The sequence below is a fragment of the Pezoporus occidentalis genome, unplaced genomic scaffold, assembly GCF_034315485.1.
Source record: "Pezoporus occidentalis ecotype Australia unplaced genomic scaffold, CSIRO_AGI_Poc_V1 ctg36, whole genome shotgun sequence".
Classification (NCBI taxonomy): domain Eukaryota; kingdom Metazoa; phylum Chordata; class Aves; order Psittaciformes; family Psittacidae; genus Pezoporus; species Pezoporus occidentalis.
Window position 1 is genome coordinate 4,825,738 of NW_026915591.1, and position 144,179 is coordinate 4,969,916.

The window sequence follows — 144,179 nt, forward strand, 5'->3', positions numbered from 1 at the left end:
GCCATTGTCTTTGTGATCTTTGTCATTCTTTCTAGCACTCTCTATCCAAAATAAGGGTAGAAGTGTGCTGAGAGTTAGTCAGTCTGTGTGGGTACACACCTGGAAACTGCAATGTTCTCTGAATGGGTCAGTAGCAGGGCTGAGGAAAAAACCAGGAGCCCTAGATGTGCATGTACAGTTATATCTGCATTAAGAATTATTCAGACTTTAAGAGAAAATTAATTAACCTGCATTACTCTATGGCAGAGTTTTTAAGAAATAGAAACAAGATTATGTCCAAAAAGCATGTGCTTCTTTTTTTCTCACTCTTACAGCACCCTCAGGATTTTTAATGGCATGTGTAAGTCCCAAACAAGATTGAAAAAGGTGCACTGGAGGTTGAACAGGAAAGAACTGAAATCAGCCCCAGTTTCAGAGGATAAAAGGTGTTCTTCTGATGGGGAAGCTGGAAGAAAAGAATCTGAGAGTAGTATGAATTCTGGACCATGAGAAAGGGTCTTCCACGGAGGAACTTGGTGTTCCAAGGGGAGCCTGTGGACTACATCTTCCAACCTCCTTAAGGACCTAGATGAGGCTGGGTTCAGTGGTGTAATTTGTAATAAAATGCAGGTAAAGAGAGTTTATGCTTCTACTGAGGGCAACAATGAGACCATTTCTCATACATGCTAGGAGCTGGCTAGATACAGCTCTATTTTCAGTGCTATACCCCGGGCTGGGCTTACTGGCTGTGGGATGTAAGTGAGGTCTGGCAAACTCCCTCCTGGATGGGTGAGAACTCACCAGATGAAGTGCTCATGAGGGAGATGACTCATGCTGCCTCATTCCTTCACTATTACGCAACTTGCTTTTTTTTTCAGAGTAAGGTTTTCTTCCACATTCTTTCTGTGACTCTTTTTTTCCTCTTTCAGTCAAAGCGCCTGCCTTTGTCATGATTTCACCCTGAAACGGGCAGGGAATTCAGTAACAACCTGGCAGGGTGTCAGAGGTCCACTTTCTCAAGGGGAACAGGAAAAGGTAATAATGGTTTGAGGAACTGGAAAACAAATATGTCCTATGTAGACTACAATTGTTTCATCTATGTGAATAAAAACAATGAGCTGTGAGCCCTGAGGAAGCAGTGTGTGGCTCCAGCAGGACTCAAAATAGCCCAGGAGAGAATTTCCTCATTTTGAGCCACAGAGCAGAGGAGGAAGAGGAGGAGGAGAAGAAAGAAAAGGAGGAGGAGAAAAAGGAGGAAAAGGAGGAGAAGAAGGAGGTGGGCTGCCAGCCCCCAGTGGCACCACTGCCCCAGGTGTTCACTGAAAGCCACCTCAGGGAGGCAGGATTGTTACCATTATCAAGCCAAGGAGTTCATCTGGAGTTAACTGAGACCGATGAGACTATAAGTGCCAATTCTGGCTCCTGCTGGTGTGGTGATTTCAATTCTCCTTCATTGGTAAGAATGACCAAAAGTATGTGCAGGAAGGTTACTGTAAATGTCGTGTCATGGCTCATGTCTCTGGAGCTGGACTGAGAATCATACAATCATAGAATCACAGACTGGTTTGGTTTGGAAGGGTACCTTAAAGACCCATCTAGTTCCAGCCCCCTGCCATGGGCAGGGTCACCTTCCACTAGACCAGGTTGCTCCAAGCCCCATCCAACCTGGCCTTGAACACTGCCACGGATGGGGCAGCCACAGCTGCTCTGGGCACCCTGTGCCAGGGCCTCACCACCCCCACAGGGAAGAATTTCTTCCCAATATCCAATCTAAATCTCCCTTCTGTCAGTTTAAAGCCATTCCCCCTTGTCCTGTCACTACAAAAAAGGAGAGAGGCTGCCCAGGGCTGACACTGCAGCTCTTCAGCATGGGTGACATCCCCCTGACTTAACTATAGTGAGATCTGCTGTGTTAGAGATCCTCCTCCCCAGATTGCTCTGGAGTTTACTAATCTTTCCTTTCATTATTCATGGAAAGACGTTCTGGCACAGTACTGACAAGTTATTGATGGATACCTTCTACTAGGGTTAAATAGGCATAAATTGCTATCCTAAAATTGGGTAGAAAGGAAGCGTATTTCTTTGCTGGCAGTGAAGCAGCTAAGCTATAGTAGAAAGGATGAGACAACTGTGTGAAAATGGGGAAATGAACTTTTTGTAGCCATCAAATTAGTCTTACTGTAACATATTTTACATATGCATTAGAATAATATAGGCAAATGCATCCTAGGTTTTCATGAAGCTTATTAGAAAATGGTGGGTTCCCTTCAGTGTTTCAGTCCCACAGGGTACCTGCCTGCACTCCCAGGGAGGTGCTTGCTTATGTTATTGCTTTCTGCCCTCCTAGGTTCCCGTAGGAGCACGATGGAGTCTAACGAGAGTAAATATTGTTGTAGAGTAACGGAAAGGCTCTGCTGCATGAATTTGAGGTGGATGCTTAACAAGCATTAAAGCTGTGAATTATGTAGCTCATTCTATGAGTGCTTGTTCATCATTACCCTGTTCCCAGCTAGCTTGACACGAGTTACAGAAAAATAGATTAAAAAAATGAATCTTGAGAATGGCAAAACCTTTTCCTGTGACTCTTTTTCACTCTTTTTCACACCTGCTCTTCCTGTAAAGCCAAGTGTCTTACTTGTTTTGAATATAGGGGTCAAAGATCACTTAAAGAAATATCTGATTATTACTTATCTGTCCATAAACCTTGTAGGTAGAGTCTTGCCTGAGACCTTTTGGTATCAAAGCTGAGATTTTCAGCTTCCCACTCAGTGATATGAAATTTCAGATTCTACCAGCAGCAAATATAGACGATTTATATATGTGCAGAAAGCTTGTCATTCATACATTAATAGGTCTTATTCCTACAGGCCCTTTCAGCAGCATAATTTGGAGGGGAAATATCACACCATAAGAAAGGAGGAGGGATGTACCCTTCAGAAGTTAATTATGTTTAATGTTATCTTCTGAAAACTGCTCAGGTACCATTTAGAGTCAAAGAGGCTCACCGGTCTGTAGTCTGGGACTGATCTGTGTAGGCTCACTATGAATCATGCTTCATTCTACAAAAGCTTCAGCTTTACACTGAACTGTGCAGTGCTTTAACAGCATGCAAGACCAGAACCCAGCAATTGGGACTACCAGTGCAGGAAAGGGAAGAAAAAAAGTAAATAGATAATGCAAATTAATTCCAGAGTGTAAAGGCAGGCTCCTTGAGATGGTTGCAATAGAGTAACATGAAATGCCTCCTCAGTGGGTTGATGTCTCTGGCTGATGTCTATGGATCTGGTGCTGCCAATACCAAGAGATGGCATCGTAATAAAAAACATGGTGTGTCTCTCTGCCCACAGCTAAAAGATTGAAACAGAGTTAGGTCCATTTCCATTTAAGTACAAGGAAATCCCCTTCCATTTGCCTTATGAAATATCGAACTTAGTCACCAGGCAAGAGTAGACTCCGTGGCAAAATCAAGACAGAAAATTTTTCAGTACAGCCACACATTTTCTGAAAGAGGCTCCTCTAGCTAATTCTGCTAAGGATTTAAACTGTGATTGCAAATAGAAGGAGACAGCAGGCAAGTGTTGCCTATTCCCTTAAGACTGCATGGAAAAGAACAATTACTACTGTACTGACCTAGTTGGTCTTATTTTAAATTGAGGTTTATTATTCTGAATAGTAAGTTAATTTACTAAATACAAATTAGAGAAAAAAGACATCAGCCTGAATCAACCTCAATCAACCCAATCTCAAAAACATGGATTACTTTACTCCAAATGAAAGGCTATCTATTTTACATCCACAACTTCGTAATGACAGATTTAGCAGAGTTATGAATTAGGTATAAAGCTATGATTTGGATATGAATGCTTGTATCTAGTGGATGTTGCCTTTGCATGTTGTAGGAATAAAGTTTGCATTTTTGGTCTGAGTTCAGATGCAGGATTCTTCATTTTTGCATCATGTTTCTGAAGCTATTCAAGGGTGGCTTAAGCAACCTGGTAACTGGCCCAAAGGCTTTGACTAACTTAAAACCTAAACAAAACCCTGGACTAGCTAATACCTCATTTTCCATCTTGTTTTTGTTATTCCAGACAAAACCCCATTGCCCTCACAAACAAGGGAGACTTGGTCATTCCTCAGGCAAAAGGCTTCAAACGGGAGCTGAGGTACCTCAGGCAGTGCAGAACACTTGGAGTCAGTGCTACACCCTCTGCTGGCTGTGGCATTGAAGGGGACTGTGCTGCTGCTTCACTTCTCCCAGGAAATATGAAAAGGAATATCAAGGCTACTGGCACCTATAAAGATTCCAGAAACGCGAAAGGTTTGCTATAGCATCTTTGCTGAACCTCAGTAGGCGCATTTGCATTGCACTAATCCCAGTTCCTCTATTTAAATAAGTCAGATTTTTGTTCCACATGCTTGCAAAACTGTGGATTGAGATAATACACAGTATGCAAATATTAAGTCATTACTAAGCCAAACATAAACATTATTTCTGTTGACTGTATATTTTTAAGTGTAGGCAGAAGTCTCATTTGAAAGTCTTTCTTTGTTTCATTTTTCTTACAGGGACGCTTATATGTGTACGAATGCTTCATGTTACATGTTAAGTTATACTGTGACCTGTAATAATGGTCATGTAATCATTGCTATTTATTATCATACCAAATTCAAACTAAATTTAAAAGCCAAGTCTGTCTGTAAAATTTACTGGAAGCTCCCAGATTTTGGCCCAAATTTCCACTCTCCAGTGTTTTCAGTCTTCTTGTATTTTCCAGGTCGTCTGCTCTATGGAGAAAGAAGACATAGCCATCTGGGAGATTAGCATATATATTTTATGAAGCAGAGTAGAGCTCTGTCTTTTACTGACTCAGATGCTAAAGACCCAGATTCGCAGCCTGACTGCTAGCTAGCAAAGCACAGTTCAAAAAGCTTCTGTTGCCAGTGGCTTACCTGTCTCCCCTGCATGAAGAACAAACCTTCAATGAAGTGATATTGGTAAAATAGTACTGTTCTTAAGTGGGAAAAACCAAACAATCCAGCTTTACAGCCATGAAGAGAGGCAATTTCTAATGACAGAAGAACCCATTTGTCATAAAGTTTACATTGTTTGAGTAGAGATTACCAGTAAATGATCAAACAAATCTGTCTACTGGCATGAGATAACTCTCCAGAGTGGTGTATATGGTTATATCAGTGAATATAATCATGGAACACAGCTGAGATATATCTGAAATGTATGAAAGCCACATGAGAGCATTAGTGCTAGGTTAATTTAAGTTAGAATATAAATTACCATGGGATGTGAAAGGAGCTGCATTAAGCAGGTGTGCCAAGAAGCATCTCCTTTATCTTTTATTCTTTCTTACTGTGCTGATAGAAATGTACTTTCACTGCAGCTGTAATCGGAAGTACAGTGGTTTTCCAGTACTGCAGTGTAGTTGGACTGTGTTGGTACTTCTGGTACTTTCTCTTCTTTCTGAATATTCCTCTTCCCCCTCTAAAGAGCACAGAGACCAGGAGCCTGGAGTGCCAACATTTAAGTAGCCAGTGTAGATTTATAACTATGGATGGGCACAGTGCTAACATGTTGTTACAGAACTGCGAAGTCCAGTAAGAGAGAGGAAAGGCATCCATTGAAAAAGAGAGCACTGGTTCAGAAGGATGCATAAACATCTAGAAGAGACAGAGCAAAACTGAGATGATTGCCCTAAATTTATATGAACAATGGAACTGAATAAGCAGCATATTTTCCATTGCTTGTTAAAACAAGGCCTGGGGATAGACTGGCCTTTTTGTTTACCCTCCAATAATTTGTTGTTGGGTTTTGGGTTTTGGTTTTCGTTTTTTTTTTTTTGTTGTTGTTGTGTTTTTTTGGTTTGTTTTTTTTTTTTTAATGCAGATGCATAAATGAGCCTGAATTAAAATCCTTGTTCTAAGGGTCCCAGTTTATAGGAAGTCTGAACTTCATTCAGATTATCACCTGCATTTTGCAGAATGGACTCTCCTTTTTAAACATTTTATAACAAAATCTATATCCAAACTTTAGGAAGCAATAAGTGTGCATTCAGACACAGACTTTGAGAACTGGATCTGTTATATTTATAATCTAATTCCCATTATTCACATCTGCTGAATAATGATGGGAAAATATGCAGACTTATTAGAAAATATACAAGGAAGAAACATTCAGTGTAGCATTTAGGCTGTATGTTCACCAGAAAGGTGTGCACCACTTCAAATATCTTTATGTATCTTGCAAACACTGAAATGTTGTCTTTCACAGACCATGTGCAGACAGTCTTTAGTGTTCTGTTCTTCTGCCCTTTCCCAGTTACTGAAATACTAACTTAACATTTACTGACTCTTCTATTTACCTTGATCCTAAGAACAGCCTTCCCAATCTGGTTAAAGCTTTTCATTCAGAAACCAGTCTCCGAGATTGCTGGTAAAAGATGCCAAAAGAAGTTTGTGAGAACGGGAAAATCCTATCCTGGCTTTTCAGAGGATTTCCCAGGTGCAGGCACTGGCTGCTCTGGGCATTCTGAGCCAGTCACACCGTCTCTGTGGAAACAAACGCATCATATGTTAAAAAAAAAAAGGGAAGGAAAAAAACCCAAGCAAGACGTGTTTGAGAAGCAAAGCTGGCTGAGTACTTCAGTATCAACGCGTTCCACCAGATGGCAGGGTTCTGTCTCGGCAGGTCACTACAACAGCCAGCCCGAGCCTCTGCAGGAGTAATTTTTCTCCTATCATAGTTTTCACCATCGGCAATACAACTCTTTGCTTTAAACCTGTCAGTGCTCTACAGCATGATCAAAATAAGTGTCAAACAGATGAAAGGCACGAGGCCTCTATTTTGTTATGTCTCACTCAAATTTTTATACAACTTTAAAGGCACAGTATTTGCATATAGAGTAGTAATTCCCCATTGTGTGAAATAAGAAAATATTTTTTTTCCCCTAAATAAAATTGTACAGAAAAGTAAGTGACTGTTGCTGGAAGAGCCAGGTCTGCTGTCCCTTTCCGTGTCCTGTCCTGCTTCCTTATGTGGTGCTGGCTTCAACAACTGTGCCTACAGTCCTAACGCAAATCAGATCAAACTAAGAGCTGATAGAGAACTCGCTGCTTTAACTTGGCGGCTTAGTTTCCAGTTAGATAAATGAGCTGGAGTGACTCTACAGCCATGCAGTCATGTCTGCTGCAATCTGGAAAGCAGGTCAAGCATGTGACACGGGGCAGGAAAGTCCCTTTCAGCAGCAGAGTAATATTGGATAAGCTTACACTAATTGTGAAAACACATCCTTAAGTAACAAAAGAGTAGTGAAGAGGATGCATCCTCAGTTCTGCCCTTACTAGAGAGGGGATACGGAGATACAGGAGAAAATCTAAAGCTCATTTCTTAGGTTCAGTTAAAAGCTAGTGCTGCAGCATGCCTACGTCTTGCATGTGTCACATTGAAATGCCAGTTCCAACCTCAACTACATGTATTTTGCTCTTTATTTGGAAAATAAGAATATTAATATACCAGCTCTTTCCAGAAAAGGTATTTTTGGGTTTCTATCAGAGATAAAGGCTGTGAAGTCTGGGGGAAAAAAAAAAAAAAAGACTTACTAACAATTTCAGTTCGCTGCAGAATTCTCTCCAATACTCAGTATTAAGTTTCAGCTGAGTGGAGGTGTTTCCCCCCCATAAAAACCAGACAAGCAAATTAAAATGTTTCACAAACAACAAAAAGGATTTTGAATGACTTCTTAAACTCAGAGCACACTAGTCTTTAAATCTTCATCTCTCTTTTTAAAGCCTAAATCCTGGTGCTTCCAAAGTGCATTAGCACAGTGCTAATACAAGGATAGATAGACACAGAGCCTCACTGCACAGATCTTAAGGACTAGCAGCAGTTACTCTGTACTTAACATAAAACAAACACCAGGGAATGGAGAATTTTTTTAAAAAACTCCTTTTGCAGATAACTGGGTAACTCCATTTTTAATGTGCTAAAGAAAAACTAAGCCAAATATTTTATGTAAGTGGGAAGACATCATGTGTGGCCAGGGTACCTGGGATTCTCATTTTGACAGAGGGGAGATTTAGATGAGATCTGAGGAAGAAGTTCTTCACTGTGACGGTGGTGAGGCCCTGGCACAGGGTGCCCAGAGCAGCTGTGGCTGCCCCATCCCTGGCAGCGTTCAAGGCCAGGCTGGATGGGGCCTGGAGCAACCTGGTCTAGTGGAAGGTGACCCTGCCCATGGCAGGCGGTTGAAGCATTAAGGCCCTTTCAAACCCAAACTGTTCTGTGAATCTGTAATTCAGCATTAGTTGGCTTCATTACCATGAAGCACAAATAGAGACTTTTTAATTCCTGTTTTGTTATTGAAAAATGAATGAGGATTGTAAAAACTGGAGCTAAATAGTAAGAAAATCTCCTTTTGGTATCACTAAGTACGAGCAGGTTCTATTCACACCCACACCACCTGGTCTCCATAAGCTGTAAACACGCTGCAGCAAGTCACTTGTGCTGTCAGGAGCAAGCAGAACGCGGAACACGCTCTGGTGTGTACCCCACCGGCAGCGCCCGGCGGGCCAGCGCCGTGTTCACCGCCTGCAAACCTCACCCACACCTGCGCTTCCGACGCGGGACAACGCGCGGTAACAAAACAAAGACTTTGCCGACCCCAGCCCCCGTTCCATCCGGCTGAACCGCAGCTATGCCGGTCTCTCGGCGTGCAGCAGAACCGCGGCGATGGCCCGGGAGGGGCGGGCGCAGGGCCGCGGCAAAGCAGCGGACTGTCCCGGTAAGGCTGGGCTGGGCTGGGCCGAGCTGGGCTGGGCCGGGCTGGGGCGGGCTGGGATGGGCCGGGCCGCGCCGGGCCGGGCCGAAGAGCGCGGCGGGTCGGGGGCAATACCCTCCCCTCCCGCTGCCCACCCCCACGGAATCCCGCCCACCCTCGACCCTCTCCCGTGTCATGCCCCTTTCCTCAGCCAATGAGAAGCGGCGCGGAAGGGGGAGCTTGGGGCGGTGACTGACACGAGTCCAATGGGAAGCGCAAGCTGACCGAGCGGTGACCAATGGGGGACGACACCGGTGAGTGCGAGACTGAGAGGCGAGCTGCTGGGCGGGACGGGGGCGCGGCCGAGAGCACTCAATCAGGTGAGGGCGGTGTTGACGGGCGGTAGCGGAGGCCAATGGCGACGAGGAGGCGGAGCCCTGCCCTTCCCTCCCGCCGCCGAAGCTGCCAGAGAGTCAGGTGGCTCCGGGATGCGCGGCCGCGGCGGCAGGCGGAGGCGGCGAGGGGGGAGGCCCGGCGGCGGCTCGGCGGCACGCGCTGCCTGCCCTCGCCTCTTCCCGCGCCGGGCTGAGGCGGCCCCGCACCGGGCGCTGACCACCCCCCCAGGCGCTGGGCCGCATGAACAATAGGCGGCGGTACCGGCTCCGCCGCCCCCCGCACTGCCCGGCAGCCGCGGGCGCCTCCCCCTATGGAGCAGCCTCGCCATGGAGCCCCTCACAGAGCTCAGCCAGGAGGGCGCGGGCGGCGGGGAGCCGCCGGGCGACGGGCCGCTCTGGACCGCCGTCTTCGAGTACGAGGCGTGCGGCGAGGACGAGCTGAGCCTGCGGCCGGGGGACGTGGTGCAGGTGCTGTCCAGGGACTCGCACGTGTCCGGTGACGAGGGCTGGTGGACGGGCAAGATCGACCAGCGCGTCGGCATCTTCCCCAGCAACTACGTGAGCAGCGGCGTGCAGGGGGGCGGCCCGGAGCTGCGGGCCCGATACCCGCCGCCCCCCGCTATACAGCGTAAGGCGGCCTGCGCCCGGGGCGGGGGGGCTCGGCGTGGCCCCTCGCCGTTTCCCGGTGGGAAGGAGAGGGGAGGAGACCAGGTCCCGGCACTCCGGGAGACCCGGGGGGGCGGGACCGGGCCGGGTCGGCGGGAGCCGGACCTGATGGGATGGGGTGGGAGGAGAGCCCCGACCCTCCTGAGCTCCTTGACGGCAGCCGGGACCGCCGCTAATGGGGGGGGAGGAGCAGCCCGGTGGGGAGCGGCCGCGGCGAGGCGATGGGGTAGGGTACAGCGGGCACCGCGGTGGGCCTTGCCGTGGGAGCGGAGGGGGGATGCGGCGGCTCGGCCCTTCCCACTCTGGTGGTCCGGTCCTTTCCCTTTCCCACCCGCAGCCGCATTTCTGCTGCTCCAGTGCCCTTCTGCCTTCAGGGCCGGCTTTCCTTTCTGACCCTCGCTCAGGCGTTAGCGTTTCGCTGGCGCCGGGAGCAGTTTCCCATTGTTAAGTGCTGTGTTTGCAGGGACAGAGAAATCTTCACCAAGTGGAAGAAGCTTGGCGGCTGAGCAGTGTGGGGGGGGGTGGGGGGGTGGTGGTGTCACCGGGGGCTCTGCTGACACCCCGTTAGGAATAATATTCTCAAAAAGAGGTTGCTGTGTAAGTAGGAAGCCACTGCTTTATGCAGTGTTGTTTCACTGCTAATGCTTGTTCAGTATCTTCCTCTCTCCTAACCAAAAGCTCATTATTTCTGACTTAAAAATTCCTTACTTGGCTTGTGTTACCAGGTTCCTCCCTAGTCCTTTGCTATCTTAGTAGTTCTTTATAAATACTGTGAATGGGTTTTATCCAAGTTTGGATATCTGGGCCTACCTGAGGGTTGCTTGGTTAAGTTGTGATACTGAAGGCACAAAGGGATCGGTTTGTTTCTGTGAACTTCGGTGCAGTTTTGAAGCCTTTGTTGGAGACAGAGAATAGGGACGTTTCATCTCTACATTTGTTTTAGCCACTATGGACAATTGTGGAAAGAGAAACAGTGTGGAATGACTGTTTCTAGATCCTGTTTATCTCTATTGACAATTCAGGCAAGAGTAAAGCCTATTTTGGAGGGGCAGAGAAAAATCTTCAGACTAGTAGGCTTTTCTAGAAAGGAAAAGGAGTAAAAAGATGCTTTATCCTATCTAGGACATATCTCCAAGGAATACAACTAATAGCTTTTGTCTTACTCTGTGTTCTGATTGAAAACATTTAGGTAAAACCTCAGCGGTTTATAGTATTGGCCTTTGGATTGTGCAGGGGCTAGGCTGGGCAGTGGTGGTGCTTGCATTCATGCTGTACTAGCATAGGTAAATTATTCCTCCCCCCATGCACTGTGAATGCTCATTAGGTTTTGCCTTTGAGATAGTTAGGAGAACCATTTCTACAGAAATTCCTGAAGCCTCAGCTCCCCTCCTGTTTTGGCTGTTAGGTGCAGGCTTTGGATTCTCCTGCCTTACTGCACTTGCTATGGTTCGGTAGTTCAGGAACAGTTGTCAAGTTGCATTTTCCCATTTTATTCTTATCTTACCCTTTTAGTGGCACAGCAGGACGAGGCTACTTCTGTTAACTCATCAACCATATGTTCATGACGGTAGAATTTATTGCTCCTCAGTAAGTTTTTAGTATGCCAAAGTAGTTGCTTTTAAGAAACAATGCAATTTGGACAGGGGATAAAGCTGGTTGGATTGAAGTTTGATGTTAAAAAACCCTTTGCAAGGAATGATACCTACTCTTAGAGCTGGTGATGTTAGTTTGATAGTTGTTGGATTAACAAGCTTATTGTCTGTTATCTTACTGGGCTCTGAAGAACTGAAGTTTTGCAGGAGTTAAGCAAGGTGTCATTCCAGATTTGCACTGTGGCACAGGAGCTAATTTTAATTGCTTTCCTAAAGTTTATTTCATGTCTGCTGAAGGCTTTGGAGTGTAAGTCCTAGAGATTCTGTTCCCACTGAGAGCTGTAGTACTATAACTAATAATTGCATGCTGTCTTCCAGCCATTCACGTAGCGTGCTTGAATCTTAACCTCAGTGAGGGTACCGTGGATGATCAAAGTAGCCTCTTAAGGCTGTCAGTGGTGGGCCAGCTTGAATGACCCTCATCTGTGCTGTGGGCTCTTGCATGCTACAGATTGAATTAAATAGCTTAATTGTATGGTATAATAAATGCAGATTAAACAGCACCTACTTTGCACTTGCCAAGATGGCCACTGGCTCATGGTTTACAGGCTCTGTAATTCCTTGTCAGTCCTCAGAGGAATGATAGCACTTCCGTTCTTAAATTCTAAAGCAAAACATGCATATTAAACATTCCATTTCCCTTACAGTCCAGTAAGGCAGGTCTTCCAAATTAAAAAGGAGTTTAGAAAAGCGGTTAGGCTGTTTAGAAGGGTGGAGAAAAACAAGTATGTTATGCACTGATGTAGCTCTATAACTAGGAAGCTGAAAGAAAAAAAAAAACCCACAACCAAACCTGAAAAAAAACAATTCAGCACAGAGAGCCCTAAAAACCTTCTCCAAAAATGAAATAAAACTCTTGTAAGGATGAGGGGTTGTTTTCTGATTAAGCTACCCCTGAGGGTAAGCTGGCTGGTCTGCCTTAAAGAAACATGCATTTTCAAATTAAAGCTAAGGTCATAATTGCAGATAAAAGAAAACTTTCTTTGCAAAACTTGCAGTGTAACACGTTAAACTCCATCTGGAAGCAGTTTCACCTTCCAGATTTGCTCTAGTTAATTTGTGCACCCGGCAGGTGTGCTGTCCACACTTGCTGAAGTGGAGCAAAGGGGTCACAGCAGACAGAAAGAGTTTTGCTTGCTAGGTCTTAGGTTTTCCTTTGCGGGCCCCGGTGCAGGCAGGGTCCCGGTGCAGGCAGGGCCGCGCGCTGCGCTCTGCTCCGGAGCTGTCCGTTCAGCACCGCCGCGCCGGTGCCCCGCTGAGCCAGCGGGAAGTGCTTGCTCTACGTGTCTTCAGTGCCTCCTGAATCCATGAGATACATCAAGGCACTGCGTGTGAATACCACCCGAGTGTTGTGTGTCGGGAGTTCAGGGAATGGCCTGTCTGTCAGGCATAGTGGCTCATATGCTTGTTCATTTGCTGTCTTTTAATTGTCCTCGTCCCCAGGAGCAAGTTAGCATTCTACCGGTGCTGAAATTCTGATTGAAGGTGTAGGACTCAGTATCTGATTTCTTTAGCTCTTTTGTCTGTGAGAAATACCAGAGCAGCTCCTTTTGTGTATTCTCAGTGGCAGAGTAGTCTCATTTGTGGAGTTAGTGTCATTATGGTCTTGTTCTGTAATTTCAGTGTTTCCAGTCAGAATCTTCTGCTTCATCTTTTCTAGTAATCTATAGTTTATGAGCATTTGAACACCAAGGCTGCTGCTATAGGGGTGCAACCTTCTTTGTTGTGTAAATCTTTGAAGTTCAGACCATTACCCAAAAGATGTACTCACAGGAACAGACAAATTCTTCTTGTGTTCTGGTCTGGAAAGGGCCCTTTCTCCTTTTGAAGACTTTCCTGGTCAGCATTCTGTCTAGCTTCCCATTAATCTGGTGTTCATGGAACACTAGGAAAAAGAGCACAGGCATCCTTATTACACTAGCTAAGGTAGTGTGTGTATTGGCTGTACTGCATGGGAAGGTTGATGATATAATCCCCAGATGTAGTCAACTTCTAGCTCATAGGTTTGACTGACCTATGAAAGTAAGACAGGCTTTTACAAATCATGTTCAGGGAAGATAGAACTCAGTCATAAAACCCCAGAAGTCTGCAGCTGTTTGTATCAACTCCATACAGTTTTGTGACAGTGTCTTGTACTTTTACATAGGCATTTAAATAGAGTAAGGGAAATATTTTATTTAAGTGGAATCTGACCTGCTCCCTTGCCTTGTATGACTGTGTAATTTCTTTTGAAAACAGTCGAGAGTTCTGTGTATACAATCGATAACTAGAAAACCCAGTAATATAATGCAGTACTCTGTATTAATACCTACATCAAGTAAGTCCATTACAGACTTAATTTCCTTTCTGCTAGACAAAGTAGAGGAACAGATGTCAGATTTGGCATTTCAAATGCAGGAAAGTATTAAAAGTCTTGGTGAATTTCTGCTTAAATCCTGGCATTATGGTATTTTTTTGTCAGAGAGAATAGCATCAATGGTGTCTCACCAGTGGCCTACCACTACTGTAAATGTCAGTATGTGGATTTCCCATTCTATATTTGTCAGTATTGAATAGGTTCTTTTGGCCATCTGTGAGCATAAACTGTGTACAGTTGTGCAGGGTTCATTTCCTCACCACTTGTGCTCCAGATGAAATTTATATGCTGAATTAAGGCATCTGCATATGTATATTTTTACTACACAACACCACAGAGCCATCAGTTACTGTGACAGCCTGTAAAGTATAGCTGTGAGTGCATGGGAATGGAAAATTACGATTCTGTTATTTCATATAGTTTCTGTAATGCAAACGTAGTGGGCATTAATCAAAACAAGGTTTTTCTTCCTGAGTATGCAGAGCTAGCAATATGTGGTCTGATCCATCTGTTTGTCACACTAGTGTCAGTAATGCCAGAATTGGTTAATGAATCTGCTATGCTTGTAGAAGTGTAGAAGAATGAGCGTGATTTCGGAAGGACTGAAAGATTGTTAGTGGCAGCTGAATAAGAGACATTCAAATAAGGGACAAATGCAGGAGCAGATGCTTTTTGTGTTAAATTTTAGCTGTGTTGCATTAAGCACTGTATAGTGAAGTCAGTGGGTGTTCTTACTTTTCTGGAATCTTGTAATGTCACTGAGGGGCTGTCAGTGTTAGAAGGGATTAAGCGTGGTAAGAGGAGGCTATTTTATTGTGTCATTTGCCAACATTAGGTCAAATTCATCACCATTCACAGTGAGTACTTCATACAGGTTTTATAATACTGCAAGATCTGTTTACCATATTGTTTGTCAATGTAAGATTGTCAGAAGGGACTACTGCTTTCACTTGTATTGTTTTGGAGTGAAAATTGGCCCTTCCCGCAAGGGTGAGGCTGGGCAACAGGGACCTTCAGCTGAGCCAAGGTTCAGACTGCATAGTTGCTAAATGTTTACTTTTTTTTTTTTTTTCCTCTTTCCCTAGTCCTGGAGATCGACTTCTCAGAGCTTGTTCTGGAGGAAATCATTGGCATAGGGGGCTTCGGAAAAGTGTATCGAGCTGTATGGATAGGAGATGAGGTTGCTGTCAAGGCAGCTCGCTATGATCCTGATGAGGACATCAGCCAGACCATTGAGAATGTCCGCCAAGAGGCCAAGCTCTTTGCAATGTTAAAGCATCCCAACATCATTGCCCTGAGGGGTGTGTGTTTGAAGGAACCTAATCTTTGTTTAATAATGGAGTTTGCCCGTGGTGGATCACTAAATAGAGTGTTATCTGGTAAAAGGATACCTCCTGACATACTAGTGAACTGGGCAGTACAGATTGCAAGGGGAATGAACTACCTGCATGAGGAAGCAATTGTTCCCATAATTCACCGTGACCTGAAGTCCAGCAACAGTAAGTGCTACACAGTGAGCAGCCAGGCTGCTGGGATACGGTTTTGGAAAGAAATTGTACAAAGAACGAGGGCAGTAATGTTAACTTGGTGATCCTTTCTTGTGAACCACTGTATCCTCTAATTCAATGCCAGAGGGGTTTATTTTTTCTACATATGGTGTTACAGGCCATTGGAAATGTGTAAATGCTTTCACTTTGTAGAAGTAACTTAAATGATTGGATGGAAGACCAGCTGGAAATGTGACATACTTCTCTAGTAGTTCATATATATATATATACACAGTGTCTCAGTTTTATTGCATTTCAGCAGTCTCCTGTATGTTGAAATGTCTTGTTGCACTTAAAATGTTTACTCTCCCTCCACTTTTTGGAAGGATAAATGCTCCTTTGGAAAGATGAATGCTTTCATTTTAGTTGGTAGATTTTGCTGTATAGATAAGATGCAAGCCTATTTTCCATGTGGGAGATTAAACCCATCCCTTCTGAATTGGATCTTTCTTTATCCCTCATAGAGCTGGTGTTGACAGAAACATTAACTCAGGTAAATGAAATGTCCTTGCACACCGAGGACTTCAGCTGTTGTTTGTGCTGCTTTACATGGGATGAAGCTGACCCGTTAAGAGCATGGGGACTGCACTTTGGTAGTTACTATTCTGGAAATTATGGCAAATATCCATAATTACGACTATTCTGTAGTACTAATAGCATTATTGTCTGCCACTTGGGTATTGTTTTTGTAGTGTGTCTGTTTTCCTAAAGTTAAAATTGCCTTGAAGTTAAACACATGCACCGAACATTATTGATGAGTGTGGGAGCAAACTGCTGCAGTTGTTTGAAGATCATCATCTCCTTTCCTGATACCTGCGCACAGCTGTTTAGCCTTTCTCTCTGCTTGTCTGTGGCTTATTGGTGAGAGCAAACCTGTACCTGCATATTGGCTGCAATGGTTTAGATAGGTATGTTAGTATAATTTTAATTTATGGCTTGAGTTAATAAAGATGCTAGGAACTGGGTGGCTTGGATGCAGGCACATATTCTCTTTTGCTTAGAGGGCAGTAACATCTAGCAAAGAGGTCTGACAGATGGGAATTTTAATATCTTAAATAGATTCACTAGAACTAGCATTAACCATTACAATCATGTAAATTTCCAGGCCTTGCAGAATCCTTCTATGTTTTTTTTGTCCTCAAATCTTGGGGCAGTGAACATAGTTTGTTATGAAGGAAAAAAAGTAACTATTATAACTCTTTTATTAGTGAGTTTGAAATTAGGAACTAGGAGAGCTTTCAAATTACTTTCTATGGTGTTATTATTACACTATTAAAGTTTCCTTTTTTTCAGAATAAGGCAATCTTAATGTCTATAAAATATTTACTAATATCTAAATAGTTCCCTTACAGATGGCAGTATATACAGGCATATGGATAAATGCTGTAAAATGAAGGATTGATTGGCTTGGTTAATGGATGACTGGCTGTATCTGTGAATAGTAATAAATTATTCCCTCCAAGTGTTGCACCTTTTCTCCTTACTTAAGAAAATATTTACTTGCTTATTTTGCTGACAGGCTCTTAAGACATTATTGTTTAATGTTGTCTGAACATTTTTTGAGGTTTACAATGAAAGTTATTTTTAAAATAAAAAGCTGCTAGCTCTCAGTATTTCACTGTTTTATTTACACTAGATACTGCTTGTTGTAAGAGGGAAACGTCAACCAGAGAACCAGCCCAACTAGAGGGGCACCAGTGCACAGTGCCACTAACCAGACACAGATATGGATGCTAGAAAACATCTGTACTGTCAGCAGCAAGAGTAAATGTCTCTTGTCATGGTGAATCAGCAGTATGTAATTGTTCTGCACTGTAAATTGTCAGTGAGAAGTTGAAGGTATTGTTAAATATGTTAGTAGAATTTTTCTCATTTGGGAGGGAGGAAATAAAGGGAGAGGAAGAATGCATGGGAATGCCTGTGGAAGGATTCAAAGACATCCTGTTTGGAGGAGAGAAGTAGAGAATTTATGTGGTGGTCTTGACCAAAGATACCATCAGATCTAGTACAGAAATGATGGTTATAGGAAAATTCTAGTCCAACTAAGTCTGCAGCAAGCAATATTATATTTGGGAAACTAAATAAAGGTAGGAGCTGGTAGTGGAGGGAAGGACTTCAGGTATTTTAAGGAAAATGCGTTGGTTTGTAACCCTCTTTTGAAATAAGATGAATTAGTAGCCTCAGATATGGGCTTGACATATTACAACAGCTGTTTAGTTTGGCAATACAGAATTCTTCATTCTGTGCTGTCTGGTGGAAGAGATATTTTAAAAAATGTGTACTATTTTAAACATTCGAAAATACATGTTATTTTCTGGGTGTATCTGTAAAGCAAGTATCATTAATACTAGATTATGACAAGGGTAAGAGCTTTGGAGGGGGCAAGGGGGTGAGGGGAACTGATGGTCTTTTTTGTTTGGTTGGATTTATTGTCCCCAAATGCATGTATTAGCCATAGATGCAGATAGACTTAACTTGTTATGATAAACAACTTTGGACTGCCCAAGTCATGTCTTTCCTGAGTACTCTGTCACTGCATTGCTTCAATCCCTTATATGTAGTAAGCATCTTGGAAATTTCTCTCCTCTGTTTTCTATGAAAAGGTTTTTACTAGTTTTGTGAAGGTGAGTGGGCTAAGTGTGCACTTGCATTGTGATTTATATATGGCTTTATTTGCATTTTCAGTGTTTTTCTGATTTACTTAGTCTTCTCAATATCTGTGGATAACTGAGATCAGGTTTTGTTGTTAGCTTTGTGTCTGTAGTTATGAGTCTTTAGCATTTACTTTTGTTACCCACTGACCAACAGATAGATTGTAACGTGTCTCTGGAGAAGGACCAGCTTCTGCTTGCAAGAACTTAGGAAAGATTCGTGCAGACTCATTTCTTTCATGTACTAAACATCTAGAAGTACTGTAGAGCTGTCATTGCAGCATCAGCTGTATTGATCTTCTGATTGGTACTACCTACATTTAGTAACAGATAGCGATTCTCATGCATCTCATTTTGCCTTCAACACCAGCTGGGACCTGCACTATTCATCTGAAGCTGCGGGATGAGTTGTTTGGGAGGCAGAGAGTAAGATGGGGGAGTGGGAAGGAACAGAGTTGCCTTATTTAAAATCAAAGTTTCTACTAGAATAGAGGAGAACTGAAGACCTGCTTTCAGACATCTGCCTGTATTTTGGCAGATACAGAATGCATAAAGGCTGTACTTCATGATGAAACTTCTCAGAAGGCTATGTTACATTTTAAATGGTAAAATAAATCAATTGGGCACCTGAATACAAGTCTAAAATTACCACCAGGATATGGAAGGAAAATAAAACCCTTTTTAATCAGAATTACTGCAGCTTTGTGGACTCAAGTAGGAGGTAGCAAAACAATGCTTAGAATGATTCTCAGCATTTCGGATGGCATGATAAAGAAGATAAGATTTTGATTGCTTTGGAAGGCAATTTCATCTTGTAAAGGGCTGAGCTTCAGGAGATTATTTGAAGATTCCAGGAAGTGTCTGTTTCTTGAGATTCTCATCAAAAAGCACTCTCCAAACTGTTTTTCATTTTCCTCTAATGAAAAGGTGGACATTTTGTCTGTTCAAGCATTTTTCTTCATTTTTTCCCTCCTTTTGATTATCATGACTTTAAGTTTAATAGTAATGCATTTAGCATGTAATAAGATTGGCCTGTACATTTTAAGTACTACGTTCATTGGAGGCAGATTTTTATTGTAAAATTTACAAGTTGAGGGTTGCCCACTTCGTTGCATTGGGAGTGCTATCAGGAAATGAGTACGTAAAGATCATTACAGAACAAATTGAACACCTGTGATTTATTTTTAGAGTCCCTGAAATCCTTTATGCTGTCAGTTCAGTTGACAGTGTTGTTCAGTAGGAGAGTGTTCCAGTGGTGTTACCAATTCATATATGTCAGCTGTATAACTACACAAAAGAAAGATAACAACCCAGAAGAAACTTTGTTGGCTCTGTAGGGAGATAAGTTTTTCTCTTTTGGCACTGGATTCAAGAGAAGAGATTCAGAGCAGCCCTGTGGAGAAGGGCTTGGGGGTGTGTGCTTGCAGCTTAAAAAGCCAACTGTATCCTGGGCTGCATCAAGCAGGTCGAAGGAGGTGATCCTGCCCCTCTACTCTCTCTTGTGAGACCTCACCTGGAGTATTGTGTGCAGTTCTGGTGTCCTCAACGTAAAAAGGACATGGAACTGTTGGAACAAGTCCAGAGGAGGGCCACGAGGATGATCAGGGGACTGGAGCACCTCCCGTATGAAGACAGGCTGAGGAAGTTGGGGCTGTTCAGCCTGGAGAAGAGAAGGCTGCGTGGAGACCTCATAGCAGCCTTCCAGTATCTGAAGGGGGCCTATAGGGATGCTGGAGAAGGACTCTTCATTAAGGACTGTAGTGAGAGGACAAGGGGTAACGGATTCAAACTTAAACAAGGGAAGTTTAGATTGAATATAAGGAGGAAATTCTTTACTGTAAGTGTGGTGAGGCACTGGAATAGGTTGCCCAGAGAGGTTGTGAATGCTCCATCCCTGGCAGTGTTCAAGACCAGGTTGGACAGAGCCTTGGGTCGCGTGGTTTAGTGTGAGGTGTCCCTGCCTATGGCAACGGGATTGGAACTAGATGATCTTAAGGTCCTTTCCAACCCTAACTATTCTATGATTCTAAGAGATGCAGTTTATTCCATATAAAAATTAATCTGGCAGAATCCTCTCTGGCTTCTTCCCTTCATCTGGTGATTGCTACCCTTTCCTTCTTCAGCTGCGTGTTGGCTTCACTGAGCTTATGTTATGGAATTGGTAGTAGGCCTCTCCCAGTGTGAAGGCTCCTAAATCATCTAAATGCTGACCTATAGGGGAAAAAAGCCATTAGGAATGCCTGCTGAAGTCAAATCACTATGTTCAGTACAGCTCTTAGAGTTTTCCTTCTTCTTATCTCTTACTTGCAATTTGAATTTAGTTTATGTCCAGAGAAAGTTGCTTGGTATATAATGCTTAGGATCAGAAAGGGGCAGTCTTTTTGGTTTTAGTGAAGAATTGTAAATAATGAAGCTGGTTCTGTTTGTTTCTATGTGTCTGTCAATGTTAGGCATGCCAGCATTGCTATAGGAATAATGCCAGTTAACTAATGCTGCAGAGAACTAGTAAAAGCATATTTGCTTTTTTTGACTGGCTCAGCAAAATACATTTGTTATTTGCACTATGTTGAAAGATTTTGCTGAAGGTGTTCATGCCATTTAGCAAAGTGCTTTATAAAAGTCACCATGTTGGTGTTCCACAAAGTGGCACAGAAGATTAACAGCGAAGTGGCATAGCCAAGGTCAGAGAAAGAGGTAAGGACAGAGCTCAAAATAAACCCTAACAATTCTGATTCGGTCAAGTCAGTGATTCTTCCCTTCTTGTTCTTTGAAGACATTCACCTCTCCTACTTTTTGGATCACCGAGGTAAGCTTGTGGTGTCCTGAGATTCAAAGCTCTAGCTTTCTTAAGAAATTCAAACTCTGCTGTAGCTTTGCTTATTTATTTTATGCAGTTGTTAAAGCTTTTTTCTGTTCATGAAAGTGCTAATAGAGTTGACCTTCACATGGTCTCTGGACAGTTCTTCCGAAGACTTAAAATATTCCTTGTTCCCTTTTTTCTTTTTTTTTTTTTTATTATTATTTTTAAAGTATAGGCAGAATTTAGAGACAGGAATTCTTTGTGACTAGTTCACATCCAACCCAAGGACAACACAGAACTCGAATTTACATATCAATCTCAATAACGTGATCAGGTATCTCATTCCTTGTTGCTGTATTCACTTCCCAGTCCTTTTATAATTGACATTCTTCTGTTGGTCTTTACACAGAAGGAAAAGTACCTAATGTAAACATATTAGTTGTAGAGGAGAGCTCTTCCAGGGTCTGCTTGAAGCATGTTGGCAGACGAGTTTGGAAGTCTGCACTATTATTGCTGCTGCTGGTACTTCAGTGTAATTTGCTGACTAACTCCACAATGTTGTACCTTCTATCAGAATGGATTTCCTTTGTCAGGGCAATTAGACAAGTGTGAGTAATGCTTTATGTAAAGTATAGTGAAACTATCTCAATGGCATTGGATCTGAATGTTTTACACTGGGTGAATAATTGATCCGGCCTTAGTTGGGTGGCTCTTTGCCCTTGAAGAGGAAAGTGTTAAAAATGTGAGGATAGTTATTTTTTTGGTGGTGAATCACTAAACTTCCTTTTTATTTATTTATGTATGTATTTTAGAGTTAAAATGTGTGTGGAGTAGAAATCAAGCCTTTCAAACAGCCTGAATATACTCCTATGGCTGACTAAAGATGACTCTCCAGGTTCTGCCCTCGGGCAATTATCTGATGCTATGGGCATGCTATACAATATTGCTAATGGTGCATAATTCCTAGTTCTGGTTACTCTGCTTATTTCTCTGTCTCCCCAGAGTATCAGCCTTTTGTGTGGATATGCTGACCACTTGCATTGTGGTTAAAAAAATCCAAATAACTAGTATATTTTTGCATGTGATGAGGCAGTAATGCCACAACATTTGTGGAACAGAATGAAGATATTATACCTGAAAGTGATGACAATTTTTAGGCTGTTGAGACCCAGGAATTCACGAAAGTAGAGTGACAGTTTACTTTGTTGATTTTTTTTTTTTTTTGGTTGTGTGTTTTTTTTTTTCTTAGCTTGTATGAATTAGTGCAACTACTTTGCTCTGAGAGGTTTGACAGATGCTTTCATGTTGCAGTCTGATTTCCAGTATGTTTTAGTAGATTCTTCAAAGTTGCAAAATGAAAATACATCTCCTGTAAGTGGTTTGGTTTTGTGTTGATGTCTTCACTGTTAGTTGCAAGTCAGAAAGACTTCATGGAACATGCTTGATGTCCACAAGAGTGCTTTGGTGTTCTCCTGCCCACACCAAATAGCAAAATGACAATTTCACAAATGGAATCCCTTGTTTTCCTAGGTAAGAATGGAAAGACTTCTTCTCATTTTTAAGAAGTGAAATTGTGTCTGTTACTTTTAAAAACCTAACTCATACCCTTTTCATGTCTTTTTGCCACTGCATATTTTTTTTTCTGCAAGGTTCTTTTCTGCTCCTAAGAACAAAATAACCCAGAGTTATGACACTAAGCACGTTCTCGAAATTGTGCATATGGAACCATAGAACAGATACGAGGAGACTTAAGCACCATGATGCAGGAGGTGTGCCAAGGCATCTCTGTGCTGCTCCCATGAATTCACTGTCTGACCATCTGTGACAGAGCTGGGATAAATCTGCGTTCTTCTGAAATTTCTAAGTAGCAAGTCGAGTGAGAACAGCCTTGTTATGGCATTTCCAGGAAGCTAGAATAACTTTTTCAGCTCCCCCACCCCCTTTTTTTAATTGGTGTTTCTCCCATGTCAATTATCTTAATTTGAATTTTGAGAGATTTTTGTCAGCAGTTTCAGTTTTTCTGTTCTCATCAAACAATTTCTTCAGAATTTCAACATACCCAAAGCAAACAACCTCACTTTTGAAGCATCAGAAGTTAAACACACTCTTGCTCTTTGAAGTGATGATTCATCACCCAAGATGGTTTCCTTAATTTAAACCCATTTTGAAGATGGTGCCTCTTCCCTTACGACAAGACAAGGAAAGCCTTAAGCTGTTGGAAAGAATACAGGATATAGCACATGATTTTAAGTAGATGCTTTTTGGTACATGTTTATTTTCTTGTTCTAGGAGAGTTTCAGTTAGATTGGTGTGACTTAGATTTCCAGAAGGATGGCAGAGTTCACTGGCATAGCAGATAATTGCTTCTTAATTGTCTGACTGCTGATGGAAAAGTCACTTCAGTATTCCTCAGACCTGAACTTTTTGCAGATATGAAGAAGAAATAGTAACAGAACCTCATGCATTTAGAAGAGAAACTATCTCAATGTATAAGGATTTATAATGATGTTTTTTGGTTTCATCAATGTTTCTTAAGATCAGAGAGAAGAGGACTCACATGTGCAGCAGTGAATCTTTGGGTCCTAGCCTGTAGCAGGGTTGTTCTGGTGGTAATGGCAGCAGGGTGCAGCATCCTTCAGGGTCCTTTTCAGAAGGAAGTACCCTGAAGATGGACAGTCCTCCTATGAGCTGTTCAGGTTACTACCATACACAGCCCTTCCACTTTGCTTTCTAAAAGCATTGTCATATTACTCAAGCATTTATTCTAACCATTTTGGTCTGCTTGTTTGTATTACAACTTGAAACCTTCATTTAAAATGTGAGCATGGCTTCAACCTTGCTGATTTATAGACTTACTGTTTAGATGTGTAGCAAATGATAGTCATTGTGCCAATAGCTCCGTTTACTAGTAACAGGTAAATATTTCTATCACTAAGATCTTGCTGATCACAACAATTGCTGTGCTTAAACTGGGGATTCCTGGGGGGTTCTCGAGGTACTATAAAGTGGTAGTATGGATATTTGCTGTAAAGAGGGCAGTGGGATGTATATGAACCAGGCTGCGTGGTCCATCCTCTTTGACTATGGGCCTGGGAAAAAATGTTAGAGAGAATAGTCCTTAGTTGGTTTTCATTTTGCATTGTCCAAGGATCCTGAAAATAAGGAAGTCACATAACTTTGATTAATGGAACTTGATATGCCTAATTCTGCTTGTTGAAGCATTTTCAATCTTGCCCTTGGATTTATTGATTTGCTTTTTCTTATTTGATGTAATCAGTCACATAGCGTGTGGTTTTGATATGATTATGGTCATCTGATACCTGGGGGATATTCTTAATGCTTCACCAGGGTACTGTGTAGTCACTTTAGTGATCACTGAGAAAGCTGAGTCAGAAAAGTAACAGAAATCTAACACATCAAAAAGTGAACAGTGTTCTGATAGCTTTACTGCATGAGCTGTTATTTTGCATGGACTTTCATGTGCAACAGTGCAGGACTGCCCTCTTTCTCAGCAGCTGGCATCTTGTACTGCTCAGCTTAAGGTAAAATTTGGCAGTATTCAATCAAGTCTGAATTTCACTGTTGTCATCTAGTTTGGTGTTGACTGTGCATCACAGAGCCCTTTTAATATTTGTTCTGATGAATGGAAATACACTTCTTGTCCTTTTTTTAAGGTTTTTTAGTTACATCTGATTTAAAAAACAGAACAAAACCACCAACCAACCAAATCACCAAAAAACTCCCTCAGCTTCTGGTGTGGTTTTTGCTGCTGTCTGTGAAGTTTTTGTCTTCCTTACCTTTTAGACTGAGGAGTACCAGCCTGTTTCAGGAATGAATAGTACTTGGTGTTATTGTCTGTTTCACAGGGATGTCTTAGCTGAAGCCAAAGCAAAACAGTTTGCGCTACTTTTGTCATCATGAATTTCATGGTTTTATTTGCCTGGAAATGGCTCCCATTGAACCAGCATTATTATTAAATCCCTTTTCAAGCAGTCTCTTGAGCAACAATTAATGTATGTCTTTCATGCAATTCTGCTCATCTCTTTCCTTTTTTTGTTGTTGCCTAATACAGTTTTCTATTTGTTGCAAGCTTTCAAACTGATATGGTCTGGCTAAGCACTGTGTCGGGTACAGATGAAGTTATATTTTTTCCTTAGAGCATTTAGCTGATTATGAGGAGTACAGTAATCCATGCCTGAGCTGGAAGGTTGTTCCAGTGCAAGCAGTATGGCAGGATATAGTCTGAAACCAGAGCTGTTCCATTTTCTAGGAAACTCACCTGAGTATTCTCCAGGAGCGTTCAGTGAGTTTTGTACCAGATCACTAAAATGGTAAGACTTTTATCAGCTTGGCTGAAAAAAGGTGAAAGGATTGATTCTAAATATATCATGGCTGTGGAGGCCTTTCCTATCCCCTCCCCCATTATGCATTAGCTCTTTAGAGTTAGTGAACTGCACAGCTTAAAATCCAAGAACTGCTGTGCTGCCACGTCCATCACCTCCTCTAGGTTGATAGAGGAGGACAGTTGGCCAGCTTGGTGGATTTGCTGAACTCTCATGTGCACTCAGTAATTAAAAAGCTTTTGCTTCCAAGGTGTCTTATTTTTATTAATGTGTAGTTGCTGGATGGTTAGTAATAAAAAGGGGGAAATACTTGCATGTTACTAGGGACAGTATTTGTGTTCTTTGGTTTTCCTTCTAATATATGAAATTTTGAGTGAGGTTTAAATTCTGTGCTCTTAAGGATCTTATGAAACACTCAAATATTTGTTTGTGGTGCACAAGAGTAAAGGTGCAGCCCTACTGAAGTGAACGGCAGAGTACCCAACAGAAGGTGGGTAAAGGCTGCATGCAGAAAGCCCGGACTCAATCCGTGTGCAGATCTGTTAATCACTTTAAGTACTTTGAATGAAGGATCAAGAGCAGATTGCTTATTATCTGGATACTTGTGAAGCAAAGCTGTGCAGGCTGACTAAGGAAGGTGGAGCTAAAATTGCAAGTTACATTTTGGCAATCCATTACAATATGAGGTCTCATTTTGGAGCAAGTTTTTGAAATCCTTTCCCAAAAGCTTAGTTTTGTCCTGAAGGCAGTATGCCAGTGTACTGCCAGTAGGACTTAAAAAAACAGAACACCTGGCAAGCTTGTCTCCTTTGCAATAATGATGCTTTTTTGATGTGTTAGATAAAGTGCAGCTAGCATTTGGCTATATGAGACCATGACACCCTGACAATGCAGCAGTATATTAAGGCTATATTTTTATCTAACATCTGGTATTTACCACCACCACCATCTGAGCTGAAATGTATCTTGAGAAGTTTTGCTTACTCATGGGAGAGAAAAAATGGGATTGGAACAATCACGATAAGTTCCAGAGAGGGACTTTTACAAGGGCCTGTAGTGACAGGACAAGGAGGAATGACAGAGGGGAGATTTAGATTAGATATTAGGAAGAAACTCTTCACTATGGGGGTGGTGAAGCCATGGCACAGGTTGCCCAGAGAAACTGTGGCTGACCCATCCTGGCAGTGTTCAAGGCCAGGTTAGATGGGGCTTGGAGCAACCTGGTCTAGTGGAAAGTGTCCCTGCCTGTGGCAGGGGGATGGAACTAAACAGTCTTCGAAGGTCCCTTCCAACACAGATCATTCCATGATTCTGTGAAGTTCAGTGAAGCCATCTTGTATGCAATAGCATTTTTGTTTGATCTAAGGACACTTTTCTCTTTCAAACATAGTTTAAAACCTATAGGACTATGGTTAATATTTGCTATTGCTATAGTACCTTCTAAATAAAAGCCCTGAAGATTTCACAATGCATTGTGTTTTTTCAGAGTAGAAGGGAAGGGGTGAGCAAATGTCTGCATGGTGCTGAGTTACCGGTTGGGTCTAAACCACAACAATTTAGAAGGCAGTCAAACAGATTTGGACAAAGCAAAGATTATACCTAGATTGTGAGGAGATGAGTATAAAAAAAATACCGTAAACTGAAATTGGCCATCCCAGTTGTGAAATTCCACTGGGTGTGTGTCAGGGAAGAAATTCAAAATTAGGTGTAGGATTAATATTTTAGTGTTCATGGACCCTTCGGAGTAGAAGTTCTGAGGAAGAGCCTCCAGAGCACTCCTACCTCAGATAACTTTATTCTGTGGTCTGAAAAACAAACCCATAGAAAACATAAGGGGTTGAATGAGGAGATTCTTGTGTTCAAGATGAGGTTTCCTGTAACAGATTGGCTTGGTTTTGGACACATTCTGCCATGGGTGGGTGGGAGAGTCTGGATCCTGTGATATTAATCAGTCTTTTTTTCCTTTCTGGCATACTGTCAGCTTCAGTAAGCCTTTAGCTGAATTCTGAAACTTGTGTAAAGCAATTTTTTAATGAACTTGGAATTGTTCGGAAGTGGAAATATTCTCAGTTTCCTTTAACTCTTGCACTTGAGACTTCCGCTGTATTGCAGGAAGAAGTTTAATGGTAGTGCCTCCTCATACAGGTCTGGATTGTTGTCGTGGTTTAAGCCCAGCCAGTAACTCAGAGCCGCGCAGCCGCTCACTCACTCCCCAACTTTCCTGCCCCCCTCCACTCCTGGAGGGATGAGGAGGAGAATCAAAAGAATGTGACTCCCACGGGTTGAGATAAGAACAGTCCAGTAACTAAGGTATAGCACAAATCACTGCTGCTATCACCAATAATAATAGATAAGGGAAATAACAGGGGAAGATAACTGGGGAGTCTTTGGGGACTCCATACACCTGCCTTCCATCTCCAGTGCTTCCAAAGCACTGGAGGGGCCCAGTTGACTAGATGCTCGCCCATACTGTCCCATACACCCTGCCACTCATGACCGTCCAGCCTTGGGGAAAATCTCTTGGCCCTCCTATATCATGGTCTAACCCTAGACAAGACCTAAGCACGACTCCACTTAACTTTCAAGATCAGACGAAATGGTTGTGGATAAAACACAGTCTGTATGTGTGCCAACATGCTGATCCTCATCACAATCAGCAGGCAGGTCTCAGGGGTACCCAAAGGCCATTCAAAACCTTCAGAACTCTCAAATGATGCTGCTGTACTTGTCACTGGGGCTGGTGTAGCTGCTGTGCTTGGAGCTGGAGTAACTGCACTGTCTGCTGCGATCAGAATTTGAGTAGCTGCTGTACTTGTCGCTGGGGTTGGTGTAGCTGCTGTGCTTGGAGTTGGAGTAGCTGTGTTATCTGTTGTAGTCAGACTTTGAGTAGCTGCTGTACTTGTCACTAGGGTGTGTGGGAATGTCTCACTCATAGGCTGACCACCAGAGGAGGGGAAAAAGGATGTGTAATATAACAATTCTGTTATATACCTCACAAAGTATAGAGGTGGTGACCACACTGGGAACACAAGCCAGAGCAGTTTCATGATCAATGAGTCTGTTGTATTACAAGTCATTACCATAAAGTATAGTGAAACAAGAACCTTAGCCCAAGCCCCCCAGCTGATAAACACTGAGACAGCAAATAGCAGCTGTAAGTAAGGTACGACATGCTGAAACTGTGAGATCAAGAGCAACAACTTTGAGAGCCAATAAATCAGCATTGTGACAAGTGACTATTAATCCGGAACAATGAATGCTTATCACAAATATGATTAGACACATTCCGGTCAGATGTTGTTATCTCAACCCTTCGTGCCCCACATTGGGCACCAAAAAGAACTGTCGTGGTTTAAGCCCAGCCAGCAACCCAGAACCACGCAGTCTTTCTCACAATCCCCCCCTCCCCCCCGATCCCAGAGGGATGGGGAGGAGAATCGAAAGAATGTGACTCCCAGGGGTTGAGATAAGAACAGCCCAGTAACTAAGGTGTAACACAAAACCACTACTGCTACCACCAATAATAATAATGATAAGGAAAATAAAAAGGGAAGAGAATACAACTGCTCACCACCTGCCGACCGATACCCAGCCCCACTCAAGCAGTGATCCAGCCCTTCCAGGTAACTTCCCCCAGTTTATATACAGGGCATGATGTGCTGTGGTATGGAATACCCCTTTGGGTAGTATGGGTCAGGTGTCCTGTCTCTGCTTCCTCCCAGTTTCCCCTCCTCCCTGGCAGAGCATTAAACTCAGAAAGTCCTTGGTCAGAATAAACATTACTGAGCAGCAACTAAAAACATCGGTGTTATCAGCATTGTTCCCAGGCTGAAAGTCAAAACCACAGCACTGCACCAGCTACTAAGAAGGAGAAAAATGACTGCTACTGCTGAGCCCAGGACAAATGTTTGTAAATCCTACCATAGAAAAGTCTTGCAGTTTTTACAGCTGAAACGCTGCTCATGTTTTGCATTTAAGGATCTTGGAGTGAAAAAACATTAATTGGTTTCTGTAAAGGTTTACTCTGTTCTTTTCTTTCTGTAAAACTCTTGCACCTGGGGTTTGATGGACTAAGCATCTGATACCTCTCCTGAATTATCTAAATGGAGGAAGTGGATGGGCAGATGCTTATCCACTATCTGACAACACTTTTGCTGTTTTGCATTTTGGTAAATGAAACCATGGTAAGCTGTTCTGTTTTCAGGATGGAGGAGGAATTGTATGTAATATTCCTACCCACAATGCTCAACTGCAGCAATGGTCTTTTACACTCCAACTATGACAGGGTAAGCATTAGTTTCTCAATTTGAGGCTGCCTCTTGACCTTATTGCTGTTGAAAACGGTGATTGTAGAGTAACAGATGAGCAAAGACCTATGGGAAAACAAATTTGTCGCTGTAGGTGGTTGAGTTGCTCTGGGCTGATCTGCAGAAACACCCACCTGCAGCAGAAATGCATGGTATTAGAATTAAATATTTCCATGCCAAGTAAAATAGTAAAGTTGACATTTATCCAATTTGTAGTCCTTCCTCCTGTCACTCTTACCCACCCATCACCATTGCTGCCATTTAGCTCTTGGACTAACCAGGAGAGAGTCCAAGCTCTGTCTTGGACTGTAACCAGCTGATGTGGCTCTGAGGAAACAGAATACAGCACGAAACAATGAGTAAGGGCTCTTGGGAATGGGTGTGAGTGGGATGTAGTTGTGGGCTAAATCCTCTTACTGGAGTTTTTTCTCATGTCTTGATGTGACTACTTTACTCATTCCTGGAAACTTGGAAGGCAAAGCATTCAGCCCACAGCAGTGCTAACTTTGGTGAAGACTGAACAGAACTACTGAAGTGCACTGACACAGATATTCAGGTATTTCCACTACCTTTTGGGTTTTTCAGGTCTTCTCAACTCTACATCATCAAGTCCTGTCTGACCAATTTGGTGGCCTTCTCTGGTGGGGCTACAGAACTGATTCATAGGGGCAGAGCAGTTGATGTCATCTACCTGGACTTGTGCAAAGCATTCAACACTGTCCCATATGACATCCTTTTCTCTAAATTGGAGAGACATCAATTTGATGGATGGACCACTTGGTGGATAAAGAACTGGCTGGATGGCCGCACGCAAAGAGGTGGTAGTCAATGACTCAGTGTCCAGCTGGCGACCAGTAACGAGTGGTGTCCCTCAGGGATTGATGTTGGGACCGGTCTTGTTTAACATCTTCGTCACTGACATGGACAGTGGGATTGAGTGCGCCCTCAGCAAGTTTGCCGATGACACCAAGCTGTGTGGTTCAGTTGGTACCCTGGAGGGAAGGAATGCCATCCAGAGGGACCTTGACACACTTGTGAGGTGGGCTGATGCCAACCCTATGAAGTTTAACCATGTCAAGTGCAAGCTCCTACACCTGAGTCGGAGCAATGCCAGGCACAGCTACAGGTTGGGCAGAGAAGAGATTCAGAGCAGCCCTGAGGACAAGGACTTGGGGGTGTTGGTTGATGAGAAAATGAACATGAGCCGGCTTCAGTGTGCGCTTGCAGCCCAGAAAGCCAACCATGTCCTGGGCTGCATCAAAAGGAGTGTGACCAGCAGGTCGAAGGAGGTGATCCTGCCCCTCTACTCTGCTCTTGTGAGACCTCACCTGGAGTATTATGTGCAGTTCTGGTGTCCTCAACATAAAAAGGACATGGAATTGTTGGAACAAGTCCAGAGGAGGGCCACGAGGATGATCAGGGGACTGGAGCACCTCCTGTATGAAGACAGGCTGAGGAAGTTGGGGCTGTTCAGCCTGGAGAAGAGAAGGCTGCGTGGAGACCTCATAGCAGCCTTCCAGTATCTGAAGGGGGCCTTTAGGGATGCTGGGGAGGGACTTTTCATTAGAGACTGTAGTGACAGGACAAGGGGTAACGGGTTCAAACTTAAACAGGGGAAGTTTAGATTGAATATAAGGAAGAAGTTCTTTGCTGTGAGGGTGGTGAGGCACTGGAATAGGTTGCCCAGGGAGGTTGTGAATGCTCCATCCCTGGCAGTGTTCAAGGCCAGGTTGGCCAGAGCCTTGGGTGGCATGGTTTAGTGGGAGATGTGACTGCCCATGGCAGGGGGGTTGGAACTTGATGATCTTAAGGTCCTTTCCAACACTGATGATTCTATTATTCTAAGTTGCTGTGTCTTTTTGGTAGCTTGCAGTTAGGGCTTCACCTGGGACTTCCACCACCCCTGGTGTCTCTAGGTTCAGGAGCTTCCTTTAAGCTAAGGCTAACTTGAAGTACCTTCATAATCAGATTTTCTTACATTTCTGGGAAACAAGGCTATGATATTTTCTTCAGATTGTTCTTCCAACTGTTTCAAAGCACCGCTGTCTACCCTAGCATGCTAAAAACACTGTTAATGGTAGGCTCAGTGAAGAATGGATAAAGCTTCAAAATACAACAATAGAACCCATGAGTTAATGTTGCTTTATGACTAGGTGGTAACCCTGCTGTTTCATGGTCTGCCTAGGACTGTGGTGTTTAAATAAAAAAAAAAAATTGCAGGTATTCTGGCACTAAAATATGACTGTACTGTCTCAGTTTTGGGAAAGTTATATGGAAGTTAAATGTGAAGCCGACGACCATCCATTAAGTTAGAGTTATATCCTGTCGTACCATAGGCAACAAATCCAGGTTTTTTAACCCTACAGTAGGGAACCTTGTCTTCCAGCCTGCTCCCTTCCGTATTTCTTTCTGTATGCTTTCAGTTCATATTGCACTTAGTCCCTCTCTTACTTAATTCTCCCTTCACTTAATTATTGTAACTGTTTTTATCAGGCTCAATGTTCATTTGCTAATAGATTTCTGTTCTTGTGTGCCAGGCTTACTGAGTAGCATCACTTGGTGTGAACCCTAAGCTGGACCATGCAAGAAAAGGTCTTGGAGGTTTTTTTGCAATTTCTTCCATGCTTCTTAATACATACACTTTGGACTGGGAAAGGGAGCATGAAGTTGTTGATACAGCAGTTGTCGTGAAATACGGAGGCAAAGGGCAACTTTGGTTCTTAACTGTTGTGTGGTATTGTAATGTAATCTTGCTTTCCTTGGTATTTTGTCGGTGTCAGGTTTTGCCTCAGGAAGTTCTTTATTATAAATTGGGAATACAACAGCAGAGTAGTTAAAGAACCTGAAGCTGGTATGCCTGGCTGTTCACACTGTTTTGTGCGGTAGACAGCAGCCCATTTCCTCTTTGTGTGTAACAATGGGCTATTTTTGCAGTGAGTGATCACACTGTAGTAGTTCCTCCCTGAATGTTGTTGTGCTTCAGAAGCGATGAGTCAGTTTTCAGCACAAGTAAAGGAGTATTCTGTTCAGCATTACACTGTGCAGATAAACCTAATCCTTTCTCTAGGCTGAGGAACCAGGAAAAGGCGATTATATGACTGTATTTTGCTGCCTTGTCACTTAATTTTGACAATGAGCTGAAATGAGGAGCCATTTTCTACCAGTTCTTTGGTGTTCCTAGCAACTGGATCAGCATGGGTTAAAGTGTTTATTCCGCTCTTCTTGCTCTTTCCCACTACTTTGGGTCACCAGAGACCAAGAATTGGACAGTTCTAACTGTCCAAAAGTGTAGCTGAAAACTAAAATAACCCTCCCAAAAGAAAGAAGAAAAATAATCTGATGGTGTTACTGCCTTTCCGAAGTTTGTGTTTGTGAGAGGAGGTTATAGCATGTTTTCTGGCTTTGCTGGTGTAACTTGAGGGGAACAGCAGCTGTTAATTTAGTTGCCAAAAATTTTTTTCTTCATTTCCCTTGTGAAAACTTTCCTCCTGTGAAAGTAATCTACTTCTTTAAATTATCTTTTCATGCATTCTGGAGGTAGTATAGTGCTGGGTGAAAAACAGGAGGTGTATTACTGAGGTTTTATAAAGTGATCAACCTAAAACCTAAGTAAAGCTTTATCATGTTTGTTTTAGTGATTAGATTGAAAGATTGAGTGCAGATGGCTTATCTGTTTGTGTAGGGTAGAGGAGTGTGTTTGAAAGAAAAATAGATGGGTTTGGGAAAAAGAAAATTAAAGGAAAGGGACAGAAATTTTTATATTCTGGCAGAAGGAAAGAGGTCCAGACCATCAGTGCTTCCACCATAATTGGAAAGAAGAAAGAACATGTAATGCAAATAAGTTAATCAGGAAAAAAAAAAATCAACAGTGCAGTTATTTGCATTGGACCACTATAATAAAGTTGAGAATATTCCCCAAAGTTCGCGCAGCAGTTTTAAGCTTCTTACTGCAATGACTAAGAAGCAGGAGCAATATGGATATATTAGATGTGGTTTACATGGCCCTCTTCTGATTTATTAAAATGTAGGTATAACTAGATCAAAGGATATACAGCCTTATACCCATGTCTTTACCTTGGCATTGTGGATTTGTGTATCTGATCTCATGGTACATGCAGTAACAAAATTTTAAAGCTGCAGGTTTCGGTGTTTTTGCTGCAGTGATTTCTCCCTCTGAAAGGACATAGATTAGTCCTAGGTACATGTATTCCCAGTCCTAAACACACCAGTGCAGGTTCATGAGTTCCTAGTGGAAGTTCAGTGTTCTAACATGAAGCCCCACTTTTGGAACTTTCCTTTAACATCTTATTAGACCAACAGCAGCCTTAACTCTGTCCTATCAAATAATCCTGCACTAATGCCCCACAGAGCAGCTATCTCCATAATGACTTGTGATGAATGACAGAGAACTGAAGATCCAGTAGCAGCAACTACATAAAGGCTGAAAGATATAATGGTTTCTTAGAAATCTTAATCAAGTTGCTTTTTTTTTATTGCTTTGAATGCTAAAGAAGAGGGTTTTGTCTTTCTAGTAAAGCATAATTATGTGGAATGGGGGCTAGCAGGTGGAAGAGATGAATGTTGGATACCGTTGTGTCAGTCATACTTCAGTGGGTCTGTTTCTGTTGGGTCTATTTTCAGCATAAATGTTTTTTTAAACAGCAAAAGCAGCTGAGTTGGCCCTGGCCCATTCTTCTTGATGTCACTGATACGCAGCTGTGACTCATGATACTGAGAATCTCCTTTGGGATCTGTTACCACTGGGATCTGTGTACTTCTGAAGACTTGGTTACTTTCAGTAAGGCTGACATTGGATTCTGTCAAAAGCCTGCTAGCTATTAGTACACATACAGAATGATACTTAAACTGAAGAATGTAAACAGGCTTCACCCAACTTCAAGAAGTTGTACCACTTCCAACTCTGATAAAAAAGCTTCTAGCTCAAATCACAGACAAGGGTAGGAGGATTTTGGGTACATCATCAGTTCTTCTCCCCATGCCTTGCCAACCAAGAAACCATCTTTTAATGGTACCAGCATTAGCTGAATTAACTCCCCGTTACCCTTTGTGCAAATTGAGACTGGAATGAGAAACTCCAGTTGTATCAGGGAAATCTCTAATGACACTTCTGTTTCAGCATCTGATGTTGCCTACTAACTAAAGAGGATTAGACACAGTGAAAGATCTGGTTAATGGTCAGCATTCAGTGCTGCAGAATGTACTGAAGATGCTTTTTGTGAACTTTGAGTCTGTTTTAGCTCTGGCCCCTTAACTATTGCTTCAATAGTCAGAACAACTAAATAGACCATATCTTAAGTAACTGGACCTATTCTTGTGGAAATTTTTATTGCTCTTCCAGAATACTGTGATTTGGAGGGGGTAAATACCAGGACTTGTGAACTAGGGATGATTATCTGATAATATGCATCTCAGTTGCTGATTTCACTCATGGCAACAAGGACAAATTAAAGTATACAAGTAAGAGAGGCTGTTTAGTAGCTAGGATGGTCTTACAGGGCTAGGTGCTGCAGTTAGTACTGTGAGCATGATGATAATTGTCCGTGAAGTATCTACAGCCCAAGCATAGGGTATTCTAAATCTTCAGAGACTGGACTACCAACTGCCAACTATAGGTCTGAACTACTCAGAGGTGACTGAAAATGCTGTAAAGTTAGTGATGAAAGGAACCCATGCTGCGCTGCCTTTCCTCTTTGTTACTGAAACTTGTTTTGTCCTCAGCAGAAGCCAAAGCATCACGTACGTGGAAACCTGTACTGAAAATATGTTTGCTCATCTCTAGCAATACACGGTTGTTTGATTAATTGCTGTAAAGTCAGGCAGTAAGGACTGCACCAGACTGTCTTGTCAAATGATCTTTGAATTCTGCCTTACACTATTCTGCTAGTTAGTCTTGTCATTAAACCAGTAAGCATTGATTTATTGCTATTGGTTACCTAACCCACCCCTTTGTTTATATGGTGTCCACTTATTTCTCTGTGCTTTTCAGGAAACCTCACAGGAGTCTGAAATGAAAATATTCACAGTAATTCACAGTATGCTAGAGATTGGAAGGGACCTCAAAAGATCATCTAGTCCAATCCCCCTGCCAGAGCAGGAACACCTAGATAATGTTACACAGGAATGTGTCCAGGCGGGTTTTGAATGTCTCCAGGGAAGGAGACTCCACAACCTCCCTGGGCAGCCTGTTCCAGTGTTCTGTCACCCTCACTGAGAAGAAGTTTCTTCTCAAGTTTAAGTGGAACCTCTTGTGTTCCAGTTTGTACCCATTACCCCTTGTCCTATCATTGTTTGCCACAGAGTAGAGCCTGGCTCCATCCTCGTGACACTCCCCCTTTATATATTTATATACACTAATAAGGTCACCCCTCAGTCTCCTCTTCTCTAAACTATAGAGACCCAGCTCCCTCAGTCTTTCCTCATAAGGGAGATGCTCCACTCCCTTAATCATCTTCATTGCCCTGCGCTGGACTCTCTCCAGCAGCTCCCTGTCCTTCTTGAACTGAGGGGCCCAGAACTGGACGCAATATTCCAGGTGCGGTATCACCAGGGCAGAGTAGAGGGGAAGGAGGACCTCTCTCGACCTACTAACCACCGCCCTTCTAATACCCCCCAGGATGCCATTGGCCTTCTTGGCCACAAGGGCACAGTGTTAGCTCATGGTCATCCTGTCATCCACTAGGACCCCCAGGTCCCTCTCCCCTACACTGCTCTCTAACAGGTTGTTCCCCAACCTATACTGGAACCTGGGGTTGTTCCTGCCCAGATGCAGGACTCTACACTTTCCCTTGTTATATTTCATCAAGTTATTCCCTGCCCAACTCTCCAGCCTGTCCGGGTCTCGCTGGATGGCAGCACAGCCTTCTGGCGTGTCAAGCTTAGTGTCATCAGCAAACTTGCTGATAGTACACTCAATTCCCTCATCTAAATCGTTGATGAATATATTAAATAATACCGGTCCCAGTACTGACCCTTGAGGCACTCCACTAGTTACAGGCCTCCAACTAGACTCTGCCCCATAGACTACAACTCTCTGGCTTCTCTCCTTCAGCCAGTTCGCAGTCCACCTCACTACCTGATCATCCAGTCCACACTTCCTCAATTTAGCTGTGAGGATGCTGTGGGAGACTGTGTCAAATGCTTTGCTGAAGTCAAGGTAGACCACATCCACCACTCTGCCATCATCCATCCACCGTGTTATTTCCGCATAAAAGGCTAAGAGATTGGTCAAGCATGATTTCCCCTTGGTGAAGCCATGTTGACTGCCCCTCATAACCCTCTTATCCTTGATATGCCTTAAGATGGCACCAAGGATAAGGTGTTCCATCACTTTCCCAGGGATGGAGGTGAGGCTGACTGGTCTATAGTTACCCGGGTCCTCCTTCTTGCCCTTTTTGAAGACTGGAGTGACATTTGCTTTCCTCCAGTCCTCAGGCACCTCTCCCGTTTCCCAAGACTTGGTAAAGATGATGGAGAGTGGTCTAGCAATGACTTCTGCCAGTTCCCTCAGCACCCGCGGGTGCATCCCATCTGGACCCATGGATTTATGGATGTCCAGATTGCTCAACTGGTCTCTAACCCAATCCTCATCGACTAAGGCAAACCGCTCCGTTGACCTGACTTCATCTAAGGTCTCAGGGGTACAGGGCTCTTCAGGACTGCCTGCAGCAGAGTAGACAGAGACAAAGAAGGCATTCAGTAACTCTGCCATCTCTGTATCTTCTGTCACCAGGGCACCCATCCCATTCATCAGTGGGCCTACATTGCCTCTGGTGTTAGTTTTGTCTGCCGTGTATTTGAAAAAGCTCTTTTTGCTGTCCTTGACCCTTCTCGCCAGGTTTAATTCTAAGGAGGCCTTAGTCCTCCTAGCTGCCTTCCTACATCCTCTAGCAGCAGCCTTATATTCCTCCCAAGTGGCCAGCCCCTCCTTCCATGACCTGTAAACTCTCCTCTTCCACTTGAGCATACCCAGCAATTCCCTATTTAGCCACGCAGGTCTCTTGGCCCTCTTCCTTGACTTCCTACGTGTCGGGATGATCCGATCTTGAGCTCGGAAAAAGCAATCCTTGAATGCCAACCAACTATCTTGGGCCCCTTTACCTTCAAACAGCCTTGCCCATGGGATTTCCCCTAGCAATTGCTTGAAAAGGCCAAAGTTTGCCCTGCCAAAGTCCAGGGTTCCAATTCTACTTGCTATTCTACTGGTCCTACCACACAAGATCCTGAACACCACCATCTCGTGGTCGCTGCAACCAAGGCAGCCCTCAACCTTTACTGTTTCAACCAGATCCTCCTTGTTAGTGAGGATGAGATCCAGCAGCGCTCCTCTCCTGGTCGGCTCATCCACCACTTGCAGGAGGAAGTTATCATCCATACACTGGAGGAACCTCCTGGACTGTGGCTGGGTTGCCGAGTGGTCCTTCCAGCAAACATCAGGGAAGTTAAAATCCCCCACAATGACCACGGCCTGTGACTGTGAGGCCGCTCTCAGCTGCCTGTAGAAGGCCTTGTCAAATATCCTTAACACGTCTTGTAAGGCAGGAAAGATGTTTTCAGATAATAGGGGGGAACCTCAGTAGACATTTCCATTTCAAAGAAGAAAGACTGGTCTTCATCATAACCTAGATAAGAGGAGGCCCAGTGTTTAATTTTTACCTTTGTATCTCTCTTAAACTCAGACCTAGCATGTCTGAACTGACTGTTGTCATTCAAAACTTGCTGTCTGCCTGTCTCTCAAGACATTACATAGTGGGGTCAAATCATTATCAGTAATGATTCTTGAGAGTACTTATGGTAATAAAATTACTAGTAAATTCTCAGTGGTTGAAATTACACATCTAAATCACATGTAGCTGTATCTGGATGACTGCCTGATCTGGGGAAGGTCTTGCTAGGTGATACCAAGGCCTGTTTGGGTCATATTGCTTGTTGTCTCAGCTGGGAAACCTTGAGATATGGAAGAGTTCTCTTGCTAGACAGAATTCGTTTGAGCTGTCATTAATTTCTCATTGTCAAATGCTTATTTTCCAGAGGAGAAGTTAAAAATCTGTCAGGAATATATAAAAATGTATGTGAGCATTTATGGATTATTGCTTCTATAAGCACAGGTGTTGAGGATAACCCTTCATCTAAAGATGCTAACAATTTTTCATGCTAGTTTAAGACACTGTGCTTTGCTTTGCACTTGAAGTGTGTAAAGAACACGGTATTGGTGATTTGCTGTATTAAGTTGTTTCGCTGTAGCAGTTGGGTCCTCAAAGCTGTTATAACGTGCTTTTAATTCCCCTTTTGAATGTATTTGTAATACCTGGCTTGCTTCACCAGTCCCTTTTCTACACTGCCAGTTGGCTCTTACCCATACTACTTAAGATGAGCTTTTAGCCTCTGTTACAGTGGGAAAAGATGCTTTTCAGTTGTTAGGAGCAGTAGTACATAGCATACCTTCATCTACAACTTGGCTCTGCATGCACACAGGAAAAGATCACTTGCATGGGCCATGCTGGAACAGGGCAATGGGATCCACCAGCTGACAAGCTGACGCACATTCTGCGTGTTTCTGCTGACTTGACTCTTGTTCTTCCCTAGTTGCCTGAAAACTAGGCCCAGTATCTTTGCTGTTAAACAATTCATCTTTTTTAAGGCTGGGAATGTGGAATATTTTCAATTCAATTTTCTACCTTTTGAAAAACCTTTTTATCTCATGCAGAAATTTTAAATCAACACACCAGAATAAGAATATTTACTGCCTTGGTTAGATTAGCTGTGTTTTTTGATGTAGTTGCTCTGTATTTGTGTCTGAATTCTTGTTAGGCTGATCACCTGGCTGCTGTTAGCTCTGTCGTAAGTGATCAGATCTGTTCAGAGATGGAGGGGAATTTTAAATCTAAGTGTAGGAAGTATGTTGCTTATTGTGGTAGACTAATGAGTTGCAGAAGAGAACTTGCACTCAAAGTATTAAACAAGAGGTAATAACTGGTTGTAAATAAAGCTCACAAGCAAATGGAACCATGTTGATTAGCATGAATGAAATGCATTTGCAGTGTCCTAGCAACTTGGCTCGTGTTCTCCGTGGAAGAGATTTTTAAGGAAGAAACTGAAAGAAATTAATATTTCACCTGTTTATAAGATTATTCATTGAATCTGAACAAACACAAGAGGGAGAATCAAGGTTTTTGGTTTGAAAATCTGACAAATGGGCTAGGGAGATTCCTAGCAGTTACGAGTAAGCCTGTTGATATTGACCACGATAAGAACTGAAACAGATGCTGGAAAGATATATGATTCTTAAAATTAAGGTTTACAATTTTGGATTGCAGGATTGTTATCCCAAGCAGTTTTTACAAGGAAACAGGAGGGGTGCCAAGGATGTAACTAAGGAATCAAGGACTTGCAAAAACTCCAGCTCTTTCATTGTCCTTCCTTGTGGTCTTTTGTCATGGTAATTTATCTTACTTAGTGTGCATCTGACAAAAGAACAAGTCCATGGATACAAAAGATCTGTGTAAGTACTAATTATTTTGTTAGAAGCTAATACAAATCGAGGTAATTAGATTTAAATAACCTCTTGCCAGAAAGGTAGGTACAATTCAACTGTGATATCTGGTGCTCTGTCTTGTTATTGAGCTCATTCAAATAGAATATGATCTACCTTGTGAACAAATTTGTTTGTTGCTCATTGTGCTTGTGGAGGAAAGCAAAAAAAAACTCTAAAGCCATGCTTGTTTATTTCAAAGTTTTGTTTTGCCTTTACAGCTTCATGGTATATTTATATATTACTGTAATTAAAATTTAAATTAGATTTTATTATTCTGCCAACTCTGTAGGCAGAGTGCATACATGCTAGAAGAAGAAACTTGGTATGTGTATTCCAAGAAGGTTTTTACACTTGCAGTTAGTGAGTGACTTGTTAGCAATTTCTCTTGGCAGTCCTTCATCTACTAGAAAGAAAGAAAAAAGGCTTGCTAGAAGAAGATGCACAAAGGAAGCCTTCTGTTCCTGTTTCTTGTGATGGTTCTGTTCTGCACTGAAGTGTGGCACTAAAAATACATATACTTTTGCATAAATGAGAAGAGTAGTAATTATAGGCCTCGAACTCCTCCTCCTTCTGCAATTAGGGAAATGGAGCATTCAGTAATGTTAGAAAGGAATTTTGTAATAGAAGCAAGAACCAAGAGCTTAATCGTGAGTCCAGTTCATTCACAATTTGAGCTGGCCCACGAAAGTCTTGAAGTAGTATTTTGTGAATTCTGAAACCTTGTAGAAAGAGCAGCTGATTATTATTTTTTTTAATTTTTTTTTTTTTTTTCAGAGAACAGACTCTAAGATTAATGAAAGTAAATGCAGTATTTAACATTTAGATGTGTATAAATTACTGTGCAGAAGGGTTCAAATAACATTTTGGGTTCTATTTCATGGGATATCCCATTTTGATTGTTGGAGGAAAATATGAGAATGGATATAAGATTATTCTCCTCCCTTCCCCCTTTCCCCTCAAAAGCTGTGTTAGCTGCAGACTGATACTTGAGTCTTTTCATGGACTGCTAAAAATAGTCATGGAGATGATTTTTATATGTACTGTAATTTTTGCAATGTTTTTGTCTTTTATAGGTTTTGTTATGATCCATGGTTGGTTGGTTGTAGGCTGCTTCGTTTGTTTGGGGTTTTCTTATTGTTACTAATTTATTTATTCAGCTCGTGCACATATACATAGAAAGGGGAAAATCCACTCTTGTTTTCTAAGAACCTTTGTCTGCTAAAATGAAAAACTGAGTAACTGCATAATGACGGTGTATTAGTGGTTTGATGCCTTTCACTGTGAAGTCATTGTACTCATGGCAATACAAATATTCTTTTCTTTGTGGTTCTTTACAAGTAGCTGAAAATCATTCCATGGCTGTGTTACTTATGGAAGTTTAATAGTGGCCTATTATATTCTGCTGCTTGATGTTGCATTGCTGGCACACCTTTTGTGGTCACTTTAGGTTAAGATAAAGAGAATAATGAGGTGCTGCTAAAGCCGAGTGGATACTTCTGGCCTCTGGTTTACACTCATTTCGCAGTGGGATGACAGTACAGCTTTCTGGCTAACGAAGAGTATGTATACCAAAGTATTCCTGAGTTCTGCCTCCTTAAGATTTTTTTAAAGTTCTTGGGAATAGACTCCTTTGCCATTGAAACACGGCAGCTTAATTAATAGTTTCATATTGCTGGGGGGGAGTCTATAACATGGTGGTGTATATGAAGTCTTGAACCGGGCATGTTATTGCAGGTCATAAACATTAATTCGTCTAATTGTGACTTAAAAAAAACCCCAAACAACTGTGTACATAGAGCTTCCACTACTGACACATTTACATGAAGAGTATTTCCAGCCTGTGTGTGTATGTGGATTTAAAAAAATAAAGTCCTCTAAGCAGTTCAAGAAAAAGATGCTATTACTGGCTTGCTGAGAGAGGATTAATTAGGAAATATTTTCCCTTATCTGGATTTCTAGAAGTTACAGTGGTTCACTTCCTCTTAGCAGAGAATTATTGTGCAGAATGACACTAGGCACTATATAAAATTATCATGTTGTTATCTGTTTGTTCTCTGGGGCTTGGTATTTTGGTTAAATATGAAGTTATTTGCTAGACAACAGATCACTTGTCAGATAGAGGGATCAGCTTAAAATAACTTTTAACAGTGTGGTATGTTTGAATAACAGAAAGTCAGGGAGAATCTTGAAACTGGGGAGATCTCCAGGAGTATCTTTTTTGTATAAATACTAGCTTTACTCTGCATACCTTTTATTCCCCCTCCCCCCCCCTTTCTCCAGTATTGATACTCGAAAAGGTGGAAAATGGAGATCTGAGCAACAAGATATTGAAGATCACGGATTTCGGCTTGGCCAGGGAATGGCATAAAACTACCAAAATGAGCGCAGCTGGGACATATGCCTGGATGGCTCCTGAGGTCATCCGCTCCTCCATGTTCTCCAAAGGCAGCGATGTGTGGAGGTATACATTTGGCATTAAGTGATTGGATACTAAGAAGTAACCAGACCTGCCAGGAAATGTCTCTTATGTTTAAGGATGAGTAATGGTGAAACAAATACTAAAATTCAGGTCTTAAAAAAACTTTATCCACCAGCTTTCCATCTATCAGATTCTCAGACTACTTTACATTGCTTGTAAACTTTATTTTTTTTACTGTAGGAAGTGGTGAGCCAGCTCCTGCATGCCTCTAAATTTTTGTTGTTCTATAAATTTACATTCAGATTACCCTATGATTCCCAATTCCCTCTGCTTAATCTAAACCAAACTTTTTGTGCTTATTTGGCTATTGACTGACATAATCAAAGGCCATAAAACTGTGAAGTACTTAAAATTACTATTTTTTTACTGTTTTACCAGTGGTAAAATCATTTTATGGTTTTGGTAATAGTCTGTCACTGATGTATATGTACATAAACACACGGTACTTAGTCAAATTCCCTGTGCAGTTTCAACATGGATACATTTTTCACTTTCATAATAACCTTAGGAATTATATCCACTCTTCTAGTCTTTCATAGTCATTCTATAGTCATTCTATTTCATATAGAATAGTGAATCTCTTCTCTAGGTCCATCTGAGTATGTAATTCATAAGATGTAATTTGCATGTATATATTGTCTTTCCCATTCATGCACTGGGATTTTTGAGAGTAGGAGTTACTTTGGTGGAGAGGGGTATAAGGGTCAGCCTATAGACTTCTAGAAATTGAGTTTGAATGTGACCATTAAGTGGACTGGTAAATCCAGATTTTGGTAAACAGCTGTAGAACAATGACTTTTCTGGATGCTGTGTGGCATAGAATTAGTACTGAATATCTGAAATGAATGAAGTAGATGGAATTTTGTTGGTGGAGGGAGAGTTACTGAAATGTCAGGTTGCCTGTCTTTAGAGCAGTCAAATATTGTTGCTGGCCAGTAATGCTCCCACACAAGTATGTGCATTCTGTGAAATCTGCCAGGATAAAGAAATATTCCAGCTGGCAGAATTGTCTGGTTCTTATGGCAGGGATTCGGTGTGGGGAGTTTAATTTTCCTCATCCAATTTTGCTGATAGATAATATATTGCCTTGTGATAAGCCTGTGAACTTGTATTTTGTGCACTAGTGGTGTGGATAAAATTGACTCTGTAATTAAATGTGGTAGCCTCTGTAGTTAATCTGAGACAAACTAAGCAAGGCTTTTATTCTGAGCAAAGTCTGACAGAAATGAAAACCTCAAGGCTGTGCACTTTTTCTGTGCACATGATGACAGTACTGGTTTGTACACAGCTTGTCAAGCTCAAACCTCAATTCTTTCTTCTCTGAAACAGTGCTGGGAATGGCCTTTAAAGGATAACCTGGGGGAGAGGAAGGGAAGGGGGAGACAAATTCCCTGTGATTGTAACTTTACTAATCCAGGCATGCTATGAACAGATGTTCTGTACCACTATGATATCATTTTAAGAAAGATAAGACATAATAGGTCAGTTGGTGATTTTCATACTGGTAGGTCAAGTGCCTCTACACCTGTGCAAAAATACCAGTTTGGTCATTGACTTAAGGACTGTGAATCACTTTAGGATTTAAGGATTGTAAATAACTGAAATTATTTGTTAGAATATTTTCAGAATATTGTATTTCTATTTTTAAAATTCTTTCCTAATTTTCTCTTTTTATAGTTACCAGTCTTCCCTTGAAAATGGGTTGAGTTTCTCTCAGTGCTCTTCCTTACACAGAGGGTCATCTCCATTAGGGAAGCTGTTATACTGTCTCTGAATAAGCTTTCTCTCTGGTGGCCAAAACCTTGAATCATAGTTAAATAAGCTGAAAAGAACATGGTGTTTGAGGCATGTATACAGAGGACAAATACTTGCCGGTGCAGTCACTACTGTTATGTCAATGATTGAAGCACTAGATTTTACAAAGGCGGTCATGGTCACGTAATAAATCCTGTCCCCACCCAAGGATGCAATTTGAAATTCTTAACAGGATGAACTTTTCTATTCTATTAGGCTTGGCTCTCCTTTTGTCCACTTCAACCTCTTGGTTAATCACTGGAATAAAGGGAATTTTTTGCCTGACAACCTTACAGTTAGTCTGTGCAGCATCAACAAAATTGGCTGTCTCTGTCTATTAGCATTCACAAACCCTTTTATTTCAACACCTTTCCTTTAAAGCTTATTAGAATAATATTGCTGGTTGAATTGCTGCCCAGCCTTTTAACAGAAATCTTGTTCTACTTTTGTTCTTGCTGCACAAACAGGTGAAGAAGATGCTGAAGATGTTTGCCCGGACTGAAATCGCCAATCTTATCATAAATAACTGCTTCATGTAATTCCTTTCAAAATATGTATCAAGCTCCATTTAAAAAACTCATTTGTCCCACTCTAAAGGAGGACTGGCAAAAATTTACAAGGCTGAGGAGTGTTCACACATGCTGGTGTCTGTCACCAGGGTTGGGCCACTGCGAAGCTTCTTGATAATAACAGCACTTGGTACATCTTGATAGAGAAAATTTGTTGCTGTGAGTTCTGCTGTGCTGCACCCACAAGCTTTAGCTATACAGTAGAAACCTTGTGCTTATATTGTGCAGAGGACAAAGAAGCTACGGTTTTATTTAAATATGTCAGTTTCTGTAAGTCTGTTTGTGTTTGAGAGTTATGCATTTGCTTTGCATTTACAGGGGTGAGGAGGTAGCGCAGATATTGCAGTTTGTCCAGTACTGTACAGTAAGCAGTAGACATATAATTCAATTTTCTTTGTCATTTTAACTGTTTAAATGTATTTCTTCTTTGCTGCACACTTTGGTTTTCGACTTGTGCTGCTTAAAAGGTAATCATGTTGTCAGTATGATTGGTATGCAGAATGTAAAGCCACTACACAACCTTCATCTGAGTTCCCTGTGTTCCTCAATTTAGATGTTTTGAAGATGTATCTATTCTGAGACCAGTAAAATAATTAGGAATTTAATTTTCATTTAGGAATGGAATACCAGAACTACGTAAAACATCTGATTAGCAGATCAGGATGTTTCAGTGGTGGGTGTAAGAACTTCAGTCACTAGAATATTTCATTTGAATCAGGTGTTGGCAAGCATTTCCATCTACACCTTACTGTGTGCAGGCTTCTGTAGTCTTCTTTGTGTAATGAAGCGCTGGCAAGACTTCAGTACCTGGCAGATAAATGCTGACTAGCAATGTTGGTACAAGCTCATGTGGGACAAGTGTTGCAAGTGACTGTTGTGAAATATGCAGGAAATGTCCGCTCTGGAGCTGCCAGTCTGATAACAGTCAAAATGCTAACTGTTAATAGCCGTTAAAATGTAATGAAGTTTATTTCTTAACAAAAGTAATGTATTAATGTTCTGGTTTCTGTTGTTGCTGGTATTTCCTTATTGGGCTAATAGTTCCTTTCTCATGGAAAGTGCTGTACCTAGGGAGATGGTTAAGAGCAACCTATGGTACAAAAACTTTCGAGCAATAACAGTGAGAAGAAATTATTGGGTTTTTGTCAGTTCACAGACTTACAAGGGAGCTGGCAAAATCACATGTGAAATCCTGCAAGACCTTCAGCCTTCTTTCTGAAAATCCAGTCTGTAGGACTGGACCTAGTGTTAAATGGTTTAAGGGATTACTGGCTCACTGGGAGATGGTTAATTATTCATACAGGTGTCAGTTGACTTGGGTGCATGGTCAGCATCACGTGGTTCATTTTGTAATTAAAGCCCCCAGATTGCTGCCGTGTGCTTCAAGAATAAACGAGCTTGATAAGTTTTGATTCCTCCCTGTTGAGAGTGAGGAGGGGCCCTTGGTTCTTTCTTCCTATGCCTCTTTTTTTTTAATAAATCTCTCTGTCTCTGGCTTTTTCCTTTGGCATTCCCAAGCCTCTGCTTGAGGAATTAATGGAAACCACTTGCTGTTTAATCACTTGGGATGATTGTTGTTCATATACCACAAAGCAGTGTTTCCCTTGTTCTGCAGAAGCAGTATTATCAGCAATGAACTGTAAGTACCTGAGGAAGAGGTGGATTCAGCTTTGTCAGAAACAAAGTGACCTTTTCTGCAATCTGTCCATTCCTTTGTCTTTTTAAAAATTACCCCACTGAAGAAATGCTTTGAGCACATCAATAGTGCTTTCCTAACCATCCCATTACAAAACCTGTCTAATACATGCTTTATTCAGGACTAGTGGTAAAGTAATAACAAAACTCTTTGGTACCTTTTCCTCCCTTTTGAAATCAACACTTGCTTCCAAACCGGAGAATAACATGAAAAACCAATCAGATTTAGACAGGCCAAATATATATTCAGTACAGGATTCCTTTTCTTTGAGTCTTAGGAATCCTAGGAAGACAGAAAGGAAACGGGAAATTCTTAAACTCCCATTTATTTATTTATTTCGAATGAAGCTCTTGAGACAGTCAAGAACTGAGAATCTTGATGGAAAGAAACGTGCTAGCAGCAAAGGTGGGATCTCTAGTGACTGAAATTCCATATCTAAATAGGAAAAGTAGAGTTAAGCTTGTCCAACAGCAGCAGTTACAATGAACTTGATGGGTTGGGGGGAAGATTGAAGGGTACAGGTTGCAATGAAATAATGAAAACTTTGGTTACTCCCAAATGGTTAAGGCACTTGCTGCTTTGAAACAAGAAGAGATTAATCTCTGAGCTTCAGAATTTGCTGTTTCATGAAGCAGCTATGCAGGGAGCATTTAGGAGAAGCAGCTTTTCATTTGGTCTTCAGGTGTGCTTAGGAGAGGCTTTTGAAACTGTACAATGTGACTGTGATCAAAATATATGTATACTTATATTTAATATCTTTGCCAGACCAGTTAAGAAAAATCAGTCTGTTACGGTAGTGTTTAATATCAAGGATATTAATGACAACATTGAGGAATTTTGCTTAAAAACAATAAAATGAGAACATGGAACATGGTTATCTTTTGAGAATGCTATGTTAAAGCTCAGAGAAATGCACAGGAAAGACTTTAAATGAATGAAGAAGACAATGTAGAAGAGACATCCTTCAAAAGGATGAACCTGTATTCAAATGAGGTAAAGTAGGCATGGACTTAACTGCCGGCAAGTTGAATGTAAAACACTCCAGAAAATTAAAAGTATTTTGAGGAGAGTCTTATGAAAACCATAAGAACAAATAAATTGCTTTCAGATGCAGCACAGGTGAAAACACTGCAGGAGAGCATATGGCGTACAGGCCACTTAGTGACCTGTGTCTGCTGTAATGGAACGAAGAGGGGCTTTTTAAGCTTTTTAAGATTTCTCTTTAGGGAAGCTGAGCTAGAGGACATCTCATGCTGAAATACTGTCCGCAGAGGTGTTAAAACTGACTGATAAAATGGGCAGTAACAGTTTGCTGGAATTTACAGTGACACTGAAGATTTCTACAGGAACATGACAGAGCTGTGCTGTGTAATATGTTGCTTAAAGCTGCCTTAATGCTAGAGGAAGTGGGAGGCAGCAGACATGATGACAGGTCTTAAGAGCTTCCTGAGGATCAGCAAGTCTGATTTTGAGTTCTGCTAAATGGTAGAAACAGCACTAAAGAGGGAGGACCTGGTGGACATATGAGCATATCTGGGGAAGAGTCAGCTTTTGTTAGCAGGAAATCAGATCCTGTGAAAAAATGGGAATTCTTGAAGGAGTTACTGAGTATGTGGACAAGTGGTAAGATTGCTTATGCTATATTTGGTTTAGGAAAACTTTAAACAAAATCTTTCTTCAAAAGCTTTTAAAGAAAGTGAATTGATGGGGAAAAGAGGACAGGTCTGTTTCTCATCAGTTCTTTAATTACTAGAGGAATAAATCAGTTTTCTTGGGGAATTATGTGTTCAACATAATCATAGGTGATTAGAAAAAAAACAGTAAATGGCTAGGTAACATTTGCTGATAATACCAAGTTATTCGTGATAAGAAAAGTTAATCTGCTGCAGAGAGCTGAGGAAAAGTTTTACTGTAATGAATGATAAAATAGATGAAATGGTAATAAATACAAAATAGTACACAGGAGAGAATTTCACATGTACAGTGATGGACTCTAAATTTTACTATTATGATTCAGTAAAAAGATATTGGAGTTACTGTGGGTAACCTAGCTCATGTTGTAAGGAGTCAGAAAGACAAGTGGCAAATTAAAATTTAATAGGAAAGAAAAAAGAAAACAGGAAATACTGTGCCTCTCTGTGTATCTTTAAAACTTTGTGATTTTGGTCATTCCAAAAGAAGATGCTGAGTTCAATGAAAGATATGAAATGGCTTCTTTCAGGAAAGTAACTAGATTAGGATTTATCTAGAATAGGATTTTGGGAGCTGGAGGGAATATGATTTAGGCAGGATGTAGTAGGAGCCTGTGAAATCATGGATGGCATGGAAGAAGTTGATAGGGAATTTATGTTCATTCTTTCTTGTATTGAAAGAACCACAGGGAAGCAAATAAAATTACCTAATGACAAGCCCAAACCAAACACGTGCAATTGTTTTTTGGCAATGTGTCATTAAATTTGTGGGGTTCACTACCACAGAACATGGTAAATGGGTTCAGAAGAGAATATGACAGGTCAACGGAAGAAAAAACTGTAAGGCCACAAAGTATGAAGCTGTCTCTGTCTCAGGTTTCCTAGAAGCAGAGAGAATATTCTGAGGATAGGTTGATTATCATATACCTGGGGAAAGAACAGTCCTGGAACTATTTCCTTAACATCATAGTTAATATTTCATAGAACATTTTAAGGACAAGTTGATTCTGAAGAAGTATTTTTTAGTTATTTTTAACAATCGCAACCCACCAAACAATCCTCCTTCACATTTTTGAGAGTTTCACTGGCTTCTGATTTGAAATTTGCTAAATTAGTCAGGTTTTTGTTAATGTTTTCCAGACTGTTCCTGGTTTCCAGAGAGAAAATTATTTTTGCCTAAAAAGCAAAAATGTCTATTTCAGTCTTAATAAAAAAAGCAGGTAAAATAAGGCACTTTACCAGCTTGGCAGCCATGAGGAGCTTGTCCAGTAAACTGCTATTTCTTTGTATACCAGACCTGCCCTGATGGGTTCAGGTACTTTTTTGTTGCTTAACCATAAATGTGTTAAAGTCAAATACCTATTGTCTTTTCTGTTTTCTTCCTGGTAGTTATGGTGTGCTGCTTTGGGAGCTGCTAACAGGGGAAGTACCATTCCGAGGAATTGATGGTCTTGCAGTAGCATATGGTGTTGCCATGAATAAGCTTGCCCTTCCAATCCCTTCCACCTGTCCAGAGCCTTTTGCCAAACTCATGGAAGGTAAGCCAGCGGCGATGTGAGTATGGTTTGTGCTGTATCTGGAGTGCCGTTGAGCATTGTCTCCTTGTGTTTGGCTTTATTCAGTGGTGCAGGTTATGATGGGAGCTAGGCTTGACTGTTAGTGTTGCTGTGACAGTTACTCTGTGGCAAGGGTAGTACGGGAAAGTAATTTCCCTGCCATTTGTTGATCAGCTGGCTTTGTAGGAAAATGGGGGCTACTGCTGTTGTCATCTAGCTTCTTGTTTTCTAGTACTGAAGACTCACCAACACCAAAACTTACCATATATTGGTCTAGTTTGAAGTCTTCAACTTTATTTGAAATTCATAGCTCAAACATCTTGCTAGGCAGTGTCTGGTTTGGAATGAAACTTTATCCTACTGACATTTCAGGGAGAGGGTTTAAATGTGGCTTTGACATTTGAAAACAACCCATATTATCAGTCAGAATGATGTGATTTTCTGCTTTGTGTGTGGAGATAGTTCATGCCCAAAGTAGGCTATATATGGAGGAAAGTAATATAGGAGTTTGTTATCAGAGCTTCTGTAGTTATTAAAAAGGATTCTGTGAGCTAGCTTTTGGGTGTACCTATGTGACCTGCTCTGCTGGCTGTTGCAACTACTTATGTATCTCCTGAGCTTCAGTTGTTCGTCCCTCCCTCCTTCCTTTCCTCTCTCTCTCACAATAGTACCTTTAGTGTGTTTTTCAATGACCTTATTCCCAAGTTGCAGGTATGGTAGCTCAGAAGCAGTATAAAGCAACAAACTGCATCTGAAAGAGTTAATGCAAGTACAAGCTCAGTGCTATACCAGGGCAATTTATTTTGACATGGTTCCCTGAAAATGCCCTGGATTTGTTTAAATATAAGTAAGGTTATCTGCTGCTGGGGTTAAAAATAGTGCCCTCTATTGGGAAACTAGGGTAGAGACTCATGGCCAGGGCTCGAACCCAACAGCACACGGGTGCACCCACATAGCTTTGGAACACTAAGCTTCTGCGTGTGCAGGGGGAAGAAGAGAACAAGAAAACAATTACTTTCTGCCCCTTCACCAAAACTGTTTTTCAGACAGGTTGTTTCCCATCTCGGGTGAACTCTTGTTTCCCTAATGCTGCTTTTACTTTTGAATGACTGCTCTGGTGGTCTTTGCTGAGACAACAGAGCTGAACTTTCCCTCCTTACAGAAAAGACTTGTATATTACAACTGTCCTCATTAGTGCAAATAATGGCAAATCTAGGCCTGGGAAAGTAAAAGCCACAGGCCACCTGCATAGTTATCCTGTTAACTCATTCATTCATGCATTTGGCTGGCTGTGGCGTTTTGTTTTACTTTGGGTCACATTTGCTTTGCCATGCTTAAAACCTGGGTTAAAGAAGTAGGAATTATGGCACTGACAGTCCAGCTGTATTGCACATTGCCACTAATTGGTCAGCAGCAGGGGACCTTCAAAGTGCTCTTTAACATCCTCAGTACTCTATTTTGATAAGAGAAGCAATTTTGAAATCCATAAACACAAATGTGTTCCAGCTTATGCCTCCTGGAACCTGACCAGATGCTTAAATACCTGCATTTTGATACCAGCAGTTTTGAAACCGAAGCTCCCAAGTGCAAAATCTCAGTAATGCTGAAATTAAAGAAAAGACCTGCAAAACCAAGCCTCACCAGTTGCACGGATTTTGTGAAGTGTTATTTCGTTTTAATTACAGGCCCTCCTTGGTGTATTTCAATCCATGAAACTGATGAATGAAAGTCTTTTAAGACATCACCAGAATGTTTGTAAGCATGTTTCGTTTTTTCCAGCTCTAAGGTCCAGGAAACTTTAGAAAATCTTTACAATTCCTGCCTCATGCTGCAGTAATGTGTATCTGAAATCCAGTGACCCCTTAAAGCAATGATAGCGTGAGCATATTGAGAGACACCCATATGTTAGTTTCTTCCATTCATGAACAGAAACTGTATTCCTTAGAAATATGCTTGATTGTTAAGCTTTTTCTGTTTGGTTCTTCTCCAATTTTGGCATGCAGGGGTCTACCAGTGCTAAAGAGAATAAGGATACTTGTTGAGCAAGAACCTGTGTAAGTGCCAGTACAGGACAATATAGAATGAGAAAGTGATGCTTTCTGCAGGGGTAGAAATAATAATGAAATGAGAGGGAGAACTGAATAAGTAAGAACATTTTGACTTAATGGCTTTTTAAAAACATGTTATTAATGATTTTTGTAGCTTGAGATGTTGCTTCATACCATTTTCTATTTCAGTTTCTGTTTTCAACATTCAATTCCCATCACTGTAAAAGGAGTACCTTTTTGTACTATTGCTAGTTGAGTTGCCTCATGTGGTAAGATAGGACCTTAAATTCTGTGGTTTTAGAGCTCTGTAACTGGGTAAGTTATTACATTAGATTGTAAATGAAAAAGCTTATTTATCTGTGGTTTCTCTTAAAAGCAAAATAAAAAAGCCTGATCAAACAATTTTCTTTCCAATAATAAAGAACCCTTAAAAATAAGAGAATTGAAAATGCACTATTTGATGTCATTATGTGCTTGAATCTGCTGTTTTTACTCAAGGTATGCTTGATGCCCAATCTGCTTTACAGGAGAGATGTTCAGTTCTGTGGAAGAGATTCGTAATGACTCAGCTTAATATTAGTTTGGCATTAGAGGGAACTCTGATAGCATATCCTGCAGTATGGCTGTTAACATTGAAGTGCAAGTGTGATAGAACAATTGTTTGCAGGTCTTGCATAGTATCTCCAGTCTGTGAGCACATACAACTTAAAGCAAAATATTTAAAGAAATTATTTATGATTTTTAATATATATTTGAAAATGTAACTTCCTGTAAAATTATTAAATTTCTATTTTATGTGGCATATTACTGCAGTAGAACCTAGAGACCAGGTAGTTCAAGATCTTAGATGATGCTGGGTATTGTATAAACATGAAAGCATGAAATCTATACTTGACTATGAAGGTACAGTAGTCAATGCAAGTGCGAAATGGAAAAGATGAGGTAATACAGATAGTGTGCATGCTACTGTTAGCCACTGGGGATCAGTAAAGTACTACTCATCTTCTCAAACCTCCATACTAAGAGATTCTTAACAACTGCTTGTCTTTGTCCTATTCTAGATTGTTGGAACCCTGACCCACACTCACGACCTTCCTTTGCCAGTATCCTAGACCATCTCACCGCCATAGAAGAGTCTGGTTTCTTTGAAATGCCCAAAGATTCCTTCCACTCCCTGCAGGAAGACTGGAAACAAGAGATCCAAGAGATGTTTGATCAGCTCAGAGCTAAAGAAAAGGTAAGAATAAGTCCCAAGATCAATGACAGGTTACGATGCAGAAAAGGGAAGAATCATGAGTAAAATAAATACCCTCATGCTGAGCTGCTACTCTAATACTGTAGTGAGCTTCCATTACACACTGTGCAAATTGCTATGATGAGTTGTCTCCATTATTTAATGCATCTGATAGCTATTTCGCTGTTAGATCTTAATTGAGAAGCTAAATGATAACTGTAAACAGTAAACGCAGGGAAGGTGATTTCAACATATATACTCTAATAAGCATTGCAGTTTTGGTTCTGTGAGGTTTGTGTTTTCCAGGTTTTAAGCACAGCCAAAGTGGATAGACTATAGTAAGCATGAGTGCTGCCAGGGGAATGGCATAATAACTGTTACAATTGAAGTCCATCTGGGTAAATAGCAGGAAATAAAAATACTAGCAGGAATAAAAGGAATTGTGACCATCAGTCTCCAAGAGGCTGATGTGAAAAGCTGAAGTTTTCTTCAAGCATACTTGTGTAAAGCACACCTTACTGCATCTATGTAACCATAGATGGGTCCTTGCAGGGACTGTCTTTGCAGTTGTTGCTATGAAATACTGCAGTGGAATCACTAATAATATTTTTATAAAGGTTCATGGTCTCTTGCCTAAAATAATTTTGTAATAAGCAACCAACTTGATTTGGGCTCAGAAGTTGGACTTGTGAGGCAGAGAGAAGGAACTTTATACATCCTGTTCACCTCAGGAGTGAAATGCACTGAATTTCACCTCCATCATGATGGGACAGGTAACAATGACATCACTAAAAAAATTTAAATAATCTAAGGTAAAATCTGTCTGTGTTCTATCTGAAGATTAGCTTCAAGTCTTCAGTTTTTAGCTCTGCATTGGAGCTAGCCAGCTGGAGATAATTATTCCGAGTGCTGAATTCTTTTGTCCTTGTGGTAAGAGGAGTGCAGTAAAAAGACATTTTGAGATCTCAAGGACAGTTTCAGTTGATTTATTTTGTCAACAGGGGAAAAATTGGAAAGTTTGCCTTATGCATCTTTAAGCCTAAGGCGCAGCCATGCTTGGTGGAAAATGATGGGAGTGGCCTCCTGATGTTTTCCTCATTCATTTTTGTTAGAGATGTGTTTTTTGCTATTACAATGCATGAGATGGCAAGGTTATTTTTAAATAGTCTAAGTCATTACTGAAGTTAATATAGGTACTTATTGAACAGGAAAGCAAAGATTGATTCTTTTGACTGTTATGAATAAATCTTCCAGAACGGGTTCCCATATGCATGATACTCTTCAATGGCTCTCATAAACATGTTCATGTTAGATATCCAGAGTATTTTCTCATGACAATGAATTTAGGACTCAGTGCCTTTGCACAGAATCACAGTGTGGTTGAAGTTGGAGGTACCTCTGAAGGTCATGGAGTCCAAGTCCCCTATTCACACACAGCCAGCTAGAGCCAGTTGCCCAAGACTGTGTCCAGATGGTCTGAAAGGTGGGAAACTCCACAACCTCTGTGGGTAACCTGTGGCAGTGTCCAGTAATGCTTATGGTAAAAAAGGGTTCAGAGGGTATCTCCTGTGTGCCTATTGCCTCTTGTCCTGTCACTAGACACTGCTGAAAGGAGCCTGGCCTATCTTCTTTGCACCCTTCCTTCAGGATTTCATATACACTGTAAGATCACCTTTCCCCCCCACCCAAACCTTCTCTTTGCTAGGATAAACAGACCCATCTCTCTTAGCCCTTCCTCACAGGAGACATGCTCCAGACTCTTAATGATCTTCAAGGCCCTTTGTTGGACTCTTCCCATGTCAGTATCTTTTTTTCTGGAGACCCTGGAACTGGACACAGGATTCTGCGTGCAGCCTCACAATGCTTATATCCATATTTTAATACTGATAGGAAGGGTCTTGAATGGCAAGCACAGAAGTTCTTGAAGATTGCTTTTGGCTTTCAGCTGGGCCTTTAAACAGTGCTGTGAGCACAAGTCACTGCTGCTGTATCTTCAGTGTTAGTCTTAACCCACAAGTCACAAGGTAGTTTTTTGTTTCTCCTTTCTTCTCTCCCTGCAGGAGCTGCGCACATGGGAAGAGGAACTGACTCGTGCTGCTGTTGAACAGAAGAACCATGAAGAGTTGCTACGAAGGAGGGAACAGGAGCTGGCAGAACGCGAGATTGACATCCTGGAAAGGGAGCTCAACATCATTATCCACCAGCTGTGTCAGGAGAAGCCTCGGGTGAAGAAACGCATGGGGAAGTTCAAGAGGAACCGGCTCAAGTTAAAAGATGGCAATCATATCAGCCTGCCTTCAGGTTGGTCACATGTTAGACTCTGTAAGGTGAAATGGGAAGAACAGTTGAACCTGTTGGTTTGGTAACTCCTTTCTGCTGATACTTACACATTAGGATCATAGAATCTAGAAAGTATTTGATGTACCTTGGGAAAAACATGTGTCTTGAGATCAAGAAACTCTAGAAAATATGATCATCTTGTGGCTAGCATTCCCCAAAATTCCAAAGATAAAGGACAGAAGTAAGTTTGAGTTATTACATGTTTGTTAGTCAATGGCTGTATATGGTTCATGGTGAAAATGTTGGTGTTGCAGTTTAACAATTTGATACTCAAAATGATCAGTTTAAGAAAAGATGTACATAAAAAATGATGGAGGTTCTTGCATTAGTAATATTTTACATAATGCTGCAGCAGAAGCCGTAATCTACTGGATTTCTTGGTGCAGGAATCTTAAAATTATCTAAAAAGTCAATAGCTGTGACACTACAGCCCTACATTGCTAGTTTCATAAGTGAACTCATATTAACACACAAGTGACCTCTAATACCACCCTTCTGGAAGAAAATGTTATCAGTGGGGTGTCATCGAAGTCACTCTTAAGAAAGCAAAGATGGTGATTTTCAGAAATACTAAGTCCTTATCATTTCTGCTGTGGATTCTTTATGGAGATTCAAATTTGTGAAAGAACAAAAGTGTTGGTTTTGTAAATCACCTGAGGCTCATCCATCATTACTTCAAGGATCATGGCTTACGCTGTATTTTGTGTTTTCTGAGAGAGGTTGGCTGTTCAGAAGAGCAATGATAAAATGTGCTTGTTAACTATGCTTTTCTTCAGGTCTGTAAACACATACTGCTGGTGGTTTTGCTTAGCTTAAACTGAGAGAAGATGAAAGGAATTTATCCAGGGATATACTTTGGCTTAAATGTCAGTCAACGCATGGGGATATATGTGTGTATGCATCTCTCATATACACTATGATGGTATGTTTTTGCGAGTGTGAATGCGCATCTTTGTTCTGAAGTAACTGTATGTACAACAGCAAAATAGCTATTAACTGTAAAACTTCATTTCTACATAGATCCTGTAATTTGCACTCTTCAAAAGCACGAATTATTACTTCATTTTTCTTATATTAAGCAAAAGAATTTTAACTGTCTTTCTGTTTTTGTTTTGATTTTTTTTTCTTTTGGGAAGCAGATTTTCAGCATAAATTCACTGTGCAGGCTTCTCCGACGATGGATAAAAGGAAAAGCTTGATCAGTAGCTGCTCCAGCCCTCCTGCAAGTCCCACAATTATTCCCAGACTCAGGGCCATACAGTGTAAGGAGCTCAATGTAGTATTGAATTTGGGAAATGTGCAGTCTGTCAGCGTGGTCAGATGCCAAGATTCCATATCTAGGACAGGACTGTAAAAAAACTGTTCCTAAAATGTTTGCCTTGCATCCTGCGTGTATGCATTTGCAGAGAAAAATGGAGTGTGTTGGTGATGGGGGGGAAAGTATCTCCTTCTTTGGAGTGCAGGCCTGACTTACCCATGCTCTTGAAACATTGCTGCTTATATAGAAAAATACACTGCTTGGGTGTACTAACTTGCAGAACAGATCTATGAAACATTATTGAGGTGGATTGAGTTACTTTTGGAAGGAAAGAAGATCAAGGGCGCTTGTCATGAAAATAGTTTTCCATAATAAACCAGAATTAGGCACACAAGCATGTTTAGAAGTATGAGAGGGATGTTAATTAATGTGTAGTGTTTGTATTGGACATCACAACACTTGTGTGTCTGGTATCAAACTGGTGGTTCTAAAAGAAAAAACAGTGATGGCGTAAAGCTATAAAGCCTACTTACACTAGATTTGAAGGGATGTGGTTCTTAGATATGTGTTGATAAATGGTCAAAACTATGGGAAATAAGCCTGAAGGGGTGTTTTCATTACTATTCCTGTTCCAGCCTATGTTGTATTCTTTATGTTGCTTTGGAACCAATTCTTTAAATTGTATATCTTTTTTTCTTTCCCATTTTCCACTGTTCTTCCCACCTGTGAAGTGACTCCTGCTGAAAGCAGTAAAACATGGGGACGAAGCTCAGTCCTTCCAAAGGAGGAAGGAGAGGAAGAAGAAAAGAGAGGCCAGAAGAAAAAGGGACGCACCTGGGGACCAAGCTCACTTTGTCACAAGGAGCTAGGTGCAGGAGAAGATGGGTAAGAGAGAGCCTGGAAGCAGACTGGTTTCTAGATTCTAAAATCAGTTATGAGCTGGCTCACAGGAGATTTGCCTTTCCTTTTGCAAACACTTTCCTTTTCCAAACTTATTTTCTGTACCAGGGATATTGGAGATTACAGTACTGCATTGCAGTCAGGCCCTTGCTAGAGGTACAGCATTGACTGATGTTTTCACTGTCTGTTGTTACCTTGGTATGTGTACTTGTAAGCAGTAGAATTTCCTGGCTGTACAAAACTGTTTCCCTAGTAGCTTTTCTTTATTTCCAGGCTCAGCTTCCTGTAGTTTCATATAATAGCTGGAACTACTTCTCCTTTACAATTCACAGCTATGCTTTTTCTTGTCCTAAATGCTGTTATTTGAGGTTCAACAAGGCAAAGTCCTGCATTTGGGCCACAGCCCCATGCAATGCTCCAGGCTTGGGGAAGAGCTGCTCAGCAGACAAGGACCTGGGGGTGTCCCATGAAGCTGAACATAAGCCAGCTGGTGCCCAGGCAGCCAAGAAGGCCAACGGCATCCTGGCCTCTATCAGAAATAGTGTAGCCATCAGGGCCAGGGACGTGATCTCTCCCTGTACTCAGCAGTGGTGAGGGCACACCTGGAATACTGTGTTCAGCTCTGGGCCCCTCACTACAAGAAAGACATTGAGGTGCTGAAGTGGGTCCAGAGAAGGGCAGTGAAGCTGGTGAAGGATCTGGAGCACAAGTCTGATGAGGAACAATTGAGTGTTTAGTCTGGAGAAGGGAAGGTTCAGGGGGGACCTTATCACTCTCTACAACTGCCTGAAAGGAGGCTGTAGTGAGGTGGGGGTTGGTCTCTTCTCCCAAGTAACAAGTGATAGGACAAGAGGTAATGGCCTCAGGCTGTGCCAAGGGAGGTTTAGGCTGGATATTAGGAATAATTTCTTCCTGTAGAGGGTGATCAGGCATTGAAACAGGCTGCCCAGGGGAGTGGGCACGTCCCTAGAAGTGTTCAAAAAACCATGTAGACGAGGCCCTCAGTGATATGGTTTAGTGATGGTCTTAGAAGTCCTGGGGTAACGGTTGGACTTGATGATCTTAAGGGTCTTTTCCAACCTAGTCGAGTCAATGATTATTTTTAAAGTATCTGGTAGAGCCAGGAACATATCTTCTCTTTGGGCTTTTGAAAAGGACATGTAGCTGGAGTGACTATATCCTGAAAGTGATTTTTGCAGAGATCTATTTCTATAGATTCTTATCTTGTGGCTTGTCTTTTTGTGTGTGTGTCTGAATTATTTATACCAGGACCCCAACGGATCATTGCTGAAATGCTGCTTTAAACATAGGAATATTTTGATCTTCTAAGAGGTTTGAATGTCTTGTTATTTTTAGTGGAATGGGAAGCTTTTTCCCCTGCTAAACTGACAGTTTGACTCCTGCCATATTTTTTAGCAAGGAAAATAAAATGGTTATAATTTTTCTTTAAAATTATGCCCTCGGGTGTGAAATTCTTGGGAAATAGATGTTTACATAATGCATCACTATTGCAGTCCTCTGCAAGAGGGCCTGGATCTGAGTGTTCTAATGACATTAAAATGTTCTCCCTCAAAGGTACTCTTGACATGTTAACAGGGCAATGTGGGGGAAGCTGCTTTGACTGCTGCCTCTGCTTTACCTATTGTCATGCTTTAAAATCATTAATTATATAAAAGGCAGGAGATCGCTGAAGCTGGTAGAAAAACATTTCTACCTGGATAGAAATCACGTTCTTAGAATTCTGGGAATAAAGCTCTTCAGTTTCCTGTTCAATCTGAAGCTCTGAATTGCTTTTGGGCACAGACAGCTGGAGGGGAGTTGCTTGCTAACCATGGTTGCTCTTAAAACAATGGTGTTCTTTCTACAATTGAGATGTTGGGTAGTATTCATCACCTTTTCCAGGGAGACTCAATGCAGCTATAGCATTTTGCAGAGTGTCTGAAACATGATAGTGTTGCTGAGCGGGCAGTGTGGTTAACACATAAAATGAACTATGGCTTCTTGCCGAGATTATGCAGGCTTAATTTTAAGGCCTGCACTGCAGACTTTAAATTAAAGAGGGCAGAGCTGCAGTAAGTGTGAGTGACTCAAAAGATTGAGTGCTTGCTATTTTTTCTATTTTATAATTCTAGTTTTAGAGGGTAGGGGGGTAATGAGGTAAAGTGAAGAGCTAAACTTAGGATAGAAAAGTCCAATTCAAATCTTCTTCATGGCACTGTTCTAGTAGCAGCAGTGCTACTATTCCAGCTGCTTTCACGACTCTGATCAATGGAACTTGAATCTTCATCTTTTTTATCACTTTCCATGTGGTCTCCACAGAAGGCAATCCTAAATCTATGCAAGAATTACATTGTGGGAATTTCAGTGAAATTCTCTAGCATGAATAAACTGACCTGTAATTAACATCAAGTAAAGGCAGTCATGAAAAGATTATATAGTGATTATTCACTCCTCTGCATTTATCTTTGAGCATAATGAATATGCACAGCAGCAGAAGGATGCTGTGCTAAATTGCAGAGACTGGATGAAGCTTTATGTTGGACTAGTGTTGTGACAGTCCAGTTGTGATCTTATGCTATATTCTCAAGCATATCTGGTGAAGTCTTAATTGTCTTTAAACTGGGCATTGACTAGTCTCTGGTTGTTATTGCGGCATGGGTGATTTTTACCCTGTTTAAGTTTTCAGGCTGGTGGTGCTACCAATTTTACAGAAGGTGACACTAGATGTGGGCTAGTCATAGTTCTTTAGCAATGCTCTCTTAAAATCTTGCAAACTAAATAGGGGTGAGCCTTAGAATAGACACATTTTATTCATGACAGTAATGTATTAGTGCCTCAACATTACAGAATATTACAGAATGGTATTACGACACTGGAGGTGCAGTCTTATAGTTGTAGGGAAGTTTTTTGCAATTTGCTGAGCAAATAAGCCTTGTCACCTTAGTACTCCTAAAGAGAGGTGCTTTTGACTTCCCCATAGAAAAAGGCAACTGAGAAGTAACTCAACCATAATACAACAAAGAGAGTAATAACCTTCCTGTTATTTAATCTAAATAGATTACAGGTAAGAAGTCTTCAGGTTCCTGAACTGTTTGTGCTGATGTCTGAAATAGATAGTTTTACTGCTAATGTTTGCAAATCATTCCAGTTGCTTTTTCCTTGGAGCAGCAACAGGTAATATTGCTGTAGTAGGAATGTACTCAGCATGTTTTGAATTGTTTACAAATGCACACTACTGTCTAATTTTTAAGACGATGTCCAGTTACCCTCTGGACAGGTTTTGGGGGCCTACTTGTAACTCGGGGAGGAGAGAGAGAAGAAATGAAAAATAAAAAGGAAGGATGAAGATTTCATAACCTTGAGGCAATCATAGCAGGCCTTGAAATTTTTTTGGTAGCTATTTATCTTTCTGTTCAGATTGAGCTGCTTACTAGAGTTGTTTCTGATGTCATGAAAGTACCACAGGGAACAAATAGGTTGATGGTAGTGAATACCTATGAATACTAATAAGCTCAGGTAGCTAGTTGACATACTCTTAAATGCAGGTGACATCAGTAAGGATTTGGGTTTGGGTTTTTCACTCGTTTGTGGTTTTGGGTTTTTTTTTTTGTCTGTAAGTAAAAGAAGCAATGACATGATTTATGATTTTAATTACCTGCCTTTCCATAATATACTTTTAAATGTCTGTACTTCAATGAGGTGTTTTCTTTAGAGAACAAATATTGGGATTTACAATACAGAGGCATGACTCCACTGTTACAATGACTTGAGCATATTATTGTCCCAGTGAGTGATCTTTGACTTCCATCATTCATTTGTATTTCACATGGAGATGTTTTTGGAGTTATTTTTCCCCTCCTCCTGCTGAGCACTTTATTTTTTATCTACCATGGTAGGTTTGCCTTGGTTTAAAAAGAAAGTGTTCCGTCTGATTTTTCTAGTGGTGGTTTCTGTTATTCTGCATTCATGGTATCAGCAGAGGGCTTTTGACTGCCATGGTGTAACGAATGAGGGAGGGACTTTTTTACTTTTCTTGTATTTTAAGGTGCTGTAAAGATGTTGCAAAATGTCCTCCTATGGGAGGAGTTCAAATATATGTAGTTAAGGTGGATTCCTGCATACTCGATGTAGAATATGGAAGGGGGAATGAAAATTGGTTGTGAACATGGTACATTTTCTCCCATCGTTCTACTGTTTCAGTCTGAAAGCTCTGGTAGAAGGATACAAACAGTGGTCATCGAGTGCACCGAACCTTGGGAAGATCCAGAGAACTGCACCTGCTTTTCCAGGTTTCACCAGCTTAGCAGAGATGGGTAAAAGAATTCCCTGGACTTTATGTTCTCATCTCCACTTCCATTCACATCTGAATGAACCTCTCTTTTCCTGACCTTCACCCAGTACCTTACAGCAATGTTTTCATTTAGGTGGTATCCGGTTTTCTTTTATTCTTTGTGAAATAACTTTCTCCTTTTTAATTTTCTTTCTGTTTAGCTTTCTGCTTGTGCCTCTTATCTGTCAAGGAAACCAGCTTCTTTCAGTTCCCCTCTAGCTCCATGCTACCCCTCAGTTCCATTCTTGTTAATGGTATTTAGATGTGCAGCATGGTTATACCTTCACTTGTAAGGAGAGATCCTTGTAATTTTCCTGCCTTTTGCTCTTCACTCCCAAACATATAATTTTACTCTAGAAATAACTGAGGTGTAACTTGTTTCTGAAATACTGTTCTGCAGTTGATCCCAAACACTTTGATAGTGTTTCCAAGTTATTTGTCTCAGTCTATGGGCTTTGGAGACAGTAGCCTGTGAGTATTTGGCACTTGGAATGATGCTTGCAATGAGGACAGTTCTGTCTTCTGAGTGAAGCTTATTTTCATGTATATTTGTAAGGCAGTGAAATTTGCTGGTGAAAATGTGACATCAATGCAAAGTCTGTTTTCATTTGCTTTTCAGATGATGAAGACAGTGAATGCCTTAATGGGGAGGGCAAGGTGCACCCTTCACCTGGGCACAATCAGTCATACCTCTGCATCCCATTTCAGAAGAATGAAGACTGGGATGGCCCTTCTAGTGATGCCAATGAGGAGTCCACCCCTGTGAACTCTGCTACTAGTACCCCACAGCTGACACCCACCAACAGCCTCAAACGTAGTGGTTCCCACCACAAGCGATGTGAGATTGCATTGCTTGGCTGTGGAGCAGTGCTAGCTGCTGCAGGCCTGGGTTTTGATCTGTTAGAAGCAGGGAAGTGTCAGGTGCTGATTGAGGAGGAGCCAGAGGCACCCAGGGAAGAGAAGAAGAAGCGTGACAGCCTTTTCCAGCGAGCTGGACGCCAGCGCAGGAGCACTAGTCCACCTTCCAGAAAGATCTTCAGGAAAGATGATCCCATGTTGTTGCTAGGCGAGCCATCCACATCCCTCACCCTTCTGTCCCTGTCTTCCATTTCCGAATGTAATTCCACCCGGTCCCTGCTGCGCTCAGACAGTGATGAGATTGTGGTGTATGAAATGCCTGTCAGCCCAGTGACAGTCAAGGCTCCCATGCCAGCCATTACCAACCCACTAGTCAATGTCCAGATCGAGAGGTTCAAACAAGACCCCAACCAGTCCCTGACTCCCACCCATGTGACGCTCTCTTCCCACACCCAGCAAAGCGGGCACAGGCGCACACCTTCTGATGGGGCCATCAAAGGGAGCGGACTAGTTGTCAGTGGGTGCCCAACCAGTGGATGCCCTTCCAGTAGCTGTTTAACTGGAGCATTGGGAGCAGGTAGGTTTTCAGCCATCTTCCTTTTCCTCTTCAGAATAAAGACCCAAAGAGTATAACTGTTTATTAGGAAGTAAACATGTTGCTTACACAGCATCCATTGTGATGGCCAGTCCATAAGATGAGCTTATAGGTGCTGCCTTTACACAAATGATGAACAGAATAATACAGTAATGGTCTCTGTTCCAGCATCTCAGCTAAGGAACTCTCCTCTCCTGTGCTATGAAGCAGAGTGTAGTATTGTTTCTTAGGTAAAGATGGTACCAATGTACAAATGCTGTGCATTTTAGCAGTTCCTCAGTATTCCATATCCAATGCCTTTATACACTTGTTTGTATTGCTGTTATAATATCAAAGTAAATTCTGATGTTTAAGGCAGTGAAAACAGGATCTCTAAAACAGTTTGGGGCTATGCCACTATTGCTCCAAGTAAAAGGGATCTTCCTGTGTAGGCAGTGTTCTCACTGTTGCAGTCTTTAGGAGTGGCTATGACTTGATAACTTAAAAAAAACCTTTCCTGTTTTCTTGCTCTAGTAATTCAGAGGGAAAAAAAAAAGAACTAGAATAATAAATTAAAATCTGATTTAATTAGACTTTTCCCAAAGGTAAAACAAAATGTGAGGCTCTGTTGAATGGCGGTCTGCAGTAAAATGTGGGTTAATGCAACTGAGAATACTCATTAAAATGGTATTCATGAAAATGTAAAAGTTGTGTTTATATATAACAGAAAACACCATCCCCCATCCCTAAACAAAAAGCAACCAACAAGTGCCCACAGTAGGTGGTGTTTATTGAGTCTTCAGGAAGTTGGTACTGCTCACTGCAAATAGGTGTCGCATACCCTGCTGTGCAAGTGTCTCCCTGATCCATTCAAGTTGTTGATGGGTAATGTGCCCTTGGAAGGATTTGGAGAGTCCTCACCTCTGGTAGGAGGTCAAACCCATGCTCTTCAGTCTGAGAACTAAAGAAAGCAAATGAGAGAATGAACAAAACTTGTTGCTTGTGCTAGGCCAGTGTCTTGCAATGTGTTGAGAACAGCATAGGGTTAAAGAAGACAGTTACTTCAGATTGGTGTGATCCTGAAGAAACACAGTTCATAGATTCTGATTGGAGGCTTTCTGCTTTGAAAATGTTTTAGTAGTATACATACAGTAAACTAAGATCTGTTGGAACCATTTAGCAGTGACATCTAACTTGTTTCCTTCTTCTCTTACATCCTCTGTTTTGGATAGGTGTATTAAAAACACCTAGTCCAAGTAGAGATCCCAGTGAGGTCCCTCGCCTGCCAGACCCCAACCTTGTTTTCCCTCCAGCCCCGAGACGATGGAATGCACAGCAGGACCCCACACTGGAAAGACCCAAGACACTGGAATTCCTGCCTCGGCCACGTCCTGCAGCCAGTCGGCAGCGGCTTGATCCCTGGTGGTTTGTATCACCCAGCAATACCAAGGGTGAATCTTCTGCCAACAGTTCAAGTACTGATACTCCAAGCAATCTGGACTCTTGTTTTGCTAGTAGCAGCAGCACTGTAGAAGAGAGACCTGGACTGCCTGCACTGCTTCCTTTCCAGGTGGGTCTTCCTGTAGAGGAGCGGACACTGTTGGACATAGATGCTGAGGGGCAGAGCCAGGACAGCACCATTCCGCTATGCAGAAGTGAACTTAACTCACAAAAAGCTGCAGCATATGAACTCAAGCAAGAATTCTGGTCCTAGTATGAAATCCACTGGGGACAGTGAGCCCCTCTAAATTCAATCCTACTTTTTGCACTGAGAATGCACTTTGAAGACAGATGAGATGGAGGGATGCTACAGAGATCATATGGTGCTGCCTCTGCTGAAGATATGTTGTTCGACTGCCTGCTTTTTGTTTGCAGTTGGATGAAACTTGGCAGCTGTGAGCTGCTGACTTGCTGTGGGTTTTTTCTGTAGTCTTCCCTGCCCTCTTATTGCAGTTTGAATCTGCAATGAGCTGAAATTATCATATCAAAGTCTTTGTTACTAACCTTGTAGGATTTGGCACTTGCAGTAAGTATATTGATATCTATCCTGGTATTAATCAGTATTTTCAAAACTCAGTTACTACACTGCAGCAGACATCAGTGTTTGATGTTTTCCCAAGGAATCCAGGACAGAAACAAATATCTGGAGACTACATTCTCTAAAATGTGTTCAGATCATTAGACAGGCCTGGGAATCATGGTACCCCCACCGAAGGAGCAGAAGTAGCTATCTTAGACTCGCTTGTCCTCTTTTGCTCATGTGATAGTGCAGGGTGGAACAGACTGCAGAGGAAGGGCATGGCATTTCTACTGATGGCGATTTTTGAGAACAAACCAACTAGACTGTTGGGAATGAGTAGGTGTAGTTAATCCTGACTTCAAGGCAGGTTGGATGGACTTCACTGATCTCTTGAGGTCCTTCTTGGCCCTATTTTTCTATGATCCTGTGCTTTCAAAAAGCTGAAGGCTTATGGTATGGATGTTAACTCTAGCTTTCTTTTTTGTTTAAACCTTTGGTTCCATCAGCCTCCTTTTCCCACCCCCTGTATCCCAGGCTCGTAGTCAAGCTGCTCAGCTTTGGGAAGGGAATTAGCAGGAACTGTTTCTTTAAAGCTGTATTGGCTTGGTTGTGTCCTCTCATTTGTTTTTTTTTAACTTCCTGGTTTTCCTCCTTACACTTTTTAGGAGTGGCCCTTGAAACCCAAGACTGTTCTTCTGCACACTGATAATTGTTTAAGGCTCTTTGGAAATTGAGGCTTGTTAGTAGTTGGATTGTGCAAACAAGAATCAGAACATCTGGATTCTGTTTTATTTTGTCACTGTCTCACTGTGTGACTGTGGGCAAATAATGTAACCTCTGTGCCTAAATTTCCCCATCTGTAAATAATAGGAAAAATACCTACCTCACAGGGGGAGGGATTGGGACATATGTAATAGATATAAAGTCCTTTGAGATCTTTGAGTGAAAGGCACTCAAGACATGTAAAACTTTATTCTTGTTCAGATATGTAAAAACTCCTAACTGGAGCAAGAACAGACCCGTCTTGAAGGAGGAAGTCACACAAATGGGGTGTGCCTATGCTCACAACCTTCTGTACAGAGACTGCAAATGTGTATGTGCCTCTGCAGGTGTATCTTACTGGCTTTAATGAGAGCTTCACTCTTCCCCCATTTTGGCATTATAAATAAGGGATGTGGCCTTTATATGAGCATAGTAGGGTAGTCTGCTTTATTGCAGGGTACAGAATATCTGTTCACTCTTTTTGTAGAGATCAGTGCTCATTTTGCTAATCTACTGACCATCTGGGTACAAATAACTGATTTGACAGTGCTGCCAATGCAGTCCTCAGCCTGTTATGGCAGTCCATGAAGGCAGTATAGCCGAATACGTTTTCAAAGCTGTCAGCGCAGAGAACCTGTGTGCTTTAAATGTTTATAACCAGATGTTAAAAACCAGCGTATGTGGGGAGGTACTGTACTTAAGGGTCTTTAGGTCTGTTTAAGGGCTAAAACCAGCATGTTGCCATTAGTCAAGCACACCTTTTTTTTCCAAGCATTTACAGTATATTTTGCTGTAGAAAGGTAATACATTTCTTGTTTATCACATTCCATGAAGTGTGTTTAATGGCAGAATTGCCTTGCCCAGTGAATGCTCCAGTGCTAGCCTTAATGGTGCTATCCAGTTGCTGAAGCTGGTTAGACTGTTGCCTGAAGACAAGGTGTTCTGATGTGGAGCTAATATACTTTAAAGAGAAAACACCTTAAATTGCTGACACTTCTATTAAATGTAGACCTTTGGCATTATTGATTTCTTAAGCATTCATCCTTGCGCTTTCTATTTCTGAAAACTCAGTTTGTGATGTAGAGACCAAAAAAAGGTAAGCCCTGCCCAACAGACAGTTAAATTGGATTATGCTATAGAGAAAAACTCAAGGTATGACAATTCAGAGGCTGTGTCAGAGGGTCATAAAGGAGGAGATTAAAAGTATCTATTTTTCATACTCTCCCTTACCATTTTACCATCTGAAACAAAACTGGATCAGCTGTTCTGAAATGTAATGTTTTCTATCTAAAAAGTATCATTACAAACATCATAGAAAACATCATCATTTAAGACATCACCCGGAATAGGTCTGTTTGAACAGAAAAAGACCTGTTTACTTGCATGGAGTGGGAGGTTACTTTTCTTATCACATTAGTTTACTCAGCCCACTAAACTTTAGGATAGTTGGCCAGTTACTTTTACCAAGTCAAGGATAAGGTTTCTGTCAAGTCCGCAGCAGACAAGACTGCTGTAAAACCAAGTTGTCCTGTCACCTCTTTTGCTTATGGAAGTTGAGGATGAAGCATCAAAGCCCCTTTCCCCTCTCTCCCTTTTAGGTAACAACTTGGTGACACTGGTGTGTAGCTGACCCGTTGCAAGTACTTTGCTCTGAAGACCATCTTCCCAAATACCAAATAGACATTGTTACATCAAGGGAACTAGGTAGGATAGATGACAAGGAGTCAAGGATCCAGACCAGGGTTTCCAGCCTAGATACTCTTACACTGACAGAAAGACTAGGTAAAAGTGTGACATTTGGTGTCATGGTTTGGTTTTTTTTTGTTTTGTGGTGTTTTGTGTTTGGTTTGTTTTGTGGTTATGGGTGTGTTACGTTGTTGTTTTGTTGTTTTTTTTTGTTTTTTGTTGGGTGAGGTAGTCTTTGAGCATCAACCCATCACTCTCTTCCAGCTGGGAGCCCTGTGGCTACCCTGAGGTATCAGGCAAGAGGAGTCTGCTGTAGAACCAAAGTTATTGGCTTTAGCAGGTGGTGGGTATTCTCTGGCAGGCAGGGTGGGCTCTCAAGGCAAAGATTTGTCAGGTGCTGTACCTTATGTATCCCAAAAGCTGCTGCAGCTGGTGCCCTGAGGCCTAAAGGCTATGTGGGTGTTAAAGCTAGCTGCTATCCTCTCTGTATCTCCATCTATTCCATCCTGTCTTGATTTCCCTTTCTTAATCTGTTGGGGAATTCCTTCCTAGTTGTTGGAGCTGAGGTGGTCCAAATCTCCACTGTAGACACTGAGAACATATGAGTCCTTCAACTTACAGGTCTTTTTTTTCTACTTGTTAGTATTCCTGTTTGTCAGGGAGACAAAAGTTCCAGAACACTGTTGATTGACATACCCTTCCTGCAATGCTCTTGAGGAAGATGGTGAAAAACTTTCTATTAAAACATTTTAATAAATGTATTGTTTCTTAAATAGCTGAATATTTTTTTTTTCTGAGAAAAAAAGATAAAATGAGGGCATAAAATCACTGAGCAGTCTAAACATAATGACAAAAGAATGGTGTAAAGTGTATTTAAGTAATTACAGGGCTCACAAAGAGGAAGTGACACATTTTTAAACTGATAGTAATAGTTGCTGAGAGAAATCTTTCTGGTCTGGAAATGTATTTTATTTTAAATATTCAGCTGGCAGTATATAGCACTAATTTATATAACTGATGTGGCCATTTAGGAAATAGAAAAGAGTTTGCCAGCCGTTCAGAATATGCTGTCTTTGTAGCATGTTTGTTTTTCCTACAAAATTTTGGGGAAAGCACAGACATAGCAACCAGTGCAAAAAATGACAAATTCTTTGATGGAGATGATGGAACCTGCACAATGCTCTGTTTTGCCAGCAAGTAGGTTTCATCTTCTTCCAGTCCTTTTCAGAGGCGCATATGTAACTCTCTATAGGTGTGTTGGTTATTTTTTTTTCCTTCAGGTTATTATTATTATGATGGGTTGATATTCAGCATGGGGCCAGGAACCTCAGTGAAAATATTCTTTTTGTAATGGTTTTCTAACAAAATGACTATTTTCAAAGTGGAAAGGCCTGTTCTGGTTTGGCATGCTTTTATGATGAAGTGTTTTTCTAGGAATGGGAGTAGTTGCCTTCCTCTTCATAGCATGCTGTTATCTTAAGACTTGATGGACAATACTGTGTAGAGATATTACTTGGATGTGGCATGAAACCAGATACCTCTCATTCTGTTGAAGGTGAAGCAGTAATGATCAAATAAAGAAAGGTCTTTGCCATCTAGAGTGTTATGTTAAATAGGAACTTACTTGAGTCACCTTTCTATATTAAGCTTAACTTTTATTTGAAACTTAATTCATCTCTGTGGGATGAATATGGGAGCTGGAGTCCCATTAGATGTGTGAAACCAAACCTAATACTGCGTTCCAGAATTCAATGATAGCCTGTTACTTTTGTAAGTAATATTAAGCTAATTTTAATGTGTTTGTTTCTTTGGGGTTTTTTTGGAAACCTTTCTTCTTGAAAAAAGTGCTTATTGCTTTCTAACCTTTTCTATGTGTTCTAGAAATATTCCCAAGAACTCTTACCAATTGCATGGCAAATAAGGAGGCTTATGTCTTGCACAGTGATAACAGGTCATCCTTTTAGCTTCACTTTTTTCAGTATGAAACAAGGACTCCTACAGTTGGAAATGAAGATTTCTGATCCTTAATCATTCCCCTGTAACTGCAGAACAGTTTCTTAGCTTCCATATTTATAATTCACTTCAGGCTATAGTTGGATAAAACAGGACATTAAGAGTGAGGGGATAGGCATGTGTTAAAACATATTTGCAAACAAGCAATAAACATAACATCTATGTGCAGAGAGAACCAAAACATGCTGGCACAGAAGGTAACTTTCAGGCTTCATAACCATGGTCGATCATATAATTAAGATAGCTTTAGGAAAGAATGCATTCTTCTGTTTTTCTGAGTTTCCTATTGTAAGATGAGATTGTGTTGGTTTGCACAGCCAGTGGTGTTGTATCCAGCTGGACAGAAAGGATTTTTTTATCTCTTCCTTTTTCTTTTTTTCCCTACTTCCAATTCAGTTTGTGGTTTAGATTGTTTTGTTTTGGTTTTGGGGATTTTTCTGTGTGGTTGACGAGCAAAAGAGTCTTAAGAAGAACTTATGTTTATTGTTTCCTCAGCCCTACTTTCACAGTTTTGTGAGGCAGTATGGAAATGCATTTATGGCTTATTCTGCTGCTCCCTGTATTGAACGCAGTGGTACGCAGTCAAATGCTGCAATTAAAATGTGCATTTGCTTTTGTTTTTTTCTCATGCTCAGCCTTCAAGCAGCTTTGCCATTGGTCAGAGATGAATACAGCTTCTGAAATGACCTACATCAGCTTTATTTTTGAATGCTAAGAGAAAGTCATTCCCAGGCCGAGGTGTGTGTGCTTGATTAAAAGGTAAATTGCCACTGGTGACTGGGTGGTGAACTGATGTAGCTACCAGAATTATTATTGATCATATCTAACAGAACTGCAACTGGAAAGTCTTCAGCATTTCATCAGTTTTGTGTACAAGAAACATAGTTATCTCTCTCTGTACAGGAGTGAAAAATATTTTTATTTTCTTTTCTCCTTTGGCTCTAAATGACGAGGAACATTATTTTCCTACTGAGAATGGCTTCTTACGCTGGTTGTGGTTTATTGGTTTTGCAGGGTTTTTGTTTGGCTGTTTTTTTGTTTAAGCCTGTGTAATACATATGTATGTGTTTGGTGCATCCTGTGTTTCCAGGTGCCTTCCATCTCATGCCTTCTTGCTAGGGCCTGAGGTTGTTTTTTGGAGGAAACTCCCTGGTTGAAACTTTTAGTACTATAGCATTCTTTGTCACACATCAGGCCATCACACACCGGCATTGTAAACATTTCATGCCCTCCCATTTAGTGATGTGCATACACCCTTGTGGAAATAAGTTTGTTATCTCTCAATGAGAATTCTGCCTCTATCCCATCTTTATTGGTTATTAGTTCTTGCTACCATAGTACTTGCAGGCCTAAGACAGAAACCAATACGTGTTTTAGGTGTGCTTTCACCTAAAAATGTTTCCAAGCTGGAAGTGTAAGACACAACTGGGGGAAGTGAAAGCAGAGGTTGGCAGAAAATAGCAAATAAAATAGTGAAATTATCCTTCTTAATGTAATAAGCAGAGGACAGAGGGATAGTAGCTGCTTGGTCATCTATTGGCCATTGTAGGTAAGTTGTGCCCTAAAGAATTTAAGGGATGTGTACTGGGCTGGTTGTTCTATTTTATTTTACCCTGAGCTACCTCATTTGTAGAGACGAAATGGGAAGAAATTGTAAGTTTTGTAAGAATTGCTGTAGGTTGGCAGTTGAGGCTGGAGTGATGGGAGGACAGAGGCAAATACTTGTATTTGGCTCTTTGACATGCAAATTCCTGATGGAAAAATAAATCCAGCAATTCAGTTTTATAAGTTTACACTTGCATTTGCTATGTATGTCTCCAAAAGAAACAATAAATGACAAGGCAGGGTGTTCTCTTGATGGTTTCCAACCTGTGGAGGAGCTGATTATCCACAGACCAAAAGGTGATTTCATATTGGTCACTCCTGCTTTGAAAACAGATCTTTTAAAAAATAATCTCATGTGCTCTTACAGTGGACCTGCACACAATCAGGATTGTTCCCCTGTATTTGCAGTTTTGTTTTCCTAATGCATCAGATCCTAATACAGCTAATAACGTGCAGACAGCCCAAAATTGTTAATATTAAGAAACCATGACACATTTTTAGTGTGTAGTGTAATAGTTACAAGCTCAGCTTGAAGCGGGCTATTGTTAGGTCTGTAACTGATGGGTGAGATGGATGCATAGCTGGGAAAAGGGGGCTTAGATCTGCAGGAGGAATGCCAAAGTTTTATTTGCTTAAAATAAATTAGTTGAACAATGATCGGGGGGGGGGGGGGTGGGGTGGGGTGGGAGGAGAGAGAGGGGAGTCGAGAGCTTCATCATCCAGAAATACTCTTCTAGGATCTTGTCCATGCTCAAATTTTAGCTTGCAGGATAGCTACTGAGAACCTCCATTGTGTTCAAAAATTGTTGGCTGAAATCCAAAATAAAACCAGAATAACGCATTTTATATATGCTATTTCAGAGTGATTGATATTTTCTCTCTGTTCTATCTTGATTGTTCCAATTAGCGTTTTCTCAAGAACAGATGTTGAGATTGGATAAAGCTGACCTCTTCTTGAAGTGAGACATATGGGTCTGGTAAAGAAGAAACATGGTTCTAGCCATGTCCTGATGCTTTTGTGTCTTGCTCTCTTGGCAGCAGAGGTTATAATGGAGCAGAGAGACATGCTGCTGTTTTTTCCAAGCTTCATTGATAAGAATGTTGCTAACAGCAAGTTTCATTATATATAGATGAACAAGTTATTTGGGAACCTTTGTATTTCATTTCTCCTCGTTGAGTTTCAGAACAAACCTGGCTTCTGATTACTGTTTGTCATAGCTCTGAGTGTTGTACAGTGAGCTTCTTGAGTTCATCTACATCTGGAGTAGAGCTGAGCTTCCTTGGGTTCTCTGGAATTTGTGAATGTGGCCACTTCTCAGCTTGAGTAATGTATTTTCTCCCAGGCCCAGTTGGTGCCACTAAATGAGTTGTTATCCTCAACTGATTGCCCAGATATTCATAGCAGGCTTGTTCTTCTGTCTTGGGTGCTTTAGTGAGCAGCTCTTACAAAGTCAACAGGGTTAGCATTTGTATCTGAATAGGGCAACTAATACTTCTGAGCTGAATTTCCACACTGCATCTCAAGCAGATGTTACTGCGTTAGTTCTGCCATTGCTCTGTTTTCAAGGTTATCTTGACAACCATAACATCTAGAAATCTTAGACTGTAAAGAATAAAGCCACAGCAAAAAAAAAAAAAAAAAGGAAGGGAAAGAGTTGAGTTTGGACAGAGTAAAACCCGTTCTTTGTGCAACATAGGTCTCTTTGGAGGATGGCTAAATTCCAAGTGGAGAATATATGTAGATCCATTTAAAGTCAGTAGGCACCCATGTACCTCATATTTGGCAGTTACAATAGCAAACTACATAAAGCCAAGGACATCTAGTAGTAAAAGTTTATATTTAGCGTAATTAACTTTGAAGTTAAAAGGGAAGAAGCCTCAATTCAAGAAAGCTGTTCATCACGTACTTAAACATCACTGAAGTCAGTGGAATATATCTGTGGATCAAAATGTACAAGACCCCAGTTCAGCGAAGCTCTTTTAACCTAAATTGGGGGATTGTCCTGTAGAGATTAATGGTGAAGGACCAGGCTCTGTATGTTGATTGTCAGAGGAAGGAGTCAGTTTACTTGAGGATGGAGTTCCTTCACAAGCCTCTGGGTAAATGCTGGTTTGATTGCTGACTCTTGTGGCCTTTCCCTGACTGCACATGCCATGCCTCTTTGACTGCTAGTTCTAACCACAAATAGGGTAAGCTTTGAGAATGTTTTCTGATGCAGGAAGAAAGAACAACTACTTCTGCATTAGTGTGTTGCCAGCTGTAAAGGGGCAGTAAGTGGTGCATGGAGGTTGTATGTGCAAATGTCAGTTTAACCTGAGGCCTTTTCTCAGGTGTTTTTTCTCATTTTAAAAATGCATCCCTCCAGGCTGGTGGACAGACGTGACAAGTTCAGCAGTGGTCAACATCCACCACTGTTACTAGGGTTCTTGTTTGTCAGCTGCTGGCACAGCACTTTGTGCTGGTATATATGATTTCTTTGTCACAAATTCAGGACAAGCTGGAAGTATCTTAGATGATTTTTTTGCCTGACTTGAGAGGCTTATATGGACTGGGCAGAGCAACAGTGGTGGAAAAATCAGGGAAAATACCTGTGCTTTTAACAATGTCTCTTCTGTGGCTTTGAAAGTCCCAAGAATTTCTTAGCCAGAGAATGTATTTCCTCCCTCTTTTTTATAAGCTACTTCTTTGTTTTGCCTTATTAATTGTGGATCTGCTCCTGCTTCTACTTAAAGCCAGATGCAAAAATCAGTGACCTGACTTTCCTAGGCACAATATTGTAAATCTGAAGAACCAGGTGAGTAGATTACTCTAGTGTAAGATCATGCCCCCATGTCTGTTCTTTTGAGATGTGGGATAGTTCCTGCTTGTGTTGAAATCACTGTGTGGAGGGTGTTGGGTATTTTATAAGGAACTCCAAACTCTGCAGGACTGGGATTCATCTTACAGCTTAACTATTTCATTCGGGTTTTGGAGACCTGTGTATGTCTTCTCTTCTGTTCATGCTGTTCAAAAGTCTGTTGCTATGGAAGTAGCACCTGAAGATACGTTTTGCCGAAGAACCTGCAATGAAACTGTTGCATTAGCAAATGGTAATGTATGTACCCCAGAGTTGAGTAAAATAACGGAGGCCACCAAGTTTTTCTTGTTTTTGTGATGAAATGTTGTCGAATTAAGTGATTTGTTGGAACTTCCTTTAACTTCTGTACAGCAGTAAGCTTAGAGGAAAAGAAGATTGCATTATTTTTTAAAAAGCTTTATTTGTGACCCGGACTTGTTGCCTCTGACCCTCTTGGGCTTAAATAGTTAAATTATATTAATGTCCAGTTTGTTTCACTGTAGGTAACACATCTGCTGAATACTCTTGTGCATAATCTACTGTATCTTTCCTCTGTTCTGTGTCAATGTATTATGTGTATTTGGATTACAGTTCTTTTTTTTTGTATTAAATTATTTTATGTTATAGAACAATATTTAAGCAAAGCAAAGAGCTAATGAAAGTTGTTGGCATTTTGGGATTTCTTTTCTCTTTGCTCTTTTTTTGGATGTACTGTAAATTGTAAACCAAGGATGCCAAGCAGGCTTGGTTCAATGGCTGAAATTATTGTATTACAGTGTAATGCTGATCTAGGCCTTGTCTCAACACTAGAGCACACAGACTTGAATAAAACTGTTATAAAAGTGATCATATTTAGGCCTCAAGTTCTTGGGGTTTATGCTTCAAATAATTTTGAGCAGATATTTGGAATAGCAGTGGCATTCCTTGCTCTGAGGAATTCAGAGTTTCTCTCAGTGCCACAAGAAGTTTATTTTTCTTTGCTAGGTACCTTGGTCCTGATCAGCTATTTCAGCTCTGGGTCCATCACAGGGTTTTTGAAACCCCAGACAGCTTAGTATCAGTCTTGGCACACAGTACCTGTCTGCTAACTCTGTCCTGGCTTTTCTCTGAACAGGATAATTAATTTCTTACTCTGTTTATTAAGGATAATATTTCTGTTAGCCTAAGATTTTTCTACTCTTTATTTAGTATCTCATCCAGAATATGAATCTGAATGCCTGGATCTGGAGCTAATGCAGTAACACATTTTGCACATGATGACATTTAACAGATGGTTTAGATTCACTGCTGGTGCTGTGCCTTTGTCCCTGCCACATCATTCAGTGAGGCACAGTTGCTTGAACAAGGATCTTTCCAAGCTGCGTTCCATCTACTGTTGGTGTGAAAGCCATAACAACGTGGTTTTGATTCCTAGGTTGTGCCTTTGCTTTTCTCTGCCACAAGCCATCATTTCACATTTCTCTGCTCTGTAGCCGCACTGATGAAGGATGATGTACTAAAGAGAACTTGTTGCTTAATTTCCTTTTAAAAGAGCTTTATCTCTATTGTGAGTATGTGTAAGTAACCCTTCACCTTTCCAGCAGATGAGGACAGTGAACAATGCATAGGTAGACTACCTTGTGTCATATATTCCATTCAAACTGCTATAGTGATGTTTTTTTGTGACGAACTGGGAGGAGGGCAGATAGGCAGTCAATTAAGTTTAGTTATAGATAATAGCATGCACAGTGAATCGCCTTTTAAAGCTTATTTTTAACAAAAGGTATCTCGCAATGTTTTATCTTTCAAACTCTCTTTCCCCTTCTTCTTGCCAGATCCTGACTGCCTGAAACTAAAACATTTCTACCTTCTTTTATGTTTTGTGGAGTAGGATTTGATCCTAGAAGAATTAGGTTTACTAGCTGAATTTCATCACCTGTTACAACCACAAGGTTACCATAATGTTCAAACTGGCCTCATCAGGAAGGAAATATCTAGATGCATCATAGCAGATAAATTTCTGCCAGCAAATGCAGCCTCTGCAAAAAACAGTAGGAGCACAAAGCACTGGGGCAGAACATAAAAGTACAACATGCAGGTTTCTAAGCAGGGAAACTTCTAGCAGAGATGCCAGGGTCAGCATGGGTGCAGAATGAACACACCAGCAGATGCTTCAGGCTGAGTAACTTTAGTTTTTCATTTGTTGGCAAGGAGGCAAGGGTTGGACATACAAATTCTACAGCACGTATCTTGTGTAGGCCTTTAGCTGTAAATACACCCAAGTGAAGAAATTGTGTATTACTGTATGTTCCTTGGATGACACATGCTGGAATAATACATGTAAGTGGTGATCTGAGAGCCTGTTGCATTCCTTGTTGAAACTTCCAGTAGATTTCCAAGGCTAAGCAAATGAAGGGGAAAGAGGGCAGGCTTTCCTATGCAGCTGCAGCTCACATAAGAAATGAATCATAGACTGGTTTGGATTGGAAGGGACCTTAAAGTTCATCTAGTTCCAACCCCCTCCCATGGGCAGGGACACCTTCCACTAGACCAGGTTGCTCAAAGCCCCGTCCAGCCTGGCCTTGAACTTGGATGGAAGTGAAATTTTGACATGTTTGGCCTTCTTACATGGAAGCAAAGGTAGAGGCAGTCCTGCTAAAGCTAGGCCTAACACGAGCCTAATTAATCTTAATGAAAAGTTTGCAAGCATATTGGGATCAGGCTCAGTCAGCTTTAGGAATAGTGCTGGAGTGAACATGGCAACAACAAACATCAAAGTATCTTGACAAGGGTTAGCAAGCTTTATCTTCATGCTTGGATACAATTGACACTACAGTTTGCTCTGGCAGGGAAAGAGGAAACAATTGTGATGAAGGATGAGCAAAGCCCTAGGGCTTTCAAGTAGACTTCAACAGACTTTGTGGGTCTGCTGCTTAATCTCAAATCTTATTAAATGGCATGTGATTTCCTTTCTGTTAAGTTCTCATTATTTTAACAAAGAACAAATCCAAGTGAAATGAAAAGAGGCAGGATCATCTGATAGCACTCCAACACAAAGCAGAACAAAACCATAATCGCTTTACTAAATATAACCAAAGCTTGTACTCTTCATTCCTATGAAATTTGCTCTGAAATTTATTTCTTTCTCCCAATATCATGCTCTAGCATCCTAATTTTAATAACTAAGCATGGGCTTGAATATCCAAAAGAAAAAGCATGAATGGGGTTACCTGTGACAGATTGCAGCCAATATTAAAAGAACCATCTGTTACTGATGCAAATGTCTTGAGCCATTGTGTTCCCCAGTGGGACCCTGAGCCAGTATTTGGAGAACTGGTCATTGTACAAAGAGCTTACTATTTATGCAGCTGTCTGGCATCTCTGGTTTTTGTTATCTTACTGTGGTTTTATCTGGCTCTTTAGTTTTTTCCACAGGTACCCCTAAATCTGGCAGGACCCAGTTAGAGGTGTAAGAGGATCTTTTAAGCTGGTGTGCATTCCAAAGGGGTATTTCTCTTGACATGGCATGGTGATGGTTTGTGACTGGAGAAGCTGGGTCAAAGGAAGAGGCCTCAGATTGGCGGGGAGGGAAAGAAGGAAGCAAAAGGTGGGAAGTTTCTTTATTCTTGTCTGTCTGCAGAAGGGAACGATGGGTGGACCGGGAACCAGCACCGAGGAGAACGTGGGTCAGAAATTTGCAGGGATCCTACAGAAGATGAGAAACAAACACAGCTGCTATAGAATAGGAAATACCCTGGCTGATGCCTGATCATGTAGTGATCATAGCAAAACAGTATTGCTTTCAATTGCTCTTGTCTCAAAGGTCTCTACATTCAGCACAGTCTCCTTTTCCTTCTTATCCTACATCAGAGCCCTCACTTAGCACAGGGGCTGCTTCTCTGCACTTGTCCAAGACTACCCTGCCTCACTCACTCAGTTCAAATTTCCTATCTATCTTCCACCCTGTCCAAAGCTTCTGTTCATAGAGCCCTCCTCAATTAGCCTTTTAGGTCCCTTGCCTTAAGGTCTCTGTACTTGCTTCTATTGCCGTGCCATCCTCTCCTCATGGGTGAATGGCTCTGTGGGAGTAGAAAAGCAAGCCAAACCTGAAACACTGAGCTGCTCAGGGGGATTTTGAAGCCAGAGAAAGGAGGCTTCCAAGCAAGGCCAAACCTAGAGTTTTCACACCCTAGCTGGTGCGAGAGAAAGAATTTGCATCTCCAGTTTTGAGGGTAGGAAGAGCAGGGTGGATGACTAGAGTGCCAAGAAGCAAGTACGGCAGCAAAGATAGATGCTCCATCACCAGCTTCAGGTTTCAGCCCTTGCCAAACTGAGTGAGAGCCTTGTCTCCGTAGGCCTAATTATCTCCCTGCATCTTCTTCCAAAGAAGCAAATGTCAGTGGTGTCTCTGGGCAGGAAGAGCCTTTCAGACAGGCTCTGTAGCACAGTTATAATTTCTGCTACTTTTACATTTATTATTTCTGGGGTGGTTTCAGGACTATCTCATGTCAACACTGAAAGGATTTTAAATTTAGACCTGCCCAAGGCAAAACCAAATAAATTCCCACCTTAGGAGGTATTGCACCAGCAATGTTGCTAACTGGTGAGCTCATCTTCAGGTATACAGATGTGGCTTTTTTAATTAAAAAAAAATAATTATTCTACTCATAGAATCACAGAATGGTTTGTGTTGGAAAGGACCTTAAGGTCATCCAGTTTTAACCCCCTGCCATGGTCATCTAGTAAAGCCATTCATATATTACCCCAGCAACTGAAGGCTTTCTGAAGAGCTTGTGTATGCCATTGCTGCTGGTGGCAATTACCTCTGGTGGTATCAAGGTTATACCTGCAGTGTTTTGGTTTCCTTAATTTTTGCGTCAGGGAGCAGCAATGTCATGTGCTGCTCTGTAAGGGAAGATGAGCTGAAGCAAAGGGTGAGAGCGGGACAGTGGCCTCACAAAGGCAGTCCCAGGGTACCTGGGGAAGATGAGCAGGGCAGGTTTACTGGTAGTAATTGGGGCCAGTCACAGTGCAGTGTTGCCAGATATGTTTGTAGGGATAAGGCACGTCCAAGGCTGAGCCAGGAAGGCAAGAGTGGGCATGGGTCAGTAAGGTACTGGCATGGCCATAATTTAGCTGAGGCAAGCAAATGTGGCTACCTAGTGATGGGGAGGAGGCTGTGATGAGGTTTCTTACAGCTCTTGTCCCAGCATCGGCAGTGTCCAAGGCCACAGAGCTGTATCCCTCTGAGCTGGCCTTGAGCCTGAGCAGCCAGACCTGTAGAAGGTTTGGTTATGGAGGCTGTTGGGTACTTGGGGGGGAGGAACCTATTCAATGACAAATCCATTATAATTCATAATTATCTTGGTTTGTGCTTGTCCAGTTCTGCAGATCATCATTGTAATCCAGTGCAGCTAGGGGAAGAGAGGACAGCCAGGACCCAAGAGCTTTCACCACTACTGGGGTTTTGGAAACCCAACTTTTGCTGAGTCTGATGGAAGCAGCAGCTCCTGCAGCCTCAGTGCAGTGTCTCCAGTGCAAACAGCTGAGATTAAAAACCATTCTGCTGGCTTTCTCCTCCTCCATGCAATTTTCCATCTTTATAACCCAAGCTCCTTCTCTGCAATCAGATAACTTTCTCTGCAGCACTCTGTCATCACTGTGTTTGCCAACCGATTTCTCACCTGTATGCAATTCTGACATTAGGGCCATGCTGTTCTTGCAGCCACATGTCAGCTCTTCTGGGTAAGCCTAAGTATTTTTCCCTTTGCAAACTACATGAAAGGTAGGGCAGCCAGTTTTGTGTCCCTAGAGATTAGACATGTACCTTCTAGCAGTGCTATTTCAAGCAATGTCCACCACTCCCCTTCCGCTTAGAGACATGGATGAGGAATCAAAATTATCCATTCTTAATTCTGGAATGGCATCACAGCAACTTATGCTTCCGGGTTCCTCAACTTAAAACAGCCATCACAGAAAATGTTGCCTAACTCTTGATCACAAATTCTTACCATCCAGAAAATAGATTTGTTTAAAAAATGTTGTTGCACAGTGCAGAACTGAGTGTCTGGAGAGCTGAGGAATTTGCTGCAATAGCCTGCTACTTACACAAGTCCTGTCTGGATTTCTACCTACACAGCCTTCAGGATTTAAGTAAGTGCTGCCTAATGTGTCTCCAGAACAACAGGTCTTTTAGGACTAGGGAAGGCCAAGGCAGAAGCTGCCAGCAGAGTCTTTGAGCATCAATAATGTTAAATACTGCATGAACAACTACTAAGAGTGTTGGAAAAGGTTTTCCTTTCCTCATCTAAACCATGCAGTGGTTGGTGACAGGGAGCTTGCAGACAAGCTTAATAGAATAAGAGCAGAGCTCTGGAACCATGTGGCTAAGGAAATCTGAGGGTCTGACCAGCCCTGTGCAACCTCTGATTTGTCCCATCCAACAAAAGATTCTCCTCAGGGCTGTCTGAACAGCTTCTTTTTGATGCAGTTCTTTAAGGTCTCAGACTGGAAGACACCAAAATGACTTTAGGGTCATCTCAGACTAGAAGTCTTAACCTTGTGGCAGGCCCTTTGTAAACTTATTCTTCTCCAAATGTTTTGGTGTGTACTGAGATGTTGCCTGTATATATCCTTAACAAAACCAGCTGAAAACTAGACATGTCAGTCAGCAACATCCCCATCAGCATCCCATTTGTGACTGAAGCACTATGCCAACCATCACATCAAGTGCCATACACCTACCTAGTCCTATGACTCATGTAGCCATATTTGCTGGTGGATCTGCTTTAGTGTGCTAATGTTGGCTGCTGAGATCCACCACAGGAAAGCAGGCTGGAGCTTGGGATGTTAGAGCTGGCTAAGCACTTGGATTCATCTCCCCAGTGTGTTTCCCACATGCCTTGTCACACCCCTCCCTTAATGGCTTTTAGAATGGGGATGTTCTCAGGCAGTGCAGTGCCCTCAGGAAGTGCAGCACACCAATGCATTTCCTTTGCCTGCTGTTTCCCATGTCTGTGACAGCATACTGTCCTGGGTTCAGCAGTAGCAGTTATTTTTCTCCTTCTTAGTAGCTGGTGCAGTGCTGAGTTTTTGACTTTCAGCCTGGGAACAGTGCTGATAACACCGATGTTTTTAGTTGTTGCTCAGTAATGTTTACTCTGACCAAGGACTTTCTGAGTCTCATGCTCTGCCAGGGAGGAGGGGAAGCCGGGAGGAAGCAGAGACAGGACACTTGACCCAAACTAGCCAAAGAGGTATTCCATACCACAGCACGTCATGCCCACTATATAAACTGGGGGTAGTTACCCAGAAGGGCTAGAGCACTGCTTGGGTCGGGCTGGGTATCGGTCGGTGGGTGATGAGTGGTTGTATTCTCTTCCCTTGTTATTTCCTGTATCATTATTATTATTGGTGGCAGCAGCAGTGATTTGTGTTATACCTTAGTTACTGGACTGTTCTTATCTCAACCCATGGGAGTTACATTCTTTTGGTTCTCCTCCCCATCCCTCTGGGAGCAGGGGGAGGAAGGGGGGGAAGTGAGCGAGTGGCTGTGGTTGTGGGTTGCAGGCTGGGCTTAAACCACGACACACCCATGACTGGGAAGTCATTCTCTGAGGGCCTAGGTCTATGTAGGTGTGCAGGGGACTGGCTACATAGCCATGGGTGAACCAGACATGCCCAAATTATTTTTGGCATTCTGCTCTGTGTCAGTCTGACACCAGCCTCCTGTCCCTCAAAGACCTCATTCAACCTCATTTACATGCGAGTCCCTGCCTTTGGCTTTTAATACAGCTCAGTGACTGTACCATGTATATGTTTTGTGACAGGAACGAATAAGGTATGGCATCAGGCTGGAGCGTGAGGGTTGTGTATTAAATTTAGAGTTAAAGAGACAGGCAAAACCCATAGATTTGCACATGCAAGGTGTATGGGATGCTTCCCCAGTGGTGCTAAAGCAGGGATTAATTTTATCCTCACAACACGCTGGGAAGAAGTCAACACTTGATCTCCCTGAAAGTCACCATATGGCCTGGCGAGTTTCCTTCCTTTCTAGAAGGAAGAGTTTTGGCGAACACAGTGCTGCTGCAACTAGGAACCATGCTTAAAATAACACCAAGGCTCCAGCTCAGATTGGTAGCCTCTGGCAGCTGCACTGTGGATTGCCAGGAAGAAACTGTTTGCATCCTTAGACTGTAGAGGATGCAGAAATACTATTAATTGCTAAGTGGCTTGTGCTATGACAAGCAAGTGAGGATGTGGGTTTACTGTAAAAGGGCAACCCAGGGTATAGACAGCAAGGTCGTGCTGCTGCGATGATGAGTGACTCAGGCTGTGATGGTCTGTGTCCTGCTTAAGAACCTGAAGGACAAAATTTGCTGCAGTGACTGTTTCATTTCAGTACTTTAATGCCTGAGAACACTCACCACATCTGCGCCTCAGTGCTGCGCTGTGTCACTGACAGGACAAAAATAAACCAGTTTCTTTTACTGCACGGGCAGCAGACAACGTGGCAAAGAAGCCTTGCTCAGACAGGTCGTTGGGTTTGATTTGCTTCAGCTCATGCAGTGACCAGCAGCCACTGACAGGCATCCAGCACTGGGTGGCTCTGTGCTGTATATATAGATTTTGGTTCCCCCAGCCAGTCACAATACGGAAGCCACTACCCCACTCAGCTGTTGTATACTGAATGATGTTTTACCTGGGCATTACAAACAGGGCATTGCTCAGACCTGCCTCTGGCCCAGCCACACGGTTACTTGTTAAACCCCTTTGTTAACAGACATCACCCTCAGTTTTCCTCCTTGCAAGAAAAAGGTTCCTGCTCCCCCTGAGGGGAATGACGAGGATAGAGACTTCTCTGTGGGAGCTGGGGTCCTCTTGTTTGGAGCATTTTCCTTTGCTGTTAAGTGTGATGGTGGTGTTGGGTTTTAATTACAGCTGATTACATGCTCTTTTTAATCCTCGTTGCCTTGCTCCTGAGCGGAACTGAAGGACACTGCCCAGACAGGCTGAAGGCATCCATCCCAGGGCTGAAGATCCTTATCTCTAACACTGTGCAGCAGCTTTGAACAGCAGCAAAAAGTGGATGTGAATACTACAGTGTCTATCTTGCATAACCTTTGTGGAGCTCGTATTGGAAGACGCTGAGAACACATTTGTGTTTTCTTTCCCATTTTGTGTTTTCTTTCCCATTTTGTGTTTTCTTTCCCATTTTATGTTTTCAGATATAATCCTTACCCCAGTACCTCCTCTTTCAGAGTACTCAGCCTTTATTTTAAAATAGATTCGGGGTTTCTTGCATGATTGGTAGCCGTCTCTCATGTGGTTCACATGGTGCCAGTTCAATGCAGATGAAAGGGAAGTGGGATGAACTATGCTAGCAGGTGGCAAGTCACAAGGACCCCACGGGTGTCACAACTCCCTTTCTGTCCAACACCCCTTGCCACTTGTCAGAGATAGCTGATGTCATGGTTTAATCCCAGCCAACAACTGAGCACCAGCCATCACTCACTCCCCACCTTGGGATGGGAAGAGAATCTGAAGAGTAAAAGTGAGAAAACTCAGGGGTTGAGATAAAGACAGTTCAAGTGAAAGCAGAAGCTGTGTACACAAGGAAAGGAAACCAAGGGATCATTCACCACTTCCCATCACAGCCAAGTGTTCAACCATTCCCAGGAGAGCAGGGCTCCATCTCGTGTACTGGTTACTTTGGAAGACAAACACCATCACTAAAAATGTTCCTCCCTCCCTTCTTCTTCACCCAGCTTTAGATTGGATAATGTGAGACCTGAGCATGACACTGTATAGTATGGAACATCCCTTGGGTCAGTTGGATCAGCTGTCCCGGCTGTGTCCCCTTCCACCTCCTTGTGCACCCCCAGCCTGCCCGCTGGTAGGGTGGTGAGAGGGAGAACAGCCCTTGGCTTGGGTGGGCACCTTTCAGCAGTAACAAAAGCATCCCTGACATCAACACAGCTTTCATCACAAACCCAGAACATTGCCCACACCAGCTACTGTGCAGAAAGCAAAGCCAGCAGAGCTGGGGAAAGGGCCAGGCAGCAGCTTCACAGCAGATCTGGGCCATTTGCTGAGCCTCACTCTGGAGCAGCTCTGGCTCTTCAAAGGGTCACACAGCTGCATACAGGCTGATAAAGGGCTGGAAACAGGAGTGAGGCTTAAACATGCCCATGTCCCTGATGACTCTGGCTGATAGAGAGGCTTGCTAACTGTTCTCCTGTCAGGATCCACATGCCTCTTTGGCAGCTGAGAGATAAAAAGGCTTCTGTGGATAGAAAAGAAAACATCCAGAGCTCCCATCTGGGTTCTGCAGCTTGAACCTCACCAGAGCAGGGCTCACAGGGAAGAGATGATGCTATAAAGGATCTGTGGGAGAAATAGTCCCGGCTCTGGCCTGTGTTGCCTGGGCAGAGAGGGGGTGTGTGCTCAGTCCCTGCACCTTGCTGCTGGTGTGGAAATTGCATTTAGTATTTCACCAAGGGCTCGAGTTTTGCAGCAGGTGTTGAGCTACCTGCCAGCATGCAGCTTGTGCCTTTAAAAGCTGGTAAGTGATGGCTTTCTCAGGTGCTGCTGGGCTTTCTGTGCTTCCTGCAAAGCAGCCTTACACACAAGTCAAGAGCGAGTGGTCAGACAGAAGTATGCCTGCACATCCCAGCCTGGTGGCTGAACACCACGAAGCCCTATGTCCCTGTGAGAGTCTGGGAGTGATGAGCTCCCCACATGCTCCCTATAAACCCTTCCTCTCCTCTTCATTCTGTGTGTACTTGTTCAGTTTCCCAGTTTTGCACGACCTCCTTAGGTGTGTTTCCAGAACCTCATCTGCTAGCACTCAGTTTTGCAGCCTATGTGGCAGTGCTTTTTTCTGTATTTTTGAGTGGATGAGATACCGACAGGTGCAGACCGCATCTATTTCCAGCTGAGCTGACTTTCTGCATTTATAGGCACCAATCACAGGCTGGTAACTAGGTACAAAATAATAACCAAGGTGAGCATCTGAGTATCACAGAACTGGGCTTCGCTCTTGCAGCTATTTACATGTAATTCTGTAATGGCTTTTCAGGGTTTTTTTCTTCTGTTGCTCTCTATAATGGCTCAGCCTTTTGTTCCAGGCATAGCCTAGGGCTTGTGCTAATTTTGTCTGGCAGTGAGCATCATCATTCAAATGCAAAGTTATGTACAAATTATGTGCTTTCATCTCCTTTCATCAGAATGTCTTCCTGGGCCTTCTGGTTTCTGTAAGTTGTTCACTTGGCTAAATTACCTCTGTGAGCTCTGAATTGCGTTTTGGCTCCCTCACACATCTTTGAGGTGGTTAAAGCCATAGCACATCTCAAATCCAACTCCTGCTGTCTCTAGACTCAAGGAGGGAGCCAGATAAGGGCAGATAGTTGAAGCAAGTTGTGTTCCTCCAAGGAAGGGAACAGCACGCAAGCGTCTGCATGAGGATGGAGCCTCTCACATTGTCATTCCTGGCCTGGGGTGCAGGAGCTGGCGGAGTCAAAGGAGAGCTGTGAGCTGAAGGACAAGAGATAACTGGAACATGCTGCAGGCAGGAAGGCTCAGAGCCAGCAGCGGAGTGTCTCTGGCAGCAAGGATGTGAAACCACGGCAATGCACCGCCATGACCTTTCCAGCATGTGGCCTGAGCATCAGGGACACAGATCAGGGACGCTTGGCAACTACACAGAGTAATTGTGGGACAGGCATTTCTGTGTGCTCATTTTCTTCCCTTTAAATATGTTATGGGGAAGAGGATCACCACCTAGCCGTCTTTCCTATTAGAATTGCTTTCCTAACACCCTCTACACGTCTCTGGGTGCAATTTAAACGAGTGCACATAATAACCCAAAAGGAGGAAAAACTCAGCGGAAGAAGAATCTGAGGATGGATGGTATCTGAAAGGGGCCTACAAGGACACTGTGGAGCGACTCTTCAGTAGGGACTGTAGTGATAGGACAAGGGGTAATGGATTCAAACTTAAACAGGGGAAGTTCAGGTTAGATATAAAGAAGAAGTTCTTTATTGTGAGCATGGTGAGGCACTGGAATAGGTTGCCCAGGGAAGTTGTGAGTGCTCCATCCTTGGCAGTGTTCAAGACCAGGTTGGACAGAGCCTTGGGTGACATTGTCTAGTGTGTGATGTGATCTTAAGGTCCTTTCCAACCCAAATCATTCCATGAGTGTGAGGTGTCCCTGCCCATGGCAGGGGGGTTGGAACTAGATGATCTTAAGATCCTTTCCTACGCAAACTATTCTACGATTCTATGGTGGGAGAAGGAAATGGGTAGAATTGCCTTTTGGGGGTGAAAGAGCTGTGATTAAGATCACAGGAAGCACAGACCAACTTTTTTGTGTGTGCATTTAGCACCTTAAATCCAGGATCTTTGCAAACACTGTTTAAATTTCCAAACAAGCCTCTTCCATGTGTCATTGTACAGTTCAGAAATGGAGGCAAAAGGAGGTTAAAAAATCTTTCCTAAGCTGCAAGCTCTAAGCAGAACTGAAAGTAGAGCCTGGGAGTCCTGCCTCTTAATTCTCTTCTCTGGCCACAGCTCTCTTCTTCGATTTTCTACAAGTGTTTTTCACTTGAGGTACACATTAGCTTGCTCTCTTGGACAATTACATTCAGTTGTTAGCAAAGATAATGATATTAGAACAAAATGGCTGGATATCTCTAGAGGTCTACAGGGAAGCACAGGATGCTCCAGTAAGAGCAGCAGTATCAGGAAAGTGATGAATGCTATAGCTAGGTACTGAGTAATGTGAAACAGGAGTGAGCCTTTTAACAACCCATTAAGAAGAAAAATGGCGTAGAGATGTTGAGGCTATTTTTGGTTTTCAGTAATTGTTTCCTAAGAAAATGCTGCATTCTATCCAGAGGATCAGTCAAACATTTTGTTGAGTTTTGTGGGCTTTAGCTAACAAAAGGGAAGTTTTGACAGAACGATAAAGCATATCTCTTGGTCAAAGCTTAAAATATACAGTGAGTGTCAGCATCTCAGTGGTGCTGTACGTTATACATAACATCTCTGAACAGGAGTGCTGAGCCCTGTGGTTCGAGCTGTGGGCTCCATCATGCAGGCCACCAGAGATGCTCTTTGCGCAGTTTAGTGTCCCCAGCTGTGCTGTGGGTGGCAAGGTCTCCCAGCCCTTCAGAGAAGTGCATTTGGCCTCCTGAGCCCACCAGACCTGGGGATTCAGCTGAGTGCTGGTGTCTGTGGTAGATGGTGGTGTCAGATGGCTGTTCTCTGGCACACAGTCTGGTGTGCAGGGCAAGGAACCCATCCATAACATCAGTGAATCCTGAGGGGACCCAGATTATTTGAGGATCAGAGTATATGGGATCTTTGCCTCTTTCAGTTTTCACTGCATGTGCTAATATTTCTGAACCCTTGTTCTCACACTCTCTGGTCAAATAAAAACAACCAAATCTTAATGCCAGAAGCTCTTCTTCCCATTTGCCGTCTATTTTGCTCACATTTCAGAGGGGCAGTCCTCAGCATACAGGAGATGACTCTGAAAAAGTTGGTATTGGTACCTCTGCATCAGTGTGTGCAGACAGGGAGGCAGGGGCTGGAAGGTTGCCATAGGATATATAGGGACAAGATACAGATGGGTCTGAAGGTTTGTTGAGGAAGAACCATCATTTTTGCTTTGAGTGCCCTCCTGAAGGCCTCCTGTTTGCCTTTCAAACTCTTCCTACTATAGTTTGGCCATTTGCCCAATGTTATGGACCTAAGACGACTAGACAAGTCTGGGCTTAAAGGGTCCTTTTCAAGGCAGGTACCAGTCCTTCAGTGTACTTCTTACAGTAGCCTGTTACACACCAGTGCTGGTATTCTGAGGTGGATGCTCAGAACCTCTTCTGAATAAGCAATATTTTAGATAAATTCAGTGGAACTACCGAGATTGGTTATACTGGGAGGTAGAGAGCTATCTAACTGGGTATCTCAAACTCCCATTGCACATATAAGCTGGGCACATATTTTAATTGAGAGCATCTTCCTTCCTCAGGATTCCATGCAGCTGTAGTCAGACCTGCAAAAAGAACAAAGCTGGGTAACACCAGCATTTGAGGGGAGAGGAAAAGTATGCAGATATGAAATCACACTGAGCTTCAGGGGACAGGATTCAGCAATCTCCTTTTGCAGATGTGACAAGGTTGAGGGAAATAGAAAATACTTCTAAAGTGTGTATGTGCCCATGCATTCATGTCCATTCCCACACATGCACCCCATATGTGTGTGCTGGGGGAGGCATCTGCACCCAGCTCAGAACAGCACATCCATTCTTTACAGCTTCCAAGAGGGAGTTACAGCTGGTGTCACAGCAGCCAGCTGAGAACAACCCCAGAACAACTGTGGTAAAATCATGAATTAAACCCGAAACAAAATCTCTCCTCACTCCTAGTGATATTAACACTCCGAGTAACACTTGCTTATTATAGAATACAACTCTAAAAAGGCAGGTTACTTTTGCCGATTATTCTACACTTCAAGAGAATATCCATTTTTAGTCTGTAAGACTTGATTTAGATTAAATGTGATGAGAAATGAAAAAAATAGAAGTGAAGCATTTAGCTGCTTTCTGGATCATTCTGCAGCAGTTTGCTTTCATAAAATGGCAGGTCCTCCCACAGCTGCAAAGGTGCAGTGCAGAGACGCTACAAGCTAAGATGAATTCACCACATCTCCCCCACTCCTGCTAAGCCAGTAGGGCTCAGACTGAACTCTGGAAGTCAAAAATGCCATCATTTTTTGTGATTGTGGATTTCATACAGAGCATGAAGTCTGGGGAGGAGGTTAAACCTGATAGAAAGTTCAAGGTACCCCTGTAAGAAATACCCCAACAGTGGAAGGAGAGCTTGAAGACATCTGCCTTAGGAAGAGAAGGGCTCTCACACTGTAGGCAAAATAAGCAAGGGAACCAAAACATTTCTGTATGAATGAGGGATGCTCTGAGAATGAAGTAGTCAGGCTTTCTGCCCTCAAGGCTGTAGGTTGCAGCATTTCAGTAAGCACAGCCAAGCTAGGATCAAACATATTCTTTTTATTGCAACAAATGACATTTTTTCAGCTGGCATTCAATTACTGCACAAAATAGATGGTTGAGCATAAGGGAGAAGCTCTCTTTTTAGATAAAGCTACTCTTCACTTGTGACTCCTGTCATCAGAAAATGTATTTGTAGCTGCTGGATATCCTGCTCTCCTGCTTTTGCTAGCTTTTTGGGTCTACATCGAGATTGCAAAGGTACAGGCTTAAAAATATCTCTGAGATACTGGATCCAATGTCGGACTAAAGCAACAATGTACCACAGCATAGGTAAATGATGCATAGCTCCTTTCCAACGCTGCCACCTTCCTAACAGGAAACTAAAAAAAAACAACTGTTCCTTTTCTGCTAAATGTGTGACCTGTCAGTGGCTGCCGGATGGAATCCACTGGGACTTAGAATTCCACTGTCCCTTCGTCCTCGCCCTCCGCCACCCCAGCAGCTGCCACCAGCATTCCCATTCATCCTGGGAGCCAGCCACCAGCCTGAGGAAAAGGTTTCTCAACACCCGGTAGTGGAGTCCTACACACACTGCTGCTCTAAATGGCTTTGGCACAGGCTGAGGCCTGGCAGACACTATCAGGCTTCTCTTCAGATTTGTCAGCGGCTCCTCCTGCCACACTGAAGTTGTCTCTGATTCTCACAGTGATGCTTTCATGCTTTGGAGGGCATGCTGGCATCACCTGCCTGCACACCCTGCTCACCTGCTAGCCCACCTCTGCCCTGGAAGAAGGCTCCTTATCATTAAAAAAGGAAGGGATTAACCCCTTTTGGTTATTTGGTTTTGCTCACCTTCCTTTTCTTACATATATAGTTGAGAGACAGGGGATGTCCAAAACCTCCAGCTCTCAAATAACGTTCCATTATCTTCTCTGCAAACCTGCTAGGTCAATGGTGAACCCACAGCTAAGTGGAAGTGTGGATCAGGATCAACAAGTACGACAGCAGTGCTGATCAAGTTAGATCAATACTTATCCAAGCAAGCAAGCCACCTGTAAGCTTCCTTATATGAGTGAGGTGTTTTAAGTAAGATCTCCAGAAAGAGGTATGTGAAAGAAAACTAACGATAAATCTTTCCAGTGATGGGAAATACAGAGGTTCTTGAGTTCTCTCTATTGCTTGTGGGACTCAGCAGTAGAAACTGGCATAGAGTTTGCATGGAATTGGATTAAGCTGTTTTAGGTATCTCCTCAAGCCAAATCAGATTATTCATTGTAGTTATCCTGCAAGTGTATACACATGTGTATGTGCCTGTCCCAGAATATAATGAGAATTTCTGAGATGGTAACAAAAAATTCGCAATGCAAAGTCACTGTTTATGTTCAACCTGAAATATTTTGCTCACTGCTGGTAGAGCCAACTCATGGGAAGTAGCCAGTTCTCCAGCCTCTACATCTTGTCAGCATGGCTTCACCACAACACAGATAGGAAACAGTCTCATCTGCAGCCATCCTGAAAGACAGATGGGGGAGTTACGGCTTTGGATGTCAAGGAAATGAAACTCTCACAGTGTTTCCTGAGGGGCTTTATGGGCAACGGTGTGATGAGCCAATTTTCAGTTGTCTCAAAGGTGACTGTAAAAGTGGCATCAGACTGTTTCTGGTTTATTCTTTCTCAGTGTTGCTTCCCAGTCAGATGCATTCAGCCTGCAAGCAAATATTGTTTTGTATCTCAGTGGCAGGAAGGCACCTCAGAAGGTGAAAATTTGTTCAATCTGTCTCTGACTACTACCAGCAATATGATTTCTACTGTTAATGCTTAGGTGACCAGATTATGGAGCTAAATCAGGGTGTTGAAAAGCTAAGAGCTGGTTCGCTGCATTGCTGGGTCTACCTCTGTTCACTGCTGCTGTATTAATTGCTCCAGGCAGAATCTCACGGAGAGTTGTTTGGATTCTTTCCTATTTAAATACATACACACATAGGAATAAATGGATGGATTCTCATCCTGCAGAACAAACCTGTGCCAGCTGAAGGGCTTTTTCTTTTTCTGATATCTAATCCTTTCCTTTGGCAAAGTAAATAATGAGACACTTCTACAGATCTGATTAAGCTCCAAGTCCCTTTTTAAATGACAGAAGATCAATACTGTTACTAAATCTATTAACTAGTTCTTCACAGTTCAGTTCTGCTCTCTCCAGGATATATGAGAAAGAACAGAAGGGTATTTTGGCTATTATAAAGAAAATGCATGATAAAGACTCTTCTCATGTTCCACTTTCTCTCCCTGGCTCCAAGCCACCTGTATCTTCCAGGCTTCTTATCCCTCGAATCTGGCTCACAGGCAAAAACTAGCCAGAGACCTGGGATGCAGGAGGGGCTTTTGTCTTTCCATTGCCTAAGCCAGGCTTGAATCTGTCAGCAGTATCTGAAAATTCTGTTTTATGTTTAACTCTGATGCCAAGTGAGCTGAAGTAGGTCTCAGTTTCCGGTTTAGATTTGCTTTATCGCCTGTTTTTTGCTAGTACACTAAAAGCTTTCACAGTCCCTGAACAAAAATTGGGGCAGCACAGCTCTGTGCTGGGACAGTTTTGCAGCAGGTTTTGAGGTCTTGTATCCATTTTCAAGCCAATGATTGACCATATGTCAACACAGGATATAACTTTAGGGTCGGGAATTGTTTTTTTTCCTAAGCCAGCGCAGAGGGAGGTTTCCCTGTGTGATCTGATGAAGAACAAAGTCTTGGTGCTAGAGCTCCCACACTGTAGGCTGGGCTCTGTCAATGCTGGTATTTGTTTTCAAGCAGCTCCTTGACGTAAGGAATCTCCTTCCTGTATATTAAAAACTCTTGCAGAAAGTTTTGGTGTCCACAACATGGACATCTGTGGAGAACAAGAGCTCTGCCCATTCCTCCTGTCAAGAAAGACAGTATTGATGTGACAGGACAGTCACAGTCTTACCAGAAAGGTAAGTACCAAAAAAGCTGTGGACATCGATTCCCCTTTCCCCACCAGAGATAGTCCCCCCAAATCAGGTAGTCCTTTAGAATCACAGAATAGTTAGTGTTGGAAAGGACCTTAAGATCATCCAGTTCCAGCCCCCTTGCCATGGGCAGGGACACCTCACACTAAACCATGTCACCCAAGACTCCATCCAACCTGGCCTTGAACACTGCCAGGGATGGAGCATTCACCACTTCTCTGGTCAACCTATTCCAGTGCCTCACCACCCTCACGGTAAAGAGTTTCTTCCTTATATCTAACCTGATACCTCAAAGGTTAAGGGCAAAGTGCTACAATAATTCAGAAAATGAAGCATGGAACTGGCACACATCCATGCTTGCCCATGGCCTGACGTCACCACCAGCCAACCTGAGAGCTCCAGCTGTATCCTGCTCCCTGTAACCACTCTATAATTGTGCGGCATTTTTGTTCAACAACTCACTGGCTGTTTTCCACATCAGATGAATTATTCAGCAGCAGACTGTGTGCTTGTTTCTAACAGCAGTAGCAACTTCATGCTCATAGAGTCCCTTCAAAAGTGTGCTGGAAACATTATTTGTTGTATTCCTCTCTTCCACACTCAGCAATAGAAGATAGGGTTAATTAGTAAAGTGAAAAGTGAGGCTCAGCACTGCTCTCTGACATGGGCCAAGTAAAACAGAGCTGAAGAATGGGGGGAGAAGTCCATCTTCTACTGCTCTACACAACTTTTCTACCCTTCTGAGCTACTTTGCAGCAATGTAGCCATGTGCCAGATGCTCAGCTTCTTTAATCAACGTTATTTCCTTCAGTGCCTTGGGGAGATGCTGACATTTGTCTGAATCCAGCCCACATTGTCCAGCTAAATTCCCATGAATTTCACATGGATACTTAACATTTGTTTAGATGTCTTTAGCTCTGCTGTCTTAGATGTCGTAAATGTCTTTAGCTGCTCCCATCAAGAATGGTGTTTGGATTATGCCCTTTCTGGGCAGAAGCTGAACTCCACTGAGTTGTGTTAGGAGGACAAGCTGAGTTTGTACATGCAAGAAACTGTTCAGTGAAGGTGGATGCTACATGTCTGTGCTTGGTCACTTCACCTGCACTTCAGAGACGCTTGTAACCTGTGCTTGCCTGAAGATCTCACATAACAGTGTACATGGCTGTTAAGGATATAAGCTATAAGGATGCTGGGGAGGGAACTGTAGTGATAGGACAAGGGGTAAAGGGTTAAAACTTAAACAGGGGAAGTTTAGATTGGATATAAGGAGGAAATTCTTTACTATTAGGGTGGTGAGGCACTGGAATGGGCTGCCCAGGGAGGCTGTGAATACTCCATCCCTGACGGCGTTCAAGGCCAGGCTGGACAGAGCCCTGGGTGACATGGTCTGGTGTGAGGTGTCCCTGCCCATGGCAGGGGGGTTGGAACTTGATGATCTTAAGGTCCTTTCCAACCCTAACTATTCTATGATTCTATGGCAGTTTTTTTGCTATCACTGATTGATAGTCCTGGAAACTCAGGGGCCTGCAAGCAATGACTTGGGCTCAGCAGTTAACACCTTTTAACATGAACCTGGGCATGAAGCCCACAGTGGTTAGGGAGTTCTAGTCCTACAGCCTGGTTTGATGTGGCCAAGCAGGTATGGATTTGACACTGCTCTTGCCACAGGTTTTCCATAGAGTATCAGGTCCACATCAAACTGGCTTTGCCCTGGAATTAGACGTTCAGGGTTTTTAGGAGATCACTAACACCATTTCAAGGTTTTCAGAAACCTCACACTACTTGTGACTGGTGTGGAGGCCATTTCTCCATTGTTCGTTAAAGAAGGAAAACCAGGAATGTTTCCATTCAAATCTATGACATACCAAACCAAGTCCTCCATTGCACACACTTCCTCCTGCCAGGAAAGAGGAAACAGGAAACCAAACATCCAGGGTGTCTTTCTATATGATACTGAGCTACTCACTGCCTGTGAGTACAGGATCTATGAAGAAGAGAATCCAAACCACAGTCTTCCTGGAGTCTGGATAAATATTGAGTAATGTTTTCCCTCTTCTCCCCTCCCCTGTCATCTCTCATCTTTAATCTTCTGGTTTTCTGTTCATGGCCAAGCGCATGAGCTGCTAAAAAGACAAGACACCCGGGAGAGCAGGGAATTGGCCTGCACTGCCTGTGACCTCTGCTTGGAAGGTTTCAAAAGAAACATGTATCTTCTGTATGAGCGGGGAATACTGGGCAAAGAGATGCGGGATGCAGTGAACAACACACTAGCTCTTGATTTTTGTGCCATTATTCTTCAGTGTTCCCTTCTTGCCCTGGCATTGTTAATCCTACTTGTTTTGAATGATGTGAATGTGCTTGGCTCTGCAAGGTAACCTGAAACAGCAGAAGGAGTTGCCTTCCCTGGTGGAAGACAGCTGTGAGTGATGCTCCCAACAGACTGTGACTCTCAACTGACAAGTAGTGTTTTTCTTGGCTGATAAAGCTCTGCAGAGCTTGTGCAGCTGAGGAACTTCTTAGCAACACTACAAAAGGGAAACATGTCTATCAATTTTCTCCCACCCAAAGATGGTACTTTATGCAGAATCTTACCTTTGCTTTGCCTTAAAATTTGGCCACACATATCCTTTAAAGAGCGGAGAGATGCAGATCTATTCTTTCTGTGGGAAAAGAATTGTGATGTCTGATTTTCTGGAATCTGTTTCTTAATCAAATAGGATGCAACTCAGGAAGGAGTGTTGGCTGCAAAGATACAAAAGGACCTGATGGTGACAGAGCAGAAGAAAAACTAGGATGAGTCAAAGCAGTCTGGGGAGAGACTTGGACATGAGTCAATGATGCCTTGCTAGAGCAAAGAACATGTAAGTAGGCCTATTGTTTATAGGACTTCTGAAATCATGCTTCTGCTCTATTTTGTGATGGAATGCCACATCTGGAGAACTGTTCTGCTTGCAGCACTGCACACCAATTAAGATGTAAACCAGCTGGAAGAAATCCAGAGGAGAGTGAGAACATGCAAGGAGCCAGAAAACTTGCTGAGCTGCAGAAACGTTGATGGAAGCTGAAAGATCAGAGACCTGGAGAAAAGCCTTTCCCAAAGACCAGGAATTGCTGCAAAGTGAGTTATCTTTTAATCATTATCTGCTGTAGTTGAAACAAAAGTAACTGATTTAAATCACTGCAAAGGAGACCTAGTTCAAGCTTTAGTAAAAAGTCCCTTAACTTTCCATCTATGAAGGCAGTGGTATTTGGTCATGAAAGGCTTTTAAGAACAGGTTAGATAAACATCTCCCAGGAACAGTTTAATCTGACCTAATTACCTTAAGGCAATGGGGTGAAGTAGACATTCTCTTGAGGTTCCTTTCCAGTCCTCCAGAGAAGCTGAGCCCCTTTGAATCATGAGAGTTCAGTGAAATACATGGATTCTTACAATTTGCCTGTTGATGTTTGGAGTTCTTATTACTCAGGTTTTAAAGGGCTTTTAGAAACAGAGGCCTACCTCTACCTCAGGATGACAGTGCAGTCCCAGCACCAAAAACTGGGAGAGTCAAAACCTGTGAGAGTTGTTAGCAATGGGGATGTGCCAGTCAGAGGTCAGCCCTGGATCTGTGAGCTTGCAGGGCTGATGTGAGAGCCTGGCCTCCGGACCACAAGTGGGTCACATATCTGTTCTGTTCAGCTGATGCTGAGACCTGGATTTCTGTGAGCATTCTGGCTCAGCACGCCTCACTTAGCCAGGACCCTGTGAGAGGGCTCAGCTTGGCTTGCTAAACTTATTTCAGGGAATGGGCTTATGTGCTCTCCCTGAGTCGATGCTCACAGCTTGCCAACGGGCAGCCGAACATCAAAGATAACCTACTGAATTCAGCAAGCTGTTGATTGGATCTGATTCAGCACCAGCAAGATGCAGGAGACCAGCTGGGAGTGAAGGAATATGCCATTTGCATGTGGCCATTTTTCTAACCAGAAGCTTGTAGGAGGTAATACGAAACAACTGGGATTTATCTGATGCCAAGAGATTTGCTGTAACCCAGTGCTGCTGCTGTGTGAAGTGGGGGAAGTCTGCAGAGTCTGCAGCTCTATCACCAGCTCTCTTCAGGGAGCTGGTACCTCAGTCCACCCAGCACGTGACTTTCCCCTGAGGCTGTTCCAGGCTATACTAGGCTGCTTTCTTTGGGCTGCCACCACAAAATGAGAATAACACTGGCAGCCAGACTGGCTGCAAACCATCCATTGTTGGTTAAGAAAGTGAAAATTCTTTGTTCCCAACTGTAAATTACCCAGCTGTCTTTCTAAGCAGGATCAGAAGGACGCTTAGTCCATCTGTTTCATTCTGGGCAATCTGAATACGGTTTTTTTCCCCTAGTGGCCATTAAAATATGTTTTAATTTTAGTATCGTATGCTCAGCACCAGTTTCTGTTTAGAACAAGAGTTAAAGGTGCTGCTGCAGGAGGAATAAGGTGCAACTGCATCTAGGTTTGAATCACTGCTGAAGCAGAGGCATTGACAACAAAAGTTTCCCCCATCAAACTGGAACAGTAGCCTGCTTTATGAACAACTTTGGCAGAAAGGCTGGAATCTGAAGTAATCATGAAAATCGAACTCCCTTATCAGCCTTGGAAAAAAGCTTTCATTTGCTTTGTTTCAAGCCTCAAAATAAAACTGTCCCCAAAACACATAATGAAGGTGGGTTACCACTTCCAGCTAATAGAGGTCTTAAAATGATGGCCCTATGCATGTTGTGCCTATCCCTCTTGCCCCAGTTCTGCTATCATGAGTTGAAAACCACATTAAGGCAAGATAGTTGGTCTGTCTCTTGGCTCACCACATAGAAAGCAATTAAAAAAAACAAAAGAAAGGGATCAGCATTTAAAGGTCCAGCATACAGCCACTGTCTGAGGTCTTGTCCTCGTGTCCTCCGGAAGATAAGGGTCTCACTTTTCCTCCTTTCACCTCCAGGGTCAGAGCTATGGTAGGGTTTGGTCAATCAGATGCCTGAGTCCTACTTGGCACAAGTCCTACTTGTGTCATGGATATGAAGACTTGCTGCCAGCTCCAACTTTTAGTTTTCCTACCATGTTCCATTTCTCTATTTACTCTTTCTCTTGTGTTTCAGTCCTTATTGTATATCCCATTCCAAAAATCCATCCTCTGCCCTGGAGTCAGAGCTCCTGCCAGGCCCTTCAGAGTTTCAACTGTGGCTGTCTGTGTCTCTTTTCTCCTCTGTTCTTTTTCTCACCTGAGCTGTCCTTTGGGATACCCTCATTCTCCTTTCTCATGCAAGGATCCCAGGCTGTGAGTTGGGTCTGCACCAGGTTGGACGAAGCCTTGGGTGATATGGTTTAGAGTGAAGTGTCCCTGCCCATGGCAGGGGGGTTGGAACTTGATGATCTTAAGGTCCTTTCCAACCCTAACTATTCTGTGATTCTATGATTCTGTGATTGATTTGTCATGAGACTTTTCACTCAGGCTGGTTTTCACATTCAGTGAAACTCCCACTTCCCTTTGGAGATCTTTTCCCTCCTCTCCCTCCACGGGGAGCATGTGTAAGAAGCTATGTTCACTGCAGATTCATGGTCAGATGAATGCCTGCAGAACTGGAAACTCAAATAAGCAGTAATCGGTAACCAAACGTTTACCCACCTCTCATTTCAAGAGTCAAGTTGTATGTCAGGACTGGTTGAGTTAGACTAGGTGGTGCTGTGGGGTGGACTGGGCAGCAGGATGAGGCCTGGTCCAGCTCTGTCTTGTACATTTCTGCCTTTGGGGCTGCACCCCACAGTCCCTTTGTACACCACGCACACACACACTCATGTATGCATAGACTGAGGAATACCTCCATAAATGCTGCAAGCAAAGTCTCTGCTCAAGATGATGTAATATTAAATCTAAATCTTAATATTAAATCTAAATCTTTTTCTTTTCCTTTCAAAGTGACTTTTTTTTTCTGGGCAGAGTTCTTTATGGAAAGCTTTTCCAACACCTTCAGTGCTCATATCTTGCATTTTGCACCTCAGTATTTCACTGTAGTTGACACCAAACCTTTGCAGTACTGAGGTAAGCTAGGGTCTGATGCAGAATACGTACAGTTTCAGATTAATCACAGTTTTGATTTGTAGCTCTGACAATAGACAAGAGAACATATGCTCATATGCTTGTTAGCTCAGCTCTGGGGAGAAAATAGTATAACAGAGTACACTGGTGATTCACCCTTCCTCTGAGCTTATCTCCCATCGCCCCCATTGGCTGTGCTGAGCAACAGGGAGATCTGAGTGCCATGTGTGACAGGAGTCTGGGCATGTATAATCACTGTAGGTCTGGAGCCAAATTCTTCTTCTTATTCCCTAATGCCCTTGGAGTTCCACCTGGCTATGTTATGGGTTATTTCCTCACCAGTGATGGGGAGTTGCCACAGGTTCATGCTCCCCAGCAGGCACAATGGAGTGAAGGGGAGCCCTCTGGAAGGAAACAAAAGTTGTGGAAGTTAGTTTTGCAGAGCTGCTGCTATTTATAAAACTTGGCTGGCTATAAATGAAGGGGAAGGAGGTAAAGCCTGTGAAGTCAACCCCTCTTGGAAAGCAGCTTCATTCTGCCACTGCCATAGTTGAATAGGGCCATACGTGCCCCTTATCTGTCCATGTAACACAACAGATGCTTTCTATAGAATAACAAGTGAGCATAGCAGGGTAATTTCCTGGGCTCTTACACAGTCTATTTATTTCCTGATTCCCCATCACAACCACTACTGGAAACAGTTGGTGTAGGCACATCTCTCTGAACTGAACAGTTTAAGCTGGCCCCTTGCTGTGACAGAGGGAGCATCTGTATCTGGGAGGAAACAGAGCGTTTTTTCCCAACCTGCATCTATGGGACCACTTACATCTTTTTCCACCTCACATGTGCCTCAAAGTCACACTTTGCCACTGGCTTCCTCTCATGTTCTTTTCAAGTATCCATGAATTTACCTTCCTCCAACTGTAGCTGTCAGAGGAGCCAGGAGGGTGACTTGTTTTTTCATTGCCTTCACTGAGGAAGCATGGAGGCTGTTGGTGTGGTAGTAGAGCCCACAGCATGCACTTAGTAACTGAGCAACTGCTACAAAGATCGACTCAGAACAATCTCTGGAAACAATTCCATACCAGGTGCAGTGATAGGAAGTCCTACTAATTTGTATGCAAACCTATGGATAGTATTAAGGAACCTGATAATTTACTGCACCATTCCAAGCATCCCATCTGGGTGGCACATTGCCCCACCACTGTCTCTCCTTATTTAAGTAATCCCAAGCCTCTAAAGTACTGTGCACAGCAAGGAGTTTCACAGTAGCAACCTGGGAGAAACAGCAGTGTGCTTCAGGGTGCAGAAGGAAATGTGAATAAATGAGCAGAAAACAGGGGTAGTCAGCAGGTCCTGTATGAATTCGGTTTCTATTTCCCCTTTGCCCAGTGCATACCTTCCCCTTTCTCCTGTACCTTGTAAAGAGAAAAGGGAAAGGGATTTAGCATAAAGAAAACAGTGCAGACAAAACCTCTGGAGATCTCCTGTGAAAGCATAATGAGAACACATCTGCTCCTAGGCCTGCTGGGCTGTGGCTGGGGAGATCATTTACACAGCTGAAGCTTGGAGAGAAATTCTAGGAAAGCAAAATGGAGATGTAAGGGTGGTGAGACACTGGAATGAGTTGCCCAAGGAAGTTGTGAATGCTCCATGCCTGGTGGTGTTCAAGGCTAGGCTGGACAGAGCCTTGGGTGACATGGTTTAGTGTGAGGTGTCCCTGCCCATGGCAGGGGGGGTTGGAACTTGATGATCTTAAGGTCCTTTCCAACCCTAACTATTCTATGATTTTATGATTCTATGATTCTATGTATGGCTCAGGGGACTCAAAATCCTCCTCTTCATCTTATGGACTCCTGGGTTCACTAGCTATCAAAACCTTTGCCTTCCTGTCCATTCTGGAAACCAGTCATACCCACTTCTTAACTTAAATAAAGACTTCTCTGTCCAGGCCACTTTTGCCAACTGCAACGGTTAACGCATCTTCGGAAAAATTCTGCAACCAGAACATGTTTGTCTTCTCCTCACACTTTCAAAAATGATTGCGTGGAGGAAGGAAGCCTCCCCCTGTTTTGCTCCCTCCAGCTGGAAAATCACCTCTAATCTTACTGCCTTTTTTCCTGCTGTGCATCCTGCCCATTTAAACTGGATTTTGTTATGAACTGTAAATAATGTGGCCACACATTTGGTTACTTATATTTTCTAGCTTGGTTCTCATTCTGCCCATTAACCTGGGTTTGGCTTGTATTTTGCATCCCATGGTCAGCTCACCCCTCTCTCATTTCATCCACAGTTCCTTCTTGCTGTGCTACACTTTGCCTGCTATCTGCCCTGTTGTTCCTGCTGTTTTCACATGTAGTTGGTGAACAGTCTCACTTCCCTTTGCAGTGGAAACATCTTACCCTACTAGGTACATGGAGGGGCCTGTGTTGATTTCCACATGTACAGCAATGTTGAAGAATTGATGCTGTCTCTCTCCTTGACATGTGCAGGGCCCCCACCTGGAGTTTTGTCCATGTGTCTCTCAAGCTCTGTGTCACTGTGGAAGCATGCAGATACTGCACAGTCGGCAAAATAGTCCCCCTTTTCTTTTTGGTGACTTCCTTCTTCAAGCTCCTGGTGTGAGTGTGGGCTGCTTGCAGGTACTCTGAGTGCCAAGGTATGTAAGGAGAACCGCTTAGGTTGTTGTGTAGCACCTGGAGGCTCTCTGACATCATTTTCATATGCACACTGACAGAATTCTCTCTCTTCCCCCACGCTTTGCAGTGCTCCTGGAGGAAAAGTGGCTGAGAACTGAGGAGACTACTTTGGAGTCCGCTGTGCCCTTTTTATACTAATGTATACATGGGGCAAATGCAGTGACAGTATGTCAGTGAAGCCATTGTGAGGGCTAAAGTTGTTTCCAAAGTGACAGTCCATGGACCTACATTTCCAGTGATGGGAGAATGCCCTTTCTCTTACATTAAGGTCATGACTAACAAGCCTGCATCTCCTTGCCTGAGCTTTCCTGGGGCAGAGACTGCTTGTGTAGGTGGTGTCCTGTCCTGTTGCATGGCCTGCAGGATGAATCCTCATTTCAATCCTAGTGGAGACACACACAGCTGTGGAATTTACTATCATCAGCAATATGAAGTAGGTGGGAGTCACCTCTATTTGAATTTGCTGTGTGCTGTGATGTATTTAGGGTATGGATTGCATTGCATGAGGCTGAAAACCAGAAACTTATTAGCTCTGTGTTTTATACAGTACCAGGTACATCTTACATGCACCTAAGCACACCTCTGCCTAACCTCTTTTTGTGGTCTAGTTAACATTCACCTATAGAATTGCCCTCATTTTTCCTCTTAAACTTGATTGCTGTCCTAGCAGCACCTGTAGCCCCTTTTATCACTTAGATATGTACTGGTGAGCAGAGCGCTTGCTGTTTCTAGCACGTATGAACCATGCTCCTTCTGAAGAAGGTGACTGTGCTGCCTCTGGGATGCAGTCCTTTCCTTCACAGGGCTGTACACAATGTTCCCAGTTTTGAAAAGCAGCTGCTTTCCACCACCTGAGGAACATGAACCTCTGGTGCCATCTCAGGTAATGTAAGTTTCACACAACTGATGTAGGTCTGCCTGGTCTCAGACTTATACGTTGCTTTAAGATGGTCCCCTCCCCGCCCCCAGCGTGAGCTGGATGTGTCCCTGCCCTAAGGAATATGTTTTCATTTTTTTCAGGGATCATGGCAGAAATTTGCCTTTTCTCTTGATGTTCTTCTATCAACTCTTTCAAATTTTGGCTAAAGAAAAATGTGGCAAGATACCAGAACTTGAATGTGGGATGCCATAGCCAACTGTATGCAGATACCACGTCTGTTGGGATCAAAGCATGCAGCACTTGGCTGAACTTTGCCTGTTCAGCTGTCTGTGTTTCCATGTTTCAGCTGAGGGCCAAGTGAAGTATCTCTGCGTACACTCACTTCACACTGACCACCATGGGATGAGACCATTCATGTACATCCTGCAACTGGGAGCACGTCCCCATGGGGCACTGATGGGGCAGGCACATTGGAAATGTGTTTGTGGCACTTTCTGATCTCACTATTGGCAGTTTCAGAAAAGGACCTTTGAGCCAATGAGCCTGAGCTCTTAGGGGTGATCAGACTGCTGGAGGAGGTCTAAACAGGCCATATGGGCTGCTGAAATGGGCTCTGAAGCTGTTGGCCCTGCCCTGTCCTCCCCTGCCAGCACCATGTTCTCCTACAAAATCAAAAATAGGACATAGGAAGCACCAACACAAGGTGGGAGATTCAAGACCTCAATCCAATGTACTAGTAATACTCATCACTGTATATCACTGTACTGTTAATTACAAACATTAACTAATACATCCTCACAACACCCCTGCGAGGTAGGGAAGTAGTATTATCCCCGGTGTAAAGACAGGGAAACTGAGGCACAGAGAGGCTAAGTGACTTGCCCAAGATGACGCAGCAAGGCATTGGCAGATCCACAATAAGAATGGAGATGCCCCTTGTTCCCCACCCCATGCTAACCCCCCTAGGCAGGGGGGTCTGGACACAGGGAACTCAAGAGGTCCCTTCAAAAAGCAATGCCGGGACTTGTTGCCCATTAATAATTTTTATTTGCCTTTAATGAATTATTTCACAGTTTTTCCCTCACACTGTACACCACACTCTCACAGTCTGTTCACTGTTCTGTGGTAGCCCACAGCCTTCTCCTCCGGCACTGGGACAGCTCTGCAGGGGTTTTGTAGGGTGCTCTGTGCTTTCATTAAGAGGATGTTTAGAAAGAGTTTTCACTGGCATTAGACTGGGAGCATGTGAGCTCTCACTGGAGGCAGATAACACACACTGGAGAAGCAGGCACAGGGAACTGATGGTAAAAAGGCATTTGCCATCCCCTGTGAAATGACCGGTGACTCTCTTGGTTTCACAGCTCTTCCAAGCTCCAGTGATCACTCAGAGCAGGAACTGTTTGTCTCTAACTTGCCTGGTCAGGAAGTTGTTGTTCTGGGGGTTGCTTCCTTAATAGGTAATAAGCAGTCAGCTCAGGACCACAAAGGTCCCCAGCATGGCCTACTCCAGGTGTGTGACACTGTCTTGGAACAAGGCTGGCTGTAGCGGTTGTGCTCTCCTGCCACGGGGAAGGGGTATCACCATGGTTGGCAAGCAGCCGTATCCAGTGTCTAAGTCTTTTATTTTCCAAACTGGGACTCAATGAAGGTCAAGGGCAAGTGGATGGATGAGGAGATGAGGATGAGGCAGAGCAGACAGGAAAATCCACCAAATGAGCTTCTGGGAAGGAAATGTTCCACCTTGGGCACTTCAGCTGATGCGGCTTCATTTTCACAAGGCTTCTTTCTCTCTCTGGGAACATCTGCTGAGCTTCATCTCTGTCAGCTGAATATATCGTATGACATTGGTATCTGCAGCGAAAGAGCACACACATACACATACACATACAGTGGTTACAAGTCCCTGTGGAAGACAGACACACTGTACCTTCATCCTTTGTGCATCACCTGGGGAGCGACATGGCTTCAGCACTGCCTGCAGAACAGCATTGATTGGAAGGGGCTCTGAACCAAACCCTGCAGCTTTGGTTTTGGAGAACCTGGTCTGATTTGTGCTTCCCATCCCTGTTGCTCACAATTTTGCCTCAGCTAGTTTTTACCTTCTGTCTGATCACTTTTGGTCAGCACAGTTGAACTCACACACTCAAAACTATCCAAGTCATCCTTGCCTATTCTTGTGGAACAGTATCTCTGTTGGCTTCTGTCCTGGGTTCAGCAGTAGCAGTCATTTTTCCCCTTCTTGGTAGCTGGTGCAGTGCAATGTTTTGACTTTCAGCTCGGGAACAGAGCTGATAACAAGCGATGTTTTGGTTTGGCCAAGGACTTTGTGAGCCTCATGCTCTGCCAGGGAGGAGGGGAAGCCGGGAGGAAGCAGAGACAGGACACCTGACCCAAACTGACCAAAGAAGTATTCCATACCACAGCACGTCATGCCCAGGATGTAACTGGGAGTTAGCCGGAAGGGCTGGGACTGCAGGGTTGGAGGAGGTATCGGTCAGAGCTTGGTCGGGCTGGGGGGGGGGCGAGTTATCGGTCGGCTGGTGGTGAGATGATGTATTCTCTTCCCTTGTTATTTCCTTTATCATTATTATCATTGGTGGTAGCAGTAGTGATTTGTGTTATACCTTAGTTACTAAACTGTTCTTATCTCAACCCGTGGGAGTTGCATTCTTTTCAATTCTCCTCTCCGTCCCTCCGAGAGCAGGGGGAGGGCAAGAAAAAGGGGGGGAAGTGAGCGAACGAATTACCTGACTGGGTTTAAACCACAACAGCTTCCCTTCCCTCAGTGCCTGCATGCAAGCATTTTGTGTAGTTACGCTCTGTCTTTTCACCCTCCTATTCCTTTTACAGCCTATTTCACTCTTCTCACATTTTTCTATGATGAGTTGAATTTGAAAGATCATCCTTCACAATCTCTTTGTACCCTTGCTTTCCTTAAATTTCATATTTGGAAGTCCTTCCACCATGACACTCTTATCTGCATTTTTGCCCTATGCTATATGCTGCAAACTGCTTTGTCTGTTCTACCTAATGAAGTTCCTAGGAGCAGAGAACCCTTTCATCCCTTTAGAGACCTGTGCAAGTGGTAAGCTGAGCCCTCTTTTTCCTTCCAGTGTTTCAGCACATCAACACAACACACAGAACATGTGAGTTTTATTTTACCTCCTGGCCTCATCAATGAGGGAACCCGTTCACCCTGCGGCACAGAGGGATCTAAACAAGTATTTGTCTCCAGACAGCCCCCTTGAATCCGCAGTTGTGGTCAATCCTTTCTCAAATCATGTTGGCTTACTACCATGAGAGTGACTTCCCATGCACACAGCACCCACATAATGATAAATTCATGTGGTATCAGAAGCAAGTAAGCAAAAAAGTAGCTACTTTCACTTTATGTATTGATTTTAAAATGGATCTTTTGTCACAGCTTTACTCAGACAAACAGCCAGGACCAGCTTAGTCCATTATTAGATCTTCAGAAACCAATTTGAAGTACACTGCAGACCACAGTCAGAGGGCAAGCTTGTCTCCTCATCCAAACCACACCACCTAGGGAAACGAGAGGTGCTTGAGCTTTCAAAGAGATGGACAAATTACTGGTAACATGTCCAGCACTAGCAAGTGTGGCTACTGCACCCACCAAAGCAATTGTGGGTGCAAAGTTTCCTTTAAACATGAGTTCCCTTTAAACATGAGTTGTGCCTTCAGCCAGAGACGAACCTGTGGGAGATGGATGGGTTTTCCCTCACACAGAGCAATCCATAAACGTGCCATGGTGTAGCAGGGGGCTGTGTCAATGCTGCTATGACCTCCCTACTGCATCTTCTGCAAGTTAACTGCCTCATCCTGGTCAGTCCCAAGGGTGTGACTCAGTGATTAAGTTACTTGCCCCATGAGGGGCATTCTTACTGAGCCAAGAAGTTCTACTGTTGCTTGTGCCAGACAAGCTGCAGCAGTATCCTGGGCTGTTCATGCAGTAGCATTTCATACAAGCCCAGCAAATTCTAAAGCAGCTTTTTAAAGAACAGAACTGGTTTTAGCTGTGCATCCTCCCCAGGTGAAGACATTTGGCTGAAGGGGTAGCCCTGAATTTTAGGCCTAAAATAAAATCAGTGCACATGGCAGGCAAGTGGCTGACTCCCAGCAGTGTAAAGGCAGTACTGGCAGTGGGGGTCTTGCTGTGCTGCCTGAGCCTCCATGCAGCCTCTCTGCTCTGTGCCCTTCTAGGTTTTGATGGCTCTGGGTACGCACCCCTACTGCTGAAGTTCACACGTTGAACGTCTGCCTGGTACAGGTGATAAGTGATAACTGCGCAAGCATCACAGGAAATCACACCTGCCTGGGCCTGCAGACACTCAACGCCTGGCTGGGGTGGAGGTGGGTTCAGTGCATAATTGGGGAATGAAAGGTTGCTAACTCCCTTTGGCTTGCAGGTAAGGGAGCTAGCTGCTGATGGCACAGCTTCACTCACTTGGGAGATTCCCACATGCCTGGGAAGCCAGGAGCAAAGGAAGGTGTAGCTTGATAGAGTGTGGGAGATGCTCCCATTGTGAGCTAATTATAAATCTCCCAAGCAGGTTTTGGCTTGTTTTGCTTCCTTTTTGAGGGCCACTATTTCACCAATGAGAGCAGTACTCTGTTAACAGAAGTAGACCCCTGTCTTTGTCAAGTCTTTTCCATGAAATAGTATTGCATCATACTAGCTCTGCCTGCAGAAGTATTTCAAAGCTACATGTAAGTGTTAATGAAGACTCATCTCTCAGTGAGGAAGAAGTGATCCCCTTCTGCTAATGTGGAAATAACAGGTAAGGACAACTCAGATGACAGGTCAGATGCATACAAAGAGATGCTGGCAAAGCTGCAACGGGAACATGTCTCCTGGCTCTTAAGACTGTGCCTGCTCTTGTGCAGAGTGGCCTCTTGCCATTTTAAAGGTCATTTCTGCTTCTTCCTGTGGCCTCAGAGTCCAGTTGCTTATCTGTGCTGCACACACTGTGGCCTGGATTTTGTTCCCAGGACTTCTGATTCACAGGGGTTCAGGAAGGCAGCTCCTGAGGTCGGCTCTGAGCCTGCTCTATGCAGCATGGGAAACCTGGCTTGTATGTGCAGTCCATGTGACGTCTGAACACCAGCTTTCAGCAGCAGAGACTAACTGGGTGCTCGATGCTACCAGACCAGCTGATGTTCCAGTCAATCTCAGTCTCAATCTCAGTCAGTACCTACTGACCAACAAAATGTGGCCCCACCAGTGGAAAAGAGCTGAATGAGGCTTGAAGGTAAGGAGTACGTTTGGCTACCCATGCTGCACCAGCCTCTGAACACAGAGTTCATGGAGGGCTGCATGTACATTTTGCACAACTTAACAGTGATTTCCCTCTCCCTTAGATTAAGGAGGGTTATACAATTATCTTGTGTTATTCCCATTAGTTTTTGTGATTTTTGTTTGGAGATAGCATAAGAAATCAGTCCAAACCCAACCTTCACCCTTGACAGGCAGTAAATAGCCATAAGGGATTTGCTGTGGCAACATCCCTTTAGAACAGTAAAACTAAAAAGCTAATTCCTCTTTACCACTTAAAATCTCCCCTACCAAAGAGAATAACTGCCAGTGATTTGTGCCAAAATCATTCCTTATCAGAAAAAAAAAAACCACATCGAACATGACTGTAATAATAACCAAGTGATTTCACCAGTGAGCCTAGTGAAATCTCAGATAAAGGAAAACAATTGCGTTTTGCAGATGGAGACACTGAAACTGGAGATGCTGGCTTACTCCAGATACAAAATAATTCTTGATAGTGTTGCCTGATTCCTACTGCTGTGTTTTAACAGCCACATCCTTTCTTACCATACGTATTCATTTCTTTCCCCCTGAATACCCTTCAAATTTTCCATAATAATAAATAAAACAGTGGAACAATGGCTTTTACTGGTCTAACAATAACAGTGAAGAGTCTCTGATGCAGAGCTGAAGGCCAGAACTGTTTTCTGTATACATTAAGGGCTTTTGGGGATACTTTCTGGTATGTTTTTGTAGCAAGCTGTGGTATTTGAAGCTGTTGCTGTTGAATAAATTAGTATTTATTTCAAGAAGCAATGTGGAATACCAAATAAACAGTATTACGTGGTGTGTGGGGTGGGGGAGCACAGGAATACATATTTTAAAAATGGAAGCAAAATAGTTCAGCTAAAAGGACTTTTTCACATCTGAGCCTAGTCAGAACCTCAAGGTTAGGACAACTTCTATTTTCCACTGACTATTTTTCTCCTGCATAGGCTTCTCCATTTCCTGGTTCTGGCAAGGGCTGAAAGCAGAAGGGTGCACTGTAAACTAAAATAGGTTAAACTGAGCTTTTGAGCACATTTGCTGAGGGAGTGTGGGGTGTACAGCTGTGCTGTCAGACTGCCTGGAGCCCATGGCCAAGCGCAGCAGATGGGACCAAGCACCCTTGTGGAAGAGGAAGGAGATCCCAGCACACACCTAAGCGCACCCTCCGTGCTGCTGCTCCAGGGCACAGGCACCACAGGAGCCCTGCAAGGCCAATGCCTGTAGCATTGTTGAGCACACTCAGCTCTGACAGCCTTCCCTGTTTACTCTAGCTCAATGAACATAAACTGCACTGTGCTCTGCCAGGACTCAGGCTCACTCCTTTTTCACACAGTTCTCACTTTTCTCTCTCGGGTTTAGGTGGAAAAGCTGCACTCTGGGGCTTCCGTTTTCCTTCCTTATGATCCTTTAATTTTTATTTGAGTATTACAAAATTCCTTTCTTTCAACAGAAATGGTTTAAACATTTGTGTGGGTTTATCCCCCTGTTAGCATAAAGCTAAGTTGTTTGAATGTATAATTCCTTTGCTGTCCCAAAATGAATTGCTGGGTTTTGACACATAGATGACAGATACTTGAACAGGCAAGCGGCTGATTTCACAGCAAAAGTTGAAGCGTCCTGATAGATGCTTTGTGAGTAAATGTCTGATCAAATACTAGCCCTTTATTGACATGGTGGAAGGGATGGCTATTGAAAATTAAAAATATTCTCCTAGCTTTGCTAAGGAGAAAAGCATTTTCTTGGAGTTAGAAAATGTAATGGTCAGGATACACTCTTCCCCATCCAGCTTTCTTCTTCAAAAATAAACAGCGGAGGGAAAGAGAGGCAGGATCATCTCCACACAGGCAGCATTCCAGCAATACTGTCATCTTCCAGGTTGTGCTGCAGCCTCAGCAATGGTTAATCTTTGGGCACTGAAACCTTGCTGCACTACATGAGAGTGCTTGAAGGGGTGTAGAGCTAAGGATACAGTGAGTCATGCTCATCCCTGTGGAAATCAATGCAATTGAGTCAGGGACACACTAAGGCTGGTGAAAAGAAATGCAAAAGCACTGAAAGCAAAGCCACATCCCCGCTCTCCCGATACCTGTTGGCTGGCGGGATCTCGCCTCTTTCAGGTAGTAGAGGGCCTTGTTGAAGTCACCCAGGTGGTAAAACGCCACTCCTGATCGATAGAGCGCCTTGAAGTTCTCTCCTTCTTTCTGAAGCACTTTGAGGCAGTACTCCTTGACTCGCTCATAGTTCACCAGCTCGGCCTGGAGGAGGCAGGCTGCAGGGGATGGGGATGATGGGCAGACAGGCAGACAAATGGGAGAACATTAGTGCTGTATTTCTTCCTGCTCCTGCAATTTGCACGGGGGAAGAGAGCAGCTTAGGTGAGGGAAATGACTCAGCCTTGTGATTCAGAAAGGGTGCAGTCATAGGGATTGTTTGCCAAATCCAATTGTTTGCAATTTAAATACCAATGCTTCTATTTTTGGCACTGGATTGAATTTTGTATCTGGCTTAATCCAAGACTGTTAGATTTAGATTTACAAATAATATATAAATGCCTTTTATCTAGGGGGTCCTGTATGGAGTTTTGCTATAGGAAATGATAAGGGGCTCTGCTCAGCCGGAATGTGCTGCTGGCGAACTAGAGACACCTGGAGCTGTAGGAACAAATGTGTTACACTGTGTGCTTTCTGCGAAGTATTGCAACACAAGTTCATCCCAAGAGGTTAGTTCTGCAGATTTTTTAAAGGAAAAGGTAAGCACCGTAAAGAAGCTGAGGACTCTGTGTGCTGCAGGATAATTGTTGCATAAATGTCAAGGAGCTGAATAAAATTCACATAGTGAGTTTCCCACAACTAGGAGCAAAAGAAAGATGAAAAGGGGAGATCCTTGAGGCAAGCTTTACAGCCCTGTTCATGGCTTTGTGTAGCACTTACCCGTGGGCTACACTTCGTTGGGTGTACTGAGCATTGAGAATTGTTTAGGGAATACTGACAAGAACAGGACACGGTGCAGTCACATCTCTGGGGAAAGGGACTGTCTATGAGCCCACCTGACGCTGCAATCCAAGGCAACTTTGGGAATGACACAACCCGGGGAAGGCAGGCAGGATGCCGCTGCAAGGATCAGTTCAGAGGCTGGCAGTGACAAGTGCCAGCACATGGAGAGAAATTTCCCATGGCAGGTGGTGTTACTCAGCGTGTCTCTGGCAAGAAGGAGACTCACTGCTCCTGGAAATCCAAGTTGTCACAGTTCAGGTCTCACCAGTGAAGACAGACTTCATTTTTTGCATGGTAACTGCAGTCTGCAGCTGAGAGGATAGGGTCAGAGATATGACCATTCTTGATCCCCTTCACCTGCACCCCTAAAGTAAGCTCTGTACCCTCTCTGTACCTCACTTCACGTTTCATGAGCAGGAGGTTGGCCAGACGATATTCAGAGATTCCTTCCAACCTAAATTAGTCTTGAGTATATGAATCAGTTAACATGGACAGAATGCATTCCTAATCCAAGTACACATTTAAAGCTTAGATAGCTAACTGGGAACAATCATAAACAGGCTTTTATCAGTAGAGAACTGATGGTACAGATGTATTGAGCAAGGACTGCAAAACTATCCCCACTGCAGGTATGTTTGTCTGAGTGACACAGTAATTACCAAAAACAGCTTTGTCCCATTTGCTTTAATGATGGACTCTCAATATATTTTTAACAGCTCCTGCCATTAGAGTGCATAGGTATTTCAAAGGCATCTGATTGCTTGCTTATTTGATTGCCAGTTGAAACACACAGATGTTTCTAAGCTTAGCAGCATTTCCTTATCCAGAATTTGTCCCTTCCTATTTGTCAAACATTGATTTTTCTCAGTTTCTAATGGAGCTTGAAATGACTGTGCCTTGTTTTCCTTTATTTTTCAAAGCTATTAAAAAGATGGCTGTGTAAATTTGCTGCTGGCTCCACAGCCCTGGAAACGGGATTGCTTTGTTTATCTGCTGACCAGTAGCATTTACAGCAGTGGCAGTAGCTTTCTGCATGCTGCCAATCTGATTCAGCCTTTCACGTTCTGTGAAACTGCTTTTCAGAGAAACTGAGGGGGGGTGGATTTCAGTCTCTCTGTTCATTTATCACTTTGTGTTTCCAGTCACAGTCATAGAAAGGATTCTGTGAAAAATGGCAGGCAGCCTATTCATGTATATTAACTCAGTAATTCCATACTGGACTTGCTTCATGGATTGGTTTAAAAGAAAATTTTCCCACACCCTGTTAACTTGTAAACCCAAATGGGCTCCCAGATACCCAGCTGGGTTCTCTATGTGACTCACAGTAAAGATTCTGCAGGGCATCCCCACTAGCCATGCACACGGCAGAGACAAGTCAGTACCACATGGCTAGAAGGAGAGACGTGTGTTTATCTGAACAAAGCGAACAGATGGATGTGCATGAAACAGTTCTGCTGGAAGAGTTGGCCATTTGGAGAGCCAGCGCTTAAAGAGGCTGCTGGAAAATGAACCTGGAGGGAGTATCTCTCTTATAAATATTTAGATGTGCGTGCTTTCAGTTCTTGGTGGACTGAAATGATCTTAATGGACTGTGATTCAATGCAAATATTGAGGCTGTTAGTAACGCAGCTTTCAGAAACGGAAGAGACATGGAACCCTTGTACTTCCTACTTAAGTCAGGGGAGAGTTGTTTTGAAAACATGTTGTTTTCCTAAACAGACATGTGCATCTCTGTCTGGGAGTGTTTGTTTACCATACCGGCACTTCATCTCCCTCCTCAGCTCATAATATCCTTTTGAGGAACAAAAGAGTGAATCCTTCTGAGGAACAGAGCTCAGTCAAAGAGACTGAATCCAGGAGGTTCCTCACACTTTCTTGAAATTGAATGGGCTTGATCCCATACAGCACCATTTCTAGAAGCTCTCTGGTGATTAGAAGGGTATCCTTTACTTGTAGATGTAAACCTACAGTTACCTGTTCTCTATCATTGTGATACATCATCTGGTGGCTATATCTCTGCAGCTCAAAATGTAGGGTTGTCCTGCTTCTCTGCACAGTGAGATGGTTCTCATCATACTTGGTTGTCATTCTCAATTTGGCAACTGATTTATTGTGTCAGCTTAAGTGATAGGTAACTCCTAATTTTTAAAAATATGTATGTCACATGGTGATGAAGAGTCCCTATCTGATGTAAATAAGCCATAGGAAGTTTGGCTGGTTTTCTTCGTAAGAGAAGTCTTAAGCCTGAAATCTTATTTGTGGACTCAATCTATGCCAGTCAGTTCCATGAGATGCAGCAATTTGAGTGATGCAGTACAGATCTGGTACCAGTAGATAATTGTACTGTTAGAGCTAATTTGTGTGGCCCTGCTCAGCACAAGGTTAAGTAAACCTGATGCCAACCTCATGAGGTTTAACCATGCCAAGTGCAAGGCCCTACACCTGGGTTGGAGCAATCCCAGGCACAGCTACAGGCTGGGCAGAGAAGAGATTCAAAGCAGCCCTGCAGAGAAGGACTTGGGGGTGTTGGTTGATGAGAAAATGAACATGAGCCAGCTTCAGTGTGCGCTTGCAGCCCAGAAAGCCAACCGTATCCTGGGCTGCATCGAAAGGAGCGTGACCAGCAGGTCGAAGGAGGTGATCCTGCCCCTCTACTCTGCTCTTGTGAGACCTCACCTGGAGTATTGTGTGCAGTTCTGGTGTCCTCAACATAAAAAGGACATGGAACTGTTGGAACAAGTCCAGAGGAGGGCCACGAGGATGATCAGGGGACTGGAGCACCTCCTGTATGAAGACAGGCTGAGGAAGTTGGGGCTGTTCAGCCTGGAGAAGAGAAGGCTGTGTGGAGACCTCCTAGCAGCCTTCCAGTATCTGAAGGGGGCCTATAGGGATGCTGGAGAGGGACTCTTCATTAGAGACTGTAGTGATAGGACAGGAAGTAATGGGTTCAAACTTAAACAGGGGAAGTTTAGGTTGGATATAAGGAGGAAATTCTTTCCTGTTAGGGTGGTGAGGCACTGGAATAGGTTGCCCAGGGAGGTTGTGAATGCTCCATCCCTGGCAGTGTTCAAGGCCAGGTTGGAAGAGGCCTTGGGTGATGTGATTTAGCATAAGGTGTCCCTGCCCACGGCAGAGGGGTTGGAACTTGATCTTAAGGTCCTTTCCAAGCCTAACTATTCTATGATTCTATGATTCTAAAACAAAGATTAGAACACCTGTAGACTCAAAATATGTCATACCTTTAACCTTTATTAGTAGCTATAGTTAGTGATATGTGGGAAGATGTAACTAAATCCTGGCATTTCAGGGATCTGGATTCTGTCTTATTGAACCTAGAATTATTTTTCAATTCCAGAGTATCTTTCAGGTAGGTATCTAGGTTTGACAAGCATTAGGGAGAAAAGATCCATGACAGCCCTCTTCTCCCAAAGCCTAATTATTTGTTTAAGAAATGTCACTACATTTCTATACTGATCTTTTTTGTTTGTTCAGCTGCAATTAGTAGCCACTGGTGTATTACTAGCCACACCTCTGCTACCATGAACAGCTTGTGTTTCCTTGTTGCACTGGTACTCTGAGACTCAGATCAAGTCACTCTTTCACCCTTTCTTTAATAGCCTGCATCAAGAAGTGCCTGCAGTCTCTCATTGAAAACCCTGTATTTTTCAGCTTTTCTCATTTTTATAGCTGTTCTCTGAGCCCTCAAAATGAAGTTGAGCTGGAAGCGCTGTCAGCATCTTACCAGAGAAACCTCTTCTGTGTGAATACCTCTGTGCGTTATGCAAATAGCTCAGTTTGGCCTGAACTTTTGGCTTCTAATTTTGCCTGAGCTAAGAACTAAGTCTGGAAGTAAGATGTCAGGGTTTTAACATGGAGACTTTGAACAACTATGTGAAGAGCCCTGCCTACATGGCAATTTTCATCAAAGGATAAATCTGCATGCCAGAACAATCCTCCAGACATAGTTTATACCAGTGGCTAAACTCCCCCTGTAGGCAAGGCTCAAGACCTACCCATGTACAAAACACTTGGGAGGGTGAGCCAAATTACCAAACAATATGCTAACATATCCCTACCCTGTGGCATGTTCCTTGGGCATAGCACACTGTGTTAGTCATAACAGGAATTCCATTTGCTGTTGTTTTGGGAGATGAAGATGTCCTTGCTCTACAGGAATATCTTGGGTTGCACATTCATGGTCCATGAACTCCTGGCTTGTTTGCAGTCACTCAGGTAAACTTGTAGCACTGCATGTTTTTAAGATTGCCTTGGTCCGTCTGATGTAGGAAACAGTCAGTTGCTTGTAATTTTACTGGTCTTGTAAGTTTTTGGACTAAAATATTCCATGTGCCATGACTGCTTTAATGTCTGCTTGTCAGCCAAGACTGACCGGGTATTTTTGAAAAACAGCCTTACATACCTTATTTTTCCCTTGTTAAAGATCTCTGGTGACTGTCTCTTCAGATTTGCCTCATGCCCTCTCATCCTTTGGCTTTGCAAACTGAAATCTGGCAGATATAATTTGTGTCAAGCAGGTGCCTTCTGTTATCCCTAGGGTAATCTATAGCTGGCCAACTGATAACCTTCTGAAAATAAAACCAGTATAGGACTGCAGATAGTTCACTGTAGAGATGCTCTAGAATTTAGTACCCATATCCTTTGAATACTCAGTCCACCCTGGGCACAATCTGAGTTAGAAAAAAGCAGGGATTTGGAAATTGAGAGTGCAAAAATTTCTCTTACTGGCTCACTGGTCACAGGAAGAAAGAAGAGCAGAAAGTGGAAACCAAGCTGAGAGAGATTGTCTCGGTTATGACAGAAAGACAGGGAGACATGCTTGCAAGGGGAGGAGACTGGAGCTGAGAGCCATGGGGGGACAGAGACACAGAACTGTTGGTGTGGTGAAAGGGGTGTTATGAGTGGGAAGTTGAGATCTTTTGTGGAGGCAAAGTCTGAGAGGAGAAGGGGAGTTCAGAGTTTGGATCAAGGTGCTAAGGACATAGGCACAGTGCAGCCAGCTCTGGGGACCGAGAGGAGCATTTACAGCAGTGAAATCCAAGCAGAGCAAACTAATCTCCCTACGTGGCAAAAGCTCCACTAGCAGATCATTAACCACCATCACGTCCCTACTCTGAATCATCTTTTTCTCTGCTGACTATACACATCAAGGGATACTAACCTGCAATGCTGAAAGCTAGCCCTTGAAATATTCCCTGGAGACTGGAACAGGTATCTTATCCAAGAGCTAATAGCAAGTCATCTGTTTGAACCACTCTTCATATACCCATACGGAAGGGTCTGAATCCAAATGACCTTGGCTTTCCTTTTGTTAAGAACAACCTGGAGAAGAGAAGCTTCTTGGAGACCTCATAGCAGTCCTCCAGTATCTTAAGGGGGCCTACAAGGATGCCGGAGAGGGACTCTTCATCAGGGACTGTAGCAATAGGTTGAGGGGTAATGGGTTCAAACTTGAACAGGGGAAGCTCAGGTTAGATATAACAAAGAAGTTCTTTACTGTGAGGGTGGTGAGGCATTGGAATGGGTTACCTAAAGAGGGGTGAATGCTCCATCCTTGTCAGTGCTCAATGCCAGGTTGGACAGAGCCTTAGGTGATATGGTGTAGCATGAAGCATCCCTGCCCACGGCAGGGGACTGGAACTAGATGATCTTAAGGTCCTTTCCAATCCAAACCATTCTCTGGTTCCAACCCTTAGACTGAAAAACAACCACAGCCTGTATTGATTTGTTTAGTTGCAAAGCAGAGAGAATTATCTAAACCCATTACTGCTTAAATCTGAAGTGAATATTCCCTCTTTACTGTATCTATTCTTGTCTCTACTGCTGGAGCTTAGCCTATGTGGATTATTACTCCTTAGTGATTGCTAGGTACTCCAACCACTACAAACTCAATGTGTATTTCACAAACTGACAATGTCATTCCCAGAAATAACCACAATTAAACTCTGCAAAATACTTTGCTTTCTGATATGATCTTGCCCTAAGTATAGCAGCCATTACCTTGCTTAAAATATGTTTAAATTGCAGGAAGATGGTGCATGTTCTTGCTCTGGTTCTACTTTGGAAAACATGATTGATGCTTTGATATAACTGCTTCAGGACTTTATTCAGACATTTGATTAAGACCTTTATATATCTTTGAACAGACTTTATTCTCATGTCTTTAAGACTTGAAATAATAGGGCAGACTAGGAGAGTTTCATGCTTCCAGTACTTCAGAAGGCTTGGCATCGCTTATAGTGATGCTCTTCTTCAGAAAAGTGAAAACGTGATAGTGACAAGTTCTGGTTTGATGTAAGTGTTTGGGAAGAAAAATCATTGGAATATAACAACAACAACAACAACAAAAAAGAAAACGGGGGAAAAAAGGAAAAAATATTTGTCTTTGAATAGACAGCAATCTTTTAACCATGTTATAAATGGATGTATCATTAATCTTTGCATGCTGCAGTCTGTGTAAATGGTGTTTACAAAGAGCAGATAGAGCTTGCAGTTCCCACTTGAAGAATCAAAAGGGATGCCATTACCACGTGAGACTGAAAATTTCACCACCGTTTTAGTAATCTAAATTATAATTAATTTCTCAAATAAATCAGGCAGAATGTGCTTCATAATATGATGCTGAAAATGTAAAGGTTTATCTTAGTTTAAAAGTAAATTTGGACTTGAACTACTGTAACTTTAATGTACAGCATAAAAAGATCTGGACTACTGGAATGTGTATCCAAATTTCTCTGAAGTTAAAGTTCTTGATCCTGAGTGTGCAGACTGCACAGGTTATATGTGGATGGCACAGCCCAATCTTTAATTTACACTTTAACCTGTGTTAAAATTTTTAATCCAGATTGGCACTAAAAGGAGCCATATAACATGCAGGAGTGTAAGAAGCCCACACAAAGGGAACAGAGCAGAGGTGGTAAAGCATCCATATCTGCACTGAACTCCATGTGTGCTGTGCCTTTCTAGAATGCAACCCAGCATTCCTCAAAAGAGGATATTTAAAGCTTTTTTATTTTTTCCAGAGAAATGCTGCATGCAGTTTCACTACTAGGCTGAGACACTAATTAGGACCTGCAGTTTCCAAACAATCTCTTCCATGAAATATTTCTCTTCTCTCTCTATAGTCCAAGCTTGCAAACAAAGAGGATTTTCTGGCTTCTCACCAATATAAAGCTAATTATAGACAGCTTGATAATGTCTGGCAATAATCTGATCAGCTGACTCCTACTTCCCGGACAACCTTAATGGGATGAAAAGGGAATATCAGAATGTCAGTACAGCTTTACAGCTAGTGGCTCTCATTTATTCCTCTCCAGATACCAAAAATGCCTAAACATGCCCGTATGTTTCTGCTTGCAGGGAAACGTGTGGAAAATTAAAATCCAAACTGTACGACAGGTTGTCTCTCTCCATAGGGAGGGATTAATGCTAAATGAGGTGTGGATCCACAAATGTTTGGAGAGCCCAAAGAAAGCCACCTTTCCCAAGCAGCCTTCCCCTTCTTCTCAGCCTCTCAATTTCTAGATACCAGCCGTTCCTCCCCATCTTGCCTGCTTGGCCATGCTTTCCTTCCAGTATATAGCATGGTCTCCTTCAGTTCTCTGCTGCTCCCAAGTCCTTCATACCTCTTCCAGAAGAAAGACTCTGCCTCCATGTTCCAATTAGCTTTTCTAGGAGAGAAAGACTCTCTTTCTTCAGTAGTGACTGAAGTATGCTGATGCTTCCACCATCACGCATGTGAAGAGGTATCTAGCAGTTCTCAAAGGAGCTGCTGAGCCTGTGTGTCAGGCTTTTTGTGACTGGCAGCCCACCCTGGGACTCTGCCTGCTGCCATCCCTTGGAGAGCATGGGGCTGATAACAAAGAGATAAGTAACAGCTAATGTGAGCTGTCAGAACACATCAGTTTGAATTTAGTCTATGATAGGTTGATCGATCTTGAAGATAAAGGAGAAACAGTAGACATTGCGTATCTTGGCTTTTACACTACTCAAATGACAAATTTTAGTGACATTTTCTTAAGCAAATTGAAGGATCACAGTCTAAATGAATAGACTTAATTCTGTTAACAAAGTGAAAGACAATATTAAGTAGGGTTCTGCACTGATCTGTCCTAGGCCCCATGGTATTTGGTATTGTCAATAAAGACCTAAATGACAGACTGCAACCTGTCTCATCAATTTGCAGATAACACCAAGATGTGAGGAGCTGGCATATGTTGAAAAACAGGTAGAATTCCAAAGAATTCCTACAAACTGGTCATGTCCCAATAAAAATAGGATGTAATTCAACAGGGGCAAGATAAATGTCCCACAGTTAGGCAGGAAAAAAAGACCAAACAAAACCCACTGTGTAAGTATACCAGCGAAACAGTTAGAGAGCGCAGAAGACAGAATATAACACCTCAAGAAAACAGTGAGGGAAGATAGGCTAACAGTGTTCATATATGTAAAAAGAACAAAAAAAAACAAAACCCAATCCTGTAATGCAAAGAACAGTATATTCAGGATGCAATCTGTTCTTCTTGTACTCTGGAAGTAAGAACAAGGCTTATGTTTCAGCTAGGAAGAACTTTCTAGCAGTGAAGCATTGAAATAAACCGCTTGGGGAACTTGTGAAGGATCCTAGCTTTACAACTGTTTAAGAACAGCTTAACCAAATGTTATCTGGGACATGTCTTATCTGTATCTTTGAACCACACATGGGTATGGATGGAAGACTCTCAAATTGTTCAGAGCTGCTCAGCTCTGCAATTCTGTTATTGACTGCCCTGAAACACTCGGAGCATGAACAGTCCTAACCTCTCCTTGACAGCTGGCATTTAGTGCTAATTCCTATCAGAAGGTCCTGTTGGAGGACATCGGAGCAAGATCCTGGCCAGGCACGTGGATATGTTAGCATTTAAGTAACCTCTAATTTCCAGGACTGCAGCTCTTTAGAAGTGTTAATTATTTTGAAATTATTATTTCTTAAACTATTTTAAAGCAAATTTGTGGTGATTTATGCCTTTTTTTTTTTTTGGGGGGTGGGGGGGTGGGGGGGTGGGGGTGGTGTCACAAACCAGTGATATAATATTGCAGTTTTCCTTCAGAGGAACAAAGCTTTACAAAGTAAGAAATTTCAGCAAACTTTTCATGTGATCCTCATAGCTTCTGTTTTGAAAGAGTATTTTGACCTACCAGTTCCTGTAGTTACTGGTCCTTCAAATCAAAACCAAAATTACTGAAAATTCTTAGCTATGGTACTATTAAAGAAGTAGCTAAAACGTATATGTCAAGCAAACAAGAATTGTTTGCGGAAGCCAAAATCTGCCCCCAGCTGCATACCAGCAAATCTTCATTCTACCAAAATGAAGGGCTTAAGGTGGATCTGATAGTAGCCTTCCAATATCTGAAGGGGGCCTACAAGGATGCTGGAAAGGGACTGTTCATCAGAGATTGTAGTGATAGGACAAGGGGTAATGGGTTTAAACTTAGATCTAAGGAAGAAGTTCTTTACTGTGAGGGTGGTGAGGCACTGGAACAGGTTGCCCAAGGAAGTTGTGAAGGCTCCATCCCTGGCAGTGTTCAAGGACAGGCTGGACAGAGTCTTGGGTGACATGGTCTAGTGTGAGATGTCTCTGCTCATGGCAGGGGGGTTACAACTAGATGATATTAAGGTCCTTCCAATCCTAACCATTCTATGATTCTATGATCTTCATATTGTATTGTCTAATCTCCATACCTTTGATTTTCCCAGCAAGAAGAGAAGTCCTAGCAAAGCACTAGTAGAGCAAGAGCTTCAGTCAGCTTTCAACTCCTAGATCATTTTGATTCTATAATAGCCATAAATACTAGCTCCTTCTGAAGCCACATTAGAGGAGATGGAAGTCCCTTCTGTTTGTTTTTGCCAAGGCTGTTACTGTTCATCTGCCAGGTTAAATCCCCTGGAGGTTTTCTCCTCTCTGACTTCATATTTATCTAGTAATCTTTGACCTGTCAAGGTACTCATGTAGTCCAGTCTAGTCCAGCCAATATGACTTTTGCCTTCAGATCTACTGTTCCAGTTGCTGTTTATTCCACTGCCTTTTCCTCCCTGTTTGCTTTTGTTCACCTTGTGTTGCTTTACTTTCTCACTGTGGCACCTGATTTACTCCGTAACCTTTCCTCCTCTGGCCTCCTGCTGCTATTGACACCCACTGGGGGAATCTGGTCTATTGAGTTGTTTTCACAGGGGAAAAGTACATAGAATTTTATCAGAGATCAGCAACATTAGATGGTAACGACCATCTGGTAGGTGCCTGGATTTCAACAGCAGTCCATCTCTAACAAGTGCTGTCAAATATTTTATGATTCTTACTAGAACATATTACACAATGAAATTAAGGTCTTAATGGATTGATGGGTTTTTTTTTTAACCCATCTGAGACAAGGAGGTGATTAAATAGGGAGAAGCTTTGGAGGAAGTGATGGATTGCAAGCTGCCTTCTCTACTGAAGGGTAAAGCATCCTCTGCTCAGTGGTTCAAACAACTGACAGCAGGACTATGAAATGCAGCTGGAACAGCTTGAAGGCTCTCAAATGAAGTCACTGACGTTTGTGCATGTCACGACTGCCTCAAGCCTGGCTTACTGCAGCATGTCCAGTCTGGGATGAAAGATTCACTTTATCCTGCACCATAAACAAGGCATGATGACATGGCTGTATGACATCTGTGTGCTGTGCCCTGTGGCGGCTCACAGTTCACCTTCTGGGACACATGAAAGAGCTGACAATTGCAGAGTCTGCTAAGGAGTTGAGAGCAGGCTGTCTCTGAGCCACCTCCTTGTGTATTCATACCATGTATAACTGATCGGAACTGAAATGCTTTTGGTTTTCCCTTGAACCTTGCCAGATGAGACTTTTCAGCTGGGGAAGATGGTCAAATGGCAAGAAGGAACATTTCCTTCATTAAAATAGTAACACATTCATGTGCTTTATCCAGATTCAGTGTAGCCCCAAGCCTTTCCATTTTAATGATGTTTTGAAAAAGAGAGAAACCTTTATGGCCTCTTGTGGGAGGGATGGAGCGGAGAAGCGACAGAATCAAAGATCAAGAGGATGCCCAAGTCGACTGTTGTCTATCTAACTGAATAGACATAGCTATAAAATGAAGTTCTCAACTTCATTTTCTTCAAATAAATGCACTAAACAAGCTTACAGAAAAGAGTGGTTTGTCAGGAACAGCGCCAGTTGATCCTGGCTATGTCAGCGTGTATCACCTGGCTGAGCTTTGACAGATGATGTAAAGTGAGCTTAAGAATCACCCTTTCATGTAGATGGGCCTCTAGCGTTCTTGACTCTTTGCTGCCCTCCATTTGTACCTTATAAACTTAGTACCATTGAGACATGTACCTCAAATCTAGCTGGCCAACAGGTTTGAAAGTTGTTGAGAGGGGAGGACTGCCAGGCCACAGGAAACACACTTGTCATGACTAATTTCCTTTGGAAATCAGGCTGAAAATGAATAAACTAAAAACCAGAGGGATGATTCAGTGTATTATTCGCTTGAAAAAGTCAGGGGTTGAACTGTGCAGGAGCAAAAGCCAGTCCTCTAGTAAGATGTCTGCTCTTTAATATAAACGGTGGTAAAGTGCTTCAGGTAAAGATCTCTGGTCATTCACAAACCCATCATAAACCATGTCTGTGCAATGCATTGCTGGTTGTGCAAGAATTCTAGGCAGCACCTATGTGTGATTTGGCGTACACTGAGGGTAACTTCCACCCCAAGTAGAGAGCTTGTTTCCAGGCATCAGGAACACCAGAATCATTGCACTGAATCAGGCCACTAATAAAATTCCCTCTCTTGACTGTGCCTTTACAGGTTAGGGAAGATGAAAAAACAGTCTATTATGTGGTGTCTAAAGAAGGTGAAATGGGTTGCCCTGACAAGCATGTTGGTAAAACCACTAGTAGAATACCTCAGGAATTAAATTGAGAATTGAGCTTGTTTAATGGTTTGTTAATACCCAGTGTAAAAGTAGGGGTGCCCTACTGACTGTGAAGTTGGAAGGTACTGTCAAAAGGGACAAGAACAACAATGTGATAAAAAAAGAACTACATCATCTAGTACACAGCAGTAAATTTACCTGGGATGGAAGCTGGTAATCCAAATTTAAGACCATGCTCTTTGGGACTACTAAGACTTTTTGCTAGATTGTGAGCTCATGAGCTGGAAACAACCAAAGAGGAAAAGGATGTGAATATGCTTGCTGATCACAGGATGACTGAGTCATTTATGTGACATGGCCATGGAAATGAAAATCCCAGAGAAGTTTATTCTGAAATCCAAACCAGTTAGCAGTGGTTATCAAGCATAAAAATATAATATTTGCTTTACAGTTCTTATCCTGTCTAATACAGCAGTGAATGTTCTGATTAGTTATGTGTCTAAGCCTTCTTTTCTAACCTTATTAGGTTCTTTAATGCCATGACACCTTCTGGCACTGTACTCTCAAGTTAATCAGCCATGAGTTTTAAAAATTATTTTGTATTAAACTATTAATTCAATTTACCTCCACCACCACGTACGAGCAAAGCTCCTGAGCTGCCTCAGTTTGAGCTCTGTCACAACAGAGAATGTAAAAAGGAAAATGAAAGCATTTTCTTTGTACTTCCAATATAGGTATCTATAGCACAACATCTTCTGCTGTTCTGGTTTCCTTGCAAAATGAATGCACTATCATGTCTTAAGCAATTAATCACTGTAAAGCATTTAAGAGGATAGTAATCTAGGATTTGAATTACATTAGTATTAAAAAATATGGTGACTAAAAGAGTTGAGGCTTAACTTTGCATCATGCTGTTTGATGAGAGAATCATTGCTACAGGCATTGGGCAGAGATTCTGATTTGATTCTTTTTGAAACACCACACAAGAAAAAGGTGCCTTTGCAGAACAAAGGCTAGGGCTGACTTATGATGGCTTTCCAGAGCATCATAACAGACTCCTTCCCTCATCCTTCTACTTTTGCAAGATAAACTGGGTAAGGTGATGACCTCCCCAGGCAGCTCCTCTTTAGGAAAGGCTACTGTCATTCCACAGATTTGTTCTCTGAAAGAGTGGATAAAATATAATTCTGCCCTCTCCCTCTCTAGGAGCAAGAGTTGAGCCAGAATGTGAATTCTCACAGCTTCTTCCCTGCAGCTGGTTGAAAGATCTTTCTTTATATCATAAAGATGCTTTTCATATCAGGGTGAATTTGTGGATTAGATGCTAGCTGTAGAGGTAGCACAGCCCACACATCAGCCCAGGAATAGCCAAAGGAAGCACTAAAGGTCTGACATAAATGCTGAGTCCCAGACACTTCCTCTGTTTTTAATTTGCTTCCAGGAGTAAATTTCCTCTCCCACTCACTATACTGGGGAGTGTGGGAAGGATACCCCGCTGCTTGTTTTGTATTCTCCTCTCCATCTGCTTCAGGTAGCAGTAAACAGCTCTGCTGCTCATAGTCGAGAGTTAAGTCTTTCCAGTTGGAAAAGACCTAGGATAAGCAGCATCCAACTGGGCTGACCTGAAATGAGGCTAAGCCTCACAGATGCATCAGATGGGTAGCACATTGCCACCACTACCTGATTAGGTTCTCCCTGAACCCTCCTGCTTTACACAATAAGGTGATTTACAGCAAGGTACATCGCTCACTTGAGTTTCCTTGAGTAGGAAATGAGCTGTTTAGATGTCTCTGATGTGGCCAGGCCAGAATAACACCAGAAGTGTGAAAATTGATAGCTGTAATCAGGGCATCACAGGAGCTTTGGAATGAAAATTTGGGAGTTTGGTGGCTCTTTGCTGGCTGACCCAGGTGCTCCTTTCCAGCAGCTCCCAAGCAACTAGATCGACAGCTGGATTAGCAGAGTTTTGCTGCCTGCCACTCTGATATGAAAGGACTTGCTGTTGCCATCGATGCAGAACAATCTACATGACAGCCCCCTAAACTGGCAGCAAGTAAGTGCAATGGGCAGTGCTGCTACTAAAGACAGAAAGGCAATACTGAACAGTGGCTAGAAAAGTATTTGCTTTAGAAGGGCAGAGATTTGACCTGTCAAACATGGATATGTTGGAGAAGGAAAAATGTTGTAGCCTTGCAATTAACAATCAGTGTCCTGCATCCTGAAAGGCTTATGTGGCAGTGTAAGAAAGGTGTTCTTTCCACCCAGGGACATGTACAGAATTGCAGTTCCTGCCTTGTTTACGGTACATATAAGTGAATAGGATGGAGATGTCATGATAGTCAGGAGCCTGGGACTTGGGACTTACCAAGCAATCCTGGGTTCTTTGGCAAACAGATCCACAACTGTTAGAGGTACAAACAGCATGAGATTGTTTGTTTCCCACCCCTCAATTTCTGTTGGGAGGCTATTGCAGAATGATTTAGGGGTGGTGACTTACAGGTTGGACGAGGCCTTGGGTGATATGATTTAGCGTAAGATGTCCCTGCCCACGGCACGGGGGTTGGAACTAGATGATCTTAAGGTCCTTTCCAACCCTAACTATTCTATGGTTCTATGATTCTATGTGGCTTTCAGGATTAGTATGTGGTGGTGTGATGGGCAAACCCGTGATCATGGCTACATAGGACAAGCAAGTGTTAAAATTCATGCCCCTGATCAGAGAAGTTGGTAATTTTATCAAGATGACTGACAAAGGGTGTGAAGATATGGAATATAGTCACATGCTGGAACATGTACACGCTGTTTTAGAGAGGTGCTCCTCCATGTTATACATAAACAGGTAAACAACGCCAACAGACTGGCTTCCTGCAGGTGTCACAGCCAGATATGGGCCTTGAGGAGAGCCAGGAAGAGAGAGAAGGTCCAACCTGCACTAATACTGCAGGCAAAATCAGCTCAAAATAATCAGGCACAACAAGGTGCTGTGGCACAGAGTATGAGGACAAAGGGGATGAGAGCACCTCACTGGAAGAACAGAAATGGGGGAAGTCTGTAAAGGGACAAAATTTTGGGAAGTCAGAAAGCCTAACTAAGTGCATTGCAACTGGAAGAGCAAGTACAGGAATTCAAAGGGTAAGGGCACGGACTGCATAAGCAGCCTTGCCTCCTGAGCTGGGAACTATGATGGAAGAACAGGGTACATGGGACAAAGCCAAGGAGAAGCAGATGGTGCTATCCAGCCTATGAGCCTCAGGGTGATGTTGTGTCAAGAATTTTGGAGAGTGGGGAGAATGGAGTGGGTTTTGAAGTTAACAGCGTGACATTAGCTATTGCCTATGGATAGTAACAGAGGAGGTCTGGCACATCAAGCTATGACAGCTAAAGATCATAGCTCCCGGCTGTCACTTCTACATTGGGTTATCATGGAGAGAAAACGTGACTGTACCCAATTAATTTCCATGAATTGTCTTAGTATTGTTTCTAGTGCTGTCCTAAATTCCAAATGGCTATGCTGAGACGGACTTATTTGCTCCTACCCCACTTTCAATGGTAGGCATTCACAGCTGCCTTGGTAAGCCTGTAAGAACAGCGTCCTACCACCACCTCCTAGCTTCACACAAGTAAGTATGCCCCAGCTGAAGTTACCTTCAGCAATTCCAGCATAGCTTCCAGAAACTGACTCTACAACCTTTGTTAAAGAGAACAGAATAGTAACACTCCATGCCATCACAAGATTTACCTGCATTCATCGATCAATGTCCTAAGCTGTTTCCTATCCAGGATGTAGTGCAGGAATGAACAAAAGGAGACAGATTCCTGAGCAGCCATTTGTAACAACTTTCTAGTTAATGATAGTTAATATTGACTCTTTTTCAGAGCATTTTTAACTCTGTGTTAGTCTATTATGTTAGACTTATATGGTCGCCTGAGTAATCTGGGAACGATTTTTAACAGTAATCTTTCTTCTATATAATTTTCTCATCCATGAAATAAAAGGGAAGAATATAAATAGCCAGTAAATTTCTCAAAACTTCATTAGGTATTTTCTCTTTCTTCATTTTGTTTCCTCAGTCTCATAGTCTTTTGTTTGTTGTTTTCCATGAGATGGCACAATGTCAAGAAGAAACTGGGACCTGGCAAAATTTAGACCTCCCCTTTTATTTATACTGTTTACTTTTACTGTTCCTTTCCTCACAGCAGCTTCTTTAACAGGCATGCATTAGATCTCATCCTAAAATCCTAATGTGAAAACTTCTGATGGCCTTTCATTCTCGGAGCACCAGTTGCCCTGCTCAGAGGACACTGATGAGGAACTGGAGAGGTACTGCTGAACTGGGAAGCAGTTCTAGGAGAAAGGCTGGAGAAAACAGGTCTGGAGTTGGGTTAGAAATTCCTGAGTCTGAGGCCAAGTGAACAGGAAGAGCAGAAGGATGCTCCATGTGCTGAACCATGCAGAGGTGGTCCAGCTCCCAGGAAAGGAGATAACCATGAAACTCATGAGTGTATTTCACAACAGACTAGGAACCAGCTTTGGCGTTGTTTTTTTGAACCAGCTGAACCATCTTCAGCATAGCACTAATGGAAACCTGTGTAAGAGCCTGTGACTCGTTGCAGACTTTTGCTGGAGGACACTCTAGGACAGCATTTCAGAAGAGGATGGAGCAAAGCTGGCAGCATGTGCTGCTACAGAACTCTGAGAAAACATATCACTGTTCTCAAGGTGGAGAACAACCAGTACTCTTTAGATAAAAACAAATTAACCACCACTCTGGTCTTGAAGAAGCCTTGTGATTTTTGGTATCTCCTGCTTCATCCCCCATGGTAAGCTGTAGCTAGACTTGGATGGATCTCAGCTCACCCAGAGTGCAGCTCCTCGGAGCAGTCTGGCCAGCAGATCTGTACCTTCTCAGTACTGTGTTTTGTTTCAGGCAAATGGTGACAAGGTCAGCTGGAACAGGCTCTCATCATGCAAAGGGGATTTAACGTGGTAGAAGTGAGTGCAAAAAAACCCCACCAGAGCCTCAAGTTTTGAAGCAGCTTGGGAAGAATAGTGATGTATATAGAGGAAAACGCATCTCCTGCCTCCATAAGAGGGACATTATCAGACATGTATCACTTAAAACAAGCTTGGTGGCAACTTGACATCCTTTCTCTTCATCCCTCCTCCTCCCCTAGTATCTGGATGTATTTCCAACCTATCCTCTCAATGTACAAGAAAATCCCTCAACAGAGAGAATTTTGGTCTCCAAAATAAAAGGTAAATATTGAGCATTTCTGAAGAGTAGCTCTTGACAATGGCTCTTCAAATCCCACTTTTTTCTTAAGTACATCAGGGTTTAGGCCTATCACTAAAAAACCCACACATACTTATCTGTGTTTATTCTCTGCTGCAGTGTCACCTACCAGGAGCAGTAATTACATCAGGCCTGTAAAACAACATACTCCCATGCACTCTGGCTGACCATAGTGTTGGGAAACTCCCCCCCTCAATCCATGAAAGTGCAGACGTGCTCTGTTTGTTGCTTTCTTTCCCACTGCAGAGCATCCTTACAGAGGGTGGTTTTTGTTGATGCAGCGCATAAAAACCCCTTCACATCAAGCAACAGTCCAAGGCTGCTTTAACACCCACAGCACCATGTGTCCTGGTAGAGTCTGTACTTGTTAACAGCTATATACTGAGAGGGGATTTTAGCAGAGACTCCTTGTCAGGCGTCCTAGTGGGTGGTCAGTGGAGACAAGTTTTACCAGCTTTTCTCACGTTTAGTTATATTTCTGCTTGTATTAAGTGTTATAAGTATTTTTACTTGGATTTCCCAGTGAGATTGCTCACCAAAGTCTGTGCAACTGGTGACATTTGGGAGCTAGTGACCAGGGGTGGTTAGGAGGTTCCTACAGTGCTAGAAATGCCATGTTTTGTGGGACTGTGACTATGGCCTTCACATAGTAATGAATGGTACCAGTGCACACTTCTGCCAGTGTAGAAAAACCTCATTATCCAGGCTGAGATGCATCTTGCATGGCTACACTTTTAAATACTCTGTGCAGGTTATGTGTGTGCTCCTGCCAAGACTCCTATAGTACACTAAACACACCTGAATGGGGATATAAACACATTTCATTTGCATTCATGTATTTAACAAAGCCGTTCAGTAACCCCACGAAGTCATAAATGCAGAAATATAAACTGAGGTTTGAAGAATGGAAAGATCTGGTGAAGATACTACAACTGGTTAGAGCAGAAGGGGAAGATTAGAAACCCAGATCCCCCAGCACCACTCCTGCTCCCCAGTTCTCCCTCTGGTTCTGTTTCTCCTGCCAGGATTAGCTCTTGCATTTCTGCCTACTTAGGAAAACCAACAAAGGTTTGCTTATCACACTGCAACACTCCCTCATGAGAAAAGGTTAAAACTATGCTTACTCTTAGCATTTTACTGCTTTGGCACGACTAGGACTTGTTTTTCTCTGCAGAGCAGACATAGCCCTTTTGACCCTGTAAACTTTTAGGCAATACTGTTGGAATAAAATAATCATTGTGTTCCATGAGAGTAATGGTTGCATTTGTAGTAGGTAAATAATCCCTACCTGCATGCATTATATAAAGTATTTAAGCTTGTTCTAGACCAAAGATACTGTAGGAGTAGAAAGGCAACTAAGACCTGAGGGATATTTGGCCAGTCGCTTTTCTGTAGGCGTTTTTTATACATTCATCTTCTTTAGAAAGAACGTGTTTGGGGGAAACCCAGTTGAATGCACCATCAGGATGAGACTGCGGTCCCTGTTCTTTATTTTTCAGTAGGGCTTAGTGAGGGAAAAAAAGGTCAAGTGACTTCCTCAAGGTCAGAGACCATCAGTTACTGAGTCATAAAGAAAGGACTGTTTGCCTTACAACCCTGCATTCATTCTGCAAGGCTCTATGCTGCTGGTAGGCTTTATCTTTGCCTTCCCTAGCAATTTCTGGGAGCCTTGACCATGCTGCTGCACTTGCCTCTGGTGACATTTATCGGAGACACTTGTGGTAAGATGAAGGAGTATCAGCAGGCCTGTATAAGAACATGGTAGGCAAAACCCTTGGAGCTTAAACTGAAGCCTAGCTAGCAGCTTAGTGAAAGAAATATGAACAGTATTGCCAATGGCAAGCAGTGAAAATCCTGATTTAAAATGTAAAAACAAAAATAAAATAATGAGAATTCAAAACCCAGGATCTGGGATCCTTTGAAATAGGCTAAATTGTTTAGGTTTGGGGGTGCCACTGAGCTCTACAACACAGGACTTCACAAAACACACTGAACACTGTGGGGCTCCAATGAAAGAAAAGAGCTGGCCACCATACCTCACGGTAAGAGAACTGCCTGCTGAAGATGCTCTACAAAAGAAGTGCAGCTAAACACCAGTCTGTGTGCAGGTTTGTGCCTAAATTTACATTCTGTGAGGCAATACAGGCACTGACAACAGTTTACTGTTTGCCCACATGTTCTTACTCATGTAATCTGTCAGATTAAAACAAAAAACAACCCCAGCCTTGACCCAGGAGATTGACCCAAATCCCCTTTGGGTGCATGTTTCTCACCTACTTCTTTGGCTAAATGCATATTTACCTAAATATAGTTGATGCCCTCCTCTGACTGGTATGCTGCTTCTAAACAAGTAAGTGTATGTGTATGTGTGTGTGTGTGTGTGTCTGTGTGCGCGCATCTGTATCAGTAACACAGAACATCTCTGACAGGTGGATGTGTGGTGGCCACATGACAAATGACAGTTCAAAAGCAAGGTGGGTTTCTTAAATGATAAGCTTAGAGAGTAAGCGGAGGTGCTAAAAGAACTTGATAACAAGGACACTCGGATGGCAGCTGCTAATGCTACTGGGTACATATCAGAGCTAAGGGAAAACTGCTTTCTCTAGAATTAACATGTAGTGCTGCTATGCTCGCTGCACTATGCAGATTTATTTATTTTAAAAACAGCTCTAGGCACCCAGTCAGTGTTCAGAAGCAAACCCCCCTGCTCACGACAAATAACACTTTTGCTCACGACAAATAACACTGATTTCAACCCGAACAGTATGTGCTGGTGCCCCTGCCCACTGTGCGGCTTCTGCTGCACCACACTTAGAAAATAAAGTCATAGAATCATAGAATAGTTAGGGTTGGAAAGGACCTTAAGATCATCAAGTTCCAACCCCCCTGCCCACTGCTCCACCTCTTGAAGTTGCCATTAGAAAGACATACTAATTATTGTGACATTTCTGGGGAAACGCCCTCCCCCCTCTTCCCTTCAGACCTGAATTCATAGATGCTCCTGCTAGAATCGGAGCTCTGGGACTGGAATAGGAGTAGCAATACTGCAGTTCCAGCTTAACTGCACACTCCCCTCTCCATCATACAGGGGATTTCTTCAGCACTGCTTGCAGACAGCCCAGCAGACACACATGAAGCTACACATTTCTGAGACAAATGCTGTTCTCTGCTTGGTGCATGCCATCTACTGAAAACATGTGACAACTGCCTGTGCAAAATGACAGCTTGACCTGCTGTGAGGTTATCTCAGGGAAAGCACTGCTTGCAACTCCAGGGTTAATTATGCTCATCTCCTCCTGCGTTCACACTGGTTAAATTTAGGGAAAAATCTGTTCCAATTTACGTTAAAGATGGAGCACGTTTCTCACACTGATTGCTATTGCTGATGAGATCCAATACAACCAACAGCAAAAAAATAAAAATAAAAAATACCCCATACGCACCCAGAACAATAAATAGATGAGCTGGACAATGACCATTGCACAGGACAACTTCATCAGCAGGAGCAGACGCATTCCTAGCAAGTGAAACCTGTGTACGCAGCAGAAAGTGCCACAGAAACAAATCCCATCCCTCCTCCTTCATTTACCTTCTACCTGCCACGTCTCGTTTGTATCTAGCAGAGATATTGCCTGTGAGTACTTTTTGAAGCCCAGGAACTCACCAAGCTATAATGTTCAGAATATTATAGGCTCGTTGCAGAACCCTGTACAAACCAAATGATCCTTACCAAATATAACGGATTTTTAATAAGCCCATGAACAGAAATTTGGAAAGAGACAAAATTACAGCTTTGCAATTCTGGTATCGCTTTGGAATCTCACCTGCTTCTCCCTCCATGCCATTTCAACAGGCTTTTGAAGGAACGGTATTAGAAAACATGATGAAAGGGAGCTAAGTTGTGCCCCCCATTACATTCCAAAAGACATACCAAGTACAACAGAATGGCATGGATTAAGACAAGAGAAGATGCTGGCTTGGTATTTTAAACCATTTGCTTTATTCTGCACCTATTTTTTAGCACTAGACAACAGGAAACAAAGCTAACCAACTCTGTCTAGAAGCCCAAAAGCCAAGTGATGGTGACTGCTGACACACTAACATCCTGATTTTCGCCATTTTTTTCTCCAAGGATATAAAGGGTGATGAGTGACCTGTTATCCTTCTGGAAAACAACAGAGCTTTATTAAGGTTGACATTTTGTGCACCTTGCCCAGGTTATGAACGCTCTCCTCCCTGTACACACCTAGGCATGATTTCTTGTTTTAGAGATGCTTTCAGGCTTGGAAAGAAAAAAATCCATGAGATGCTAGGGACCAAAAATAACCCCTGATCCTGCAGCTCTTGCTTGGGCAAAGACCCTTGAAGTCAACAGGAGTCCTGTCTTTGTAAGGACTTCAGAATCCAACTACAAAGTAGTTAACCCCCCCCACTGCTCCCCTCCATCTTCCTGCAGCACTTGTTCTAAACAGATAGCAGGGAGCAAAGGGAGCGATGATCAAATGTCTACTAACCACAGTGATGACTGGCAGCTAGCGTGAAGCCAGGACTACATTTGCTTTCAACTTTCATGGCTGAGGGAAAAAAATTCTTTTTATATCTAGTACTATTTGGAGCTATTGCAGTGGCGCCCAAACCCTTCCCCTTCCTTACATCAGATGTGGCAGAAGGAGTCTTCCCTCCCTGTAATACTGTTAATTACAGGCACCCGAACGGGAGCTGCGGTGAAGGCACTGAAGGACATCTCGGGCTGAGGATAAAACGGAGCCCGCAATCTCGGCCGGCCCACAACCCACAATTTCTTAAGTCTGAGCGTCCCACGGCCGCGCCGTGTCCGGTCCGCCCCATCACCTACGGCCAGGGGCAAGGCACGGGGACCAGCCAGCGGGGAAGGGCCGGAGCCGAGCCCCAGGGTGAGGGGCGGCCGAGCCTGAGCTCCTCACCCAGCCAGCGCTACCTGGGGCAACTGGCAGCGAGAGGGGCACTGGCAGCCCCTTCTGCGCCCGGCGTGAGAGCAGCGATGAAAATGGAAGGCGGAGGAAGGAAAGGAGATGAAATGAGCAGAGAAGTGAGGCAGCGCTGCGCTGCGGAGGGGAAGGGAGGGCTGCCGGGGAAGGTGTGGGGTCCCCGCCGCCCCTCGCCCCGCTGACCTGCCAGGCTGTTGTAGCAGTCAACCTCGATGGCCTCCACCGCTTGCCGCTGCTCCTCGCTGAGCCCGGCAGCGGCGGCAGCGGAGGGAGGGCGCTGCCCGGGCGGCTCCTGGCTCAGCAGCAGCAGCAGAGCCTTGAGCTCCAGGAGGGCGCGGTGGTACTTGCCGATGGCCTCCCGGAATTTCTTGTCCTTGTAGCACTGCGCCCCTTCGCTCTTGAAATCCAGGGCCCGCCCGATGAGCTCGCCCGGCTCCGCGCTGCCCGCCGCCGCAGCCCGCGGCTGGGCTCCCCCGGCGGGGCCGAGCCCATCGCCCGCCCCGCGGCCGCCGGCGTTCAGCTTCCCCGCCGCCGGGCTCGCCCTCTCCATGGCCGCGGCGTCGCCCGGCTCCCGCGCCGCCCTACGCGGGCGATGCCGCCGCGCTCCCGGCCTTGCCCCCGCGCCGCTGCCCGGCTCCGCCGCCCGCTCCCATCCTCCGGCGGCCGCCGCTCCTCCTTCCCCCCCGCCCCGCAGCCCGCCCCGGGGGCGCCCGCCCCTGCCCGCCCCCGACACCAGCCGCCCGCCGCGGGCACCGCCGCAACCCCCGCCCGGCAAGGGGGTGCCCCGGCCCCGCTCCTTGCGCAGAGTGTGCGCCCGGCCGCTCTGCTCCCAGGCCGGCCAGACCCACAGATCCCCCCACCCCGCTGCCTGCAGCCGCCTGTATCCGAGCCTCTTCCCCTCCCGGTGCCTCACCCCGCTGCATCTTAGGGTCTCATGTCCCTGTCTGCAGGCTGGGATCCCATCTTCTCCATTCCCCTTCTCATCCCAATTTCCCTTATCCCTTGCCTCTCCCCGATCCCACCAGTGGCCGCCCACCACCTACAACTGCTCATGGTGCCTCAAGGTGTTTTGCAGTGTGTAAACTCCATATTGCAGGGCAAACAAGTGCAGAGCAAACAAGCCTGCTGTGTCCTCTGCAGCAGCAAAGGCCCGGCAACTGCCCCAACACCAGCCACTCAGGACTTTGATTTTCCTGAATCAGATTTTCCCATGTGCTCCCCAAAAAATGGGTCGATGCTTGCTGATGCCTGGAGCGTTTCCTGGTTTGGGGGTACAAGTAGGGAGTTGCTCGCCTTGCACAGACAAACAGCAGAAGGACTGCTTGCAGCACTAGGCGTTGCTTTCTTAGGCCAAACACCATGTCTGCATTGTGTATTAGAGCAGTTTGATGTATTTTTGGTGCATTGTTTATCCAAGATATTTTGTAGGTCATACTTCGTGCTTACAAATTAGAGGATGGATGAAAATATAATGAGTTTTTTTCTCAACACTATATTGAGAGGCATCTCTTCATTACATGTCACTTTTACGTGGCAAAGCTGCAGCTGTGGCACAGTGTGTTCAAGCTTCCTTCTGCAATCAGGAGGACATTTTAAAATGGAGTTTCTCTATGAGGTATGTCCAACCTAGTGCGACGGCATGTGGTGGTGCAGTGCTGGGCAGACTGGGATAGCCGTGCGACACAGCTCCGTGTGAAGGTGTTAATGCAGGTCTGGAACTGATGCCTGGAGAATTCCTTGTCAGCAGGGCTAAGAGCATGGGCTTTATCCATCAACAATGTGAGTCCACTGCTGCTAGGTTTCTAGACCTTACTGAAGTTGTGGTCATGGTGTGATACAGGCATACATGTACTCACTTGAACCTAAGAGACATCCTCAAGGAGAAGCAAATAGCATCATACTTGTGGTAGAAGTACAATTTTTGGAAATACTTGCTTGAGAGAAATTAGAGCTAAGACATTCAGCAATGATTACATGATTTCAAGAACTTTGATTTCCAGGTGTCCTACGAAACACATCTTCTCAAAATCTGCATGGAAATGGGTGCTCAGCATTTTCAGGTACCTCAAGCCAAGAATAAGACAAGTTACTTGCAAATCTTCCTCAAATTATGTGATCTAGAATCAGGAAATCCTGGGAGGCAGGTGTGCTGGTGGTGGGTATTAGTCACAGTTGCTAGAATGAAGTTGACGTGTGGGACCTGAAAATTAAGGAAGGAGAATTCCTGCTGGGTCATTCTTTAATCTGTCTGCTAGTCATATTGCACAATGTATGTTTAAGTCACTTTGGAGGTTTCGTGGTACCATTATTGATTGCTGTTCAGAAGAATTCACAAGGACGATGCATGTCTCTTGTGCTGAATCACTGACTTTGCCAGAGGAAAGGAGATTGACACAGAGGTTTAATTTCTCAGATCCGAGTAGCTGCGAAAGCAATCAAAGAAGGACCTTGGAAGGTGGTATGGCAAAGTGACTTAGGGAGTTAACATTGCTTCCCTCTTTCTTGGTCTAAGCACATGGACATACATTGTTGCCCAGAGTGGTGGTGGATACCCCATCCCTGGAGACATTCAAGGCCAGGCTGTATGTGGTTCTGAGCAACCTGATCTAGTTGAAGATGTCCCTGCTAATTGCAGGGAGTTTGGACTAGATGACCTTTGAAAGTCCCTTCCAACCCAAACTGTTCTATGATTGTATGATTCTATGTATGGTAAAGGAGTCACTGAGACATTGATGACTTTTCCTTCTCTCATTCTCCCCCCTCCCCCCCACCTCCCCCAGTTCATTAGCCTTCAGGAAATCTTGGAGATTTATTTATTTGGTTACTAGTCAATAGTGGATGTTTGAAACAAGCTATGCAAAGCTGAAGGTTTCTTACAGAAGAGTCTGGCAGTGGTCACTGCCAATTTGGGCGCAGATATGGTCAGAGAAGGTCACAAAATATTGACAAAACTGTGTGCTCCTTCGTTATGAACTATACTGAACATACTAAACTGCAGCTTAGTCACAAATGCTGCCTAAGCACCCAAAAGAGTTTTCCATCTTTTAGTTCTTCCAGAAATGTCCAAGCTCTCTTCTTGACAGATTATTGGTGAACATGAAGAGGAATGTCATAACTCTGTAAATCCCAAAATAGATGACAACGGAAGTGTTGGAATGATTGCTGTTTGTTGGCCAACTTAGTCTCTATGCTGATACCAACATAGTATCCCTCAGCTGAAAGCACCATCTCACAACCAGAGAATTTAAAGCTGTCATAATATTTGTGCAGGATGACTGGCAAGGGTCAGTTTATCCCATCAGCTCCTTCCTCATAGAGAGGAGCTAAGTAATGTGTTGGGTGTACTAAATACATCACCACATTAGTCATAGATCACCACGTTGACTGTTCTTGTAAGGGACTGCTTTTGTTTCTTTTTCAAGGGAAACATGGTGCTTGAGGGAAACCATGAGAAACTATCTCCTTGATGTGATGTCCAGATCTAAGTTTCAGCTGCCTAGGACCCAGCTTAAAAACCTGTCAGGAACCTGTCAGAAAGCATCACAAAGAATAGTTTTATATATTATATAGACAGACTGTGCTGTGAAATAAGGCACATATTCAGATAAAATAAAGCCAGTTTGCAGTCATTATCTGTATGTCATGAGATGAGGTCATGGTATTGGTCAGTATCAGCTGTCATGCCTGTCTTTTGTCCAACAGTGAGGGATTTTTGGCCACAGAAGAAGGTGCTTGCCTGTCTCATTCTATAATAGATGGGGTGTGCCCGTCTGTCTGGATGCAACCAGGTGCCCTGAGTGTCTAAAACTGTCTGGGTGTGCCTGTCTCCTCCTCTGCACTGAGATTTCCCTAGCACATTCCAAAAATGTACACTTGCATTGCTCAATTACTATTATTATTATGATGATGATTATGCCGCGGTCACATGCCTCATAGGGATATTTTAGGATCTGTGACTCACTAACCCGTAACTTTCTGCTCAGAGGTTACCTGAAGAAAATCGTCTTTGCAGGGTCCTGTTCATGGCTAGGAGATATATTCTTGGGTGAAACTGTAAATACTGAGAAAGGTGCTGGAGACAGAGCTGTAAGATCTTCAGACTCTAGCTGTGATTGTTTCTGTCTACCTGAGAAGATGATTAAGTTACAGGCAGATAGGACAGATTTCATACATTTCAGGACAGATTCATCTCATTGCAGGACAGTGCTCTAAAGAAACTGGAAAAGCATATGAGGAGAGCTGAGGAGGCTGAGCACCTGGGCTCTGGCAATGCATTTTTCTAGCTGGATGTGAAGCTGCTGTAGCATTTATGCTGCTGGGTGAGATTTTTTATAAATTGAAACTCTAAGGGCCACAACGAGGACTCAAGTCTATAAACATTCAAAACCAGATATCAATTTGGAAAGCAGTGTAGCCTTTCAGGCCTTGCGCCAGTTCTCCTTGTGCATTTATTGGCATTGATAGGACTGTTGGCCATGTGCGACTTGTTTCATCAAGCCCTTCATGAACACAGGGGGCAAACTGCAAGCTTCACCCTTTTCTGAATGGGCCAGAACCAGATTGTGATGAAAATGGTGTCAAGCCTTTGTGAACAGGAGAAGAGACCACTCACCGCCTCCGCTCAGCTGCAGAATTCCCAAGCTGCAGCCAGCTTCCAGCATACACAGCTGCTGCTGCTGCAGTTTGTCACCAGGTTAGTCAATCATCCATTATTTATTTCCAAATCATATGTAAAGCTCTGCACCATAGCCTTTTGTCCATGCACAAGGAAAAGACAGAGCTTCTGCAAAACCTGGAAACACAAAAGCAGAGAAGCGTCTGAAATCCTTTGCTTTGGAGATTGTCTCATGTAGTTATAACCAAGGAAGAGAAGGAAATAACATAGTATCCAACAAAAATTTGTTACCTTCATACAAATTCCTTTGATCTCTCCATATCATTTGTTGCAGTCAACAATTCCTTTTAGCACAACAGATCCTTTGTTTATGAGTATTCATCAAATGCAACACACTTACTGTGCATGTTTTCTTCCATATCTGGGTTGTGTCATCAGTCAGTTGATCCTGCTGAGCTGTTTGAAGCCTGATGATTGCCTGGTTAAAAACAGTTAATCTGGACTACAGTGAATTTCACAAGAGTAGCATACAATAAAAGGAAGAACAGTCAACAGAAGTATTTGCAGGCAAGTAGGAGTGCCTCCGTAGCAATCCATTCCTAGGATGTGTGTATGAGCAGCATCTTTCTCACAGAAGTGTTTACTGTTCAGGAATATTAAGAAGTAGATGGTTAAACAGAAGAGCTGTTTGAGATTAAAATGACTATTAAAAATTCTAGTTTTAGCATACTGGTTTCTTTCTGCCCTTTTCATAAAGATGATAACAAATTGCTAAGAGGTTTAGCCATGGAGGCTAAGGGACCTGGGACAGGCCAAATCAAAACAACTTACCATCATTCAGGTTAGGCAGTGTCTTGAGCAACCTGGTCTATTGGGAAGTATCCCTGCCTGTTGCAGGGGGGTTGGAACTAGACGATCCTAAGGTCCTTTCCAACCATTCTGTGATTCTCAGTGTTTCTTTTTGCACTTTAATTAAAAATGAGTACTTTGATTTGCAGAACGGTCACACTGGGAAGGAATGCTGCCAACAAATTTGAGAAACACTTTCAATCTCATAGAATCAGTTGTTGACAGTCCTTCTGCAGGCTGCACTTATAATATCTGAGGTAAATCCTAGTGTTCTGGGAAAGCTTTTGCACTTTACTCAGGCTGGACTGAAGAGCAGCAAGGTTGATTCCTCTGTTGTGTGTGAAAAGAGTAGATTTGGGAAAAAAACCACCCACCTTTCTTTTCAGGCAGATATTGAGGATTGCAAAGTAAGCACTCCTCTATCTTTCAGCCCTCATTTTCCCCTCTATCTTACCTACCAGCATCCAAGGCTGTCCTAATTCTGAAGGCACATCTACACCAGGCAAAGGAGCATGGTGTGAGGGTTTTGAGTTAGCTATGACCTAGGTCTGAATTGAGAACAACACTTCTAGCAAGACCCTGAGGAAGCAGACCCTCACTCCATTGTCCCAGTTACTGCTGCACCACGGAGACCTGCAGAACTGCTTAATGCTTTTCATGGCAGTATGGGCTCGAGTCACTGTGCATCAGCCACTCCACCATGTCTGGCAGGGTGCCTGTTCTGACCCTTTGTGAAGGTGAAGACACTCATTCCTCTAACAGTGAAAGACTGCATATTATGCTGCATTAGAGGGGAATAAGGGACTGCACAGAAGCAGTTTCTGCAGGGCTGCTCCTGTCTAGCATCCTCTTACTGCCTGGTCTTATGGTGAGTAATTCAAGGTTAGTAAAGATCATTTAGCTCCAAGAGGTGACACTTGGTGTCCAGATCTGTACAGGAGTGTGGAAAAAGTCATTTGAGTCTAATCAGGCAGCATGTGAGTGTAACTGGAAATTGAATTACTGAACAATATAAAAAGAACCCTAAAATGCACTCACTGCCCATAAATGTTGCTGGCACTCAGAACTGAGAAACACCATCCAGTGACCCCCAGCAGTAAAGCCTGCTCAGTTTATGTGAATATTAGGACAGCTACATAATCTTTATGTCATTGTTACACCTTCAGGATCAAGCAGTGATTGCAACTGCACTCCAGGATATGTGCATATTTATTATTACTTGCCCATTTCCTACATAACTAACACCAGCATCCTTAGGTTGAATTCACACATATGGCTGTAACTCTCATTCAGCTGAATTCTTTCATGGTAACATATAGACACACATCAAAAGTGCATCTAACTACCCCTAAGCTCAAAAAAACGCCTCTCTCTCTCAGTTTTGTAGCTCAGTCTGTGTTTATGAGTCTAAAAATGAAGCGTGGGAGCAAATGGGGACACTTGTGCTTCTAATTGCTTGCTTTGTGCAACAGCCAGATAGTGTGAGGCACAGCTATTCCCAATCCTTCTTACAGCTGAACTGCAAGAGGAAAACTGTGAGCGCCCATTTTACAGAGCAAGCAGACCTGCTAGAGAAGTGGCTGTCTTTTTAATATCTGTTCCAGTGATGTGCAAAGGAGTTAAGACCCTGCAACAAGCAGAGTTGTCTGGAAAGTTCCCAGTTTGGGGAAATCTGACAACCAGGGCTTACATGAATTGTCTCAAGCGTGGCATACATTTTTGTTGTCTTATATGTCATGGAGCAATCTTTGCTAAGGTGAAGACTCAATGCTTACCAAGGTAGTCATGCCTTATGGGCACCAAACCCTGGCCTCTGGGGAGGTTCTTGCTATGTGAGATGTACCTGACTGGGCTGATGTCAAAGGGAAAGTTTCTACCATTTTCCTGTCTTGTCTCATAACTCCCTGTAAGTTGTAGATGGTGATCAGTGGCCTCCAATGAGAAACAGGCTATTTCAGGAAGTGTGCCTGATGATGCAGTAAATGGTACTCTTCCCTAACTCTCCCCTAAGAGAGTACTTAGCCACTCTGTCGGCAGACTGGCAGGCCCTGCAGCTCAGTTAGCTACGCTATCTTTGGAAGAGAGGTGAGATGAAGGTGTTTTATGCTCCTGACCTTTAATATGCTTGTGCTGTTATTGAGTTTGAAGCGTGAGCTGCAGGGCGTGGGTCAAATTTCAGTGTAAGTGCATTAATACTTGCTCTTCCAGTTGGATATAGTTATTCTGCTTGCTTTTCTCTCTCTCCCAACATGCTGAAGGTGCTGCAGTGCACAGCTAAGCAGATGGCTCACTTTATCCTAGAGGCAGATCCATTTATGAGCGTAGGGATCCTTGTATCTAAAGAAGTGCTTGAGTAAAACCACTCAAGTGTAAGCTGCAGTGGAAACTGAAGATTTTTAAGGTCATTTACCACGTGTATGGGTGATTTGTTCACGAGAAAGTAGAAAAAGGGAGTAAAGCTCTGAAAAAGGAGCACTTCTGCTGCATCCCAACATTAATCATCATGCAGCCTGTAGGGTTTTCCTGAGGACATGCAATCCCAGGTTTGCTAGGAATAAATTTGTGAGGTCTGGTGAGTGCAAAGCCCTGGGCAGCACGGTCACAGTCTTACCATGTTTGTGGGATCCTGGTAGCATCAGGTCTGCAGTTCACATGTGGGGTTCTCAGCTTTCTTCTTTTGTTGCAAAAATGGTTACATTCACCATCCAGGCAGCTTTCCAGAGCAGACTTCATCTCCCAGGACACTGCAGTGGTGGAAGATGGCCAGCACGGTGTGGTATCAGTATAACTCTGTCTATACTGGGCACTTAAGTGAGCTTTAAGTGAGGAAACATCACTGCTCCATCCTGCAAAGATGAGAAATTCTAATGGACCTTGATCTATGAAAGCCTTTCAAACTCATTTAGAGGGGCCACATGGTATTGCAAATGTAAGGTCCCAAGTGTGGACACATAGAGATTAGTGCCATCACCATTTAATCGAAGCTCACTGAAGATTTCACTGGGGGAAATTTTTGTTAGTGGTTCCTGCAACACACTGTTGTTGCACTGTTATAAACTTTGAAAAGGTATTTCTTTCCCTATGAGCTGTTGTGCACAGCTTATATTAACACGCTGAGGAGATTCTGCAGAGCAGGCTGTATGGCTCTACTTGTCTGTACACAGCTGCCATGATGATGTCTTAGCCTTGATCAAGTGTCCTGGCAGCTCAGCTCAGTAAAGGAAGGCTTCCTGATCTTGAGGAGATTTTGGCTGCTGTCTTGGCATTTAAGTTTTCTCTAATGTTTCAAGACTTTTTTCCTTGTTGCTCCCTGCCTTGGGCCTTTTCTGTGCCTTTTCTATGATTTCCTAATTCACTTCTGAGTGAAATGTTCCCTGGCCTAGTGACTTGGCTCCCAAACGTCATTGGCAGGCAGTATATGAAGACTTTGGATGAAGTCTCCTTGGTTAATGCAGAAATGCATGTCCTGCATATTTATATGTGTACATGTACTTACACACACAGGAATCAGAGTCCTTAGCTACATCAGCAGCAATGGGAATACTATCCAAAGACTTTGGTTCTTAAAATAAACAGTTGCCATTATAAAGTATCATTTTCAACCTTACTCTCTTGGAGCTCTATTTGGGCTAGTTCTAAATTAGGCCATCTAAAATGTGGACAAGCTGTAATATGGGCCTGTTTTGCTTGGGAGAAAGTATTCTGTACAAGTTGTGTCCCTCAGGTAATACAAGGTTAAATGACACAAAGCTTGAAATACTTTGTATATGACTGCTAGGGCAATATTAAATACACTTCCTCAGAATACACCAGGTAAAAAAAGGTAGTTTCAATACAGTGTTACCAAATTCCTCACACAAAGAGGGCCAAGGTAAGCTATATTCTCTACCCTGCACTTACTTGCCTTAGAGAATCAGAGTATGAAAACCACTAAAAAATACAGCATGTGTTGTCACGCAACTGTGGGAAATTGCTGCTTTGAGCATGTAGATCTGGAAATTTCTCTGTCTTGGCCAGCAGCTATGAGCTTCCTGTCTTGATATATCAATATTGTGTTTCCTCCTTCATAATGTCTTATTTAAAAACTTTAGCAAATACAATACATAGTATTTACTAAAACCCGAGACATAGTCCTGATTAATGTTGGATATGGAGGCTGGAAGTAATTTTTTATTCAAATGCAATGTTTCTGTAAAATACTGTGTGGTTTCAAGGCAGGTAACAGTTAAATACTAGGTAGGTAAAGTGGGAAATGTATTTCTAGCAGAGATTTGAAAAATGGAGAATCAGTGGTCTAGAAAGCATCAGATGGATGCTCCAGAGAAGGAGCTGAACAGGAGCTTTGAAATCAGAGGCAGTGAGAATATGAAAGAACAAAGACAGAGTGGAAAGAGCAAAAGATGAAAAAAAGGATGCCATGGATGAGGAATAAAATGGAAAATAACTACAGTAAAACCAGTACCTTTGCACTTCAGTGAGGAAGCAATGGATGTTTGAAGATGGAGCTGGTGGCTGGAACACCTGTAACAAATCACGATTCCTAGGGCAGGGACAAGCAGAGGCCACAGCAGCACAGGAGTGAGGATGCAGAGCTAAATGTCAGCGGTGAAAAATCCATGTTGAGGCATAAACAAGCAAAATGTACAAATCCCTTTTATGTGTTACCACCCTACAGGTTGCATTTGGTATTCAGGTGAATGCTGTCTGGATAACCTAATTTAATCCTAAATAATGTAAAAATGGTCAGCCTTTTTACAGTAACCCCTGTGACAGGAATAGCGAGCAGAATTTGTCTGAGCCGTGACTCACTGTTTTCTCCAAACGTGTGAAGTGACACACCGTGATTGCTTTCCAGACTGCACCAGAGGTGGATTGTAGTCTCCAAAGGTATGGATCTCTGCAAATGAAAGAAGGAAATACTATTCCCAAATGAGTAACTAAACTTACTGAGACAGGCACAATGGAGAAAGTTGGTTAAGGAGAAAACTCTTTCTACTCCGGGACAAAAAGTTTTAGGGGCTTTATCTGGTCCAGCTAAAGTCAGTAAAACACCCCTTTTACAAAAGATGGACCTGCAAAATCCCAGTGGCATAAATTTAGAGACTTGTGCATGTACCAGTGAAGTATGTGGCTCTATGGGACAGACTTTCTGAGATTTTGTTTACAGACCTGCGAGATAGAGAGTAGATAACAGATGTTGCAGGTCTCTAGGATTTTCTTGTGCCAAAGTCAGGTGCAGTTTATGAGAAATTAATCTGAAACCATGATTTTCTTGCCCTCAATATTCTCATAATATCTATTAACCAAATATACACTGATTGAACAAGAAAAAAAGACATTTTTCCTCTAAAATGAAAATATCTGTGTTAATATAGATTTATGAAATTACTCATTGACCATGCCTCTGTTTGATTCTCTGATTGCATCTCCAGTCAACTACCCACTTCAGTATCCAGAGTTCATTTAATTCTTAGCCCATTGGCTTTCAATTAGAGATGGTTTTCTCATGAAGATCAGCCTATAAAAAACTCCCACTGGGCTGTTGCCTTTCTTTATGAAGCTGCACAATCATTGGACTGTTTTCATCACAGTGCTAGGCTTAGAAATACAAGTACTGAAAAATGCAAAGCAGTTAGAAGAATAAGCTATGCTTGACCTTATTAGCAAGATCGCGCTTTCTTTATTGGGAGGCTTTGGGGATGGAGGAAGTTCTGCCAATCTGCTGGGAGTAACAGGGTATGTTGCAATTGTCCTTGTGTTTTTTGCTTCCTAACCCATTTAGGATTTGGGTTAGTTTGTTGATTATTTTCTTTGTGTTTAAGGGTTCTTCTTACTGTAAATCATATATATATACATCTTACATTACTAAATGTGAAGTGCTCCACGTAAACCAAACAATTCACACAAATTATTCGTAGATGATGCCCTCTGTAGTTTGGTACCCATGACAACAGGAGAGACTGCCACCAACCCATCAGCTGATACACAACATGGATGAGCACATGCTCATGAGCAGCACACAGCTCTCGAAGCTGCTGATTTTAGAGACTGACTCCTGCTGCATGCCAGGGCATTAACCTCAGGTGGCAGGGTTAAAGTCCAACCTTTTAGCAACAGCTTTGTAATTCTCAGGTGAATTACATTCCCACCTCTGTCCCCTGAGTGTCTTCCACTTACTTCCTGTGACACAGCCCCTCTGACGTCCCACAGCAGCACCTGCTGTGGTGAGGATCTTCAGCTGCATCTATCCCAGCGGCTGGGATTAAGGCCAATATCAGAGTACACATGAAGCCACCTGACAAATGTATGATGTATTTTTAGCATTTTCCTAGCGAATGTTT

At 42.9% G+C, this 144,179-nt stretch overlaps 2 protein-coding genes and 1 long non-coding RNA gene across 5 annotated transcripts; 1 reads left to right on the plus strand and 2 right to left on the minus strand.

Moving 5' to 3' along the window:
• Window positions 1–3,408: 3,408 nt before the first annotated feature.
• LOC134169903 (uncharacterized) lies at window positions 3,409–8,608 on the minus strand. Of its 3 annotated transcripts, none has more exons than XR_009967067.1 (3): window positions 6,354–7,543; window positions 5,273–5,652; window positions 3,409–4,271 (listed from the first exon to the last, which is right to left on the minus strand). It is a non-coding gene; the product is annotated as an uncharacterized LOC134169903 (long non-coding RNA). The 3 variants fall into 3 exon arrangements; XR_009967066.1 differs by lacking the exon at window positions 3,409–4,271 and adding an exon at window positions 8,598–8,608 and having other exon boundaries at window positions 5,020–5,652; window positions 6,354–6,540; XR_009967065.1 differs by lacking the exon at window positions 3,409–4,271 and having other exon boundaries at window positions 5,020–5,652; window positions 6,354–7,627.
• A 652-nt stretch (window positions 8,609–9,260) lies between these two features.
• Window positions 9,261–66,977, plus strand: MAP3K9 (mitogen-activated protein kinase kinase kinase 9). The gene is made up of 11 exons (XM_062630858.1): window positions 9,261–9,770; window positions 14,902–15,315; window positions 42,297–42,477; window positions 49,635–49,783; window positions 52,911–53,086; window positions 55,144–55,384; window positions 56,563–56,685; window positions 57,413–57,566; window positions 61,782–61,894; window positions 62,531–63,346; window positions 64,576–66,977. Exons 1-11 carry the CDS (start codon window positions 9,470–9,472, stop codon window positions 65,055–65,057), a joined length of 3,150 nt encoding a protein of 1,049 aa, XP_062486842.1. The 5' UTR covers window positions 9,261–9,469; the 3' UTR covers window positions 65,058–66,977.
• Window positions 66,978–102,894: 35,917 nt separating this feature from the next.
• Window positions 102,895–132,997, minus strand: TTC9 (tetratricopeptide repeat domain 9). The gene is made up of 3 exons (XM_062630860.1): window positions 132,558–132,997; window positions 109,283–109,465; window positions 102,895–103,721 (listed from the first exon to the last, which is right to left on the minus strand). Exons 1-3 carry the CDS (start codon window positions 132,922–132,924, stop codon window positions 103,642–103,644), a joined length of 630 nt encoding a protein of 209 aa, XP_062486844.1. The 5' UTR covers window positions 132,925–132,997; the 3' UTR covers window positions 102,895–103,641.
• Between the last annotated feature and the right edge of the window lie 11,182 nt (window positions 132,998–144,179).

What these genes read in the sequence shown, in the direction of transcription:
- MAP3K9 (XM_062630858.1), top strand. Translation starts at nt 9,470, where the DNA reads ATGGAGCCCCTCACAGAGCTCAGCCAGGAGGGCGCGGGCGGCGGGGAG. An exon ending in GCCGCCCCCCGCTATACAGC is followed by an intron (nt 9,771 to 14,901) that starts GTAAGGCGGCCT and finishes CTCTTTCCCTAG; the next exon opens with TCCTGGAGATCGACTTCTCA. An exon ending in CAGACTCAGGGCCATACAGT is followed by an intron (nt 56,686 to 57,412) that starts GTAAGGAGCTCA and finishes CCACCTGTGAAG; the next exon opens with TGACTCCTGCTGAAAGCAGT.
- TTC9 (XM_062630860.1), bottom strand. Translation starts at nt 132,924, where the DNA reads ATGGAGAGGGCGAGCCCGGCGGCGGGGAAGCTGAACGCCGGCGGCCGC. An exon ending in CTGCTACAACAGCCTGGCAG is followed by an intron (nt 109,466 to 132,557) that starts GTCAGCGGGGCG and finishes CATCCCCTGCAG; the next exon opens with CCTGCCTCCTCCAGGCCGAG. An exon ending in GAGATCCCGCCAGCCAACAG is followed by an intron (nt 103,722 to 109,282) that starts GTATCGGGAGAG and finishes CTTTCGCTGCAG; the next exon opens with ATACCAATGTCATACGATAT.